Here is a 140,922-nt window from a genome sequence, read left to right on the forward strand (position 1 = left end):
GTTTAACAATGCAAAAACAAATGTTTTATATTCTAGTATTTATATTTTATAGTTACCTTCTATTTATGGCCAATGAGACTGGCTTTCCATTTATGGTAATGATATGAATTTGTCTTTTAAAGGCATACTTATTAGGCCGGGTGCGGTGGCTCACGCCTGTAATCCCAAAACTTAGGGAGGCTAAGGCAGGCGGATCACTTGAGCTCAGGAGTTCAAGACCAGCCTGGCCAACATGGCAAGACCCTGTCTCTACAAAAATAGAAAAATTAGCCGGGCATGGTGGTGTGCACCTGTATCCCAGCTACTCAGGAGGCCAAGGCAGAAGAATCGCTTGAACCCAGATCGCGCCACTGCACTCCAGTCTGGGCGACAGAGTGAGACGCCATCTCAAAAAAGTAAAATAAAATAAAAAGTATACTTATTTTAAAAATAAAGGGAGTTCAAATAAAATTATTAAATAATATATTATATACAGTATTATTTTTTATTTTTTATTTATTTATTTTTTTTGAGAGAGTCTCGCTCTGTCTCCCAGGCTGGAGTGTAGTGGTGAGATCTCAGCTCACTGCAAGCTCAGCCTCTGGGGTTCACGCCATTCTCCTGCCTCAGCCTCCTGACTAGCTGAGACTACAGGCACCCACCACCATGCCCAGCTAATTTTTTATTTTTATTTTTAATTTTAGTAGAGACAGGGTTTCACCATGTTAGCCAGGATGGTCTCGATCTCCTGACCTCGTGATCCGCCTGCCTCGGCCTCCCAAAGTGCTGGGATTACAGGCGTGAGTCACCATGCCCGGCCATATAAGGTATTATTAATGAACAGTTACATTATTACATTATAATGATAGTATTATCATAGTAAAAATTAAATAAATAATAATAGAGTTAGTGTAGATATGGAAAAAAGTCATGAGGATGATTTAGGAAATTTCCCTGGGGTTTCTACTTAGTGGAGTCACCATGGCTTTACTTTAGTGTCATCTGCATTACCAGGGTCCTCACTTGTTGTCAACCTATTTCTTCCTCAAGAGAGGTACTATATAGGGATATTATAACTCCTCAAACCCTGAATCTCATCATTAGAAACATGGAACTGGAAAAAACTGTTGATTTAATTGATATGCATATGTTGAACCTGAAGAGGTTCTAATTATTCCCATTTTTTTCCTTTTTTTTTTTTTGAGACGGAGTTGCCCAGGCTGGAGTGCAATGGTGTGATCTCGGCTCACTACAGACTCTGCCTCCCGGGTTCAAGTGATTCTCCTGCCTCAGCCTCCCGAGTAGGTGGGATTACAGGCATGTGCCACCACGCCCAGCTAATTTTGTATTTTTAGTAGAGATGGGGTTTCTCCATGTTGGTCAGGCTGGTCTTGAAATCCTTACCTCAGGTCATCCACCCTCCTTGGCCTCCCAAAGTGCTGGGATTATAGGCGTGAGCCACCGCATCCGGCCTATTCCCATCTTTTTCTTTCTGGAGTTGTGTGCCTCTGCTCAAATTGTTTTATTTTTATTTTCTGAGATGGGGTTTGGCCATATTGCCCAGGCTGGTCTCCAACTACTGAGCTCAAGCGATCCCCTCGACTTGGCTTCTCAAAGTGCTGGGATTACAGGTGTGAGCCACCATGCCCAGCCACAAATTGTTTTAAGGAGTAATGAGAGTAGATGGTCAGAGGAAAATGTAGAAACGTTAACAGGAGGCTTCCAGATACATGATTAACCTGATAACTTATTTATGGACGTTCAAAAAATACATTACAGGCATTTCAGAGCTGGTTGTTCAAAACCTTGCTGTGGCCTTTGGGATAGTTCTATAAACTGACAATTATTGATAAGATTCATTGATCATTTACTATGTGCCTCACATGTGCTGACAGAATTTCAAATGTTTAATACTGCTAACAAGCATATGAACTGGTTTCGTTTTACACTTAGTCCTCCTTTACTTAAAGAAGACATTCAAATAGCTAGTAAATGACAGTGCTGGGATTTAAATCCAGATCTGACTTGCCCCTCAACTCCCCAAGATCTTGCTTTTTTAACCACTTCGTGCCTCCTCCCTAAGCCAGAGGGGACGTCATCTCTCTAACGGCCGCCTTTTCGTCCATTAGGATACTTCCTCCTCAGAGATAAATCCCAACCAAGAATCTCTCCCACACAGGAAAGACCCTCACCTGAGCAAGAAGCCTCACCCTGGACAAAAACCCCGGGGCTCAACACTCCCAAATCCACCCGGATCCCCATCCCCACCCCCTTAAAGGATGTCGGCATTGCTTGGCAGAGACCCCACTCTTGGGGATAATCCCTTAATTCGGAAGGAAACACCCTCCCTCCTTGAAGCCCTCCCTCAATCCTGAGGATGCCCTCTCCTAAATATTTCAGAGCAGAACCGACTACAAATGGGGCCCAGTGCAAAATGAAAACCTAATGGTCCCTCCTGTGAGACTGCACTGATGAGACCCACGAAGCCGGCCCTGCTTCAGAGACACCCTTTCAGGAAAGGGAGAGGCCACTTCTGTCGTAATCCTGCTAACCTGGGTTGCGAGATCATGCGACCTGTCGTGGTGGGGGGGTGGGGGCAGGGATGGCCACCAACTTCTAGAGACTGTTGTTCGAGAACACATCCTGGGACAACCTCCGTGAATTTGGAATCACTTCCCTTGGCCCCGGCAGAAGCTCCCTTCCTACCTCTCCAGACAGCTGGGTGGTCCTCGTAACCGGGCCGGGGCTCCACCTTCTGGGTGTGTGGGCCTCGCCGCGTGGGGCCCATTGCCGGGGCAACCGACGCCGTGAGCGGTGCATTGTGGTCTGCAACAAAATGCAGGAGAAAGATCCTGAGGGAACCATGGAGTCCATGGGCCAATGGAAGAATGCTGTGGGCTGCGTCAAGCCAATAGGGTCGCGCGGCGAGGGGCGGGGCCGGCGGGAGTAGGGCGGGGCCTGAGCACTAGGCGGCGGCGACTGGCGTGGGGCTGCTTAGATGCGCCACGGCTTCGGTAGCGACGGCAGCTCTAGCCGGGCTGAGCTGTGCTAGCACCTCCCCCAGGAGACCGTTGCAGTCGGCCAGCCCCCTTCTCCACGGTGAGAAACTCGGGGGGCCGGGGGTGTCCTCGCTGCCTTATTTCGCCCCACTCCGGACTTAGCCCGCCGCGTAGCCCGCGCTTCCTGAGAAGTGGGATGGGGGGGGCGTCGTCCCGTGGTGGCGCCGTCCGGGGTGGGGGCAGTTAGTGCCTGGGGGGGCGCGGCCCAACTCCTCAACCCCTTACCCCAGGCCTTGCCCACTAGGTAACCATGTGCGACCGAAAGGCCGTGATCAAAAATGCGGACATGTCGGAAGAGATGCAACAGGACTCGGTGGAGTGCGCTACTCAGGCGCTGGAGAAATACAACATAGAGAAGGACATTGCGGCTCATATCAAGAAGGTGAGGATGGGCGCGGGGGCCGAGGCGCAGCCGGGACCAGGGGTTCCTTCCCCCGATCCTGCTTTCCCAAGGGCGCCTGACAGGTCCCGGGAACACCGCTGGCGGCTTGGGGCGTAGAAGCTTCCAGAAAGGACGCAGATGCATTTTGCGCTCCTCTGGAGAAGACCAGACCCCCGGCGTCCGAAGTTTTTTTTTTTTTTTTAATTACCCAGCTCCGCGGGGGGAAAGCGCCACCTAGCAACGGTATCTAAGATCAGGGAGCAGCGGTTCCCCCTTCTGTGTGGCTCCTGCGCCGAGGATCCATCTGGGTGTTCCGGAGGGGGGAGCTGCGTGGGTGTTTCCAGCCGGGCCGGGAGGAGATCTTGCCAGCCTTCCAGTGGGGAGCTGAGGGAAGGTGGGTGGTGGCGGGGCTGGGGGCTGGGGTGGGGGCTTGGTAAATGGCAGTCTAGAAAGCCGGCAGGACTGCCAACTTCTCGATCAGTGTTTGCTGGAAGGGAAGAAAGCTGGCAGCCTAAGCCGTGGGAGGGTTCCAGTCGAGAATGGGAAGATGAAAGACTTCAGATGGAACAGAAATAAATGCCTTTTTTGACAAACGCGGCAGTGCGTGCGTCTAGCTTGCAAGAGCGTTACTCCCCTTCATAGCTTTAAAAGAGGTTTTCGCACTGCGTGCAGTTAGAGTAGCTAAATCTTGTGTGACGCTCCACAAACACTTGTAAAAATTTTGTAGAGAAAGATTACCGTTGCCACCCAATGCCCCCCACAGGCATTCTACTCCCCAGTACCTCTTAGGGTGGGAGAAATGGTGAAGAGTTGTTCCTACAACTTGCTAACCTAGTGGACAGGGTAGTAGATTAGCATCATCCGGATAGATGTGAAGAGGATGGCTGTTTGGATAATAATTAAGGATAAAATTTGGCCAGTTGACAGATTCTGTTTCTGGCATTTCTTACAGCAACAGTGGAGTGCTTCAGTATTGTGTCCCTGTAAATTTAATTTTGATCCGCAATCATTTGGTATACAATGCTGTTTGAAATTTTATCCTTTTGGAAAAGTCTTGTGTTGCAGGGGTGCAGTTAAGATCTTTGTGATGAGGAATGGGATGGGCTAATTTTTTGCCGTTTTCTTGGAATCGGGGGCATGGCAAATACAGTAGGGTAGTTTAGTCTCTACACAGAACATGATAAACTACACCTGTTGATGTCACCGTCTGTCAATGAATATTATAGAAGGTATGAAGGCGTAATTACCATAATAACAAAGCACCCTGTCTTTAAGGCTGACCTTTCGTCCTTTGACCTCCTCAGCCTCCATTCCCATCTTCGCTCAGAGTGCAAGTATGTTTGTATTAATGTACTATGTAGGCGGCTTGGAGCTGGGGAACATTCTTTCATTCTAAGAATTCGCAGATGCTGACGTTCCTCCTTTCTGCCCCTACAGGCTCTGGCTTATCCAAGAGGCAAACACTGACCTCTGGTAATTAAAATTCTAGTTCTTTTGTCTTTCCCAGGAATTTGACAAGAAGTACAATCCTACCTGGCATTGCATCGTGGGGAGGAACTTCGGTAGTTACGTGACACATGAAACCAAACACTTCATCTACTTCTACCTGGGCCAAGTGGCCATTCTTCTGTTCAAGTCTGGTTAAAAGCATGGACTGTGCCACACACCCAGTGATCCATCCAAAAACAAGGACTGCAGCCTAAATTCCAAATACCAGAGACTGAAATTTTCAGCCTTGCTAAGGGAACACCTCGATGTTTGAACCTTTGTTGTGTTTTGTACAGGGCATTCTCTGTACTAGTTTGTTGTGGTTATAAAACAATTAGCAGAATAGCCTACATTTGTATTTATTTTCTATTCCATACTTCTGCCCACGTTGTTTTCTCTCAAAATCCATTCCTTTAAAAAATAAATCTGTTGCAGATGTGTATGTGTGTGAATTACAATTTGTTCAAATAACAGCGTTGAAGATGGTCACTTGATCAGAGGTCCAGGTTGGTGGGGATGAGTCCATCCTTACAGAAGTTAAGTTTCTGTGGGGCATTTCAGTACTCTTTAGTCACATTCTCACCCATCCTGCAACTGTTGTGCACGTTGAGAAATGCAGTGCATGGCAAAGAAACATTTAAATTAAATCTTAGTCCTAATCTGAAATCAGTGTTTATTTGTTAAGACAGTGCTGTAGAATGTTCTGGGTCTTTGGCTTCAGGTGGTGGTGATAGATGCGTAGTAGTACTTGAAGCTTTCTATGGCTATAAAATGGAAATAAGCTCAAAACAAAGTTGGGATAATGAAATGGATTCCAGGACCCCTGTCTAGCCCCCTCCCCTACCTAGAAAGAAGGTGGCCTTAGGGGAAAGTAAATGTTTCTGAGCATCAGTCTTCATGCTCTTCTAATAATGTAAATTCCTGCAAAGACTCAGCCTGCTGTGCTGTGCTTTGCTGTGGTCAGGAACAATTGTGAATTGATGCCTTTTCCTGAAAAGACCCAATTAAATCTGGGGACAAGTAGCTATCAAAGGTTTCCTGCTATCAATTTTAAGAGGACTGCAGTCGTAGAAAAGCAAATATGGCAAACTTGTAGGTGGAAAGGAAATAAGACAGGCTGGAACAACCCACACCCATCTTGGGAAACTGCAAGAAGGGTCCTGACTTCTAGTTTGCCTATGTTTTCCCATGGATCTCTTAACATGCCATTGGGATTTCTAAGCAGCTAGGCGACTGCTACACGGAAGAGGGCAATAGATTGGAATTGGTGGGTGATAACTCCCATTGTAAGAGTAGAATTAGGTCAGTAACATATTTGGAAGTTTATTTTTCTTCAGAATGTGTGGTTTTAAGAATCCTAGCAAAGTTGTGCTACTTTAGGATTGGAAGGGTTTCAGGGTAGAGGTGCAAGATTTTGACTTTTTTTTTTTTTGAGACAGTTTCGCTCTTGTTGCCCAAGCTGGAGTGCAATGGCACGATCTCAGCTTACTGCAGCCTCTGCCTCCCGGATTCAAGCAATTCTCCTGCCTTAGCTTCCCAAGTAGCTGGGATTACAGGCATGTGCCACCATGCCCGGCTGATTTTGTATTCTTAGTAGAGATGGGGTTTCACCATATTGGTCAGGCTAGTCTCGAACTCCCGACCTCAGGTAATCTGCCCACCTCTGCCTCCCAAAGTGCTAGGATTACAGGCGTGAGCCACCAAGCCCGGCAATTTTGACTATTGTGCCAGTTTTTTCCCTGCTGTCTGCAAAAAAGGATGAGGTACTTGGAATAAACAGGAGACTGCAAGTGGGGTAATTTTATGTTTGTATTTATATAAACAGACTGAAAATGTTCCTTTTTTCTAACTTTCATTTTTTTTGAGACAAGGTCTCCTGTTGCCCAGGCTGGAGTGCGGTGGTGTGATCACAGCCCACTGCAGCTTTGACCTCCTGGGCCCACGTGATCCTGCCACCTCAGCCTCCAAAGTAACTGGGACCACAAGTACATGCCACCATGCCCAGCTAACTTTTGAATTTTTTGTAGAGCTGGAGTCTCCCTGTATTGCCCAGGCTGGTCTTGAATTCCTGGGCTCAAGCAGTCCTCCCAAGGTGTTGGGATTACAGGTATGAGCCACCACACCCGGTTTAATTCATATTTTTTCTTTTTTTTTGAGACAGAGTCTCGCTGTCACCCAGGCTGGAGTGCAGTGGCGCGATCTCGGCTCATTGAAAGCTCCACCTCCCAGGTTCACGCCATTCTTCTGCCTCAGCCTCCTGAGTAGCTGGGACTACAGGTGCCCACCACCATGCAAGGCTAATTTTTTTTGTATTTTTAGTAGAGACAGGGTTTCACCGTGTTAGCCAGGATGGTCTCGATCTCCTGACCTCGTGATCTGCCCACCTCAGCCTCCCAAAGTGCTGGGATTACAGGCGTGAGCCACGGCACCTGGCCTAATTCATATTTTTTCTATCCCTTTTCCCTTTAATGACCTAGCTATATTTCTGTTTGAAGCCCACAAGGAATTTGGCCTCCAAAGCTTTAGCTTGTGCAGGTAAGCCCTACTCCGAACGGATGATCTGTCTCTAGCTACAGACCCAAAAGCTGATTCAAGACTGATAGCTAGACATAGGGAGTTTTAGTTGAATTTGATCTGTCCCATATTTACTGTCAAGTTGGCAGCTTTTTTGTTTTTTTATTCAGATGTGAGAAAACCACGTCGCTATGGAGATAAGACTGGGTTGATGGTTTATGAAGCTCCTTCCAGTGCCTGTTCCTTCCTGTTAATTTCAAAAGCCAATAGGCTCCAGCTGGCTGAAAAGAAAATGTAAGCTAAGTTTTTCTAAGCATTTATCAAATGCTCTTAGCTGCTGTTCTTTGAGAGAGTTGTATATAGCTAGCTCTATCTGGAAGCTTTTCAGTGACAGGGCAAGATCTTGTAAGTGAAGGCACGTAAATGATCCTTACTGTGCTGGGTCAGGAAGCAGCGTATCTGACGCCCTTTCACATACCTTTGAACTATGTTATCCACAAACTTAGCCAAGTCACAGACTGGTTTCTGCAATTCATTTTTGAGACAGGGTCTCACTCTGTCACCAAAGCTAGAGTGCAGTGGTGTGATCTTGACTCACTGCAACCTCCGCCTCCCGGGCTCAGATGATCCTCCCACCTCAGCCTTCCAAATAGCTGGGACCACAGGTATGTACCACCACACCTGGCTATTTTTTTAAATTTTTTGTAGAGATGGGATTTTGCCATGTTGCCCAGGCTGGTCTTGAACTCCTGGATTCAAGCAATCTGCCCTCCTTGGCCTCCCAAAGTGCTGAGATTACAGGCATAGGCCACTGTGCCAGGCCGATTTCTGCAATTTCTTAGCAAGGCCTCTTTAAAACCTTAAGATTCATCCACACTCAAAATACTTATGGCTGGGTGCAGTGCCTCATGCCTGTAGTCCCAGCACTTTGGGAGGCCAAAGTGGGATCCCAGGAGTATGAGAGCAGCCTGGGCAACACAGGGAGACCCTGTCTCTATTAAGAAAAAAAAAAAATATGGCAGCCAGGTATAGTGGCTTACACCTGTAATCCCAACACTTTGGGAAGCTTGACATGGGCGGATCACCTGATGTCAGGATATCGAGACCAGCCTGGCCAACATGGTGAAACCTCATTTCTACTAAAAATACAAAAATTAGCCGGGCATGATGGTAGGTACCTGTAATCCCAGCTACTTGGAAGGCTGAGGCAGGAGAATTGCTTGAACCTGGGAGGTGGAGGTTGCAGTGAGCCGAGATCACATCACTGCACTCCAGCCTAGGTGACAGAGGGAGACTCAGTCTCCAGAAAAAAAAAAAAAAAAAAAATTACAAATTAAAAAATTAACCAGGCACTATGGCGTATGCCTGTAGACCCAGCTATTTAAGAGGCTGAGGTTGGGAGGACTGCTTGAGCCCAGGAGTTTAGGCTGCAGTGGGCTATGATCAGGTCATTGTACTCCAGCTTGAGTGACAGAGCAAGACCCTGTCTCTTAAAAAAATTTATGGCCTCATTTTAACATCAAACAGTGGACTGTATTCAGGGAGAAGTTTAGAAAATGACAAAAAATGAAAAAGAAAGACAACAGTAGACTATAACAAGGAGACAAGAAGTCTGCTCAGCTCCATCTCTGAGTATTGAAGGTTAGCTTACATCGTTTTCAAACTTTTTTTTTTTGCTATAAAACAAGTGTACTCTTACAAAAAGGCTCCCTAAATAAGACATGAAAGCAGGATTTTGCTGGTACATTTATTTTCCAACAAGGACTTAGTGAAAAGTTTTTTTTTTTTTTTTTTTGAGACAGAGTCTCCCTCTATCACCCAGGATGGAGTGCAGTGGCACGATCTTGGCTCACTGCAATCTCCGCCTCCTGGGTTCAAGTGATTCGCCTGCCTCAGCCTCCCGAGTAGCTGGGATTACAGGCGCGCACCATCATGCCCAGCTAATTTTTTGTATTTTTAGTAGAGACAGGATTTCACCATGCTGGCTAGGCTGGTCTCAAACTCCTGACCTCGTGATCCACCTGCCTCGGCCTATGAAAGTGCTGGGATTACAGGCGTGAGCCACTGCACCCAACCCACATAGTAGCTTTTTATGGAAAAGGACTGAAAGAATGATGAAAAATATATTTTCTGGCCAGGCGCGGCCAACATGGTGAAACCCCATATCTACTAAAAATACAAAAAAATTAGCCGGGCGTGGTGGCGCGCACCTGTAATCCCAGCTACTTGGGAGGCTGAGGCAGGAGAACTGCTTGAACCCACAAGGCGGAGGTTGCAGTGAGCAGAGATTGCGCCACTGCACTCCAGCCTGGGCGACAGAGGAAAACTCCGTCTTGAAAAAAAAAAGAAAAATATATTTTCCTTACTCCCTTCAAGAAGAAATGAGAAGTACCATCGAAAGGGAAACTCGTTTACTGGTTCGGCACACAATTCTCCTGATCATTAGTACTCTGACTTGGGCCTAGACTTAGTCCTAGGCTGAAAGGTCGATTCAGGTACAATTAAATTTTCTGGTTAAAAATCGTCATTGGGTTCAAATGATCTATTATCCCTGTAGAAGGCAGCACCAGCAGAGAAGCTATAAATACACTCACTTCAAAACTGAGCTTTAGTGGTGGTCGTACCTTAACCACACACCCTACAGCCAAGAGAAATTAGCAGTTAAGCAAAGATACAGACCAAATGCCTCTGGGAGATGGACTGAAGCAGCTCCAAAGAAAGCTGTAAAAAAGTGACAAGAATTTGTTCTTCCACTTTGAGACTGTTGGATGCAAACATGAGTCCAAGGCACGTATCCTTAAGAGGAGATGCTCTGCTGCTGTCTCATTTGCCACATTATCCTTCAGTTCCAGGCTTTCAACAGGATGTGACTGGTTTATGGTCCATGATAGGAAAGGAATTAAAGTTTGAAGCCCGAATGAATGGCCACAATGCCTGATGTTAGGCTTTCATAAGTCACCTTGTGAAAGCCTGCATCTTCTATCATCTCCTTGAACTCTTCCTAAAACACAAGGAAAGATGATACAGCCAGGATAGCCTGGATATCACTGTAGGGACTTTGTTTAAAGTTATAGAAGTTTCATACCTGAGACGGAAACCTTCGGATACTCTCTACAAGGTACTGATAGGACTTCCAGTCTCCAGCGATGACCTCTCCCAGGACAGGGATGACCTGGAAGCTATATAGATCATAAAGCCTAAGCAAACAAAAAGGTAAAAGATGAAGATTAGAACATGCCCCTCACTTCTTCCCTAGATAAGAAGAAAGAAGGACTAAACCTGGGGTCACAAACTCAAATGCCTATAGGGATCAAGCAAGAACCTGAATTAAGTGGGTCAGGTACAAGACCAGTAGAAGTGCTGACAGGTACAGTTAGGAAGTATTATGAAGTGGAGAAGGGACAGTTACTACTCAGCCTTCCCTGTGGCATGTGGGGAGATGGGCCTACCCAGGGCTGCCATGTATCTGATTTCTCAAGTGAAGCTGGAAATTCAGATTTTTATGTAAAATTTCCTGATTTAAATTTTTTTTTTTTTAGAGATAGGGTCTCACTGTGTTGCCCAGGCTGATCTTGAACTCCTGGCCTCAAGTGATCCTCCCGCCTCAGCCTCCCAAAGTGCTGGGATTACAAGCATGAGCCACTGCACTTGGCCCAAATTTCCTGATTTTTTTTTTTCAAGCCAGTCAAATTTATCAGTGCGGGGTTGAGTAGCAACGGTAGTGCCACTAATAAGTTCTGATAACCCACTACCAATGGACCAGGCATTTCCTGATTTTTAAATAGGGGCTTCTAAGTCAATTTCTTTTTTTTTTTTTTTTTGAAGCGGAGTCTCGCTCTGTCACCCAGGCTGGAGTGCAGTGGCGTGATCTCGGCTCACTGCAAGATCCGCCTCCTGGGTTCACGTCATTCTCCTGCCTCAGCCTCTCCGAGTAGCTGGGACTACAGGCGCCCGCCACCACGCCCGGCTAATTTTTTGTATTTTTTTTTTTTTTAGTAGAGACGGGGTTTCACCGTGCTCTCGATCTCCTGACCTCGTGATCCGCCCGCCTCGGCCTCCCAAAGTGCTAGGATTACAAGCGTGAGCCACTGCGCCCGGCCCCTCAATTTCTTAATATACATATGTAAGCCAACTTGGGTCTGGTATTGTCATTCAGAACTGGCTGACCTCTGGTACTCTGAACTACAGAGTTCATGCTTATAGCTTACTGGCTATTTTCAATCCATTTCGGAGTGGGAAACCTTGGCTATACGATGAAGATAAAGCCCTATTAACAATGCCAACCTGGATATGAGGGGATTGTTCACTTGGCTAAATTCCAGACAGAGAAACCGTCCTCCTGGTTTCAGCACACGATGAGCTTCCCGGAGTGCCTGAGCAAGACAAGGAACAACAGGACACACTCCTCAGTAGACCCCACTCAATTCCATGAGGCCAAGACAGCGTTAACTTCTGTAGGCATTACAAAAGTTATCATGGGCCACAAACCTCTTGTTTGTTTTCACTTGGGAAGCTGTAACAGCAGCAATAACCCTACGTATCCCAAATGCTATAGGCATTCTGCTGCTGGTGACTAGACAAAGTTAGTTGGGGTAATCTAAACTGACTACAGATTGGTACAACTGCACGAAGGGTAAGTTTAGAGTTACCTATCAAAATCACAATGGATATCCTCTCTGATAAAGCAATTTTACTTCAAGGAATCTATCTTACAGAAATGCTTCTACTGTGGGAATGACAGGTACGTGGGTTATCCACTTTTATTTATTTTATATTTTTATTTTTATTTTTTGCGATGGAGTCTTGCTCTGTCGCCCAGACTGGAGTGCAGTGGTGTGATCTCAGCTCACTGCAACCTCTGCCTCCCAGGTTCAAGCGATTCTCCTGCCTCAGCTTCCTGAGTAGCTGAACTACAGGTGCCTGCCACCACGCCCTGCTAATTTTTTGTTTGTTTTTGAGATGGAATTTCGTTCTTGTTGCCCAGGCTGGAGTGCAATAGCGCAATCTCGGTTCACCACAACCTCCACCTCCTGGGTTGAAGCGATTTTCCTGCCTCAGCCTCCTAAGTAGCTAGGATTACAGCCATGTACCACCAAGCCCGGCTAATTTTGTATTTTTAGTAGAGACGGGGTTTTTCCATGTTGGTCAGGCTGGTCTCGAACTCCCAACCTCAGGTGGTCTGCCTGCCTCAGCCTCCCAAAGTGCTGGGATTACAGGCGTGAGCCACCGCACCCAGCCTATTTGTTTGTTTTCTTGAGACAGAGTTTCGCTCTTGTTGCCCAGGCTAGAGTGCAATGGCACGATCTCGGCTCACTGCAACCTCCGCCTCCCGGGTTCAAGCGATTCTCTTGCTTCAGACTCCCAAGTAGCTGGGATTACAGGCATGCACCACCACACCCAACTAATTCTGTATTTTTAGTAGAGACAGGGTTTCACCATGTTGGCCAGGCCAGTCTCAAACTCCTGGCCTGAAGTGATCCACTCACCTCGGCCTCACAAGGTGCTAGGATTACAGGTGTGAGCCACCGTGCCTGGCCAGTTATTCACTTTTAAATAAAAAGTATAGGAAGCCATTGTTTTGGATTGTTTCTGCACTAGGTTCCAACAGACTAGACTAAGCATCAAGATGGAGTCACCCAACTTGTGACTCCATAGTTCCACATTCCACGTCACCAAATCGAAACTAAGTTGTCAGCTGACCTGAGAGATCAGGAGAAAGAGATAGTCAATTTCTCCAACACTCCTGTTTAAATTTTTTTTTTTTTTTGAGATGGAGTCTTGCTCTGTCACCCAGTCTGGAGTGCAGTGGCACGATCTCAGCTCACTGCAACCTCTGCCTCCTGGGTTCAGGTGATTCTCCTGCCTCGGCCTACCATGTTGCTGGGACTACAGGCACATGCCACCACACCCGGCTAATTTTTGCATTTTTAGTAGAGACGGAGTTTCGCCATGTTGGCCAGGCTGGTCTTGAACTAGAGACCTTAGGTGATCCTTCCACCTTGGCCTCCCAAAGTGCTAGGATTACAGACTTGGGCCACCACGCCCAGCCTATTTTTTTTATTATTCTGCCTCCCTATCACAGCCTTTCAAGAAAAGTAGTTTTGAAAGGATGAATAATACACTTTGTTCTTTGCTTCTCTGCTTTCTTCAGTCTTTCTGTGTCTATAAAGCCAATGTCTTCTGTTCATTGGGATGCATTCTATTTTTATTTATTTATTTATTTTTTTGACATGGAGTCTTGCTCTGTCGCGCAGGCTGGAGTGCAGTGGCACAATCTCGGCTCACTGCAACCTCTACCTCCCGGGTTCAAGCAATTCTCCTGTCTCAGCCTCCCAAGTAGCTGGGATTACAGATGCCCGCCACCATGCCTGGCTAATTTTTGTATTTTTAGTATAGACAGGGTTTTGCCATGTTGGCCAGGCTGGTCTCAAACTCCTGACCTCAAGTGATCCGCCCGCCTCGGCCTCCCAAAGTGCTGGGATTACAGGCGTGAGCTACAATGCCCAGCACATTCTATTTTATGAAATGAAGTCATTTTAAAATTTGCTGTTCAAACAGTTGTCAAAAGACAAGTGCTTGAATAGCACAAGATTAGAAGCATCTTTAACGATTAATAAGAGACTAAATTATGAAATATAAATATAAATGGAATCTATTCAACTTCTTTTTTTTTTTGAGAGAGAGTCTCGTTCTGTCACCCAGGCTGAAGTGCAGTGGTACAATCTTGACTCAGCGCAACCTCTGCCTCCCAGGTTCAAGCGATTCTCCTCCCTCAGCCTCCCAAGTATCTGGGACTATAGGCACGCGCCACCATGCCCAGCTAATTTTTGTATTTTTAGTAGAGACGGGGTTTTCACCATGTTGGTCAGGCTGGCCTCGAACTCCTGACCTCATGATCCACCCGCCTTGGCCTCCCAAAGTGCTGGGATTACAGGTGTGAGCCACCACGCCTGGCCTCTATTCAACTATTTTAAAAAGTGCTGGGTGCGGTGGCTCACGCCTGTAATCCCAGCACTTTGGGAGGCTGAGGCGGGTGGATCATCTGAGGTTGGGAGTTCGAGACCAGCCTGATCAACATGGAGAAACTCCGTCTCTACTAAAAATACAAAATTAGCTGGGCGTGGTGGCGCATGCCTGTAACCCCAGCTACTTGGGAGGCTGAGGCAGGAGAATCACTTGAACCCGGGAGATGGAGGTTTCAGTGAGCCCAGATCTCTCCACTGCACTCCAGCCTGGGTGACAGAGTGAGACTCTGTCTCAAAAAAAAATAATAATAAAATAAAGAAATAAAAAGAGCCAGTGCTCTTTATGTACTTACAAGGAAAAATCTCCAAGAAATACTTGTTTACTTTTATTCTATCCATCTATCTATTTATTTATTTATTTTTGAGGTGGAGTCTCGCTCTGTCGCCCAGGCTGGAGCGCAGTGGTGCGATCTCAGCTCACTGCAGCCTCCGCCTCCTGGGTTCAAGGGATTATCCCAACTCAGCCTCCCGAGTAGCTGGGACTACAGGTTCGTGCCACCAGGCCCAGCTAATTTTTGTATTTATAGTAGAGACGGGGTTTCACCATGTTGGCCGGGATGGTCTCGATCTCCTGACCTCGTGATCTGCCCACCTCAGCCTCCCAAAGAGTTGGGAGGCCAGCCCGGAGGCCTCCAAAGAGTTCAAGACCAGCTGAGGTTGAACTCTCAACTGGTTGCAGTGAGCCGAGATCATGTTACTGTACTCCAGCCTGGGTGACAGAGTGAGAGTCCATCTCAAAAAAAAAAAAAAAAAAGAAAAAAGAAAAAATACAGTATATACACCTTGGCACAAAACATCACAAACACTTGTCTAAGGTTAGTCAGTAAACAAATGATAGACTCCATGCAAAAATTACAAATAAGGATATCACAAAGTTGTGCTACATGCAAAACATAGGAAAAAAAGGAAATATCAATTGGTTATTGGTTATGTGAATCATAACCAATTCACAAAACATCTTGGAAAAGATACACAAGAAGCTGGTGACTGTCTGAAGGGAGAAGCACTGAATGGGAGAGGAGGCAAGGATGGGAGGGAGATTGTCACATATAACCTTTTGTACCTTTTGAACTTTGAACCTATTAAAAAATTTTTTTTCCCCAGGCGTGGTGGCTCACGCCTATAATCCCAGCACTTTGGGAGGCTGAGGCGGGAGGATCATGAGGTCAAGAGATGAAGACCATCCTGGCCAACGTGGTGAAACGCCGTCTCTACTGAAAAATACAAAAATTAGCTGGGTGTGGTGGCACACGCCTGTAGTCCCAGCTACTCGGGAGGCTGAGGCAGGAGAACTGCTTGAACCCAGGAGACGGAGGTTGTAGTGAGCCAAGATCGCGCCACTGCAATCCAGCCTGGCAACAGAGCGAGACTCTGTCTCAAAAAAAAAAAAAAAAAAGTTTTCATTCAACAAAATAATAAACTGGCTACTGACATAGGAAAGGTGATGCAAACCAAGCTGATGAACACCATAAAGAACTTACCACTTAACCAGAGGACCCAGGCAACCAGAGACCATGTTACTGAAATGGAACTCTTTGCCTTGCACATGGTCTTCAAGTGTTTTGAACAGAATATTAAAGTAGGAATAAAGGCCAGGCATGGTGGCCCAAGCCTGTAATCCCAGCATTTTGGGAGGCTGAGGTGGGAGGATCACTTGAGCTCAGGAGTTCGAGATCAATCTGGGCAACATGGCGAAACCCCATCTCTACAAAAAATAAAGTAGGAACAAAGAAGAGCTCCATCAGATTAAGAACTGAACATTCCCCTTTTCCTGTAGAAAAGCCATGAATCCAGCTATCTTTTGTCAAAACAGTGTTTGAGGGCCCTTGTCTTTGTCAGCCTCTGACATATCTCTGATCTTCTGCAAATTCACAGGGTCAGGCAGCTTCACAAGTACGAGGAAATACACAAAAGGCCAGAGCAAGACTAAATCCCAAAGATGTGAATACCAATCCAAGTAAGACAGACTTCTATGGAGATCAGCTCTGTGGTTTTAGTCTTTTTCAATTTTGTGACTAGAAAATTTGTCAACTTAAAGGATGGAAGACCCTAAACTTCAAACAGGCATTCCACTCAAGCGCCAAGCCCTTAAACATTTTCTTTTTAAGATTAAAAAAAAAAAAAAAAAAAAATCTCTCTCTCTCTCTCTCTCTCTCCCTGGGTGTGGTGGTGGGTTCCTGTAATTCCAGCTACTTAGGAGGCAGATGTGGAAGGACTGCTTGAGCCCAGGAGTTTGAGACTAGCCTGGGCAACATAGCAAGACCCCATCTCAAAAAATAAAACTCTCCTTCTTTCCTCACTCATTGTAGCTCTACAACAGGTAATTTCCTGAGAGTCATACAAGCTGAGGATGCAGCCATTCATACCTGATCAACGTGTGTGACATTCCGGATCCCAAAGGCAATGGTGTAAATATCAAACTTGTCATCATCAAAGGGCAGTTCTTCAGCATCTCCTAATACCCATGCAAGTCCTGAAAGAGAAAGTGAGTTCCAGGTCTCAGTCTGGGTAGCTGTTTTTCCTGCCCCCAGTGAATTCATTTCATGTAGAGCATGAGCTGGAGAGCCCAAGTCCTGGGTGGTTAGGCTGCCTGGATTCTAATGCCAGCTTCACCATATTCCTTATATATACATATTTTTCCTTTTATATTTTTAATCAATCATTATTATTGTTTTTAGACATGGGGAGGTCTTGCTTTCTCACCCAGGCTGGAGTACAGTGGCACACAGCTCACTGCATCCTCAAACTCCTGGACTCAAAGGATCCTCCTGCCTTAGCATCCCCAGTAGTTGGGACTATAGGCACACACCACCCTGCCCAGCTAATTTTTAAAAATTTCTTCTGTAGAGACGAGGTCTCATCATCTTGCCCAGGCTGGTCTCAAACTCCTGGGCTCAAGCAATCCTCCCGCCTCGGCCTCCCAAAGTGCTGGAATTACAGATGTGAGCCACTGTGCCTGGCCTGTGTATTCTTGAATAAACTACTTTGTCTGTTTCCTCATCTGTAAAATGGAGTTAAAAACTAGTGCCTACTTTATAGGGTTACTAAAAGTATTAACTGAGTTACTCTAAGTACAGAATTTAGCAGAGTTTTACTGGTTTTATTGGAATCACAGAGCATCAGTGTGTCCAGGTCTGAGGCTAGGTCATGAATTCAGAGATCACCAGAGGCCCTTATCAGGGTGGCTGTGTCCTCCAAGGATCTTGATTGGACTTTAACATTACACAACCTATAGCAAATTAGATGTAAAAATACAAAAAGAAGACTGTATAGAGGAAGGTAAATGAAAATAACCTTTCTGGAAAGCAAATTAGCAGTATCTAACAAGGGCCTTAAAAATAAGTATACCTGGCCAGGTGCGGTGACTCACGCCTGTAATCCCAGCAGTTTGGGAAGCTGAGGCAGGCGGATCACAAGGTCAGGAGATCGAAACATGGTGAAACCCCATCCCTACTAAAAATACAAAAAATTAGCTGGGCGTGGTGGCATGCACCTGTAGTCCCAGCTACTTGGGAGGCTGAGGCAGGAGAATTGCTTGAATCCGGGAGGTGGAGGTTGCAGTGAGCTGAGATCGCACCACTGCACTCCAGCCTGGGTGACAGAGCAAGACTCCGTCTCAAAAAAAAAAAAAAAAAAAAAGTATACCTTTTGACCAGTGATTTGATTTTTAGGGAAAGGACATTGACATCATCATCACAGCTACTGCTTAGAGGGCCCTAATCAATTGGCAGAGTCTGTGTTATTTTACGTACATCTTTAGATAGATTATCTTAGTATATCCTCATACCAACTCTGTGAGAGAGTTATTACCATTATCCTCATGTTTCAGGTCAGCAAAGTGAACATCAGAAAGGTTTAAAGTCTGAGCTGAGCACGGTGGCATGCACCTGTAATCTCAGAGACTCAGGAGGCTGAGGCGGGAGGAGAGCTTGAGCCCAGGAGTTCAAGACCAGCCTGGGTAACACAGCAAGACCATATATTGAAAAAATAAAAAGCAGGCCGGGCGCAGTGGCTCACGCTTGTAATCCCAGCACTTTGGGAGGCCGAGGCGGGCGGATCACGAGGTCAGGAGATCGAGACCACGGTGAAACCCCGTCTCTACTAAAAATACAAAAAATTAGCCGGGCGTGGTGGCGGGTGCCTGTAGTCCCAGCTACTCGGAGAGGCTGAGGCAGGACAATGGCGTGAACCCGGGAGGCGGAGCTTGCAGTGAGCCGAGATTGCGCCACTGCACTCCAGCCTGGGCGACAGAGCGAGACTCCATCTCAAAAAAAAAGAAAAAAGAAAAAGCAAAAAGAGAAAGGTTGCTTGCCCAAGGTCACACAGATGAATGGACTGGAACCCAGAGCCTATGTTTTCAATAGCTATGGCATATCACCTCCTAGTATGAAGTAGTTATTAGAGTTTAAACACTTGACTAAGGTTATACAGTCAGTAAACGAATGAATCCATGCAAAAATTACAAATAAGAATGTCACAAAGTTGTGCTATATGCAAAACATTGGGGAAAAAAAAGAATTATCAATTGGTTATTGGTTATGTGAATCATGAAACAACCATATGGAAGAATGGCATAAAAAATAATGATTTCAGCCGGGTGTGGTGGCTCACGCCTGTAATCCCAGCACTTTGGGAGGCCGAGGTGGGCAGATCACAGGGTGAGGAGATCAAGACTATCAGGGCTAACACGGTGAAACCCCGTCTCTACTAAAAATACAAAAAATTAGCCAGGCGTGGTGGTGGGCAACTGTAGTCCCAGCTAATCGGGAGGCTGAGGCAGGAGAATGGTGTGAACCTGGGAGGTGGAGCTTGCAGTGAGCCGAGATTGCGCCACTGCACTCCAGCCTGAGCGACAGAGCGAGGCTCCGTCTCAAAAAAATAAAATAAAATAAAATAAAAATAATGATTTCAAGGAATTTCTAATGACATGGAAAAACCTTTTGATACAATAGTAAATTAAAGCAGGATTACTAAATTGTAGGCCAGGCGCGGTGGCTCATGCTTGTAATCCCAGCACTTTGCGAGCCCAAGGCAGGTGGATCACGAGGTCAGGAGTTTGAGACCAGCCTGGCCAAGATGGTGAAACCCCCTCTCTACTAAAAATACAAAAATTAGCTGGGCTTGCTGCAGGGTGCCTGTAATCCCAGCTACTTGGGAGGCTGAGGCAGTGGAATCGCTTGAACCGGGAGGCGGAGGTTGCAGTGAGCCAAGATTGCACCACTGCACTCTAGCCTGGGCGACAAAGCAGGACTCTGTCTCAAAAATAAATAAATAAATAAACAAATAAATAAATAAATAAATTGTATATATAGGATGTTCTCAACTTTATAAAAAGGGAATAATTAGGAAAAAGGAAGGAAACATTACCATATTGAGGGGCAACTCTGAATGTTGGAATTATGGTTAACATTTACTTTCTTCTTAATACTTTTCCAGGCCAGGCGTGATAGCCCACACCTGCAATCCCAGCACTTTAGGAGGCCGAAGAGGGCAGACCACTTGAGGCCAAGAGTTTGAGAGTAGCCTGGCCAACATGGCAAAACCCTATCTCTATTAAAAATACAAAAATTACCCACGCATGGTAGCATACACCTATAATCCTAGCTACTCACCTGGCTAATTTTTTTTTGTATTTTTAGTAGAGACAGGGTTTCACCATGTTGGCCAGGCTGTTCTCGAACTCCTGACCTCAGGTGATCCACCCGCCTTGGCCTCCCAAAGTGCTGGGATTACAGGTGTGAGCCACGGCACCCAGCCAAATATACATACATTTTAAAGCTCCGGCCCCTAAGATCTTCCATTTGGGAAGGAAAGTGCTACTTAAAAAATATAAATAAAACACATAACCATGCTATACATTAAAAAAAAGTAGTTAAGGGCTGGGCGCGGTGGCTCACACCTGTAATCCCAGCACTTTGGGAGGCTGAGGTGGGCGGATCACAAGGTCAGGAGATCGAGACCATCCTGGCTAATACAGAGAAACCCCATCTCTACTAAAAATACAAAAATTAGCCAGGTGTGGCGGCGTGTGCCTGTAGTCCCAGCTGCTGGGGAGGCTGAGGCAGAATGGCGTGAACCCGGGAGGTGGAGCTTCCAGTGAGCCGAGATTGCGCCACTGCACTCCAGCCTGGGCGACAGAGCGAGACTCCGTCTCAGAAAAAAAAAAAAGTAGTTAAGTTACACATTAACTTTTTTTTTTTTTTTGAGATGGAGCCTCGCTCTGTCATCCAGTCTGGAGTGTAGTGGTGTGACATCCACCTCCTGGGTTCCAGAGATTCTCCTCCCTCAGCCTCCTGAGTAGCTGGGATTACAGGCGTGCACCACCACGCCTGGCTAATTTTTGTATTTTTAGTAGAGACAGGGTTTCACCATGTTGACCAGCTGGTCTCAAACTTTTGACCTCAGGTGATCTGCCTGCCTCAGCCTCCCAAAGTGTTGGGATTACAGGCGTAAGCCACCGCACCTGACCACACATTAACTTTTATATTTATTAAATAATTTCTAGGGTCCTCCTACTTAGTTTCTACTTTTCATGATGTTTTTGCAAAGGTATGATTATTGGAGATTGATAAAACAAGGAGGAAAGATAAAACTGTACTATGGGGCACTTAATAATTCCTACGCAGATGCATTTGTCTTGGCGCTTAGGAGAGCTCAAAGGGCAGGCTATGCAATGGAAGAGATGATTCTAGAAATGGAACACTGCCTATCATTTCAGTATCTTTGTTTTCCATTTTTTATGGCTGAGTACCAGAGAGAAGGGAAACATGTTTGTCAGCAGGAGTAAGGAAACATAGTGCCTTTGTCTAAAAACACTAGCGACTGTCTGCCTTCTGACCAGTATTGATGGTTAACAAAGAAGCCCTTCAGCTTGGGGGCCAAGTGGGCTGCAGTTCGTCTACGCAGCTCCTTCTGGGGGTGGGAGGAGGAAGAGGAGGAAGATTTGAGGTAAAATAACCATAGACACTCATGGTGGGGGAGGAGAAGGAGAGAAATGCTGATGTTGACCTGAGGGACGTTCTTTGTTATATACTACTGCCCCTCACAGTGGCCATCTGTAGTCCCTGGCCAGCATGGAAGAGGGCAGAATAGCGGCTCTGAAAAGCTGGGCCGGGCGCAGTGGCTCACACCTGTAATCCCAACACTTTGGGAGGCATGGGTGGGCAGATCATATGAGGCCAGGAGTTCAAGACCAGCCTGGCCAACATAGTGAAACCCCGTCTCTACTAAAAATACAAAAAAATTAGCCGGGTATGGTGCTGCGCAGCTGTAATCCCAGCTACTCGGGAGGCTGAGGCACAAGAATTGCTTGAACCCGGGAGGCAGAGGTTGTAGTGACCCGAGATCGCGCCACTGTACTCCATCCTGGGCAACAGGGCGAGACTCTGTCTCAGAAAAAACAACAACAACAACAACAACAAAAACTGGGCCAACAGGGTGCAGCTGCCAGGATGGAGTTTCTCTCTTGTTGCCTAGGCTAGAGTGTAATGGCACCATCTTGGTTCACCACAACCTCCGCCTTCCAGGTTCAAGCGATTCTCCTGCCTCAGCCTTCAAATAGCTGGAATTACAGGCATGCGCCACCACACCCAGCTAATTTTGTATTTTTAGTAGAGACAGGGTTTCTCCATGTTGGTCAGGCTGGTCTCGAACTCCGGACCTCAGGTGATCCACCCCCCTCGGCCTCCCAAAGTGCTGGGATTACAGGGGTCAGCCACCACGCCCGGCCAAATTTGCTTTTGTTTTTTGAGACAGAGTCTTACTCTGTTGCCCAGGCTGGAGTGCAGTGGCATGATCATGGCTCACTGCAGTCTCGACCTCCTGGACTCAAGTGATCCTCCTGCTTCAGCCTCCCAAGTAGCTGTTACTACAAGTGTGTACCACCACACTTGGCTAACTTAAATTTTTTGTAGAGACAGAGTCTCACTATGTTGCCTAGGCTGGTCTTGAACTCCTGGCTTCAAGCGATCCTTCACCCTCGGCCTTCTAAAGTGCTGGGATTACAGGCAAGAGCCACCTCACTGCCAAAATTTACATTTTTAAGCTAGCACACAAATCATCCATTTTGAGCTTGCAGTAATCTCACAGAGATACGCATGCAGTCATTTGCCTATCTGCTGTTCGTATTTACTATGGTGGGGAAGTGTGAGGAGTACTGTTCACGAGTGTTTCTTTGAGTGTATCAGTTGGGTCCTCTGAGAAACATGCTGAGATGGACCAAGGAGTATAATAATTTTTTGTGTGTGTGGCAGGGGAAACACAGAGAAGACAAAGGGAGAGGAAGAAAGACTGAGCAAGAAAAGCCTTTAGACCTTAATGCAGATCTGACAAAGGCTCAGCCTACCCAATAGCGACGTCCAGAACAAAGGCTGGCTGTTCAAGAGTCTTGCTTGGAAAATATCCAGGCCCTAGTAGTCCCACAGTGTTCAGCCATTGGCTACGGGCTGCCACAAAAGAGCCTGGCCTCCCTTGGAAGCTGAGGCAGAGGCTGATGTGCTAATAGGTGGAGGCTGCTAGCTAACCGCACTCCTTGTGGCTGAAGGGCAAGTTATTTCTTTTTTTATTTTTTAAATTTCTTTAGAGACAGGGTCTCGCTCTGTCACTCAGGCTGGAGTGCAGAGGTGCAATCACAGCTCACTGCAGCCTGGAACTCTTGGGCTCAAGTAATCCTCCTACTGTGGCCTCCCAAAGTTCTGAGATAATAGGTGTGAGCCATGGGCCCAGCCAGAAGTTCTTTCTTTACAGGAGATGAGAGGTCCAGTTGCACAGCAATCAAACTATCCTAGTATGGATACCAGAATGGAATGGTTCAAGAATGGAAATGATACACCGAAGTCACCCTGAAGCTGCTGGGAAATGACAGCAAAACTTCTTTTTTTTGTTTTGTTTTTGAGACGGACTCTCGCTCTGTCATCCAGGCTGGAGTGCAGTGGCGCGATCTCGGCTCACTGCAAGCTCTGCCTCCCACGTTCACGCCATTCTCCTGCCTCAGCCTCCCGAGTAGCTGGGACTACAGGCGCCCGCTACCATGCCCAGCTAATTTTTGCATTTTTAGTAGAGACAGGGTTTCGCCATGTTGGCCAGGATGGTCTCAATCTCTTGACCTCGTGATCCACCCGCCTCGGCCTCCCAAAGTGCTGGGATTACAGGCGTGAACCACCACGCCCGGCCTGACAGCAAAACTTCTGTCTCAGGGTCTGAGAGCTGAGATCTGAAGATTCAACTCCAATTTGGGATCTGCCACTGAGAAGTTGTGTGACTTGGGTAAGATTCTTGCCTTATTTGGGATCTAGTGATCCCAGTCACATAGGGCTGGGTAAGCTCACTCAATGGGCTGCTATGCATAAATAATGCATATAACAGCACACAAACTAGATTCAGCCATGCAAATCATCTTCAACCTGCCCATCTATAAGTTTCTGAAAGCCAAAAGATAAAGCATTTCAATATTTTACATACTCCACCTTATTCTATAAAGATACAAACACTTCCCCTGTGTCTGCCTTCTGCAGGACTCACCAGCTCTGTATCCTTGAGCCAAGGCTTTCTGCTTTCCAACCTTTAGCATCTCCTTGTTGATGTCACAAACCACGACCCGAGACCCGCCCAAGGAATCTTCTTCATTCTGATACTCTTTGGCAATTTCTTCCCAGGATAAATTTTGTTGGGCCCTTAACTGCCTCTTCTGTTTTCTCTGGTGCTGGGACTGAACATAATTAAGGAACCGGAATGCAATGTCACCTGTGGGAAGCCAACATGAGGAAAGATGCAGACTAAAACAAAAATAAAAAAGGAAGAAACAGCATTTCCTAAAACTCAAAGGGCTAACAGAGGCACAGGAGTACCTGTGTTAGCTAACTGGACGCAGTGTGGCTGAAAGCCAAGTCCTTTCTTCTTTTTGTTAGACACAGGGTCTCACTCCATCACCCTGGCTGGAGTGCAGAGGCACAATCATAGCTGAGTGTGTGAACGTGGAAGTTTATTCTCATTTCAACACTAACTTTTTTTTTAATTAAAGAAATTGGGCTGGGCTCATGCCTGCAATCTCAGCACTTTGGGAGGCTGAGACTGGTGGATCACCTGAGGTCAGGAGTCTGAGACCAGCCTGGCCAACATGGTAAAACCCCATCTCTACTAAAAATACAAAAATTAGCCAGGTGTGGTGGCAGGCGTCTGTAATCCCAGCTACTCGGGAGGCTGGGGCAGGAGAATAGCTTGAACCTGGGAAACGGATGTTGCAGTGGGCTGAGATAGCGCCACTGCACTCCAGCCTGGGTAACAAAAGTGAAACTCCATCTCAAAAAATAAATAAATAAATAAATAAATAAATAAATAAATAAATAAATAAATAAAAAAAATAAAAACGGAGGCTGGGCGCGGTGGCTCACGCCTGTAATCCCAGCACTTTGGGAGGCTGAGACAGGCGGATCATGAGGTCAGATCGAGACCATCCTGGCTAACATGATGAAACCCCGTCTCTACTAAAAAATAGGAAAAAAAAAAAAAATTAGCCGGGCATGGTGATGGGTGCCTGTAGTCCCAGCTAGTCGGGAGGCTGAGGCAGAAGAATGGCATGAACCCAGGAGGCAGAGCTTGCAGTGAGCCGAGATCGCACCACTGCACTCCAGCCTGGGCGACAGAGTGAGACTCCATCTCAAAAAAAAAAAAAAAAAAAAAAACTGAAAATCAAGTGTTTACAATACTGTGACCTGGTAAATATTGTTCAGGACAAATCCAGTGCTTTCTAGAATCCTATTTCCTTTCTTTTTTCCTCTCTTTTTATATTTCCTTTTCTTTCTTTTCTTTTTTTTTTTTTTTTTGAGACAGAGTTTCTGCTCTTGTTGCCCAGGCTGGAGTGCAATGGCATGATCTCAGCTCACCGCAACCTCTGCCTCCCAGGTTCAAGTGATTCTCCTGCTTCAGCCTCCCAAGTAGCTGGGATCACAGGCATGTGCCACCAAACCTGGCTAATTTTGTATTTTTAGTACAGATGGGGTTTCATCATGTTGGTCAGGCTGGTCTCGAACTCTTGACCTCAGGTGATCCACTCGCCTCGGCCTCCCAAAGTGCTGAGATTACAGGCATGAGCCATTGCGCCTGGCCCTATATTTCCTTTCTTATAATGCTGTTTCCAGCTGGGCTTGGTGGCTCACGCCTGTGGTTCCAGCACTTCAGGCTTCAGGAGGCTGAGGTAGGCAGATTGCTTGAGCCCAGAGGTTTGAGACCAGCCTGGGTAACATGGTGAAACTCAGTCTCTACGAAAAAAATTACAAAAATTAGCCAGGTGTGGGGCACATGCCTATATTCCTAGCTATTTGGGAGGCTGAGATGGGAAGATTACTTGAGCCCTGGGGGGTGGAGGTTGCAGTAAGCCGAGATGACATCACTACACTCCAGCCTGGGCGAAAGTGCAAGACCATTTCCAAAAAAAAAAAAAAAAAAAAAAGCTGTTTCCTTGTCTTTGTTTTTCCTACACTATTTCCAAGAAATATATCCTTGTTTCTCCCATATGTCTAACCAATTAGATATTCTCCAGTCATTCTCTAGTCATTTTTTATATCTTTTTTTTTTTTTTTTTTTCCTGAGACGGAGGCTCGCTCTGTTCCCAGGCTAGAATGCAGCAGCACAATCTCAGCTCACTGCAACCTCCACCTCCCAGGTTAAAGCAATTCTCCTGCCCCAGCCTCCTGAGTAGCTGGGATTACAGGCGTGTGCCACCAGGCCCAGCTAATTTTTGTATTTTTAGTAGAGATGGGGTTTCACCACATTGGTCAGGCTGGTCTCAAACTCCTGACCTCGTGATCCATACGCCTCGGCCTCCCAAATGCTGGGATTACAGGCGTGAGCCAACATGCTCAGCCATATATTTCAATATATTAATTATTTTGGGCATCTTCTCTGTATCATTCCAAATTTAGTATATGCGCTACTGAAGCGAGCATGATATTTCAATACATTTATAGGTATGCATATAACAAAATTTAAAAACATAAACAGGGATATTGTATACATTGTTATACCATGTGTTTTCTTATTCTTCCCACTTAATATGTCCTTGCAACCTTTCCATCAATACTTGTAAGTTTTCCTTATTGTTTTAAATAGATACACAATATTTCATAGACTGGATATACCTTAATTTAAAGCCATGTCCTTATTGGGAAGAAATAGCTTATTTCCAATTTTTAATTACTATTAAATGTGATGCAATGAGCATATTTGTGGCTAAATCTTTGTGGAAGTTTTTCTTTAGGCTACATAGAATTGAAAATGTGAGGTCAGGCAGAGTGGGTCAGGCCTTTAATCCCAACACTTTGGGAGGCCAAGGTGGGTGGATCACCTTAGGTCAGGAATTTGAGGCCAGCCTGGCCAATATAGTAAAACCTTGTCTCTACTAAAAATACAAAAAATCAGCCAGGCATGATGGTGGGTGCCTAGTAATCCCAGCTACTTGGAAGGCCGAGGCAGGAGAATCACTTTAACCCAGGAGGTGGAGGTTGCAGTGTGCCGAGATCATGCCATTGCACTCCAGCCTGGGCAACAGAGAAAGACTCCATCTCAAAAAAAAAAAAAAAAAAAAAGAATTGAAAATGTGTGGGCAACAGAGAAAGACTCCATCTCAAAAAAAAAAAAAAAAAAAAAAAGAATTGAAAATGTGGGATCCCCCAGGCACAATGGCTCATGCCTATAATCCCAGCACTTTGGGAGGCTGAGGTGGGTGTATCACCTGAGGTTGGGAGTTCAAGACCAGCCTGACCAACATGGAGAAACCCCGTCTCTACTAAAAATACAAAATTAGTTGGGCGTGGTGGCACATGCCTGTAGTCCCAGCTACTTAGGAGGCTGAGGCAGAAAAATCACTTGAACCCAGGAGGCTGAGGTTGTGGTGAGCCGAAATCACGCCATTGCACTCCAGCCTGGGCAACAAGAACGAGACTCGGACTCAAAAAAAAAAAAAAAAAAAAAGTGGGATCCTAAGCTTGTATGCATTTTACATTTTGGTAGATTCTGCTAAATTACCCTCTACAGAGCAAGGTGTCTTCTTGCCCTCTGAGCTTCCATTTGGGGAGAGGATCACACCAACATAGCTACAGATAAATATGTTTCAAGTATAGAGATTATTCTATTGTAATTTATTATTATACATTACTCTATCATTACTAATTATCAAATTATTACATTATATTTTATATTATTCTAATGTAATTTTATGTTATTTATTTATTATTATTATTTTTTTTGAGACAGAGTCTTCCTCTGTAGCCCAGGCTGGAGAGCAATGGCACAATCTCAGCTCACTGCAACCTCTGCCTCCTGGGTTCAAGTGATTCTCCTGCCTCAGCCTCCTGAGTAGCTGGGATTTCAGGCACCCGCCACCTTGCCAGCTAATTATTTATTTTATTTTATTTTATTTTATTTTATTTTTAATTTTTTTTTTTTGAGACGGAGTCTCGCTCTGTCACCCAGGCTGGAGTGTGGTGGCTTGATCTCGGCTCACTGCAACCTCAGCCTCCTGGGTTCAAGCAATTCTCCTGCCTCAGCCTCCTGAGTAGCTGGGATTACAGGTGCGTGCCACCACAACGGGCCAATTTTTGTATTTTTAGTAGAGACGAGGTTTCACCATGATGGCCAGGATGGTCTCGATCTCTTGACCTCATGATCCGACCACCTCGGGCTCCCAAAGTGCTGGGATTACAGGCATGAGCCACCACGCCCCACCATCACCCAGCTAATTTTTCTATTTTTAGTAGAGACGGAGTTTCACCATGTTGGCCAGACTGGTCTTGAACTCCTAACCTCAGGGGATCCTCCCAAAGTGCTACGATTATAGGTGTGAGCCACCACGTCCAGCCTCTAATGTAATTTAACATGTACAACGACATCACCAAAATGCATTGTGTAAAATCATGACATTTTTCTCTCCAAATGCTCAGTGTACAAGAAGTAACAAAGGACTGTGCCCAAACAAACTTTTGATATTTGATGTGATCGCAAATCAAGGAGAAAAGGCGGCCTCGAAAACTTTATAAAGTGATAAAAGGCTTCTCCCATCCCCTAAAAAACAGGAAAAGGAGGTTAAAGGTTAAGCAGAAGACAAAACAGTCATTTAGATGGTGAAATGTCACTGGTCAAAAATTCGACTTTTTCCTTTGTAATCCTGTGGGTTTGTTTCGTTTTTTTTTTTGTTTTTCGAGACGGAATCTTGCTCTGTTGCCCAGGCTGGAGTGTAATGGTACGACCTCAGCTCACTGCAACCCTCCACCTCCCCAGTTCAAGCAATTCTCCTGCCTCAGCTTCCCAAGTAGCTGGGATTACAGGCACCAGCCACCAAATTGGCTTTTTTTTTTTTTTTGTATTTTTAGTAGAGATGGGTTTTCACCATGTTGGCCAGGCTGGTCTTGAACTCCTGACCTTAGACAATCCACCCACCTTGGCCTCCCAAAGTGCTGGGAGGACAGGTGTGAGCCACTGCGCCCAGCCAATCTGTGTATTTTAGAAATGTGACAGGCAGCTGGGCACAGTGGCTCACACCTGTAATCCCAGCACCTTGGGAGGCCGAGGAGGGTGTATCATGAGGTCAGTAGTTCAAGACCAGCCTGGCCAAGACGGTGGAACCCTGTCTCTACTAACAATACAAAAACTAGCCAGGCATGGTGGTGCATGCCTGTAATCCCAGCTACTCAGGAGGCTGAGGCAGAGAATTGCTTTAACCCGGGAGGTGGAGGTTGCAGTGGAGCCGAGATTGCACCACTGCACTGCAGTCTGGGCGACAGAGTAAGACTCTATCTCAAAAAAAAAAAAAAAAAAAAAGGAAATGTGACAGGCAGACAGCCACTGGCCAGGCGCAGTGGCTCACGCCTGTAATCCTAGCACTTTGGGAGGCCGAGGCAGGCGGACTGCCTGAGCTCAGGAGTTCAAGACCAGCCTGGCAAACACCGTGAAACCCCGTCTCTACTAAAATACAAAATATTAGCTGGGCGTGGTGGAGTGGGCCTGTAGTCCCAGCTACTCAGGAGGCTGAGGCAGGAGAATTGCTTGAACCTGGGAGGCAGAGGTTGCAATGAGCTGAGATTGAGACACTGCACGCCAGCCTGGGCGACAGAGTGAGACTCCATCTCAAGAAAAAAAGTGACAGGCGGCCAGGCGCAGTGGCTCACGCCTGTAATCCCAGCACTTTGGGAGGCTGAGGCGGGCAGATCACGAGGTCAGGAGATCAAGACCATCCTGGCTAACACGGTGAAACCCCGTCTCTACTAAAAATACAAAAAAAAAAAATTAGCCAGGTGCCATGGCGGGTGCCTATAGTCCCAGCTACTTGGGAGGCTGAGGCAGGAGAATGGTGTGAACCCGGGAGGCGGAGATTGCAGTAAGCTGAGATCGCGCCATTGCACTCCAGCCTGGGCGACAGAGTGAGACTCCGTCTCAAAAAAAAAAACAACAAAAAAAAAACCAAACAAACAAAAAAGTGACAGGCACAAAACTGTTATTCTATGCTTTTGATTGATGTTCAGTCAAAAAGATTAGTACATGCCTTTCTCAGAAGTTATAAGTATGCTGATTTTCAATCACCATCTTCTGCCTAGTGTTAGGTGAGCTAGCTCATTACAAGAGAGACTAATTTCTGTAAAACATGCTCAATGGTAGTGAAGGATACCAAACTCGACATTACCTGTGCCTCCAGCAACATCAAGCAGCTGGGTCCCAGGAAGCGGGCGCATCTTCCAGAGCAGCAAATCCTTCCAAACACGATGGATACCAAGACTCATCATATCATTCATCACATCATACTTCTTAGCCACACTTTCAAACACCTGATAGACTGACATGGGAGAAACACACACAATAGTGCTATTAGCAGTACTCCCTTAGAAAAATCCTAAACAAAAAAGGAGGAAGCTTTTTTTCTCCTGAAATGACCTGTCTTTGCAAGGTGAAACTAAGTCGTAATGCTTGATGCCCAAATCTACACCTTAACATTACCTCTTTATTGATTTATTTTTTTTTCCTGCTTCAGATTTATTTGTACAAATAGCACAGGAGGACCCCAGCCCCATGCTGACGGCAGCCCAGGGGGGTCGAACCAGTCCTTCTGTCCTCACGTTGGCAGACAGAGATATCTACTCTGAAGCCTTCGTAGGGGTCTGGGCACCTTTGGGAGCCTAAGCTGGAAATGAAGCTGGAGCTGCAGCCTGGGCCTTGGTTTGATCTTTGGCCTTGGCCTTTGACCAACATAGCTTGAGCCCCTTGGCAATGCAGGCATGAACACACTTCCCAAGCCTGGGGTGGGCAATGTAGGCAAGTGGATCGAGCTTGTGGCTGACACCCTTTGGGATCTTGGGCTTAACCTCCCTGGGCTTTACAAAGGCCTTGATAGCCTTGGCACGTGCACTCATGGCTTTGGCACTGTTGGCCTGCATCTTTTTTAGGCCCTTCTTGTTGTGCTTCTTGGCAAAGCACGTGTTCCTCAGGAACTTGGGGTCCACTCCCTTAAGAGATTCTTATCGGCCGGGCGCAGTGGCTCATGCCTGTAATCCCAGCACTTTGGGAGGCCGAGGCAGGCGGATCACGAGGTCAGGAGATCGAAACCATCCTGGCTAACATGGTGAAACCCTCTCTCTACTAAAAATACAAAAAATTAGACAGCCTGGTGGCGGGCGCCTGTGGTCCCAGCTACTCGGGAGGCTGAGGCAGGAGAATGGCACGAACCCGGGAGGTGGAGCTTGCAGTGAGCCGAGATCATGCCACTGCACTCCAGCCGGGGCCAGAGAGCGAGACTCCGTCTCAAAGAAAAAAAAAATAGGATTCCTATCTTTGTGATCGGGGTTTCTTGATACCATTTCTGTGCCATTTCGGGACTGGCTGTGTGTGGTGTGGTTCTTAGACTTGGCCATGTCTGCACCGGTCCTCTCCACAGCCTGCTCCCCGCTGCTGCTCCTAAGTCGTGGATGGCATCACATTACCTCTTTAATAAGAGGCTTAAATGTACTTCATGGAAGAAATCAACCTCTTTTCTGCTGTCTTAATTATTATTACTTAGGACTAGTACTTTGCAATAATGCCATCCATATACCTAGTACTAAATATGATGTTTCTGTTTCTTAAAGGATAGGGTGGGGGAAATTGGAATTTTTCTCATGGTTATTATAATAAAAGACAAGCTCCATTAGAAGTATGCATACAGGGCACGGTGGCTCTTGCCTGTAATCCCAGCACTTTGGGAGTCCGAGGGGGGCGGTTCACTTGAGGCCAGGAGTTCAAGGCTAGCCTGGCCAACATGGCAAAACCCTGTCTCTATTAAAAACACAAAAATTAGCTGGGCATGGTTGCGCACACCTGTAATCCCAGCTACTCGGGTGGTTGGGGCAGGAGAATCACTTGAACCTGGAAGGTAGAGGTTGCAGTGAGCTGAAACTGGACCACTGCATTCCAGCCTGGGCGATGGAGAGACACTCTGTTTCAAAATAAAGATGAAAGATGCATGATTAATGGATGGGAAGACCTCGGCTCATGTCTGCCTGTATCACTGAGAAGAACCTCAGGTACAATTTGGTGGGCACCTAGATGCCAAGCTGTGAATCAGGGCTAAGTCACAATTTACAGGGCTCTCATGAGTCTTCTCCATAGGATCAACACAGACTGTGGAATCTGGGATAGCTAAAGAGAGAAAGAGTCTACTATCCAAGACTGTCAGAAGTATTTCCCTTTAAAGTTACATTTTTTTTTTTTTTTTTTTTTTTTTTGAGACAGAGTCTCGCTTTGTCACCCAGGCTGGAGCGCAGTGGCGCGATCTCAGCTCACTGCAAGCTCCGCCTCCCGGGTTCACGCCATTCTCCTGCCTCAGCCTCCCGAGTAGCTGGGACTACAGGTGCCTGCCACCATGCCCAGCTAATTTTTTGTATTTTTAGTAGAGACGGGGTTTCACCATGTTAGCCAGGATGGTCTTGATCTCCTGACCTCATGATCCGCCCACCTCGGCCTCCCAAAGTGCTGGGATTACAGGCGTGAGCCACCATGCCTGGCCTTAAAGTTACATTTAACTGTTTTTCACCTCACTTTCTCTGCCCGTAAAACGGCTATATCAGTGCCAGCTCCTACCTCCCTGCCAGAAGGCTGAATTGGACAATGAAGAGGAGATGCTTTGAGTTCCTCAGATGAAATGTGCTGCACAGATTGAAAACATGACTCTCTTCTGCTGAATCAGACTACAGAGCCCGCCTTTAACTCAAACTTCAATGCCTATTCTCAACCTTCGGATTTCCAAGTGCACTCTTTCCTTTTTTTTTTTGGGACGGAGTCTTGCTCTGTCGCCCAGGCTAGAGTGCAGTGGCATGATCTTGGCTCACTGTAACCTCCACCTCCCGGTTCAAGCAATTCTCCTGCCTCAGCCTCCCAAGTAGCTGGGACTACAGGCGCATGCCACCACGCCCAGCTAATTTGTTGTATTTTTAGTAGAGATGAGGTTTCACTGTGTTAGCCCGGATGGTCTCGATCTCCTAACCTCAGATCTGCCCACCTTGGCTTCCCAAAGTGTTGGGATCACAGGCGTGAGCCACCATGCCCGGCCTTTTTTTTTTGAGTTGGAGTCTAGCTCTGTCGCCCAGGCTGGGGTACAGTGGCGCAATCTCGGCTCACTGCAACCTCCTCCTCCTAGGTTCAAGTGATTCTCCTGCCTCAGCCTCCCGAATAGCTGCGATTACAGGCACTTGCCACCATGCCTGGCTAATTTTTGTATTTTTAGTAGAGATGGGGTTTCACCATGTTGGCCAGCTGGTCTCAAACTCCTGACCTCATGATCTGCACACCTCAGCCTCCCAAAGTACTGGGATTACAGGAGTGAGCCACCACGCCCAGCCTGCTCTTTTGAGCATCTTTTGGGGTGTCTGGGGGACACTAAGGCTAGCCCCACTCAGTATAAATAGTCCTTACCGGCATGGTGGCACACACCTGGAGTGCCAGCTACTCGGGGGGCTAATGGGAGACGACTGCTTGAACCCAGGAGTTCAAGGCTGTAGTGTGCTATGATTGTGCCTGTGAATAGCCACTGTACCCCAGCCTGGGCGGCATAGTGAGACCTTGTCTCAAAAATAAATAAACAAGGCTGGGCACAGTGGCTCACACCTATAATCCCAGCACTTTGGGAGGCTGAGGCGGGGGGATCACGAGGTCAGGAGATCGAGACCATCCTGGCTAACATGGTGAAACCCCATCTCTACTAAAAATACAAAAAAACTAGCCACGCATGGTGGCGGGCGCCTGTAGTCCCGGCTACTCGGGAGGCTGAGGAAGGAGAATGGCGTGAACCTGGGAGGCGGAGCTTACAGTGAGCCGAGATCGTGCCACCGCACTCCAGCCTGGGCGACAGAGCGCGACTCTGTCTCAAAATAAATAAATAAATAAAAATAAATAAGTAAATAAGCAAATAGTCCTGGCTTTGCATGTTCCAATATGCATGAATTTCAGTTACTGTGGTTTAGCTAAACAACACCAGTCCCCCAACACCACAATTCAAGTACAATGGTATATTAAATGTGAGTAATTACATAAAATACATTCTTTAGTCTACAAGTCACTATGTAAATAACAGACACACAGCATGATCAGCAACCAATCACGCACTTCTTTCCCAGACTTTAGGTGACTGGTCACTGCATTAGCTACTCAGTTCACAGACAGTAAAGCATGTACTTGTATTGCCTCCTTATCTTTCAGTGATAAAACACATGTGGCATAACTGGATAAATGAAAGAGGGAATTAAGCAACAAAAATGAAAATGCAGATAATGCTGGAAGTGAAATTCAAATTGAGTGTCAGTGGAGTTCCAGGAGAAATAGATGACTGTGGGAATATTGACACTGCTGCCACTGGAGAGACTCTAGACATACAGCCAGAGGCACTGCAGGAAGATGAACTTACCAACATGAACAAGAAATGGAGCTGTGACAAAAAGGTTGAAGATGTCCCAGAAGTGATGCCAGCAAAAACTTTGACATTAAAGGAGTTCTTGGAGGTATTTCATAACATTGAAAGCACAAAGGATAAAATATTAGAAGTAGATAAAAACTTAGAAAGAAATATGGCAATTTGCCAAGGCATAGAAGATATTTCATATGACAAGAAGGTGGCAAATAGTGCTCAAACTACTCTTGGCAATTTTTTTTACAAGGAAATAAAAGAATTTAATTCTCAAGGCTTTCTAATTTTTTATTAGAATTTTTTTTTCTTTTTTTTTGAGACAGTCTCACTCTGTCATCCAGGCTAGAGTGCAGTGGCACAATCTCTGCTCACTGCAACCTCCACCTCCCAGGTTCAAGCAATTTGCCTGCCTCAGCCTCCTAATTAGCTGTGATTCCAGGAGGCGTGTGCCACCATGCTTGGCTAATTTTTTTTTGTATTTTTAGTAGAGATGAGGTTTCACCATGTTGGCCAGGCTGGTCTTGAACTCCTGACTTCAAGTGCCTACCTCGTCCTCCCAAAGTGCTGGGATTACAGGTGTGAACCATCGTGCCTGGCTGTAAATAAATATCAACTTTAGTATATATTTTTTCATTTCACTATACATTTATAACTGACAGGGTTTTTGATGGTTGATAATTTTTAAAGGTCATAAAACAATTATAATTTTTCGCATTGATTAAGGTCATTGTGTATGACTTCCGCTTGCGCATTTTCACAGTCTTGCATTACTGTGCACAGCGAGGACTCTCTGTACTGCAATCTCAGTGCCCAATCTGGAATTCAAATTTAGTTCAGTAGTTAACTTCTTCCCTGCTTGCCACTGTGTGAAATGTTGATTATACATTGTAAAGCACAAAACAGAAGTTAGGCATTATTATTATTACACTATTATTATAATTATACTAATTACTGGGTAAGAGCACACACTTTGGAAGTAACCCACCTGAATTCAAATCTCAGTTCTGCCACTTATTAGCAGAATCTTGGGCAAGTGATTTAATGTATTTGTTTCACATTTTCTTTTTTTCCTTTTTTTTTTTTTTGAGAGGAGTTTCGCTCTTGTTGCCCAGGCTGGAGTGCAATGGCGCAACCTGGGCTTACCAAAACCTCCACCTCCCAGGTTCAAGGGATTCTCCTGCTTCAGCCTCCCAAGTAGCTGGGAATACAGGCATGCACCACCATGCCGGGCTAATTTTGTATTTTCAGTGGAGCTGGGGTTTCTCCATGTTGGTCAGGCTAGTCTGGAACTCCCGACCTCAGAAGTGATCCACCCGCCTCAGCCTTCCAAAGTGCTGGGATTACAAGCGTGAGCCACCGTGCCCAGCCTTACATTTTCTTCACTTATAAAACTGGGCTATGGCAGGCACGGTGGCTCACGCCTGTAATCCCAGCACTTTGGGAGGCTGAGGAGGGTGGATCACGAGGTCAGGAGATCCAGACCATCCTGGCTAACATGGTGAAACACTGTCTGTACAAAAAAAAAAAAATACAAAAAATTAGCTGGGCGTGGTGGCGGGCACCTGTAGTCCCAGCTACTCGGGAGGCTAAGGCAGGAGAATGGCGTGAACCTGGGAGGCGGAGCTTGCAGTGAGCCAAGATCACGCCACTTTCTTCCAGCCTGGGCAACAGAGTGAGACTCCGTCTCAAAAAAAAAAAAAAGAAACCCCGTCTCTACTAAAAGTACAAAAATTAGCAGGGCACAGTGGCAGATGCCTGTAATCCCAGCTACTGGGGAGGCTGAGACAGGAGAATCTCTTGAACCTGGGAGGCGGAGGTTGCAGTGAGCTGAGATCAAGCCACTGGACTCCAGCCTGGGCGACAGAGCGAGACTCCATCTCGAAGAAAACTGGGCTAATAGTTCTTATTCTTACAGTTTTATTTATAAGAATTAATGTTAAGTATTTTAGAAAGTTTCAGAACCTTAATAATTGCTTGCTACTGCACTTGACTAATCTTAAAAATAAAAAATAAAATAAAATGAAATACTTGGTATTATCGTACTTGGCTCCACTTATTTCATTCCATACGCAATTATCAAGCTCCTAATGTGTATCAAGCACTGAGGAAATAGGAATGAATGAGCCACTGTCCTCGCTTTCTGGGCATTCAATCCCGTGAAACAAATAATAATTTGAATTCGATATTCAAAGTGTTAAAATAGAGCTATGTATTAGCAAGGTTGAGGTGGGTAGACTTTAAGGGGATGGGAAATTCCACTGTGGGCACTTTCTCTTATTTCCTGGGTGACTCAGTAAAGAAATCTCTCAGAGCCTCACCTTACACATCTGTAAAATGGACCAATTCCTTCATCATTATAAATAGTGCTAGTAGAGTTTAAAAACACTCCTTTTCCTTTCCTATGCCTGTGGCACAGTGCTGACAAAAAGAAACTGCTCAACAATATCTAACATTATTGAACAATTACTAAATGCCAGGGACTGTTTAAAGTGCTTTCATGTATCAAGTATTTTGATACTCACAAGAACTCCAAGAGAAGAAGGGTAACTATTAGCTCTACTTGGCAAATTTGGAAGCTGAGGCACAGAGAAGATAGTTTCTCTCCTTCCTTCCCTCTTTTCTTTTCTTTTTCTTTTTTTTTTTGAGACGGAGTCTCGCTCTGTTGCCCAGGCTGGAGTGCAGTGGCACAATCTCGGCTCACTGCAAGCTCCGCCTCCCGGGTTCACGCCATTCTCCTGCCTCAGCCTCTCCAAGTAGCTGGGACTGCAGGCGCCTGCCACCATGCCCGGCTAATTTTTTGTATCTTTAGTAGAGACGGGGTTTCACCGTGGTCTCGATCTCCCGACCTTGTGATCCCCCCGCCTCGGCCTCCCAAAGTGCTGGGATTACAAGCGTGAGCCACGACGCCCGGCCTCTTTTTCTTTCTTTCTCTCTCTCTCTTTCTTTCTTTCTTTCTCAGGCTGGGGGCAGTGGCTCACGCCTGTAATCCCAGCACTTTGGGAGGCCAAGGCGGGTGGATCACCTGAGGTCGGGAGTTCGAGACCAGCCTGACCAACATGGAGAAACCCTGTCTCTACTAAAAATACGAAATTAGTCAGACATGGTGGCGCATGCCTGTAATCCCAGCTACTCCAGAGGCTGAGGCAGGAGGATCGCTTGAACCCAGGAGGCTGAGGCTGCAGTGAGCCCAGATTGCGCCATTGCACTCCAGCCTGGACAACAAGAGCGAAACTCCATCTCAAAATAAATAAATAAATAAATAAAAACAACAAAAAAAACCCTATTTTTCTCTAGAGGTAAAGAACGGGGGCTTCTGACTCAGATTAAACTGGGTTTGAATACTGGTTCCACCACTTACTAGATATGTTCAACTGGGCAACTTCTTGCTTAACCTTTAAGTCTCAATTTCCTCACGTGTAATATGGTAATAACAATACCCACTACTGGAATGTTGAAAATGAGAATTGAAAATAATGTCTGTACGTTGCCTGGCACATCACAAACGCTCAGTTGATGGGATTTAGTCATCAGTATTCTGCTTTTAAAAAGGGGGCGTCTAAGGCCGGGCGCCGTGGCTCACGCTTGTAATCCCAGCACTTTGGGAGGCCGAGGCGGGCGGATCACGAGGTCAGGAGATCCAGACCACGGTGAAACCCCGTCTCTACTAAAAATACAAACAAAAATTAGCCGGGCGTGGTGGCGGGCGCCTGCAGTCCCAGCTACTCGGAGAGGCTGAGGCAGGAGAATGGTGTAAACCCGGGAGGCGGAGCTTGCAGTGAGCCGAGATCGCGCCACTGCACTCCCGCCTGGGTGCCAGAGCGAGACTCTGTCTCAAAAAAAAAAAAAAAAAAAGGGGGCGTCTGGCTGGGCGCGGTGGCTCACGCCTGTAATCCCAGCACTTTGGGAAGCCGAGGCAGGCGAATCACCTGAGGTCAGGAGTTCGAGACCAGCCTGGTGAAAACCGATCTCTAGTAAGAATACAAAAGTTAGCCGGGTGTGGTGGCGGGCGCCTGTAATCCCAGCTACTCGGGAAGCTGAGACAGGAGAATCGCTTGAACCCGGGAGGCGGAGGTTGCAGTGAGCCAAGATCGGACCATTGCACTCCAGCGTGGGCAACAAGAGCGAAATTCTGTCTCAAAAAAAAAAAATAATAACTGCACAGACAACTACACTGGAACTAATTGGATGTTAAATCAACCCTAACTGGCCAGAAGAAACCAGACCATGGACGGTCAGATCCCTCCCATCCGCCCTCTCGCCCCTTTCACCTTTGCCCCCCTTCTCCTCTTCCGACACAGTCTCAAACCCGAAGTGCGTTTCCGTTGCCCGCTTCTCTTGGGACAAGAGCCGAGCACTTAGTGGGGCGCCGGGCCAAGAGCTTCGAAGCCCGAGGAGCTGGCAGCCCCGCATCGCCCGCGACCACCCACGGCCGCAATAGCTCCGTAGAGCGCAGCTCCTGGGGGCCGCCATCTTGGTAGTCGAGTGACAAGGGCCAGAGAGTACTCCTTGTTGCGTCACTCGACGAACGACGGCGGCTGGCCGGCAACAGTATTAGCCGAACGCGCCCTGAAATTTGATACACAGTTGTGCGGGCATCATCTCTAGGATCCAAAGGGTGGTCTTTAAGTATCGGAAATCCCTTTCTCTCTCTCTTCTCAAATTGAATTTACAATTCACCAGGAATGAGGGGACCTCAGGGGAGCCCCGGGTCACCTCTTAGCGGCCATGTCTCTGAATCCGGCTAGGCAAAGAGTACTAACTCGCAAGATATCCAGGAACTCTTGTTGTCTTGTGCAGAAGGGGGAAATTGAGGCATGGTGTGGTTAAAAAGCCAAGATCACGGGGCCAATTCCTGCACTTTGTTGAGCGTAAGAATCACTTGGTTTAAGTTTTAAAATGAAGATTCCTGGGTCCCCAACTACCAGAGATTTTGATCTGACCTATATCCCTTTAATCTCTATTTAAACAAATTTCTCTGGCGATTCTGATGCAGAAGATTTGCAGACCATTCTTGAGAAACATATGCTAGACTACTCTGAAAAATAAACATAGGACAGACTTCTTTGTTCTGTCCGTTTTATGAACCTAGGAAGCTCATAAATGGGAACGAAAGCTCTGGTATCCACTTAGCAAGCCAGAACCACCACTCACACTTGGTCTCCTGCTGACACAAAGCTACATTCCTAGCTCCAGGTGGCATGTCATGGATGTTTTACTTCAGCCCCAGATTTTCAGTCTTTTTTTAATGGCAAGGGTAATGTAGACTGTGCTTGTGCAAAATAAAGAATGGACGTTGTTGAGTTTTGCTTGGATTACTGTATGTTTCTGCTTTCATTCCATTTTAAATGTATGTTTCCTGTAAATATTTCACGAGGAGAAAGCGCCAATAGAAGAAACTATTTTGAAATGAAAATTCTCTTCCTGGTTTAATATAGCCTGACAGATGGACACCTAACTGCTTTCGTTTGGGAAGTACTGCGCTGGGATTTCTGTTTCTCTTTTATTTTAAGAATGATAGAAGGTCCTCGTTGGTATAGTGATGAGAAAAAAAAAAAGGAATGATACAAGGGCGAAATGATTCATCCATGTATTCAAAATTCTCATGTCTTTGTTTAAAGAAATTAAGTGGCTGGGTGCGGTGGCTCACGCCTGTAATCCCAACACTTTGGGAGCCCAAGGCCGGCGGATTGCATGAGGTCAGGAGTTCGAGACCAGCATGGCTAACATGGTGAAACCCCATGTCTACTAAAATACAAAAATCAGCCAGGCATGGTGGTGCACACCTGTAGTCCCAGCTATTCAGGAGGTTGAAGCAGGAGAATCACTTCAACCCGGGAGTCACAGGTTGCAGTGAGCTGAGATTGCACCACTGCACTCAAGCCTGGGTGACAGAGTGAGACTCCATCTCAAAAATAAGTAAATAAAGTCTCATCAAAGAATCTTATATCTTCCATATCTAGTTATATAAAAGAATGGATCTCAGGATTTAAGGCTATTCCTTCTGCACATCAGATTAAGTATCCAGACCAACAGTATTTCACTGTTCTCTTATTTCATATGATTTGTGGAGGAAAACCTCTAAAAAGTGAAGTAGGACAAGGACTGTTGGAAGGCATTTTTTTTTTTAGGTGGCATCTTGCTCTGTTGCCCAGACTGGAGTGCAATGGCACGACCTTGGCTCACTGCAACCTCTGCCTCCTAGGTTCAAGCGATCCTCCTGCCTCAGCCTCCCTAGTAGCTGGGATTAACAGGCACGCGCCACCATGCCAGGCTAATTTTTGTATTTTTAGTAGAGATGGTGTGTCACCATTTTGGCCAGGCTGGTCTTATTTACTTATTTATTCATTCATTCTTTATTTTGAAACAGGATCTCACTTTGTTACCCAGGATGGAGTGCAGTGGCACAATCATAGCTCACTTCTCACCCTCCCAGGCTCAAGCCATCCTCCCAACTCAACCTCCTGAGTAGCTGGGACTACAGGTGTGCACCACCACACTGGGCTGATTTTTGTATTTTTTGTTGAGACAGGGTTTTGCCATGTTGCCCTGAATGGTCTTGAACTCCTGGGCTTGGGCAATCTGCCTACCTCAATCTCCCAAAGTGCTGGGATTATAGGCGTGAGCCACTGCACCTGGCCCTGGTCATTTCCTTAATAGCATGTCTATGCGATCTTTTGAATCTCAAACTACTATGGTTGGAAGGGAATCATTTGTAATTTTCCAAAGTACAAATAGGTGTGGTGTGATTCCCAAAGTCTTAGTGTCTATATCTGTAAACGATATGTTTTTGTTTTTTGCTTTTTAATTTTTAGTAGAGAATGGGTTTCACTATGTTGTTCAAGCTGGCCTCAAACTCCTAACATCAAGTGATCCTCCTGCCTCAGCCTCCCAGGATGTTGGGATTGAGCCACCTTGCCTGGCCACATACATGATTTTCCTTTTTTTTTCTTTTTCTGAGACAGAGTCTTGCTCTGTCACCCAGGCTGCAGTGCAGTGGCCCAATCTCAGCTCACTGCAACCTTTGCCTCCCAGGTTCAAGCGATTCTCCTCCCTCAACCTCCCAAGTAGCTGGGACTACAGGTGTGCGCCACCATGCCCGGCTAATTGTTGTATTTTTAGGAGAGACAGGGTTTCACTATATTGGTCAGGCTGGTCTTGAAATCCTGACCTCATGATCTGCCTGCCTTGGCCTCCCAAAAAGTGCTAGGATTTTTTTTTTTTTTTTTTTTTTTTTTTTTTTTTTTTTTTTTGAGACAGAGTCTTGCTCTTGTCACCCAGGCTGGAGTGCTGGAGTGCAGTGGCACGATCTCAGCTCACTGCAAGCTCTGCCTCCCGGGTTCACACCATTCTCCTGCCTCAGCCTCTCAGAGTAGCTGGGATTACAGGCGCCCACCACCACGCCCGGCTAATTTTTTATATATTTTTTTAGTAGAGATGGGGTTTCACCATGGTCTCTATCTCCTGACCTCGTGATCCACCTGCCTCGGCCTCCCAAAATGCTGGGATTACAAGTGTGAGCCACCGCACCCAGCCAGAGTGCTAGGATTACAGGTGTGAACCACTGCACCTGACCCACATACATGATTGTCTTTTTTCTTTTTTTTTGAGATGGAGTCTCCCTCTGTTGCCCAGGCTGGAATACAGTGGCGCAGTCTTGGCTCACTGCAACCTGTGCCTGCTGGGTTCAAGTGATTCTCCTGCCTCAGCCTCCTCAGTAGCTGGGATTACAGGCATGCACCACCACACCTGGCTAATGTTTTTGTATTTTTAGTAGAGACAGGGTTTCACTGTGTAGGTCAGGCTGGGCTCAAACTCCTGATCTGTTGATCCATCCAGCTCAGCCTCCCAAAGTGCTGGGGTTACAGGTGTGAGCCACCGCGCCCGGCCCCACATGCATGATTTTCTAAATCTCACTGTCTGTATCTGTAAAATGAGGAACTGCTTGTCTCATAGGTAAGAACATCACTTGTTAGCAATGTGATAATAGGCAAATTATCTGAACTTTTGGAGTCCATTTTCTCATCTTTAAATTTTATTTATTTAGGGACAGAGTCTTGTTGTGTTACCCAGGCTGGATTCATACTCTTGGGCTCAAGTGATCATCCCTCCTCAGCCTCCTGAGTAGCTGGGACTACAGGCCCACTTAGTCTAAAATTTAGTTATTGAGAAGATTAAATGTGACAATGTTAACTGCTGTTAAATACAATTTATAGGAGCCCATTGGTTTGCACTGAGCTTCAGCACAGTAGACCAAACCAAAACAGAGTTACTCAAGGTGAAGTTCTACCCAACCACCCCTAAACTAAGTTGTTTATCTGAACTTCTGAGAAATCATCAAATCCCCAAACTGGTCAGTTTTACCCCACATAAGGAAGTCCATTCTGCTTAAACCTTTACAAGAAAAGTAATTTTGAAATGACTAATCTGCTTTTTGTTCTCTGTTTCTGCTTTTTAAAAAAAATTTTAGACAGGGTCTCCCTCTCTGTCACTCATACTGGAGTGCACTGGCACGATCGTATCTCACTGCAACCTCTAACTGCTGGGCTCAGGTGATCCTCCCACCTCAGTTTCCTGAGTAGCTACAACGGCAGTTGTGCAGCCACAGCCACTGTGCTTGGCTAATTTTTCTTTCTTTCTTTCTTTTAAATTAAAGTTAGTTAGCCGGGCGCGGTGGCTCACGCCTGTAATCCTAGCACTTTGGGAGGCCGAGGCGGGCGGATCATGAGGTCAGGAGATTGAGACCATCCTGGCTAACACAGTGAAACCCCGTCTCTAATAAAAATACAAAAAAAATTAGCCGGGCATGGTGGCGGGCGCCTGTAGTCCCAGCTACTCAGGAGGCTGAGGCAGGAGAATGGCGTGAACCCGGGAGGCAGAGCTTGCAGTGAGCCGAGATCATGCTACTGCACTCCAGCCTGGGTGACAGGGCAAGACAATGCCTCAAAAAAAAAAAAAAAAAAAGTTAGTTTTATTCAAACTATTTTATTCAGAGCCCAGCTAATTTTTGTATTTTTAATAGGGTCGGGATTTTGCTATGTTGGCCAGGCTGGTCTTGAACTCCTGGCCTCAATTGATCTGCCCCCCTCAGACTCCCAAAGGGCTGGAATTACAGGTGTGAGCCACCATGCCCGGCTGCCCAACTAATTTTTTAAAAAATATTTTTATTCTTTAGAGACAGGGGTCTCGCTATATTCCCCAGGCTGGTCTGGAACTCCTGGCCTCCAAGGATCCTTCCACCTCTGCCTCCGAAAGTGTTGGGATTACACTTATGAACCACTGCCTGCGGCCTGTTTCCGCCTCAATCTCCTGAGTAATGGGGACCACAGGTGCGCACCACCACGCCAGGCTAAAGAAATAAAGTGATGTACTGTATGAAGAAGTGCTGTAAAGTGATATTAAATGTAAGGCATTGTCATTATTAACGCTATTATTATTATTATTCCTAATATGAGATAGAATAAGGGCCATAAATCAATTGGTATTAACGCTAGAATAAGAACCATAAATTGGCCGGGCGCGGTGGTTCACGCCTGTAATCCCAGCACTTTGGGAGGCCGAGGTGGGCGGACCACGAGGTCAGGAGATCGAGACCATCCTGGCTAACACGGTGAAACCTTGTCTCTACTAAAAATACAAAAAATTAGCCGGGCGTGCTGGCGGGCGCCTGTAGTCCCAGCTACTCGGGTGGCTGAGGCAGGAGAATGGCGTGAACCCGGGAGGCGGAGCTTGCAGTCAGCGGAGATCGCGCCACTGCACTCCAGCCTGGGCGACAGAGCGAGACTCTGTCTCAGAAAAGAAACATAAATCAAACGAGTCTATAAAGGAGTTCCACAGGTATTCCAATGTTTGGCTACATTATTATTAGTGTATGTTATCATCGTTACTGTATTTTTAGTGTACTAGGTGAAAAACCTGGACTTGGAGCAACTGCAAGTCCCATTATTTTGAATGTCCTCACAGTGGGGTTGGGGCGGAGGTGGGAGAGGAAATAAAAAATAAATAAATAAAACCCACGAGACCCGGATGTAGGCAAAAACTACATTTCCCAGAATACCTCACCCCCCCCCCCCTCCACTATATATATAGTCCATCCGGGTTCTTTGAGATGCTGTTTGGCGACTCGTCGCCATTCTCGGAGCAGCTCGGCCTCGGCCCAGGGGCGAGTATCCGTCGCTGTGTCGGAGACCCTGGTCCCCGACACCAAGACAGCTAGCCCTCTCCCTTGCCTCGCGGCGGGAGAGCGTGTCCGGCCGGCCGGCCGGCGGGGCTCGCGCACCCTCCCTCGCCTCCCCTTCCCCCGCAGCCTCCGCCCCGCCAGGCCCGGCCCGGACTCCCGAGCCCCGGCCTCTTCGTCCTAGGTCGCCGCTGCTGCCGGGCTTAACAGCCCCGTCCGCCGCTTCTCTTCCTAGTTTGAGAAGCCAAGGAAGGAAACAGGGAAAAATGTCGCCATGAAGGCCGAGAACCGCTGCCGCCGCCGACCCCCGCCGGCCCTGAACGCCATGAGCCTGGGTCCCCGCCGCGCCCGCTCCGCTCCGACCGCCGTCGCCGCCGAGGCCCCCGTTGATGCCGCTGAGCTCCCCCAACGCCGCCGCCACCGCCTCCGACATGGACAAGAACAGCGGCTCCAACAGCTCCTCCGCCTCTTCGGGCAGCAGCAAAGGGCAACAGCCGCCCCGCTCCGCGTCGGCGGGGCCGGCCGGCGAGTCTAAACCCAAGAGCGGTAAGGGCGGGCCTGCGGCAGTGGGCGGGGGCGACTGCCCCTGCTTCTTGGGAGAGTCGTTGCTCTCTTGTCGGCTGGGTTACTCGGGGACAGGCTCCACTTTCTTTTATAGCTTCTACCTGCCCTTTTCCATGGCTCTCATTATTTACAGTTATATTAATGAGCGCTGTGCTGCGTGGTTTACGTGGATCATTTACATTAATACTCAAAACTGCTCGATTAAGCAGGTGCTGTTCTTATCCGCATTTTACATGTGATGAGAAAGGGTAAGGTCACCCAGCTAGTATTTGGCTCATAGCAGGCCTTAAGACCTGGTTTGTGTGACTCATCAGTCCAGGCTCCTAAAACCAGTAAGTTGTTCTACCCTTTAATGTTGAATTAACATTGATTGGACAGTGTTCAAGTTTAGACGAGTGAGTGGGGCCCAAGGACGTTTCAAACTCATATCTCTTTATTTAGTAACCTGGTCCCAGATCCATTCCTCTGTTGAAGAGGAACTCATCCTTCAGTGGCTATTCATTGTGGGGTTAAGAGCGCAGAGTGTGAATTCAGTCTTTTTGGGTCTCAGTTTGCCAGACCTTGAGTGAATGCCCCGAGTTTACTTATTTGTAAAGGTAGGTGGAGGTAATATAATTAAGTAAACTTAAAAGACAAATTAAAAACAAAACAAATGAACTAAGGTCTTAGGGTATCTGACGTCTGTTTTTCACCAAATACACATAATGTCTATTGTTGTGTGTTGGACTGTAGGATTGTCCTTTAACAGGGAAGGTTTTATTTCTGTAATCGAGTCTCGCAATATTATGACCATGATGATGATAATAGCTACCTTTAATTGAGGGCTTACCATGTGCCAAGTACTAGGTGAAGTTTTTACCTCTGTTTTCACTGTGCCAGTCACTGACTTGTCTACCAGAGTGAAATTGTTCATATTTAAAGAAGGAATAAAATGAGCAGGTAGGATGTTAGGAGTTGGCAGAGGCTAGAGTCCAGTGTTCTTCATTTTATTTCAAAGTTTGTACTAATCTCTGCTCTCTTTTGTATTTCAGTTACATTAGCAGTAATAGGAAGGTGTTTTCAGTGACAGTGGGGATGTTGTGGCAGAGAGGGAAATATTTGAAGTCCCTAAATGTGGAGGTCCAGTTTAAAACTTTTCAAGATTAAAACTGTAAGAGTGAGACCGGGCGCGGTGGCTCATGCCTGTAATCCGAACACTTTGGGAGGCTGAGGTGGGAGGATAGCTTGAGCCCAGGAGTTTCACATCAGCTTGGGCAAGATAGTAAGACCCTTGTCTCCATAAGAAAAAAAAAATTAGCCGAGCGTGGTGGCACACACCTGTAACCCTACCTACTCGGAAGGGTAAGGGGGGAGGATCACTTAAGCTCAAGGAAGTTGAGGCTGCGGTGAGCTGTATCACGACACTGCATATCATCCAGCCTGGGTAACAGAGACCCCATCTCTAAAAAGTAAGAAAACTAAGGCTGACTTAAACCAAACGAAAAAAAAAATTGTAAGGTCTACTAACTCACTCAGAGTTCACCTGCTGGATATGGCAAACTTGTTTACCTGGTGTGAGACCATTAGGAATATGGGTTCTCGGGCCATGTCAGGAAATGGTATGTATGCAGACTGATTTTGCAGTTCTGCACATGCGTAGCTTTGCGATCGATCTCTCAGAAGGTAGAAGGTAACCAGTCCTTTTGGTCAGTGTTGGAACTGGTTTAGAGTGGTCTGTTCAAAGCAATTGATAAATAAGTTTATTTTTGCACTCTATTCCCAGATGTGTGTTAAGGATTTGGTTCTCCAACTGTCTGAATTCTCAACTAATTTTTCTGGTGCTCCCCTTTAAGCCACTAACATACATTCATTAGTCAGTTGCAATAAATGCCTTATTTCTTAGCAGTAGGTGAAAGCTTGTGACAACTCAAAATAAAACAAACAGGTATTTAAGCAATTTTACTGCTATGTCCTTCACTTTGAATATATTGGTTAGTGGAATTAACTCTGATTACCCAACAAGATGATACAGAATTCTACAGTAGTTTGATCAAAGCAAATATTTGTCATTGTTAACATTTCAAATGGGCTGGGTGGCTATAATCCCAGCACTTCGGGAGGCTGAGGCAGGCCGATTGCTTGAGCCCAGGAGTTCGAGACCCTGTCCTACAAAAAAATAAATGAGCCGGGCGTAGTGGCACACACCTGTAGTCCCAGCTGTGAAGAGGCTGGGGCGGGGGAAGAGGAAGGGCACTTAAACCCAGAAGTTCAAGGTTGCAGTGAGCCATGATCACTCCACTGCACTCTAGCCTGGGTGGCAGAGCGAGACTCCGTCTCAAAACAAGAAAACTTCTGTAAAAACTCATGTAGGCTGGGTGCGGTGGCTCACGCCTGTAATCCCAGCACTTTGGGAGGCCGAGGCAGGTGGATCATCTGAGTTCAGGAGTTTGAGACCAGCCTGGCCAACATGGTGAAGCCCCGTCTCTACTAAAAATACAGAAAATTAGTCCAGCGTGGTGGTGCGCACCTGTAATCCCAGCTACTCGGGGGACTGGGGCAGGAGAATCCCTTGAAACCGGGAGGCGGAGGTTGCAATGAGCCAAGATCACACCATTGCACTCCAGCCCGTCTAAAAAAACAAAAACTCATGTAAAGGACCTTTGTTAGATTTTATGAATACACATGTGTGCCTTGAGGCAGCGTTCGTTTTTTTTAGTGTGTGTGTTAGAAAGCTTGACCATGTTTGCTACTGCTGGTGTCTGCTTTTCTGGCCTCTGTTGTGCGTGTTCTCTTAGCAAGGAAGGATGGGCTTTGTAGCCAAATCCATGCTTCTTCACTAGCCACAATCCACTGATTGTATTTAGGAACGAATTAAAAGGCAGAATATGTGGAGATTAAAAGATAGGAAACTCTGGATATTGGCTGATTTTTAAAGTTGAAACTAAGCTGTCTTAGGAACATAACAGCTAAGACCAGTGCTACTACAACAGATACTCAGGAACTCTGATGCAGTAACTTCATGATGAGATGGTTGCTCTAACAAAAGGGTACACTCAAGCTCTGTATAATCCCATAAAAAGATTTCTGCAGTATCTCATAACCTGAACACATCATATACTTGATTCTGCTGGGAATCATTGAAAGGACCTCTTGAATTACAGAGTACTGAGTTGAAGGGAAAGCAAGAAGCGTAAGGTGAAAAGATAGTTTGTCTATCTTTTGTCAAGGTGAAAAGACCAAGAGTTTTCAGTATTCAAATATTTAAGTCACTTTTTTTCTCCCACTTTTCTACCTCATGTGGAAGAAAGCCCTTTGGTTTCTACTCTGTAAACTGTCATTAATGGCCATTCGCTTCCTAGCTACATGATTAATTTTGAGATTTTGTTCCAGTGGCTGGCTTAAATTTGCCCTTCATTTGTACACAGGAAATATGTAAATTTGGCTACCAGGATTTTCTTGATCTTCCCAGCTAGAGTCACATACCACAGTTTCTTTGCCTGGGCTAATTGCCCGAACATTTATGTAACATTCCTTTTCTTGATTATATTCCTACAGCTTCATTCCAGTAGTGTTAATAGGTATTTCTGAGAACATGCAGCAGTAAATATCCCTTGAATATAGCTCAGAGGAGAGAAGGTGGGTTAGGAAGTGGGGAAAGTCATTTAGAGGGAGCAAAGAAAGAGAAGCAAGAGAGAAGGTAGGCCGTTTATGGGCAGATAGTGGACCCTGGCCAGGAACCAGGCTCTTGTCCCATCCCGCTGGGCGGACAGAACTGCCAGGGAGGTTAAGGGAAGGTCAGGTATTATGAGACAGTTATTTTGAGGTTGGTGGTATGAAGCACTGCCCTGGCATTCTTCCTGTTATTCTGGTACCAGAAACCAGGTTACTAGTGGTAATCTGCCTTGAAGAATGCCTCTGACCTGTAAATGGACCTGGAGATTTTAATGGCTTTGAAAATAGAGGTGATTTGAAGCCTTCAGTAAAACCACTTAGAGAAATTAAAAGAATTTCAGGGCCCGTTGGCTGGATTCCTTGGTTTATATGGCGTCATTGGAAGTCTAATGGGTGCTCTTGACAGGAATGATTTGGATTTATTAATGATAGGCTTTCAAATCATAGTAAAACTATGTGTCAGCCACTATGGTAGGCATTTTACAGAAGTTTTCTTTCTTAATCCTCATGATGCTATGAGAAAGTATGGTAGAGTATTAGCCCTATTTCACAGATAAGAAAATAGAGGCTTAGCAGTGTTAAGAGTGATTCGTCCAAGTAAATTTTTATGAAGTCCTAGGCGGTATTTTTCAGTAAGCTTTGTATAATCACACTTAGCAAGCAGATAACTTACTGGCATGTGCATCATTCCTGATACCACCTCTCTCTTCCTTTCATTCAGAATTACTAATTTCAGCTGGATTCAGTTTGTTGTCAGTTGATTCTGTAGTAAGGCCATATGTTGCCCCTCTGGAGGTGCTTGTCAACTACTCTGGATGATGGGTAAGCAACTTGCTTGTGATTACAGCATGAATCAGCAGCAGAAACTTGCTGACTGGTATTCTGACCTCTAGGCTGAGCCACCTGTTAGAACTAGAGCTAGAAATGAGGATGCCAAGTAATTTAACTGTGAAAAACTTGTGGCCCTTAATTTGGTAATGGGGGGAGGCTGAGATATAACTACTGCTACTTGGTGGAGACCTTTCCATTAGGGAAATGTGGAACAACTGAGAAGCTGGGTTAAGTTTTTAAGTCATTTATTTGTTGACTCCAGATCCTGAGTTTAGTGGTCTTGTCCATTTTGGAATGTGTCTTGACAGTAGTTCTTGGCAGTTGTTCTCAGTGGTGGCTGTGCATCAGAATCTCCTCAGGAACTTTTTTTTTTTTTTTCTCTCTCAAGACAGAGTCTTGCTCTGTCACCCAGGCTGGAGTTCAGTGGAGTGATCTCAGCTCACTTTAACCTCTGCCTTCTGGGTTTAAGCAATTCTTCTGCCTCAGCCTCCTGAGTAGCGGGATTACAGGTGTCTACCACCACACCGGCCTAATTTTTGTATTTTTAGTAGAGATGGGGTTTCACCATGTTGGCCAGGCTGGTCTCAAACTCCTGACCTCGTGAGAAACTTAAAAAAAAAAAAAGAAAAAAACACATTAGGGGTGTGTGGGGCCCCTTCCTAGGAATTTTTTTTTTTTTTTTTTTTTTTGGTAGAGATGGGGGTCTTACCATGTTGCCCAGGCTGGTCTCAAATTCCTGGCTTCAAGTGATCCTCCCACCTTAGCCTCCCAAAGTGCTGGGGTTACAGGCATGAGCCACTGTGCATGGCCTTTTTCTGATTCTTTAAGCCTAGATTGGACCTGTGGGTCCTGGGCATTCATAATTTAAAAAGTCTGTGCAAGTGATTCTGGTGTGCAGCCAGGATTGAGAACCACCACTCTGAGATTTAAAACTTCACCCATAGTTCCTTCTCCCAGGAACTTGACATTTTTTCTGTTTTCCAAAATCTAAAGTGGATCCTCTTATCACTCCTGTTCTACCCTCGAGTTTTTCCCATGTATATCCTGGCAAATTGTCCACAAAACATTTCAGAAATAATACTCTGAATTTTATCGCTGGGTCCCAGGCCTGATGGTACCTTCAACCTTTAGCTGCCTGTTGCCTGGGTCTAGAGATAAGAGCCAGTCTCTCACTTGACATGTCTGTCTTCATACCCTTAGGCAAGTGTCTTCATACCCTTAGGTAAGTGGAAGACAAGAGAAACGAGTTGATTTTGGCAACTAAAATCACTAATCATGATGTGGTCAGTTGTTATGTGTTTTGGAAATGAGCAGTTTACTGTCTATCAGAGAGCATTTCTGTAAGCATTATGAAACTGTTTCCTTGCCAGTGTGGTAATAAGTGAAGAAATCAAGACAGTCTTCTTGCTGAGTGCCAGTTTACTTTCTTTTTTTCTTTTTTTTTTTTTTTTGAGACAGTTTTGCTCTTGTTGCCTGGACTGGAGTGCAGTGGTGCAATCTCGGCCTCACCGCAACCTCCACCTCCCGGGTTTAAGGTATTCTCCTGCCTCAGTCCCCCAAGTAGCTGGGATTACAGGCATGCACCACCACACCCAGCTAATTTTTTGTATTTTTAGTAGAGACGGGGTTTCTCCATGTTGGTCAGGCTGGTCTTGAACTCCCGACCTCAGGTGATCCACCTGCCTCGGCCTCCCAAAGCGTTGGGATTATAGGCATGAGCCACTGCGTCTGGCCAGTTTACTTTCTTAATAAGCCTTTGCCATGTAGAATCTGGCTTTACCGAAATCTATGCAAACCGTGAGGTGCATCTTGAAAGCAGCAGTTAGGGTCAAACAGGTAGGATCCAGGATCATCTGAAACAGTCTTTGATAATGAGGTTGGGGTATATGTGTTTTCTTTATATACCTATCCTCGTAGAATCTCCTTTGCTTGAGGTGATGTGAAATGGAGTTAAGGAAAGCAAAGCAAGAGAATGTGGCTAAGTTAGCTGGGGTTCTGCATGCCCTGAGTTTTCTTTTTTTTTTTTTTTTTTTTTTGTTTTTTTTGAGACAGAGTCTCACTCTGTTGCCCAGGCTGGAATGCAGTGGCGCGATCTCCGCTTACTGCAAGCCCCGCCTCCCGGGTTCACGCCATTCTCCTGCCTCAGCCTCCCGAGCAGCTGGGACTATAGGTGCCGCCACCATGCCCGGTGAATTTTTTGTATTTTTAGTAGAGACAGGGGTTTCACCATGTTAGCCAGGATGGTCTCGATCTCCTGACGTCATGATCCACCCGCCTCAGCCTCCCAAAGTGCTGGGATTACAGGCGTGAGCCACCGTGCCTGGACTTTTTCTTTTTTTGAGACAGAGGCTCACTCTGTAGCCCAGGGTGGAGAGCAGTGGTGCCATCATAGCACACTACAGTCTCAACCTTGGCTTAAGCATTCCTCCCAACTCAGCCTCTCAGCTAGGACTGCAGGTGTGTGCCACCACATTGAGCTAATTTTTAAATTTTTTGTAGAGATGGGGTCTTACTATGTTGCCCAGGCTGGTCTCAAACTTGTGGACTCAGGTGATCCTCTTGCTTTGGCTTCCCAAAGTGTTGAGATAACCGGCATGAGCCACCAAGTCCAGCGCGAAACTTTGCTAATTGTTACTGTTAGTGCCATGTTTGACACTAACTGTTGCTAACTGAAGTAATAGATAAAAGTTTAGTTTTTAAGTTCTAACTTTATTTGTTTTTTGAGACAGAGTCTCACTCTGCTGCCCAGGCTGGAGTGCAGTGGCATGATTTCAGCTCACTGCAACCTCTGCCTCCCAGGTTCAAATGATTCTCATGCCTTAGCCTCCCAAGTAGGTGGGATTACAGGTGTGTGGCACCACACCTGTCTAATTTTTGTATTTTTAGTAAAAATGGGGCTTCGCCATGTTGGCCAGGCTGGTCTCGAACTTCCGGCCTCATGTGATCTGCCTGCCTTGGCCTCCCAAAGTGCTGGGATTACAGGCACGAGCCACCATGCCTGGCCTTAAATTGTAACTAAGGTAAGGGTCACTGTCCGTAAGCAGGATTTAAGGGTGACTGGTAGGAGTGAACCTAGCCTGTTTCTGTGACTGTTCTGTTTACATTGCTGCCATTTCACATGGTTTAGATTGACTCCCAGGTTTTAGGGGTCAGGTTTGGAGAGAATGACATCTCATTTATTCAGTGAGGTTGACAGACTATGGGCGTGAAGTGGTTGCTTTCAAAATTTGGTCTCTGATTTATTAACTTACGTTTTCTTCTTTCTGAGGCATTGTTTAACCTTGAATTTATTTAGCCTGCTATAAAAAGCTGGTGATTATACTTATCAAGAAATATTTTTTTCTAAGTTTAAAAATTAGTCAGATAATATTACAGGTCTGCAGACAGGTACTTTTGTATACTTCTATCAGAATCTTAGAGGGTGAGGCCTGAGCATAGGAATTCCGTAGAAGCTCATCTGTGTGATTCCTATGAACTGGCAAGATTGAGAATCATTGCAATAAGATAAAAGTGGGGCCAGACCCCATGGCTCATGCTTATAATCCCAGCACTTTGGGAGGCTGAAGTGGGAAGATCACCTGAGCCTGGAGGATCGCCTGAGCCCAGGAGTTTGAGACCAGCCTGGGCAACATAGTGAGACCCCGTCTGCACAAAAAAATTAACAAATTAGGCCAGGCTTGGTGGCTCACGCCTGTAATCCCAGCACCTTGGGAGGCTGAAGCTGGTGGATCGCTTGAGCTCAGGAGTTTGAGACCAGTCTGGGCAACATGGCAAAACCCCGTCTCTATAAAAAATATAAAAATAAGCCAAGAATGGTGTATATGCCTGCAGTCCCAGCTACTTGGGGGGCTGAGGCAGGAGGATTGCTTGAACCCAGGAGATTGAGACTGCAGTAAGCCAAGATCATGCCACTGCACTCCAGCCTGGGTGACAAAAGTAAGACCCTGTCTCAAAATAAATTTAAAAATTAGCTGGGTGTGGTGGTGCACACCTGCAGTCCTAGCTGGGAGGCTGAGTTGGAAAGATGCTAAGCTGAGGTTGAGGCTGCAGTGTGCTATGATGGCACCACTGCTTTCTGCCCTGGGGGAAAAAACATGCTGGGTGTGGTGGCTCACGCTTCTAATCCCAGTACTTTGGGAGGCCGAGGTGGGTGGATCACCTGAGGTCAGGAGGTCGAGACCAGCCTGGCCAATGTGGCGAAACCGTCTATTAAAAATACAGAATTAGCCAGGCGTGGTGGCTCATGCCTGTAATCCTAGCTTCTTGGGAGGCCAAGGCAGGAGAATTGCTGGAACCCGGGAGGTAGAGGTTGCAGTGAGCCGAGATTTCGCCACTGCACTCCAGCCTGAGCAATAGAGTGAGACTGTTTAAAACAAAAAAAAGATAAACCAGGCATGGTGGTTCATGCCCATAATCCTAACAGTTTGGAAGGCCGAGGCAGAATTGCTTGAGTCCAGGAGTTGGAAACCAATCAGGGTAACAAAGTGAGACCCCATCTCTACAAAAAAAAAAAAATAGGCTGGGAGTGGTGGCTCATGCCTGTAATACCAGCACTTGGGAGGCCGAGGCAGGTGGATCACTTGAGTTCTGGAGTTTGAGACCAGCCTGGGCAACAAAGGCAAACCCCGTCTCTACAAAAAAACACAAAAATCAGCCAGACGTGGTGGTGAGTGCCTGTAGTCTCAGCTGCTCAGGAGGCAGAAGTGGGAGGGTGGCTTGAGCCTGGGAGGTGGAGGTTGTAGTGAGCCAAGATTGTGCCACTGCACTGTAGCCTGGGTAACAGAGCAAAACCTTGTCTCTAAATAAATAAATAAAGTGCATAAATAATTATTATGTTGTTAGAGTATAAATAAATTGGTGTAATGGTTCTAGAAAGCAACCTAGGAATGTATAAATGGCTTTAATGACCATATTTTATCTGTTAATTCCACTTTTTGAGAATTTGACATAATCACATAAGCCTTTGTGTAAAGAGACTCCCAATGGTATTATATTAAACTAACAAAAAATTAGAAGCCACCTAAATATACAACATGGGGGATTGGTTACATTATTCTGTAAGTATGTGATCAAGAAGGGTACAGCAATTAATCATGCTTTTGAAGACTAGGGATGCATAAAATGCTCACAGAGTAGTAAGCAGAAAACAATATATCTTCTGTGCTTGTCATTTTATGTAAGATTTGTGGCACGTATGTCAAATGGAGATTAAACGGAAAACAATGTTAATGGATTAGTGCTCTGTGGGTACTGGCAACTTTAAATTATTCTACACTATTTTCAGAATTGAACATGTATTATAATTGAAGAGAAAAACAAGAAACATTTTTATTTTTTATTTTTTGAGATGGAGTCTTGCTCTGTCGCCCAGGCTGGAGTGCAGTGGCGCGATCTCAGCTCACTGCAAGCTCCACCTCCCGGGGTTCACGCCATTCTTCTTCCTCAGCCTCCCGAGTAGCTGGGACTACAGGCGCCCGCCACCACGCCCAGCTAATTTTTTTTTTTTTTTTTTTGTATTTTTAGTAGAGACGGGGTTTCACTGTGTTAGCCAGGATGGTCTCAATCTCCTGACCTCATGATCCGCCCACCTCAGCCTCCCAAAGTGCTGGGATTACAGGCATGAGCCACCGTGGCTGGCCATTTTTAAAAAGGATATAACTCAAGCTGATCCAATATGCTTTTATTTATTTAATAAATTTTTTTTTTTTTTTTTTTGAGATAATCTTGCTCTTTGCCCAGGCTGGAGTACAGTGGCACGATCTCGGCTCACTGCAACCTCTGCCTCTCGGGTTCAAGCAATTCTCCTGCCTCAGCCTCCCAAGTATCTGGGATTATAGGTGCCCGCCACCATGCCCCGCTAATTTTTTGTAGTTTTAATAGAGACAGGGTTTCACCATGTTGGCCGGGCTGGTCTCAAACTCCTGACCTTAGGTGATCCACCCGACTCGGCCTCCCAAAGTGCTGGGATTACAGGCGTGAGCCATTGCGCCCAGCCCCCAGTATGCTTTTAGAGCTCAACTTCTTTTGTTCTGTTAATTTAACAGCTTCTGAATTTGACCTCTAGAGTTTATGTAAACACGGTTTTGCTTTTATGCCTTTTGAATACATTTGCTAAGGCCTAGGACAACCCCTTGTAGTATAGAATCTGGTTATGTTATGGTAATTTAAAAAGGAATCTCTTCTGTCCTGCTACCAGGTAAAATACTTTTCCTTAATACAGAATGGCTGTTTCATTTCCTGTAACTTTATCTGACTGAACTTTTACAAGGGCAGTGGTTAAGCTGTGAAAAGTAGAGACATTATGGATTGAGAATCCATGTGGTTTGATCTACACTGTGTTTGTTTTGAGGGAGGGGACCTGTTAGGCTTCATTATTGCAAGAAAAAAACACTCTACTATGTGTTGTCTTACTCAAAGCACTCATGCTTTGGCCCAAACCCAGATTCCTGGAGGTGGTCAAAGGGCCTATTTACCTGTATTTAAACACAGTTTTGCTGGGAGGTGGAGGGCAGTTGGCTAAGTGAATGTATCATTTCTTAGGTCGTTCTTTTGTGTTTCTTGCTTTCAGACGGAAAGAACTCCAGTGGATCCAAGCGTTATAATCGCAAACGTGAACTTTCCTACCCCAAAAATGAAAGTTTTAACAACCAGTCCCGTCGCTCCAGTTCACAGAAAAGCAAGACTTTTAACAAGATGCCTCCTCAAAGGGGCGGCGGCAGCAGCAAACTCTTTAGCTCTTCTTTTAATGGTGGAAGACGAGATGAGGTATGGAATTTGAGAATGTCCTTTCTAGAGCATAAGCATGAGATTTGATCCCATCGCCCGCCCCCCACTTCATCAGTAGTTGAGGAGGGGAACAAGAGGTTGAGGAATAGATAATCAAAGGAGTCTTGAGTAGTTGAGAGAGTTAACCAGGTTTGAAACCTTGCCTCCTTTTTTCCCCTGAAGGTTATGAAAATTTCTTTGGAGGAAGGAAAATTTCCTTTATGACAAATTTGGGGTTCCTTAATTTGTATGGTCTTTTTATTATCACTCTTGAATTAGAGGTACTTTTTGGAATATTTAGGTAATAAAATGACATTAATGACGTTTGCCTTTGTAATCCAGCAAAATGTAAAATGCATATATCTGTAGTCTCAAATTCTTTTAGGAGTTTCTTAGCTATGCTTCTGTAAGTGCATAAAGACATTTATGTACAAGGGTATTCACTGCTTTGTTTGTAGTTGTGAAATTTGGGAAATAACCTAAATTACGTTTCATACTATGTAATTATGATATAATAAGACAGATAAAAAAAATGTAGACTGAGGGAAGTAAAGGGATAGAGAGTAACAAGGAAAACAGTTTTAGAATGTGCTTTAAGGACACCTTCTCTGAGGAGGTGGATTTTGAGAGAGACCTAAAAGAAGCAAGGGAGCACACTATATGGTTGTTTTGTTTTAAGATGGTCTTGCTCTGTTTTAAGATGGTCTTGCTCTAGAGTACATTGGCATGATCATGGCTCACTGCAGCCTTGACCTCCTGGGCTCAAGCGATCCTCCCACCTCAGCTTTGAGTAGCTGGAAATACAGGTGCATGCCACCATGCCTGGTTAATTTTTTTCTTTTTCTTTTGTAGAGACTGGATCTCACTGTGTTGTCTAGGCTGTTCTTGAACTCCTGGCCTCAAGCGATCCTCTCATCTTGGCCTCCCAAAGTGCTGGGATTACAGGTGTGAGCCACCACACCTGGCCACGTTATATGGTTTTGAGGAAGAGTGTCTTAGCCTGAAGGAATAGCACATGCAAGGGACAGGAGGTGGTAGTGCTTTTATTGGTTTGAGGTAAAGCAAGTAGGCTACCATGAGTGGAGGAGGAGAGGTAGGAAATGTACCCAAAGACTAGGAAAGGGATCAGATCATGTGGGGCTTTGAAAGACTTTGGCTTTTGTTCAAGAGATGAGAAGCCATTGCAAGGTTTAAGGAGAAAAGTAAGGTAACCTGATTCGGAGTTTTAAAGGGGAAGAGTGGAAGCAGGAAGACTAAGAGACTACAAAGGTATTCTTGGTGAGAGTGATGGAAGCTTTGAAAGACGGTGAGTGATGGAGGTGGTGAGAGACGTTAAGATTTGAGGCATTATTTCCATATAGAGCCAAGACTTTTTGTTAGATGTGGGGTCTGAGCAGAGAAAAGGATGAGTAATGTTTTTGGCATAAGCCCAATTCAGGTACCTTTTGCTGGAATGGAGAACATTCAAGAAGAGCACAATGTTTTTTTGGGAGAGGGGAATAGGGTTGAGATAAAGAACTTCAGTTTGGAAATGTTATATGTACATTGAAATTCCTATTTGATAAATATAAGCAGAATATAAGTAGAGGTAGGTAGTTAACTGTGAATCAGCAGTCAAGGAAGAGACCCAGGTTAGAGAGCTGTCGGCATACAGTTGGTGCTTAAAGCTATGGAACTAAGTGAGATAGATTAAGGAGCGAGTGTTCCAAAAACGGATTAGGTTCAAGAACTGAACCTCTGAGTCTGGATAAGAAACCAGCAAAAGAGAGCACGGTCAGGGCGGGAGGAAGAGAGCTGAAAGGTGTTGCAGAAGGTGATCAGTTTTGTCAAGTGTTGCTGATAGGCTAAGAATAGGACTGAAAGTTGACCATTCGATTTGAAAATGGCATGTAGATTGGAGAGAATGGGAGGATGGGAAGAAGAAACAGCAGATTTACACAGTACTTTTCAGTGGCTTTGCTCTAAAGGGGATCAGAGATGTGAGGCGGTGCTTGAAGGGAATATGAGCTGGAGGGATTTTTTTTTCTTTTTTTTTTTTTTGAGATGGAGTCTCGCTCTGTTCCCCAGGCTGGAGTGCAGTGGTGCAATCTCGGCTCACTACAACCTCCGCTGTTGGGTTCACGCCATTCTTCTGCCTCAGTCTCCCGAGTAGCTGGGACTACAGGCGCCCACCACCACGCCTGGCTAATTTTTTTTGTATTTTTAGTAGAAACAGGGTTTCACTGTGTTAGCCACGGCGGTCACTGACCTTGTGATCTGCCTGCCTCGGCCTCCCAAAGTGCTGGGATTACAGATGTGAGCCACCGCGCCTGGCCGAGGGATTTTAAGATTAGGGAAATGATAGCATGTCTGTGTTCATGGGATGGTTCTGGTGAGAGGCAAAGTGATGCAGGGAAAAGGAAGAGAATTGCTGAGCAATGTCCTTGAGTCCTTGAGATCTAGTGAGAAGTGGAGCAGTTGTCTTAGATATGAACTCTGCCAGTTCATCCCCAGTAAAACAAGGCCTGGTGATGGAGGTGGGGTCGGAGGTAGTTGGAATTCTTTTCTGATTGTTCCAATTTTCTCAGTGGAATACATAAGGTGAGCCAAGAGGAGGTTTGGAAGCCTGAGGAGTGAAGGAGTTGTCTGGGAAAGTGAGGGAATGAATGGACTGCAGAAGCGTACTAGGATTGCAGTACTTCCAGGCACATGAGGGTCTACTTCGGTGAGGCTAGTTGCTGTGGTTGTGTTTGTTAGCCCTGTCTGTCTGCTCCAGGGCTAATGTGGAATAGGAAAAGAGTTGAATTAATCAGGGGAAGGTTTTGCCAGGTGAATACAGCAGATATGTGAAGAAGTGGGTGATGGGGCCGGACGCAGTGGCTCACAGCTGTAATCCCAGCACTTTGGGAGGCCAAGGAGGGTGGATCTCCTGAGGCCAGGAGTTTGAGACCAGCCTGGCTAACATGGCAAAACTCCGTCTCTACTAAAAACACAAAAATTAGCCGGGCGTGATGGCAGGCGCCTGTAATCCCAGTTACTTGGGAGGCTGAGGCAGGAGAATCGCTTTAACGCAGAAGGTGGAGGGTGCAGTGACCTGAGATCACACCACTGCACTCCAGCTTGGGCGACAGAGTGAGACTCCATCTCTAAATAAATAAATGAATAAATAAAAATTTAAAAAAGGAAGTGGCCAGTGGACCACAGGATCTAAGCCAAATCTGAGGGGTTGGATCATTGATTTGGGGGTCCTAGTGGGGTTAAAGAATTGTTGGAGTCAGGACTAAACCTAGGGAAGGAGTGTATTCCTGTCTGGACAACAGAATGCTCAAAGTTAAGATAGTGGAAGAGGTTGTGGTTGTTGGTCTAGACTATAGAACACTCCTGTCTAATAGGAGATCAAGCCATGTGTGTAATCATACATTTTCTAGCTGCCTGCACTAGAGAAGTAAAAAGTCAATTTTAATACATTTAATATATTAAATTCAATATATCTAAAATCTAAAAGTTTGCCACGTGGTACAGCCACATTTCAAGTGCTTAGTAGCTACATCTAGCTACTGGCTGCTGTATTGGATATTACAGCTGTAGAAGGGAAACCTGTAGGTGTGGTTGGCTGAGATGGGAGGGGCAAGCTAATTGGAAGAGAGGAGGTCAAGGACCTGGAGTTCAGGGTATTGCGAGGATAATCAGGAAATATGAGTGGTGTCAGAGAAAGTGACAGTGGGCCAGCTGGGACAAGCTGAAGATGATAAAAGGTTGAGAATGTGGAGGATTTTGTTGACTGAGCACAAGCTCTTAGATCTAAGTTTGGGCATTAAGGGTGGAAGACTGTTTGATTAAAGAGATCAGAGCTGTGTGGAGATGAAAAATAAGGGATGACCTGGAAGTCTTGGGCTTCCTGTGTTGCACAAACAAACAGAATGTGGCGTTTTTTGTTTGTTTTTTGTTTGCTTTTTTTTTTTTTTTTTTGGACGAAGTCTCGCTCTGTCCAGGCTAGAGTGCAGTGGCGCGATCTTGCTTATTGGCAGCTCCGTCTCCCGGGTTCACGCCATTCTCCTGCCTCAGCCTCCCGAGTAGCTGGGACTACAGGTGCCCGCCACCATGCCTGGCTAATTTTTTGTATTTTTAGTAGATGGGGTTTCACCGTGTTAGCCAGGTTGGTCTCGATCTCCTGACCTTGTGATCTGCCCACCTCGGCCTCCCAAAGTGCTGGGATTACAGGCACCCGGCCCAGAATGTGGTGTTATCTTTAAGCTTGGCTGTTAATATAAAAAAGGAAGTTATCTGACTGGATGGTATACCACCAGTTGTATTTAATTATTTTTAATTTAATTATTTTTGAGACAGGGTCTTGCTGTGTCGCCCGGGCTGGAGTGCAGTGGCATGATCGTGGCCCACTGCAGTCTTGACCTACTGGGCTCAAATCATCCTCCCACCTCAGCCTTCCAAGTAGGAGTCAGGACCACAGGCATGCATCACTAAGCCTGGCTAATTTTTAAATTTTTGTAGAGACATGGGATCCCTGTGTTGTCTAGGCTGGTCTCAAACTCCTGGCCTCAGATGATCCTCCCTCCTTGGCCTCCTAAAGCACTGGGATTATAGTTGTGAGCCACTGCGCCCATCCTAGTTTTTTTTTTGAAATGGAGTTTTGCTGTTGATGCCCAGGCTGGAGTGCAATGGTGTAATCTTGGCTCACTGCAACCTCTGCCTCCTGGGTTCAAGTGATTCTCCTGCCTCAGCCTCCCGAGTAGCTGGTATTTCAGGCACCTGCCACTGCACCCGGCTAATTTTTTTTTATTTTCAGTAGAGGTGGGGGTTTCACCATATTGCCCAGGCTGGTCTCGAACTCCTGACCTCAGGTGATCCGCCTACCTCAGCCTCCCAAAGAGCTGGGATTACAGGCATGAGCCACTACTCCTGGTCACCCATCCTGATTTTATTTTTAAATTTTAGATTTTTTTTTTTTTTTTTTTGAGATGGAGTATCGCTCTGTCGCCCAGGCTGGAGTGCAGTGGCTCGATCTCGGCTCACTGCAAGCTCCGCCTCCCGGGTTCACGCCATTCTCCTGCCTCAGCCTCTCCGAGTAGCTGGGACTACAGGCGCCCGCCACCACGCCCGGCTAATTTTTTGTATTTTTTAGTAGAGACGGGGTTTCACCGTGGTCTCGATCTCCTGACCTCGTGATCCGCCCATCTTGGCCTCCCAAAGTGCTGGGATTACAGGCGTGAGCCACCGCGCCCGGCTAGATTTTATTTTTTAGACAAAGAGTCTCACCCTGTTGCCCAGGCTGGAGTGCAGTGGCTATTCACAGGTGTATCATAGTGCACTGCAACCTTGAATTCCTAGGCTAAAGTGCCCCTCTTCAGCCTCCTGAGAGGCTGAGAGTGCAGGTGTGCATTACCGTTGCCTAGCTTTGTGTTTATTTTTAAAGATTGTATTAGTCCATTGCTATTAAGAACTACCTGAGACTGGGTAATTTATGAAAAAGAGAGGCTTAATTGACTCACAGTTCTGCAGGCTGTACAGGAAACACGGCTGGGGAGGCCTCAGGAAACTTACGGCGGGAGAACAGGAAGTAGTCTTAGGAGGAAGACTGCATAAGAGGAAGTGCTACATACTTTTTTTTTTTTTTTTTTTTGAGCCAAGATCGCGCCACTGCAATCCAGCCTGGGCAACAGAGTGAGACTCTGTCTCAAAAAAAAAAAAAAAAAAAAAAAAAAATTCATTCCTCTTCCTGGCTGGGCGAGATGGCTCATGCCTGTAATCCCAGCACTTCAGGCGGCTGAGGTGAGTGGATCACCTGAGGTCAAGAGTTGGAGACCAGCCTGGTCAACATGGTGAAACCCCGTCTCTACTAAAAATACAAAAATTAGCTGGGTGTGGTTTAATCCCACACGCCTGTAATCCCAGCTACTCAGGAGGCTGAGGCAGGAGAGTCACTTGAACCTGGGAGGCAGAGGTTGCAGTGAGCCAAGATCGTGCCATTGCACTCCAGCCTGGATGACAGAGTAAGACTCCATCTCAAAGAAAAAAAAAAAAGCTGTGTAGAAGGAGGGTTTTTTTTGGGTTTCTGCAATAAATCAGTGTCATCCTAATCTGAAATACTGATTCATTCTCATTCTCTCTAGGTAGCAGAGGCTCAACGGGCAGAGTTTAGCCCTGCCCAGTTCTCTGGTCCTAAGAAGATCAACCTGAACCACTTGTTGAATTTCACTTTTGAACCCCGTGGCCAGACGGGTCACTTTGAAGGCAGTGGACATGGTAGCTGGGGAAAGAGGAACAAGTGGGGACATAAGCCTTTTAACAAGGAACTCTTTTTACAGGCCAAGTGAGTATTGCTACCCCTCAGAGGAAAGGGAAAGTAGGACTCTCCGGATAGCTGTCGTGCCGCTGTGAAGAGGCTTTTTTTAAGCTATTGTGGGAAAGAAGCAGAAAGGGAATTGGTCTCGTTCTTTTTCTGTTCACCACTGCCCCGCCCTTCCTTTCTTTTACCCACTTTCCAGGTAGATGTTTTCGGTACTTAATATAATCCTTAAATAACTGTGTTAGTATCATGATAAGGTAGAAAACATGTTTGGAATTAGACCTAGATTTGAATCTTGTTTCGGCCTTTGACCTTAAGTAACTTAACAGCTTTGAGATTCAGCCTCTCCTTTATAAGGAAGAGGAATTTTTTTTTTTTTTTTTTTTTTTTTTTTGAGATGTAGTCTTGCTCTGTCACCCAGGCTAGAGTGCAGTGGTGTGATCTTGGCTCACTGCAACCTCTGCCTCCCGGGTTTAAGCAGTTTTTTTGCCTCAGCCTCCCGAATAGCTGGGACTACAGGTGCATACTACCACCCCCGTCTAATTTTTGTATTTTTTTTTTGATAGAGGCGGGGTTTCACCATATTGGCCAGGCTGGTCTTGAACTCCTGACCTCGTGATCCACCTGCCTCAGCCTCCCAAAGTGCTGGGATTACAAGCATGAGCCACCATGCCCGGCCAGGAAGAGGAATTTTTTTTTTTTTTTTTTTTAAAGACAGAGTCTTGCTCTGTCTGTCTTGCTCTGTCGCCCAGGCTGGAGTGCAGTGGTGCAATCTCAGCTCACTGCAAGCTCCGCCTCCCAGAGCTTCACGCCATTCTCCTGCCTCAGCCTCCCAAGTAGCTGGGACTACAGGCGCCTGCCACCTGGCTAATTTTGTTTTTGTATTTTTAGTAGAGACGGTGTTGTACCATATTAGCCAGGATGGCGTTGATCTCCTGACCTCATGATCCACCCACCTTGGCCTCCCAAAGTGCTGGGATTACAGGCGTGAGCCACTCCACCCAACCAGGAAGAGAAAATTTCTTAAGGGACAATTGAATGACAAGTTGAAGTGCTTGGCATACATTTGCTCAAATGTTATCCCCTTTTGTTTGTTTTTGTGTGGCCTTAGTCATAATTTTAAGATTTGACCTTGGATCTAGACTGAAGTAACCATTTTGTACTTTATATGAACTGAGGAACTGGTTTCAAATAGTGATGACAGTCTTCTGTTTTTTTGTTTTTTTTGTTTTTTTTGGTGACAGAGTCTCCCTCTGTCACCCAGGCTGGAGTGTAGTGGTGTGATCTCGGCTCACTGCAGCCTCCGTCTCTCAGGTTCAAGTGATTCTCCTGCCTTAGCCTCCTAAGTAGCTGGGACTACAGGCGTGTGTCACCACGCCCAGCTAATTTTTTTTGTATTTTTAGTAGAGACGGGGTTTCACCGTGTTAGCCAGGATGGTCTTGATCTCCTGACCTCGTGATTCGCCTGCCTCGGCCTCCCAGAGTGCTGGGATTACAGGCGTGAGCCACCATGCGTGGCCTAATTTTTCCATTTATAGTAGAGGTGGGGTTTCACCCTGTTGGCCAGGCTGGTCTCTAACTCCTGACCTCAAGTGATCCACCCGCCTTGGCCTCCCCAAGTGCTGGGTTTACAAGTGTGAGCCACCGTGCCTGGCCGAGAACAGTCTTTTCAACTGTCTTGAAGACTAGCCATTTTCTGGGGTTCTAAGGGGTGAGAGAGGAAATCTGGCTTACTGCTGTTTGATGGAGTCACAGTCTAGGTTAATTTTAGTTCAAGGGATGCCTTCAGGGAATTTGGCCGGACTTGGAAGCAGAAGAAAACAGTTCATGGATTTAGACTTCTGCCTGCTGAGTCTTTGGGTTCTTTCCAGAGCCGGAGCTCAGAACTGAGGCTGAGGTCCTAGTGCAGTGCCTCATGAACCAGGGCTGCTAATGGCCTGCATTTGATTTCTAAGTGAATAGATGACAGTTTCTGCTGAGGGTTTATTGGTAGATCCTGACAGTCTAGCTTTTTCCTGTCTTCTTTCCTATTTCTAGCTGCCAATTTGTGGTGTCTGAAGACCAAGACTACACAGCTCATTTTGCTGATCCTGATACATTAGTTAACTGGGACTTTGTGGAACAAGTGGTGAGTAGCTTAGCCAAGCCCATAAGCTATGAATGGGAGCACTAAATAAAGGCACTGTGGTGATGCAGCAGCTGTTGGCTGTGTTCACTGCTTGATACCCTTTTCTGCCTGGGCTTTCTATAGATGTTTCCCAGAGGTCAGTTCCTGGTTCTTCCTGGAGTCCATTTTGTGACTAATTGGCTCTGGCCTGTAGGGATGGTGTATGAAAGGCTGTGATCTGAAGATGTGTAAGCTAGGAAGTAGTAACCCCTTACCCTCCTGACCTGGGTTGGGCTCATTACAGGGCCACTGCTTCATTGGCAGCCATTCGTAGCAGTCACTATCAAAGTAGGCCTCAGCCTTGTGGCAGGTAGGCACATGAATGAGCCACACAGTTGTACTTTTCTTTTTTGAGACAGAGTCTCACTCTTTTGCCCAGGCCGGAGTACAGTGGCGTGATCTTGGCTCACTGCAACCTCTGCCTGCAGGGTTCGAGCAATTCTCGTGCCTCAGCCTCCTAAGGAGCTGGGATTACAGGCGCCCGCCAGTATGCCCGGCTAATTTTTGTAGTTTTAGTAGAGACGGGGTTTCACCTTGTTGGCCAGGCTGGTTTTGAACTCCTGACTGCAAGTGATCCACCCGTCTTGGCCTCCCAAAGTGTTGGGGTTACAGGCATGAGCCACTCCATCTGGCCCAGTTGTACTTTTTTTTTTTTTTTTGAGATGGAGTTTCGCTCTTGTTGCCCAGGCTGGAGTACAGTGGTGCGATCTTGGCTCACTGCAACCTCTGCCTGCCAGGTTCAAGCGATTCTCCTGCCTCAGCCTCCCGAGTAACTGGGACTACAGGCATGTACCACCACTCCCGGCTAATCTTTTTTTTTTTTTTTTTTTTTAAGTAGAGATGGGGTTTCTTCATGTTGGTCAAGCTGGTCTTGAATTCCTTACCTCAGGTGAACCTCCCGACTCGGCCTCCCAAAGTGGTGGGATTACAGGCATGAGCCATCGTGCCTGGCCTCTTTCTTTTTCTTTTTTTTTTTTTTTTTGAGACAGTCTTGCTCTAGCGCCCCAGCTGGAGTGCAGTGGCGCGATGTTGGCTCACTGTAACCTCCACCTCTTGGGTTCAAGCAATTCTCATGCCTCAGCCTCCTGAGTAGCTGGGATTACAGGCGTGCAACACTATGCCTGGCTAATTTTTGTATTTTCATTAGAGACGGGGTTCCACCGTGTTTTCCAGGCTTGTCTCAAACTCCCAGCTTCAAGTGATTGACCTGTCTCGGCCTCCCAAAGTGTTGGGATTACAGGCGTGAGCCACCACGCCCAGCTTCAGTTGCACTTTCAAAGCCACTGATGTGTTTTTCTACTGAAGTTATAAACTCTAGGTATCCCCTTGTTGGTCCTAGTAGGGTATCTGTTGAAGAAGAATAATTTCAAAATGTTGGGCACTTTTTCTTTATGAGCAGGGGCTTTTGACCTTAAAGCTTGAACTCCTGCCAGGGGTGGTGGCTCACGCCTGTAATCCCAGCACTTTGGGAGGCCGAGGTGGGCGGATCACGGGGTCAGGAGATCGAGACCATCCTGGCTAACATGGTGAAACCCCATCTCTACTAAAAATAAAAAAATTAACAGGGCGCGGTGGCGGGCGCCTGTAGTCCCAGCTACTCGGGAGGCTGAGGCAGGAGAATGGCGTGAAACTGGGAGATGGAGCTTGCAGTAAGCTGACATCGCACCACTGCACTCCAGCCTAGGCGACAGAGTGAGACTCCGTCTCAAAAAAAAAAAAAAAAAAAAAAGCTTGAACTCTCACTGCTGTGAAAATGTATAAAATCATCTGAGAATGACATTAGAAAGGATAAAAACTTAAGTTTTATTAAAAAAAAAAATTAGTCACATAAAGTGAAGTCTTTAATGCGTTCTCTGTTGGAAATTACTGGTAGATTACTTATAGACCCTTTTTATGCCTTTGTGCATACATACCATACATACTAAGTTTTTTTTATAAATGGGAATGTACTGATTTGTCATTTTTTTCTATTTAATGTAGAACCCTCAAAATACCTGTTGTGTATTAGTTTTATTTAACAGTTATTATGGTTTCCTTAATGCTTTGCTTAAAGAGCTATCATACAAAGCTGGGCGCGGTGGCTCATGCCTGTAATCCCAGCACTTTGGGAGGCCGAGGCGGGCAGATCACAAGGTCAGGAGATCGAGACCATCTTGGCTAACACGGTGAAACCCCGTCTCTACAAAAAATTAGAAAAAAATTAGCTGGGCATGGTGGCAGGCGCCTATAGTCCCAGCTACTGCAGAGGCTGAGGCAGGAGAATGGTGTGAACCAGGGAGATGGAGCGTCTCAAAAAAAAAAGAAAAAACTATCATACATGTACCTACATTGTTAAACAATTTTAGGAAGATACGTCGAGTGTAAGGATGTACAGGGATAGAGATGAGAGAGATGGGGATGAGAGAGTAGAGAGGCCTATAACTTTAACAGTCCCTAATCAATTCTTCAAGCAGTGAACCTTCTGGTGGCATTTTGTTTCAGCGCATTTGTAGCCATGAAGTGCCATCTTGCCCAATATGCCTCTATCCACCTACTGCAGCCAAGATAACCCGTTGTGGACACATCTTCTGCTGGGCATGCATCCTGCACTATCTTTCACTGAGTGAGAAGACGTGGAGTAAATGTCCCATCTGTTACAGTTCTGTGCATAAGAAGGATCTCAAGAGGTGAGATTGAGACATTTACTCAGTTAGATCCCAGTCTGTTCACTCCTTGCCCTGCTACATATAAGTGTCCATGTTTCAGTGTTGTTGCCACAGAGTCACATCAGTATGTTGTTGGTGATACCATTACGATGCAGCTGATGAAGAGGGAGAAAGGGGTGTTGGTGGCTTTGCCCAAATCCAAATGGATGAATGTAGACCATCCCATTCATCTAGGAGGTGAGTTCTTTCAATTTTGGGGACAAATAATCCTGGGTGCATCCTTTAAGGTGATTGAATATATCTAAGTATCAGAAAGTTAAGTCTTTGGGCAAGGCACATCTAGCATGTTCAAATTAGTCATAGCATTCCAGTAGGTTAGGGTGGAGTTTGTAGAGAGTAGATTAATTATTGGTTTCAAGTTTGTTTAATATATACATCCTAATTTTTCATTTTACAAAGTTTTATTGCATAGTGTCTTTCACTGTGCCCAGTTTTAGGGGTTCTGTAGTCAGCCAGTCTTGGTGCCTGTCATCAAGACACTCAGTAGTCCGATAGAAGAGACAGACTGGTAGACTGGCCATTAGGATAAAGAGTGTGATAAGTGCTCACAATGAATGCCAGAGATGTGTTCCTTGTGTTTCATGCAGAAATGAACATTTGATTAAAATAGCAATCCAGTCTCTGGGGAAAAGATAGATTTCTCAATAAATGGTATTGAAACAATTGATTCTCCCTAAGGAAAAAATAAAATTAGATTCCTATTTCATACCATCATGAAATTAATTCCAGATAGATTGAAGAAGTAAATGTAAAAAATCCAAAAGTTTTAACCCTTTTATTTAAAAGAAAATATAGGATAATTTCTTTATAAATCCTCAGATGTGCATCTGTCTAAAGGATTGTGTGTTCTCATTTGGGTGGTAAATATGTGTGTGTAATATTTTTTCCTAGTGATTTTGACTGTTTAAATGTTTAACAACTTAAAACATTAAAAATGTGTATTAATTTAAAAAAATCCTCAGATATGGGTGGATTTTTGAACCAGGCTGAAATGATAGATGCTATAAAAGATAAATTTTATTTTTATTTTTATATATATATATATATATATATATATATTTTTTTTTTTTTTTTTTTTTTTTTTTTTTTTGAGGCAGAGTCTGGCTCTGTCACCCAGGCTGGAGTGCAGTGGCATGATCTTGGCTCACTGCAACCTCCGCCTCCCGGGTTCAAGTGATTCTCGTGCCTCAGCCTCTTGAGTAGCTGGGACTACAGGTGCCTGCCACCACGCCCGGCTGAGTTTTTTTGTATTTTTAATAAAGACGGGGTTTCACCATGTTGGCAGGCTAGTCTCGAACTCCCGAGCTCAGGTGATCCGCCTGCCTTACCTCCCAAAGTGCTGGGATTACAGGCGTGAGCCTCTGTGCCCGACCAAGAAAACCACTTTTAGTGTTCACAGAATTTTCGTTAATGAACATACCATCATGTCATTAACCCTTTTTTTGAGATGGAGTCTCACTTTGTCGCCGGGGCTGGAGTGCAGTGGCAATAATTACTTTTAATTAATTTAATTCATTAAAATAATTAAAATTAATTACTGTAAATTAATTTAAATTTTAATTTAAAATTATATTTTTTAATTTTAAAAAATTAACTGGGCATGGTGGTATAGTTAATTTTTTATTTTTATTTTTAGCAGAGATGAGGTCTTGCTATGTTGATAGGCTGGTCTTGAACTACTCTTTTTTTTTTTTTTTTTTGAGACAGAGTCTCGCTCTGTTGCCCAGGCTGGAGTACAGTGGTGTGATCTCGGCTCACTGCAACCTCCACCTCCTGGGTTCAAACGATTTTCCTGCCTCAGCTTCCTGAGTAGCTGGGATTACAGGCACCTGCCACCATGCCCAGCTAATTTTTGTTTTTGTTTTTTTTGTGTGTGTTTGCTTTTTTTGTTTTTATTTTTGTTTTGAGATGGAGTCTCACTCTGTTGCCAGGCTGGAGTGCAGTGGTGCAATCCCAGCTCACTGCAATCTCTGCCTCCCAGGTTCAAGAGATTTCCTGCCTCAGCCTCCTGAGTAGCTGAGATTACAGGCATGCGCCACTACGCCTGGCTAATTTTTGTATTTTTAGTAGAGACGGGGTTTCACAATGTTGGCCAGCATGGTCTCGATCTCTTGATCTTGTGATCCACCCACCTCAGCCTCCCAAAGTGCTGGGATTACAGGCGTGAGCCACCACACCCAGCTGGCTTGGTCTTAAACTTCTAAACTCAAGCAGTCTTCCTGTCTTGGCCTCCCAAAGTACTGGGATTACAGGTGTGAGCCACTGCGCTGGTCCACCATTTCTTTATTCTTTATTGTTGGTTTTACTGGTTGGTTTTGAGCTTTTCTTTTTCTTTTTCTTTCTTTTTCTTTTTTTTTTTGAGACAGTTTCACTTTTGTCACCCAAGCTGGAATGCAGTGGCATGATCTTGGCTCACTGCGACCTCTGCCTCCTGGGTTCAAGCGATTCTCCTACCTCAGCCTCCCGAGCAGCTGGGATTACAGGCATGCACCACCATGCCCAACTAATTTTTTTGTGTCTTTAGTAGAGATGGGGTTTCACCATGTTGGTCAGGCTGGTCTTGAACTCCTGATCTCAAGTGATCCACCCACTTCGACTTCCCAAAGTGCTGGGATTACAGGTGTGAGCCACGGTGCCTGGGTGGTTTGAGCTTTTGTGATATTACATACAATGCTGTAATAATAAACGTGTGACTAAAGTTCTGACTACATCTCTAGGTTTCTTAGATTTCTTATATCAAGAGCAGAGCTACAGATCTTATTTTAAGACCATTGTTAAATTATTTTCTAGGAAATCATGCTAAATTACCCCATTTTCACCCCAGAGAAAATGGTGTATTTGAAAATTCCTATTTAGCTACACCGTCATGAGCTTTGAGTGTTGCATTTCTTTGATCTTGCTGGCATTCTTATAGATGAACAGCACAGCCAGTACTCCAAGTTGCTGCTGGCCTCTAAGGAGCAGGTGCTGCACCGGGTAGTTCTGGAGGAGAAAGTAGCACTAGAGCAGCAGCTGGCAGAGGAGAAGCACACTCCCGAGTCCTGCTTTATTGAGGCAGCTATCCAGGAGCTCAAGGTGAGAGGATGCACTGGAGATGCTAAACCTTTTCACTCTCTTGGCGGTCTCTGGTGAAAACCAGAAATGCTAAACCTTTTCACTCTGTCAGGGGTGAGTTGATGGACGCTGGGGGTTAAGTTAGTTCTATTCCACATTTAAGACAATAAGCAGAGAATGGCTAAAAAAGCCAATTTGTTTTGGGCTTTGTTTGATGACAGTAGAGAAGGTTTAACCTAGGGCTTTTAAAGCTCTTTCTAGAGCTGAAAGGAGCAAGTCAAAATGATTTTATAACTAATTGTGACAGTGGAGTTTTTTAGATTAGCTATGTTCTTAAAGCAAGTTAGAGCTTTTTGTTTTCTGGGAAAATACTTAAGATTCTATTCTAGAGGTGTTTTGGGAGACATTGTAGAGAAAGTATTATGGTCTGCCCAGTATGCCTTAGGAATACCTGAAATGGCAAGAATTACACAAGAATAGAATTCCCTGGGTCTTGTATCTTCCACAACAGGGATTCTGAAGCATCACAACCACCGGTGGTTAGGCCCCACCTTGAGATACTGATTGCAGAGGTTAAGCTCAGTAGGCTCAGTAATTTGCATGTAACTAGTTCTAGGGTGATTCTGATGGCTGTTCATCCCCAGACCACACTCCTGGAACCACTGATCTAGCTTAGAGCAATAAAAGCCCATATTTATTGAGTGATCAGCATTTGATAGGACCTGTGCTATACACATTTATCTCACTTAAGCTTCTAGTGTGGTAGATAGAACTATCCCCTTTCATGGATGAGGAAACGGAATCCTGGGTTGGGTAATTTGCTAGTAAGGGATGCAGCTGGTATTTGAATTCCCTTCTCCCTGACTGACTCCCAAGGGCTTCTTGGGTAGAGTCCTGTATATTTAACTTTTGCTTTCTTTTTGTAATACATTGCAGCCATATTTGTTCAAATGCCATTACAGACATAAGAAAGGCTACATAGAATTAGAGCTGTCCAGGCTGAGGTAGAGTTAGCTAAACCCTTCCTACTACTCTGGACCTCTGTCTGAGCATAGTTTTTAAAAACTAGGTTAGTTTCATGTTCTTAGATTTCTGTTCTGGAAGTTTTTTGTATAGTGTTGTTAGTGTCAGATTCTCTTTTATTTATTTTTTTTAACTTTTAAGTTCCGGGGTACAAATGCAGGTTGTTACATAGGTAAACCTGTGTCATGGGGGTTTGTTATACAGATTTTCACCCAGGTATTAAGCTTAGTACCCATTAGTTATTTTTCCTGATCCCCTCCCTCCTCCCACTCTCCACCCTCTGATAGGCCTCAGTGTGTGTTCCCCTCTATGTGTCCATGTTTTCTCATCATTTAGCTCCCACTTAGAAGTGAGAACATGCGTGCGATATTTGGTTTTTCTTTTCTTTTCTTTTTTTTTTTTTTTTTGAGACAGAGTTTCGCTCTCGTTGCCCAGGCTGGAGTGCAGTGGCGTGATCTCGGCTCATCACAACCTTTGCCTCCCAGGTTCAAGTGATTCTCCTGCCTCAGCCTCCTGAGTAGCAGGAATTACAGGCATGCCCCACCGTGCCTGGGTTATTTTGTATTTTTAGTAGAGATGGGGTTTCTCCATGTTGGTCAGGGTGGTCTTGAACTCCCAACCTCAGGTTATCCGCCCACCTCAGCCTCCCAAAGTGCTGGGATTACAGGCACGAGCCATCACACCCGGCCGTATGTGTCTTTACAGTAGAATGATTTATATTCCTTTGGCTATATACCCAGTAATGGGATTGCTGGGTGAAATTGTATTTCTGTCTTTACGTCTTTGAGGAATCACCACACTGTCTTCCACAATGGCTGAACTAATTTACACTCCCCAGTGTCAGATTCTAAGCAGATTGCAATCCTTAGTGGGTATTGCATGCGTTTTGCTTCCTGTTTCCCTCAAAGTTGAGATATTTAAGCACCTAACTCCTTCCCATTGGGTCTTATTGCCTTTTAACTTTTCGTCCTGTTGAGAGGCCATTCTAAGCCTTTGCCCTTCAAGCTAAGTGTGTTTCTGGAAACTTAACCTTCTCTGGTGTTCTCTCTGGTCGCGTTAGACTCGGGAAGAGGCTCTGTCGGGATTGGCTGGAAGCAGAGGGGAGGTCACTGGTGTTGTGGCTGCTCTGGAACAACTGGTGCTGATGGCTCCCTTGGCGAAGGACTCTGTTTTTCAACCCAGGAAGGTTAGTGTGTTCCTGTTACTAAGTGGCTGCCATTCCTCAAATGCTGCCATTGAGCTGGTAGGCATTACTGTGAGATCTTAACCTTCTCAAGAGAAGAGGGGACAAATGAGTATTTTCGGTATGCTTGTTATTAGTTCTTTCCCCAGGGGTGTTAAATCAGTGAACACGACAGCCAAGATAAACATCTAGGGAGCTTGGCTTTTAGGCCTACATTTGCCACATTGCTTTCGGAAAGCAGGAGATATACTTTCTGTTGACCTAGAGTTTGCTGCAACAGGGTGTGCTGGAGTATCTGTCTGCCTTCGATGAAGAAACCACGGAAGTTTGTTCTCTGGACACTCCTTCTAGACCTCTTGCTCTCCCTCTGGTAGAAGAGGAGGAAGCAGTGTCTGAACCAGAGGCTGAGGGGTTGCCAGAGGCCTGTGATGACTTGGAGTTAGCAGATGACAATCTTAAAGAGGGGACCATTTGCACTGAGTCCAGCCAGCGGGAACCCATCACCAAGTCAGGCTTCACACGCCTCAGCAGCTCTCCTTGTTACTACTTTTACCAAGGTGAGGGTGCCTGAAGAGAGGGCTGGGTTGCCACAGAGGTGTTTCAGAGGTGACCCAGTGCTCTAAGCAGAGGAGCGCCACTAGATCCTGTGGCTTGGGTGGCTTGAGCCCTTGGGCATGGGGAGGGGTGGGGAGCCTTCTGGGGACTGGCCAAGACTGGTGTGTGATAGAGCCCCTTGTCCTCAGCGGAAGATGGGCAGCACATGTTCCTGCACCCTGTGAATGTGCGCTGCCTCGTGCGGGAGTACGGCAGCCTGGAGAGGAGCCCCGAGAAGATCTCGGCAACTGTGGTGGAGATTGCTGGCTACTCCATGTCTGAGGTGAGGCCTTCCTGTAGAAATGGAGGGTCAGGCAGCAGTATTAACCTAATCTCTTTGAGGTAGGCCTAGCCATCCTAAGTTCACAAACCTTCAAGGCCTTTAGTTTTTGTATTTTTAGTCTGTCAGTGATATTGCTGTGAATTCTTTGTAAGTGAAGTGTCCCCTCAGCATGCCAGGGTTCTGTTAAATCAGTTAGTGCTGTTCCCTGCTTCTCTGGTTCATTGATTGTAGTTTGGGGATGTAGATATTTCTTCCTTTTATTCAAGATGGAGTTTATTTGTGTTTCTTTTCCTCCTTATTGCTTGGAAGAAATACCACAAATTTGTTGTAAGATTTAAAATTAGACTCTGAGTACTATAAATTTTTCATCAAACAATATGCAGAAAAAGAATAGAAATGAAAATAAATGGGCTGGATATGGTAGCTCACACCTGTAATCCCAGCACTTTTGGGAGGCCTACTCAGGCAGATTGCTTGAGGCTAGGAGTTTCAGACCAGCCAGGGCATTTCTACAAAAAATGCAAAAAAAATTAGCTGGGTGCGATGATGTGCACCTGTAGTCCCAGCTCCTCAGGAGGCTGAGGCAGAAGGATCACCTGAGCCGGGGAGATCAAGTCTGCAGTGAGCCGGCCTGGGCGACAGAGCAAGACCATGTCTCAGAAAAAAAAAAATGAAAAAATTGGGCTTCATTTTTTACTATTTCAGGCCAAGTGTCTTTCAATAGGGAGATCTGCTTTATCTTCCTTCCCAGTTATTCTGTCAGTGGTTCCCAGGTTTTTTCTGTTCTGTTTTTCTGCCAACAAATAACTTTTTTATCGTCTCTGTTCGTCCCCCTCAGCTGTGGGCCCTTGAAAAATCAGAAACAGTTGATGGGCTTTAGATTATTTGTTGCCGGACTCAGTTCACTCCTTTGCAGTACAAACCAAAAATGGATTTGGTTGCTTATTCCACCTTGCTGTAGGTTGACAGTTTCTCTTTGGCTTTTCAAAATGAGGATAATTGAGCACTACTGTTTCCAGCCCCAGTGCTGGCTGTGTTATGTATATATTGTTGGATATCGGGGTTAGGACCCCCTGCTTTCAGTTAGGCTTTCTTTTGTTGAGTATTGGTCCTTTTTCCAATGTAGGATGTTCGACAGCGTCACAGATATCTCTCTCACTTGCCACTCACCTGTGAGTTCAGCATCTGTGAACTGGCTTTGCAACCTCCTGTGGTCTCTAAGGAAACCCTAGAGATGTTCTCAGGTGAGAATGCCCCTGCTCTGCTTCTCTTTATAGTAGGGTTCAGGGATTCTTGTGGCTAGAAACCCAGTGTGGGAGGAAACTTATGGAACCGTATCATGAGTCTTAGTACCTCCTAAACACTTCATCTGTTCATCTAGTCCAGCTGGGCCTACTGGTGTGGGCTTAGCTGCAAATACTGGGAGGAGGTAATGACCAGGTTGTCCTGGGTCTACCTCTTTACAACTTGACCAATCCGCAGATGACATTGAGAAGAGGAAACGTCAGCGCCAAAAGAAGGCTCGGGAGGAACGCCGCCGAGAGCGCAGGATTGAGATAGAGGAGAACAAGAAACAGGGCAAGTGTAAGTTCAGGAACTTTAATCTTTGACTAGTACTGCTGTACATCATTGTATGGAACTCTGTGTCTGGGACCCAGGACCAGACCTTAGCCACTTGTTTTCTTCAGCTTTTAATTGTGAATCCTGAGAGCACCTCCTTAATAGGCTTGCTTGCAAATATAATGAGTTAATATGGGTCAAAGTGCCTAGCACATAGTAAGGATTAAGGTGAAATTCAGCCTTGGTAATAGTGGGTGATATAAACCTGTTCCAGAGATGGGAATTGGGGCTTCGCTAAGAATGCTGGGGGCCATCGTTCCCCATGCTTTCTGGATCACTGACCTGACCTCTGACTCTTTATGAAAGGGGACAGCTATACACAGCAAGTCTGCCAGGTGGGTCTGTTAAGATGGAAACTTTGATAGACTAGGAAGTGCAGGAAGTTGGATTTAAGAGATCTTTCATAGCAGTAAGCACAGCCTTTTGATCTGGTTCTCCAAAATAAGTTTCATTGAATCCAGGGTATTAGTGTAACATGAGGTCCCATTATCCACTAGAAACAAGGAATTGAGTCCTTGGTCCAGAAAAGGACTTCGGTGTTTTGACTCCATATGGCATGGAAACATATGTTTTATATCTCAAGTGGGGTAAGTGTATACTTGGGGTCCCAACACTGTGTAGGTGTTTGGCACATGTCCTGAACTTTGAGAAGACTGATATTTCAGGAATAGGATTTTTCGTTTTAACCTTTTTATTATGGAAATATCAAGACAAGTAGAACAGTGTAATTAACCCTCGTGTTTGTTACCCAGCCTCAATTATGAATAGTTAGAACAAGGTTAACTATATTAAACAAAGACATTATAGAAGGACAGTTATTGTAAATTTGGGTTTTAGCTTCTGTCTGCATCCTCTAGACCTTTGGGGGTACGCATGTATGATGTCCTCAACTGTTGGAAACTATTTGAAAAATACAGGCCAGGTGTGGTGGCTCACGTCTGTAATCCTAACACTTTGGGAGGCCAAGGTGGGCAGATCACTTGAGCTCAGGAGTTCAAGACCAGGCTGGGCAACATGGTGAAACCCCATCTCTTTAAAAATTCAAAAAATTAGCTGGGTGTGGTGGCACGTGCCTGTGGTCCCGGCTACTCAGGAGGCTGAGGTGGGAGGATTGCTTGAGCCTGGGAGGCAGAGGATGCAGTGAGCAGAGATCGTACCACTACACTCCAGCCTGGGTGACAGAGTGAGACCCCATCTCAAAAAAAAAAAATTTGAAGAGTTCTGTGAATGGGTTTACAAGGGTTATCTTCTTTCCTTTGCAGACCCAGAAGTCCACATTCCCCTCGAGAATCTACAGCAGTTTCCTGCCTTCAATTCTTATACCTGCTCCTCTGATTCTGCTTTGGGTCCCACCAGCACCGAGGGCCATGGGGCCCTCTCCCTTTCTCCTCTCAGCAGAAGTCCAGGTTCCCATGCAGGTAAACAGGTGAAATTTAATGAATTCACTCATCAGCTAGACCTTATGCAAAGCTTTGGTGTCTGAGTTTACAACCCCGGCCCACTCAGCATGGTGTGGACTTCAGGGGCATAACCTTACTTTGGTAGTCCTGAGGTACATCAAATTCTTAACATTTATTCATCCTTCTCACTTGCTATACTGACTGCTTTACCCTGTCAGCTTCTAAGCACCTCAAGGAGCTCTTTAGGCAGGATAGTTGAACCTGGATTCTGCCCTTTGACCCACCTGTTTTTGTTTCTAGTTTTTATGTTTGAGATACTCCCCTGTATGCCTAAACATCTTTGTACATGTCTCTTTATTGTAGCATCGTTTTAATAGCTCAAAAAAACAAAACAAAACAGTTTAGGAAGCCTACCAATAAGAAAATGACTAAATTATAGTATTTATACTGTAAAATATTTCACACCAGAAGACTGGGCACGGTGGCTCATGCCTGTAATCCCAGCACTTTGGGAGGCCAAGGCGGGTGGATCACGAGGTCAGGAATTCAAGACCAGCCTGACCAACACGGTGAAACCCTGTCTCTACTGAAAATACAAAAATTAGCTGGGCATGGTGGCAGGCGCCTGTAGTCCCAGCTACTTGGGAGGCTGAGGCAACAGAATTGCTTGAACCTGGGAGGCGGAGGTCGCAGTGAGACGAGGTTGCGCCACTGGACTCCAGCCTGGGCAACAGAGTGAGACTTTGTCTCTCAAAAAAAAAAAAAAAAAAAAAAAAAAAATTCACACCTGTTAAAGCAGGGAATATAGTTCTTCTATTCACATACTAATGGGAAGATAAAACTAATTTGTAGAACAAAAATAAATGTTTGTGGGTTTAAAAAAACACCACCACCACCACAAAACTAAAGCATTTCATTATGGGTGTGTGTGTGTGTGTGTGTGTGTATATATATATATATATATATATATATATATATATATATGTAAATGTATAGAAAAACTTCTGTTAGAAGGCAGGGGAGGAAATAAAAAAACATATTTTTTTTTTTTCTTGAGACAGAGTCTCGCTCTGTCGCCCAGGCTGGAGTGCAGTGGCGCGATCTCAGCTCACTGCAAGCTCCATCTCCCAGGTTCACGCCATTCTCCTGCCTCAGCCTCTCTGAGTAGCTGGGACTACAGGCGCCCGCCACCACGCCCAGCTAATTTTTTTTGTATTTATAGTAGGGACGGGGTTTCACCATGGTCTCGATCTCCTGACCTCGTGATCCGCCTGCCTTGGCCTCCCAAAGTGCTGGGATTACAAGCGTGAGCCACTGCGCCCGGCCTAAAAAATATTATATGTATAGAAAAGAATTGAAGGCCAGGCACAGTGGCTCACACCTGTAATCTCAGCACTTTGGGAGGCCAAGGTGGGCAAGATCCCCTTGAGCTCAGGAGTTCAAGACCAACCAAATTTTGTCTCTACAAAACATAGGAAATTTAGCCGGGTGTGGTAGTGTGCACCTGTACTCCCAGCTACTTGGGAGGCTGAGGTTGGGGGATGGCTTGAGCCTAGGAGGCAAAGGTTGCAGTGAGCCCAGATTGGGCCACTGCACTCTAGCCTGGGCAACACAGCCAGACCCTCTCAAAAAAAAAAAAAAATACTGAGACAGATGTGTTCCAAATTGGTAGTAGTGTTACATTCTAAGGAATGAGACTGGATTGAAATGTTCAAATGGGCCTTTAGCCTTAAAAAAGTTTGTCTTATATATAAAGAATGTTTAAAGTGTTATGAAATTAAACACTTATTAAAGAGTTACTATAATTTCAGAGAACTATCTTTTGTGATCTTCATTCTGCCTGGCACATGGTTTATTAATTTCTTTTTTTTTTTTTTGAGATGGAGTCTAGCTCTGTCACCCAGGCTGGAATGCACTGGTGCAATCTCAGCTAACTGCAACCTCTGCCTCCCGGGTTCAAGCGATTCTCCTGCCTCAGCCTCATGAGTAGCTGGGATTACAGGTGTGCGTCACCATGCCTGGCTAATTTTTGTATTTTTAGTAGAGATAGCATCTCTCCATGTTGGCCAGGCTGATCTCGAACTCTTGGCCTCAAGTGTTCTGCCTGCCTCAACCTCCCAAAGTGCTGGGATTGCAGGTGGGAGCTGCTATGCCCAGCCTGTTTGTTTTTAAGAGATAGGGTCTTGCTCAGTGCTGTGGTGCAATCGTAGCTCACTGTAGTCTTGAACTCCTGGGCTCAAGTGATCTCCTGCCTGAGCCTCCCAGAGTGCTGGGATTACAGGTGTGAACCACTGCACCTGGCCAAGAGAGATACTTTTTGATGCTTACGACTGATTTCTCAGACATTCTTGTTTTGTTTTGTTTCATTTTAGACGGAGTTTCGCTCTTGTTGCCCAGGCTGGAGTGCAGTGGTGCAATCTTGGCTTACTGCAACCTCCGCCTCCTGGGTTCAAGCGATTCTCCTGCCTCAGCCTCCAAGTAGCTGGGATTACAGGCATGTGCCACCACGCCTGGCTAATTTTGTATTTTTAGTAGAGACAGGGTTTCTCCATGTTGGTCAGGCTAGTCTCTAACTCCCGACCTCAGGTTATCCGCCAGCAGACCTCAGGTGATCTGCCGACCTCAGGTAATCCACCTGCCTTGGCCTCCCAAAGTCCTGGGATTACAGGCGTTAACCACCGTGCCTGGCCTCTGTCGGGCATTCTTAAAGTGTCCATCATTGGAATATTTAAAACTTTTGGTGACCATTGTGTTCATATGCATATCATTTTGCAGATTAGGAACCTGTGGCTGAGGCAGGTACTTAGTGGCAAGAACTGGGATTAGAACCTGGTTCTTGAGGACTGCACTACTGTGACGCTCTTCTGTTTAACTGAAAAAGGAGCACACGAAGGACTATGGCAGATCATTAAATACATTATTTGTGATACGCTTTTTTTTTTTTTTGAGACAGGGTCTCACTCTGTCGCCCAAGCTGGAGTACAGTGGCACAATCTCGGCTCACTGCAACCTCTGCGTCCCAGGTTGAAGCAATTCTTGTGCCTCAGCCTCCCGAGTAGCTGGGATTACAGGCATGCACCACCATACCCTGCTAATTTTTGTATTTTTAGTAGAGATGGGGTTTCGCCATGTTGGCCAGGTTGGTTTCAAACTCATGGCCTCAAGTGATCCGCCTGCCTCGGCCTCCCAATGTGCTGGGATTACAGGCCTGAGCCACTGTGCCCAGCCTATCTGTGATACCAAGATTGTGTTTTCACATAGTGTCTTTTCTGAAAGCTGCTTTTTGTTTTGTTTTGTTTTGGACGGAGTCTCACTCTGTCACCCAGGCTGGAGTGCGGTGGTGCAATTTTGGCTCACTGCAACCTCCCCCTCGAGGGTTCAAGCGATTCTCCTGCCCCAGCCTCCCGAGTAGCTGGGACTACAGTGCGTGCCACCATGCCTGGCTAATTTTTTGTATTTTTAGTAGAGATGGGGTTTCACCGTGTTAGCCAGGATGGTCTCGATCTCCTGACCTCGTGATCTGCCTGCCTCGGCCTCCCAAAGTGCTGGGATTACAGGCGTGAGCCACACCCAGCCTTTTTTTTTTTTTTAAGATGGAGTTTTGCTCTATCACCCAGGCTGGAGCACAGTGGCATGGTCTCGGTTCACTGCAGCCTCCACTCCCCAGGTTCAAGTGATTCTCCTGCCTCAGCCTCCCAAGTAGCTGAGATTACAGGTGCCCGCCACCATGCCCAGCAAATTTTGTATTTTTAGTAGGGATGGGGTTTTGCCATGTTGGTCAGCCTGGTCTCGAACTCCTGACCTCAGGTGATCCACCCACCTCAGCCTCCCAAAGTGCTGGGATTACAGCGTGAGCCACTGCACCCGGCTTTTCTGAAAGTTTAAGCTTTTAATGTATTTAAGCAAGAGCAATTGGTTGGTCCTAGTAATAAGAGTGCTGACCGTGTGAGGGCCTGCTGCTGGGGGAGAGAATAGGGTCCCTCTCGTCCAGCACTGTTCAGGGCAGTGGATAGACTGATCTGTGGGAAGTGTTCAGCTCTAGTCAGAAAGGATAGAGAAGTGTATTACCTAGGGAGTATCGGGGAAAAGTTGGCATCCTCCTGCTGGATCTTGTTGTGTCTTGGATTCTAATTGGATACTCCCAGGTCATAGTGTCTACTATCGGGAATGTAAAGGCTGAGCTGATTAAATTTTATCTTTTTCTTGGAGCTATTTCATCCTTGTAAAACCAGTCCCTGACAGTACCTATCCTTGAGAGCCAGCCTTTGTGGAAAGTGTAGCATTTCAAAAGCAAATACTTTTTCTTACAGTAGGAGTAGATTGTACCATGACTTCTAGAGTTACTGTAACCATGAAGCTTTTCCCTCTTCCTATACCGGTCACTGATTTCACTGGTGATATTGTTGGCTTTTTAAGAACATGGGAGAGTTGAAAGTTGGATCAATGTTTGCTTTTTTTTTTGAGGGGATGATTTGTAATTTTCCAGACCTGACTCAGGGCTCACTCATCTCTCTTGTTAAGGACATTCCTTGGAACGTGACGAGTATAATCAGGTCTCTGGTTCCCTTTCAGACTTTCTGCTGACCCCTCTGTCACCCACTGCCAGTCAGGGCAGTCCCTCATTCTGCGTTGGGAGTCTGGAAGAAGACTCTCCCTTCCCTTCCTTTGCGCAGGTAAATCCTTTGCTTGTGAAGCAGCCCAGGGATATTTAACATGAACTCTGCTGCTCATTATTACGGGAACCTCCTCCAGGGATTGTTACCTCTCATTCTAATACGGCTGGACAAATTGAGTCATCTGATGGGTAGGAGGGAAGTTAACTGCCTGTCGGAGCTTTATGCAGCATGGAGTTGGCAGAGGGCAGATGATGTCATAGACGTCCCCTCTGTTGGAAAAGGAGAGACTTAACAGGCTAATGTTGCACTGACTCTAATAATCATGGGAGGCATTCTTAAGAGGAGAAAGCTCGTGGATTTAGTTCTCAGATGTTACTGTAGACGTACCCAGGAAAGAGGCCAAGAATAGCTGAGGGAGAATCAGAGTTTAGAATATTTTAAAAATCATTTGATACTTGTGTACTGGGTACTATTGTAGGGGCTGGGGATACAGCATCAATTTTAACTGGTCTCTGGTTCTAGGACCTCTGATTCAGGTGGTATTTGTCTGTTACGTAAAATAAGCCATTTCTCTTCACTTTGAGAGGGGAAGATTGCCTTGGTTATACTGCACCTAGCCAAAGCAGCTTCCTTGGAGCTGGGTGTGGGAACGATAGGCTAGTGAGGCTTGCTGTGAAACCACTTTGTTAATCTCTAAGATAACAAGCTAATACTCAGCATTCCTGCATTCAGATAAGTGAGGAAGATGGATGGACAGCTTGACATGTGCCCTTGTAATAAGTCCGTATAAACTTCTTTGAGGCTAGTGTAGAATCATTATCTTGACAGTTCTTTTTTTTATTTTTATTTTTATTTTTTTTTGAGATGGAGTCTTGCTCTGTCCCCTAGGCTGGAGTTCTGTGGCACGATCTCGGCTTACTGCGAGCTCCGCCTCCCAGGTTCACGCCATTCTCCTGCCTCAGCCTCCTGAGTAGCTGGGATTACAGGCGTCTGCCACCACACCCGGCTAATTTTTTGTATTTTTAGTAGAGACAGGGTTTCACCATGTTAGCTAGTATGGTCTCAATCTCCTGACCTTGTGATCTGCCCGCCTCGGCCTCCCAAAGAGCTGGGATTACAGGTGTGAGTCACCACGCCCGGCCATTGACAGTTCTTTAGAGCAGTTGATACGGATCTTTCTTATGTAATTATAGTAGTTTGCACTGAGAAATAAGCAAGAATTGAGCTTTGGTAAGGAGGGTTCCGAAGTCGAGGAACATGAAATAATTGTTGGGTTGAGGTGAGAAGAGAGGGGGATCCTGAAAATTAACTGCTGGACTTCAGAGGTGATTAACAAGTGGCTCCCAGGAGTTATGCCAAATACTTAAGTTTTTTTTTTTTCTGAGATGAAGTCTTGCTCCTGTCCCTGAGGCTGGAGTGCAATGGCGTGATCTTTGCTCACTGCAATCTCCGCCTCCCAGCTTCAAGCGATTCTTCTGCCTCAGCCTCCCGAGTAGCTGGGGTTGGGTTACAGGCGCCTGTCACCATGCCTGGCTAATTTTTTTTTTTTTTGAGAAGGAGTCTTGCTCTTCCGCCCAGGCCGGAGTACAGTGGCGCTATCTTGGCTCACTGCAAGCTCCGCCTCCCGGGTTCACGCCATTCTCCTGCCTCAGCCTCTCTGAGTAGCTGGGACTACAGGCGCCCGCCACCATGCCCGGCTAATTTTTTGTATTTTTAGTAGAGATGGGGTTTCACCGTGGTCTCGATCTCCTGACCTTGTGATCCACCCGCCTCGGCCTCCCAAAGTGCTGGGATTACAAGTGTGAGCCACTGCGCCTGGCCTTCCGGCTAATTTTTGTATTTTTAGTAGAGACAGGGTTTTACCATGTTGGCCAGGCTGGTCTAGAACTCCTGACCTCAGGTGATTCACCTGCCTCGGCCTCCCAAAGTACTGGGATTACAGGCATGAACCACCACGCCCCGCCTTTTTTTTTTTTTTTTTTTTAACTAGGCTTTATTGCTATTGCTTTTTTCCTTTCAACTTTATTTTGAAAAACAGAGTTGAAAGAATAGTATTATGAACACTTGCACTTTTGACCTAGATTCACTAATTGTTATTATTTTGCTGTTATATATATTTGCTTTCTCTTTTTTCTGTGTTGAAAAGAAGTTGCAGATATCATGAATGATACTTTACCACTAAGTACTTAGGAGATACATGCCAAAGAAAGTGGGATATTCGCCTATAGAACCACAATGATCACATTAGAGAAATTCCACTGCCACAATAATACCTAATATGGTGCATATTTATATCTCCCCATTTGTCTCAGTGTCCTTTATTTTCAACTCAGGGCAGAATCCCGTACTCCCTGCATTTAGTTGTCAAGTCTCTTTAGTGTCCTTTGATCTATAACCGTTCCTTTGCCCGTATCCCCTCTTTTTCTTTTCCCTTCCCTGGCCAGTTGTTTTATAGAATATCCTACAGTTTGGACTTGTATGATTTCTAATGAATGGATTCAGGTTAAACATTTAAACATTTTGGTAAGAATAAAACATAGGTGACATTTTGATTACCTTTTAAGAGTAAAACAATTCACATGTCAAACTATTTGGATACTGTCTCAGTCCATTTGTGTGACTATAAAAGATTACCCGAGGCCGAGTCATTTGGTATCAAAAAAAAAAAAAAAAGTTTATTTGGCTCATGACTGTGCTGGCTGGAGGACTGGGCATCTGGTGAGTGCCTCAGGCTGCTTCCACTCATGGTACACGAAGTGAAGGGGTCCCTGCTTGTGAAGAGATCACATGGCAAGAGAGGAAGCAAGGAGGGGAGGAGGTGCCAGGCCGTCTTAAACAACTGTGTGCCCAGTTTCAAAATAGCCTTCAGCCAAGCTATTGAAGCAGCCTTTGTGAAACTGGACACACCAGCTACTTCAGATCCCTTCTGTGGTAAGGGCAGAGGTTGGAGTGCCCAGGGCTGTCAAACACACATGTACTGCCATTCCCACTTGGATCCAGTGGCAGACATCACTCATCAGCTCTTTCAGGAATGAATGCGAGAATAGGTCTTCCATCCCCCAGGGAGGGCATTAATCTGTTCATGAGGGGTCCACCCCCATGACCCAAACACCTCCCATTAGGTCCCCACTTCCAACATTGGGGATCAGATTTTAACATGAGGCTTGGGAGGGTCAAACGTCTAAACCATAAGAGACCCAAACTCCTAGAGACAAAGGGAGAAGTTCACCAAAGTGGAACATAATGAAGAAAGGTTATTTAATGAAATCGGCATCTGCCAACACAAACTCATCTTGAGTAATAGGCATTCCTCACTTTGGAATATATGATTTAAGGACAAGGCATCCCTGCTTGAACCCCATGGGGTTTGTCTCTTGATATTTTTCCAGGAATAAAATGTTCCCTGCCTTTTAAGTGGCATATTTGCAGTTGGGGCTCATAGTGGCCTTCAGCAGTTACAAAGCTGGCCTTGGCCAAGTAGAATGAAAATTCCTCAGGGGCATGAGGATTGTTCTGATTTTATTGTCCTTGCAGGAATTTTACTGGCCTGTGGTTGGATCTGAAAGTTAATGATTAAGGAGCTATTGGAAAAGCAGACTAAAAGGTAGTCAGGGGCTGTTGAAGCAGTGTCAGGAGAGAGTTTAATTAGTTTTCATGGCTTTAGGTAACTGAAGTTTAGTAGCCATGTGGTTTAAAACTGGAGGGTACTTGGCTGGGCACGGTATCTCATGCCTGTAATCCCAGCACTTTGGGAAGCCAAGACCTGAGGTCAGGAGTTCGAGACCAGCCTGACCAACATGGAGAGACCCCGTCTTTACTAAAAATACAAAAATTAGCCAGGCATGGTGGTGCATGCCTATAATCCCAGCTACTGAGGAGGATGAGGCAGGAGAATCAATTGAAGCTGGGAGGCAGAGGTTGCGGTAAGCCAAGATTTGTGCCATTGCACTCCGCCTGGGCAACAAGAGCGAAACTCCATCTCAAACAAAACAAAAAAAACTGGAGGGTACTAGGCCGGGCACAGTGGCTCACGCCTATAATCCCAGCACTTTGGGAGGCCAAGGTGAGTGGATTAACTGAGGTCAGGAGTTCAGGATCAGCCTGGCCAACATGGTGAAACCCCGTCTCTACTAAAAAAAAATCCAAAAATTAGCCAGGCGGGTGCCTGTAATCCCAGCTACTTGGGAGGCTGAGACAGAATTGCTTGAACCCGGGAGGCACAGGTCGCAGTGAGCCAATATTGTGTCATTGCACGCCAGCCTGGGCAACAAGAGCGAAACTGTCTAAAAAAAACTGGAGGGTACCACCCACTGCTTTCTCAGACAGATTGATGTTTTTAGAGGTCCCAAGAAGGGCAGAAAAACTTACCAGAAAGTCAGAATTCCCAATTTGAGGGTCTCAGTAAGAATCTCTTATGCCTTCTGTGCAGTGTTCTTTATACCATTTCCTAAGGAACAAACAGCTTATGGTTTACTACCTTGTGGGTTTCATTGCCATTTCCATTAGCCAGGATATAGAGGACATGACTAGAACAGTGTGTTAAGGAGAGAAGTACCTGGAAAATATTTTCAAAGGTGATAGTTGGTTCTGTGCCTCTCCAGTCAGTCAAGGTAGGTCTGAAAAAGAAGTCGGACCAGCTACTTAAATTCTCTCCCCCACTTCTTTCCCACTTTGGCAGATGCTGAGGGTTGGAAAAGCAAAAGCAGATGTGTGGCCCAAAACTGCTCCAAAGAAAGGTGAGGATGGTCCACTGGTGAAGGGGGAGTTTGGCTCCTTTCCATAAAAGGCTGTTTCTAGAAAAAGAGTTGTTTCTGTAGTTTTAACACTAGTATTTTTTAGATGAGAACAGCTTAGTTCCTCCTGCCCCTGTGGACAGCGATGGGGAGAGTGATAATTCAGACCGTGTTCCTGTGCCCAGTTTTCAAAATTCCTTCAGCCAAGCTATTGAAGCAGCCTTCATGAAACTGGACACACCAGCTACTTCAGATCCCCTCTCTGGTAAGGGCAGAGGCTGGAGTGCCCAGGGTTGTCAAACATACTACACGTGTACTGCCATTCCTGCCTGGATTCAGTGGCAGACATCACTAATTAGGCTCTTTCCCTTCTGAACCCTTCAGCACACTCTAGTGTCATTTAAATAATACTCCATTTGGTATGTCAGATAGGACCTATTTGCCACCCCAGAGTAATTGATGATGCCTGAAAGTGAAATTCTGAGGAACTCTTCCAAGATACAGTGGGGTGTACAACCTGTATCCTTTAGAATCTTGAGTTGGTACACGGTGGCTAATTAGATGGAGAAGTCAGTCTCAAAGCCCGTTGCACTCTGTTCGTGACTAGACAAGAATCACATATGTATGGTGTGCTATGTGCCTAGCACTGTGCTAATTTTATTCTCCCAACAACCACATTAAATGGGTGTACCTCACGTTACAGATGGGGAAACTGAGATCCAGGGGGGTAAAAGTGACTTGCCCAAAGACACCCACTTGGTGTATACCAAGACTGGTATTGGCATCTAGGGCAGTCTAATTCCAGAGCCTCCAATCTTAGTTCCTACTCTGTGACTCTCAGTAATGAAAACTGGCCAGGGGACAAGGGATGGCATTTTAAGTTAAGCTCTCTTTCTGTGTCTCCCTTTAGAAGAGAAAGGAGGAAAGAAAAGAAAAAAACAGAAACAGAAGCTCCTGTTCAGCACCTCAGTCGTCCACACCAAGTGACACTACTGGCCCAGGCTACCTTTTCCATCTGTTTGTTTTTGTTTTTTTCCCCCATGCTTTTGTTTGGCTGCTGTAATTTTTAAGTATTTGAGTTTGAACAGATTAGCTCTGGGGGGAGGGGGTTTCCACAATGAGGGGGAACCAAGAAAATTTTAAATACAGTGTATTTTCCAGCTTCCTTTCTTTACACCAAAATAAAGTATTGACACTCACAAGAGATCTCTTCCTACCAAGGTTTTTAGTTCATTGCCAGTTTAGTCTTTTTGACCCATGTGTAATCAATTTTTCTCAACCCAAAATAAGATTGAGTCCCTTTCAGATGCATTAGAGCAGTCCAGCCCAGAATGGCACACACTGCTCTGCTGTAGCATCATGTCAGGGCTTCCTGGGCTCAGCACACCTCTCAGTTTATCTTTTAAAAAAAACAGCTGAATCTTTACTACCTATTTAGTTCTCCTTGTTAAAGAAATGAGTGGGAATAAAATGGATTTAGGACACCCAGTTTGAATTGCAGTTTATTTTTTTTCTGACACATGGCCAGGCTGTGGTGCCAGCTTAATGGAGTAGGCTGTCCTTGGCACTTGCATGTGTGAAAGGAGGGTTTTGCCTCTTCTTGAGCATGGCTTGAGTTGGTAAGGAAAGCTGTAACTCACGAAGCCCTGAGACCTGCTACCCCTAAGATAGAGCTTGTTTTCAGTGACTGGCTTGAGTCATAGGAAGAGGAGTCTTGATACAGCTGCAGGAGAGCAGGGCCATCTGAAGCGGTAGCATTGCCACCGTCTCCCTCTCATCTAGAGCAGTTTCCTTATGCCTTGGTTTGAGCTGAATTTGATGTGAATTCTTTTGCTGCTTAATAAAGTGACCTCTAGGTGCATTAGAATGCGAAGGCAAATAGTTGCAATAAATCACCTGCACAAGCAATGTAAGCTTTTTGTTTTGTTAAGTTCATTACAGGTAAGCTAGACAAGTTATTTCTTGAATAGGTTAACGTGACAGCTACTATGATATTGTGGGCTGTCTTTTTTGGTGTCAGGTTTAAATGGTTCTAGAGCTGGGCTTAGCTTTAACCTGCCATTTTAAAAGAAATCCTATCAGAAAATTTCTTGGATGGATGAGGGTGTTCTGGCCTCCAGATGAAGGGGGCATGTTGAAGCCAGAATCACCAGTATTTCTGTTAAATGTATATGGTACTTTCAGTCTCATCCATTGTATTATGGAGAAAACAGATCCCAGAAATGTCAGTAGGTAGCAGATCAAACCTGGATCACAAGTCTCCTGCCGTTCCTACTTCCTGTAAGTATGGCAGTCTGACTTGTCTTCAGGGTAAGGCGCAATAAGGAAGAGCGGAACTACAAAAACTACCTTAAGTTCCTTAAGTGGGCAGCTGCTACATGACCATGCAGTAATGATGTCAGATGAGGCCAGCACCCCCACCCCCCACCCAACTGCAAAAGTTGCATTTTTTGTTTGAGACAGAGTCTCGCTCTAGCCCAGGCTGGAGTGCAGTGGTGCGATCTTGGCTCACTGCAAACTCCGCCTCCCGGGTTCACGCCATTCTCCTGCCTCAGCCTCCTGAGCAGCTGAGATTACAGGCACCCGCCACCATGCCTGGCTAATTTTTTGTATTTTTAGTGGAGACAGGGTTTCACTGTGTTAGGCAGGATGGTCTTGATCTCCTGACCTCGTGATCCGCCTGCCTCAGCCTCCCAAAGTGCTGGGATTACAGGTGTGAGCCACTGCGCCCAGCCCAAAGTTGCATTTTTTAAGTTACTTGATTATTGGCAAAGAATCTGGTATCTGTAAGACTCTGTGGTTCAGTACTGAGATGGGCTAGAGATCTCTGCCAGTTCAGTTGCTGTGTCTCAGCTAATATTTCTATTCCAAATGACTTGGCTTGCTTAGGGCCCATCTTGGGGCCGGGGGTACAAAGCTTCAGGTAGAAGGCTAAGTATTGAAAATTTACGCCAGGCACAGTGGCTCACCCTTTAATCCCAGCACTTTGGGAGGCCGAGGCAGGCCAATCACTTGAGGCCAGGAGTTCAACAGCAGCCTAGCCAACATGGCAAAACCCCGTCTCTACTAAAAATACAAAAATTAGCCAGACGTGGTGGTGCATGTCTGTAATCCCAGCTACTTGGAAGGCTGAGGTGGGAGAACTGCTTGAACCCAGGAGGCGGAGGTTGCAGTGAGCCGATACTGGGCCACTACACTCCAGCCTGGGTGATAAGAGTGAGACTGTCTCAAAAAAAAAAAAAAAAAAAGTTTAGTACCACATAGGGAGTCAGTCTTCCCACCAAGGCTAGGGATAGAGAACAGAGACTTGGCCAAGCATGGACTCCATAAGACCTTTTTGTAATGTAAGTATGCTAAATGCCACGGAAACCAGATACATTTATTAAATCTACTCTTAGCCAAGCAATAAAGATGTCTACAGAATTCACAACCTGCAGCACTTCACCAGGGAATGCTAGGTAAAGGCAACTTCAGTTTAACTGAGTACTCCATTTCAAGTGGGTAATGTCCACTGGTTGGCAGCTATCCAGTTTGGAAAACGAAGATGCTGTTGCTACCCACATTGTTCTGTTCAACAACTGGGCCTGAAGCCTGAGCAGTGTAGTCAGCTGTGTGAGGAGCAGAGGTTCACTCCATTGCTTCTGCAGCCTCCTCACCTGACTCCTCCTCCTCCTCCTCTAGTAAGCAGCTTCTTGTCACAGACTTCTGGATAGCTTCCCGCTCTCCTGGAGAAGGCAGATAACAGGGATGAAAGATGTCTTTGGGAGTGATTTCTTCAGCTTAAGGTCAGTCACTGCTCAGTGGGCACTGGGCTAGTGTTGCTTACCTTCATCAGTGCAGTTCTGCAACAAGATCAACAGCTGTCTTCTGTTGTACTGAATTAGGAACTTCTGACATGTTCTTATTGTACCTGGCATATGAGTTACTATGGTCAACAGCTTGTGAAAGGTCTCGACCTTACAGACTTTCAGAGGTAGGGGGAAGTGTCTTGTTAGCAGGACAGCAGGAAGACCCACCCACCAGTCTAGACTGAACTGTGAACGTGTCACCAGTTGAAAATCAGCCATACCACGTCACTCCTACCTCCCACATGTAACGTGTTGAAAAAGCATGGGTAACGGTGTCCTTTGTTCTCCAAGTACGTGATGAAGGGAAGAGCTGACCACACAAGCTGATAGAATTCTTTTCTGCATCGAAGTAGCACTATTCCAGTATAGGCATTGAGGTATCGAACTACAACAGGAAAAAAAAAACATTTTGGAAAACTTCTGCTGTGTGTGGTGGCTCACGCCTGTAATCCCAGCACTTTGGGAGGCTGAGGCAGGCAGATCACTTTAAGTCAGGAGTTCGAGTCCAGCCTGGCCAACATGATGAAACCCCACCTCTACTAAAAATACAAAAATTAGCCAGGTGTGGTGGTGCACGCCTGTAATTCCAGCCACTCAGGAGGCTGAGGCATGAGAATCGCCTGAACCCAGGAGGCAGAGGCAGCAATGACCCCTGATCTTGCTGCTGCACTCCAGCAGCCTGGGCAACAGTGAGACTTCCTCGAAAAAAGGAAAACTTTGAAAACTGGAGTAACAGCCTACTATGTGCCAAAAGTATGTTGTAGGCAAGTGGCACGTAGGATCTATCAGCGAGTAAAAGAGAAAAGCCAAAACACCCACTGTGTTGCATACCACTCAGAACTGGTGAATGAATTTAGAATTTAAAATGCTTTCTAATTCACTAGTTAATTCAATAAATAGGAGCAGGTAGGAGGCGATCCATTTTAATTTAGGAAAAACCCCCACAAAACCCTTGCCTGAAAAACAGGCTGTTTTACTGCATTTGGGCTCTGTAATTCTTGTAGCAGTCAGCTCTGAGTCTCACCTGACTTAGGAGAGTTAAGCCTATCGGCATTCAACTCTCCAGAAGTCAATCTCAAGCAAGGTAACAGACGGAATTAATTTTAAGTGGTGTGAAGGGCCCCTCTGTCCCAGCTCATCCTGTATTTACATATATTGACAATCATGTGTTCTGTACTTTACCAACTACTTAAGGGCTTTCCCGGGGGTACTTCTGACAATTTTTTTTCCATGTGATGTTAATGTAATCGGTCATATAATAGCTCTTACTAGGCACTATACACAGCTTCCCTCATTTAATTCTTTATCCTATCAAATTCAGTCACAACCAATTACAGAAATTACCTGTCAAGCAGGTAAAAAGAGGCCTCTAGCTCAAAGCCCCACTGCCTTCGGGCCCCTCCTCTTAGCGCTCTGCTAATTTCGGACTCTCGCTTGGGGTCCCAGGCGCTTAAAGAGATACCTTACAAAAAACGGTGCACGGGCTTGGCCACTCGTGCCCCTTCTTTCTTCCTCCGGCGCCTGCCCCCTCCACATCCCGCCATCCTCCCGGGTTCCCCTCTTCCCCCAGCGCCCTTGCACCCGCGAAGCCGATGGAGCAGGCGGCAGCGCCGAAAGTTCCGTGCATCCTGGCGATCGTGTCCCGTACGAGGCTGCTAAGAACTCGGTCATCGAGGCTTAGGCGGCAGCGGGGGTCGTCAGACACCAGTTCGCAGAGCAGGTACCTGCGGCAGGCGAGAGGAAGGTAGACACTAGCGGGGCCGCGAGGACCCAGCACGGCAATGGTTGGGTCTGGAAAGGAATGCTTACCTGTGCTTGAACCGCACCATGGCTGCCTCCGCGCTCTCCTGGCCGGCGTGCAAACCGGATGTGAGTTCCGTCCGCGGCCAATGGGAAGCTTGCTTCCGCAGCCTTTCAGCCATTCAGAGAAGGAGACAGGATATTAGGGCGGAGCTAGAAAGTTGAGAGGCTGAAGTCTGTCAGCTCCCTCAAGCCCCGCCCAACTGCGTTTGTAAGCGCGCATGCGTCCTGCGGAGGGTCACTGACTAGTTTGAGGGATGAACCCCGAGATGGAGCGTCTTGCAGCTGTAATGGGTGGTTCTGCTGCACACCGAAGTTTACAATACTGTGTAGGATGCAGCCGCTGCCCCTGGGGCCCTGGGAACCTTGCAGCACAGTTATGTATGCGAGTATATTCTCTCCCCAAGGTGAACGGTGGAGATTTTGAGGGCAAGACCCTGCACCTCACAGCCCAGGGATTGACAAACGGGAAATCGGACCTTTATTTTCAGATTTGAGCTCAGTTTAATTCTTCCATACAGCTAAATATGCTATTGCTGTTTGGGCCTTTCAACAATCTTAGGGAGGCGAGTGTGCCGTCTCGTTTTTTGCTCGCAGAAACAATACGTGGTCATTGTGTTTTCCATTTCCGTTTACCTTTTTTTTTTTTTTTTTAACAGAAAAGCACAAAGAAGCAAATAAATTATAATCCCAGCACTGAGAGAGAATAACTGTTGTCGTGTAGTGTGTTTTCTTCTGTCATTTTCCCCCTGGGCCAGCGGTTCTCAAAGTGTCTTCTGGGGACCCCTGAGATTTTCTAAACTCACTCGATTTAGGAGTCCCCGAAGTCAAAATTACTTTCATAATAATACTAAGATGTTACTTGTCTTTTTCATTCGCTCAGAGTGACCAGTGAAGTTTTCCAGAGGCTGCTTGACGTGATGACATCACTGCTCTAGGAATTGTGTATTGTTTTTTAAACATTTCTCAACTTTAATATCCATAGTAAATATAACCCACAAAACTAAAAGCTCTTGGGCATCCTCAGTAACGTATGTAAAGGGGTCCTGAGACAGAGAAAACAGTTTGAGAACTATGCCCTCTGTTAAATTATGTTTTTTCTTTTATTTTCTTTTTAAGTATTTTTTTTAAATGTCTTATGGGGTATTACATAAGGTATATATTCTTAAGTGTACATCTCAATGAACTTTTACATATGGATAGACTTCTATAACCACCTCCAAAATTAAAATAAAGAGCATTTCCAGTATCCCAGAAGGTTCCCTGAGCCCTCTTCCAGTCAAATTCCTTACTGCTATCACTATTACCACTTCTACCCTGCTAGATTAATTTTGCCTGCTCTTAAACTTGATATAAATGTTCTCCAGCATGTTTTCTTTTGTGTCTGGCTTCTTTTGCTCAACATGATTGTAAGATTGATTCCTGTTGTTTGGCTATATTTTCTTTTTTCTTGTTTTATTTTTAAGACAGAGTGTTGCTCTTGTTGCCCAGGCCGGAGTGAAATGGCACAATTTTGGCTGGCTGCAACCTCTGCCTCCTGAGTTCAAGCGATTCTCCTGCCTCAGCCTCCCGAGTAGCTGGGATTACAGGCACCTGCCACCACGACCAGCTCATTTTTGTATTTATTTATTTATTTTTTGAGATGGAGTCTCACTCTGTTGCCCAAGCTGGAGCACGGTCTCAGCTCACTGCAACCTCTGCCTCCTGGATTGAGGCGATTCTCCTGCCTCAGCCTCCGGAGTAGCTGGGACTACAGGTGTGTGCCACCACAACTGGCTAATTTTTGTATTTTTAGTAGGGACAGGGTTTCACCATGTTGGCCAGGCTGGTCTCGAACTCCTGACCTCAGGTGATCCACCCACCTTGGCCTCCCAAAGTGCTGGGATTACAGGCGTGAGCTACCACGCCTGGCCGTTTGGCTATATTTTCATGTCAACTGTTCAGCTACAATACTGTTTTTTCAGCTGTGCAGTATTGCATTGTTTGGACGTACCACTGTGAAGTTGGTCAGTATCCCCTTGGTAGATGTTTACATTATTTCTAGGTTTTCTTGTTATACCCAATACTTTGATGTATGGCTTTGTAGCTTAGTCTTTATGCCCATCCCTGATTATTTGTAGAAGTGTCTTGGCCTTGGCTGGTCCTGTGAGGTCCGTAATGGAGGCAGCTTTCACAACTGATTTTTGCAAGATCTGGAATGAGTTCTGAATTTTCCCATCTCCTACTCTTCTTGGCCACCTTAAAGGAGGGATGTGGGGGAAGGTAGGCAAGAGAAGAATAGGAAGAGGGAACGCCGTGGCCCTAACGAGGGACCAGTGACAGTGACGGCACTCCCCACCCAAGAACAACGTTTCTCCAGAAAGTGTCTGCGACATCCTCCTTTGGCCAACAGGGGGCGCCAGAGGCCCGCAGTGCGCGGAGAGAGCAAGACACCCCCAACCCCTGAGCGCTCCACCCCTCATACAAATTTCACTCCTAACACTTCCCAGCCTTCATTTCAACGGCAATGCTACGCCCATTTTATAGATGCAGTTGGGGCTCAGACCAAAGCCTCGTATCCTGTTAGGAGCAGGATCAGAATTTGAACCCAAAGCCAGCTGACTCCTTGTTCTGGTCAACACGGCTGGTGCTCTCCTGTGCAGGGTTTCACTCGTCCATTTAGTATAATAAGACGGAGAGACGACAGATGGAAGTTCGATTCCCCACTCCGTCATTTACCGGCCCCGCCAGGTGCTGTCGGGAGGATTAATTCATGTCTCAGATCTTAGTTTCCTCATCTGTGCAATGGGATAACAATGGTTCCTCCCTCGTGGGTGGATATGAAGTTTAAGCGGGGTCGCGTGGACAAAATGCCTGGCACAGCGTGCATAGTAAGCCCTTTTTTTGTTTTTGTTTTGTTTGTTTTTTGAGACCGAGTCTTACTCTGTCGCCCAGGCTGGAGTGCAGTGACGCGATCTCAGCTCACTGCAGTCTCTGCCTCCCGGGTTCAAGCAACTCTCCTGCCTCAGCCTCCTGAGTAGCTGGGATTACAGGCGCCTGCCACGACGCCCGGCTAATTTTGTATTTTTAGTAGAGATTTCACCATGTTGGCCAGGCTGATCTCAAACTCCTGACTTCAAGTGATCCGCCCGCCTCGGCCTCCCAAAGTGTTGGGATTACAGGCGTGTGCCACGGCCCCCGGCAAGTAAACGCTGTTCTGAACAAATGATTTACTTCTCCCCCACAGGCACAGCCCCGGGAGGAAGCACATTGGCAAGGCCCGCGGCCTCCCAGTCTTGAACCAGGCCCGGCCCCTTCTGGCCCCGGAGGGTGCAGACGCCGGCGGTGGCCGGGCGGGCGGGCTGGCGCGTTGGCGGCGCGGCGGGCTCCCCGCGGTAATTAGCCCGCGCCGGCTCGGGCTGCGCCAGCCGCTAATTACAAGTCTCCTAATGAGGCCGGCGGCTGTTTGCAATCACCCGGGTCCCCGCTGCGCGGCGCGGGAGGCCGCGGGGGAATCCGCCCGCGGAGGCCTGGAGGAGGAGCGGCCGCCTCCCCCGGGGCCCGGAGATCCGCTGGACGGCGACAGGGGTGTGCCCCGGCCGTGCCCACCCCCGGAATGCCGGCCGCGAAAGGGCAGCGGCGGGGGCTCACACCCCAACCCCTCCTCGGTTCTCTCTCCAGCCGGGCCGCAGAGCCATTATCCTCCCCGTCTCACAGGTGAGGAAGCCGATGAGGCTCTGAGAGGTGAGCTCACCCAGGTGCGTCATCACAACTCACCCAGGTGCACAATAGAGCCCAATCCAGGTCTGTCTGACCCCAGCCTGTGCCCTTAGCCGAGTCAGGTATGCCCTGAATCAATGGGGTGGTCGCTGTTGTCATTACTGTTAGCATCATTACAGTCGTCCTGGGACTTCTCAGATTCTTCTTTTTTTTTTTTTTTTTTTGAGATGGAGTCTCGCTCTGTTGCCCAGGCTGGAGTGCAGTGGCGCGATCTCGGCTCACTGCAACCTCTGCCTCCCGGGTTCAAGCGATTCTCCTAGCTCAAACTCCCCAGCAGCTGGGCACGTGCCACCTCGCCTGGCTAATTTTTTGTATTTTTAGTAGAGACAGGGTTTCACCGTGTTGGCCAGGATGCTGTCCATCTCCTGACCTCGTGATCCACCCACCTCGGCCTCCCAAAGTGCTGGGATTACAGGTGTGAGCCACGGCGACCGGTCTTTTTTTTTTTTTTTTTTTTTTTGGAGACAGGATCTCACTGTGTCCCACAGGCTTGAGGGCAGTAGCTCCATCTTGGCTCACCGCAACCTCTGCCTCCTGGGTTCAAGCGATTCTCCTGCCTCAGCCTCCTGAGTAGCTGGGACTACAGGTGCCCACCACTACACCTGGCTACTTTTTGTATTTTTAGTAGAGACGGGGTTTTGCCATGTTGGCCGGGCTGGTCTCGAACTCCTGGCCTCATGTGATCTGCCTGTCTCGGCCTCCCAAAGTGCTGGGATTACAAGTGTGAGCCACCGCGTCCAGCCAGGGTCACTGTCTTTATTCTTCATTCGTGTCTGCTGGGTGATCATTAATTGGGCTCTCCCAGTGTGCTGGCCACTGTCCTTTCTGGGTTTGATTGGTTGAGTCCTCGCATCAGCCTCGTGAAGGCAGGGCCCATTATCCTCTGAGACACAGGGAGGAAAATGGCTTGCCCAAGTTGATACAGTAAATTTGGGTGGACATCTGTCTTACCCTAAAACCTGTGCTCTTAACCCCTTGCTCTCTACTCTGTATTCTGGGACCTAGAAGGATGCTGAGGAAAGAGAGCCCAACGGGGGTACCATTCTGAGGTGACTGGCATCCGAGGGGTTTCTGTCAGAGCCCAGACGCTGCCGTTGTGGGTGGTGGCAAAGGGAAACTGTATCTGCTCCGGCATTTTATTAAGCAGCCACTGCTCATAAGAGGCTCCTACTCCTCGAATCTTAACCTTGATTTTCTGTAAAACCCTTATGAGGACAATCTAGATGAAATTAAACCCTCCATCTGCTTAGTCAGGGGCTTGGGGAGCCGCCGCATCCTCCAGGTTGCCGGGACAGATGCAGCCCTCCCTGGACTTCAGACAAAACATTGCAGCTTGCTCCTCCTTTGTCCTCGCTGCCCCGTGAACCTCTTTCCCTGTCCCTGCCTGTTGTGAGAATTTGCTCATCCAAAAATTAATTGAAATTACAAGGGCTCTACTGTTTGACCCAGCAATTTCTCCACCAGCAATTTCTCCCACAGAGATTCTTGCACTTGTGCCAAATGACAGGTGAACGAGGATGTGTCTTGCTTGCAGCATCGTTGATTATAGCAAAAGGCCACCTCAGTGTTTACCAGAAGGGGTCCACTGTATGTGTGTATTTATCGGACAACTATGGGCCAGGGAATGTTCATTCTAAACGCTGCCTAGGCTGGGTGCGGTGGCTTATGTCTGCAATCTCAGCACTTTGGGAGGCCGAGGCGGGCAGATCGGGAGTTCGAGACCAGCCTGGCCAATATGGTGAAACCCCATCTCTACTAAAAATACAAAAAACTAGCTGGGCACGGTGGCAGTTGCCTGTAAATCCCAGCTACTCGGGAGGCTGAGGCAGGAGGATCGCTTGAACCCAGGAGGCAGAGGTTGCAGTGAGCTGAGACTGTGCCACTGCACTCCAGCCTGGGCAACAGAGCAAAAAACTGTCTCAAAATAAATAAATAAATAAATACTGCCTAGACCGACTCATTTAATCCTCACAACTACCCTATAAAGTAGGTACTTGGTTTTATTAACCCCATTTTACAGATGAGGAAACCGAGGCTCAGGAAGAACAAACTGTTGGCCTAAGCTTCACGTAGCTTGTCCACAGCAGGGCCAGAATTTGGATCAGGCAGTCCATGTTCTTAACCACTGTTCTGTATGGCTTCTCTGCCTTTATTTGCATGGAAAATTTCCAAAGGGTGACCCAAGAAGCTGTTGATGGTGGTTACTTCTGGGGAGAGGAATTCAGGTGTGAAGTAGGAGGGCCTTAGTTTCTACCATGTCCTCTTTTATTCCGTTTTATTTTGCCATATGTTTGTGTGCTGAATGTTTATGTTCCCTCAAATTCATATGCTGAAATCCTAACCTTTAAGATGATGGTATTAGGAGATGGGGCCTTTGGGAGGTGATTAGGTCATAAGAGTTGAACCCTCATGAATGGTATTAGTGCCCTTATAAAAGGGACCCCAGGCTGGGGACTGTGGCCCATGCCTGTAATCCCAGCACTTTCGGAGGCCGAGGTGGGTGGATCACTTGATTCTAGGAGTTTAAGACCAGCCTGGGCAACATGGTGAAACCCCGTCTCTCCTAAAAATACAAAAATTAGCTGGGAGTGGTGGTGCATGCCTGTAATCCCAGCTACTCAGGAGGCTGAGGCAGGAGAATCACTTGAGCTTGAGCCTGGGAGGCAGAGGTTGCAGTGAGCTGAGATGACACCACTGCACTCCAGCCTGGGTGACAGAGCAAGGTCCTGTCTCCAAAAAAAAAAAAAAAAAGAGGGACCCCAGAGAGTGCTCTCTCCCTCTCCTGCCACATGAGGACACAGAATCTCCTGGCACCTTAATCTTGGACTTCCCAGCCTCCAGAACTGTGAGCAATAAAAGCAATAAATATTTGTTGTTTAAGCCAACCAGTCTGTGGTATTTTTGTTGTAGCATCCTGAAAAGACAAATGGAGATGTGCATATGTTAGTTTCATAATTTAAAGAAGTTACTGGCCACGCGCAGTAGCTCATGCCTATAATCCCAGCACTTTGAGAGGCTGAGGCAGGAGGATTGCTTGAGCCAGGAGTTCAAGACCAGCCTGGGCAACAAAGTGAGACCCCATCTCTATAAAAAAGTAAAAATTAGCCAGGCATGGTGGCACGTGGCTGTAGTCCCAGCTACTTGGGAGTGTGAGGTGGGAGGATTGCTTGAGCCTAGGAGGTTGAGGCTGCAGTGAGCCATGAGTGCACCACTGCACTCCAGCCTGGGCGACAGAGCGAGGCTTTGTCTCAGAAAAAAAAAAAAAAAGTAAAAGTTACTGAGCCCCAGTCCCCAAGGTATGTTAACACCTGTACTTACCTTAGCTCTGGAAGTGGGTACTATCATTATTCCCATCTCAGAGATGAGAGAGCTGAGCTCACAGGGGTAGTCTGCCTGGCCCAATAACAAAGAGGGACGGACTCTTCAAGCTAGTGGTCTTTCTCCTAATTCATATTAGTCCCTGGGCTTGGAGGGTTCAGAGGGGAAAAAAGCGATTAAAAGCATGAACTGGAGCCAGCTGACCTGGGTTCAAGTCTTGATTCAGCCATTACTGGCTGTGTGACCTTGGGCAAGTCACTCTCCCTCTCTGAACCTGTTTCCCTTCTGTGAGGATTAAAGAGTTTACCTTCATGTCACATGCTTAGAACAAGGCCTGTTTAATCGTGAGCACTCAAGAAATGTCAGGTATTTTTTAAAAATCTACATTAAAATGTAATAGAGACAGGGTCTCGCTATGTTGCCCAGGCTGGTCTCGAAGGCCTGGGCTCAAGCAATCCTCCCACCTTGGCTTCCCAAAGTGCTGGGATTACAGGCATGAGCCACTGCGCCTGGCCAGGTATTTTTATAGTACTGTTCTCAATGTTGTCCCCAATTTCAAGCTCAGAGTGGTTCCTTCTCCCAGCTAGTGGGTCCAGTCCTCCCCCCAGGGGCAAAGCCCAGTCACCCTGTGCTCCCATCTCCAGCAGAAGCCCCTTGCAATCAGTTCTCCTGGGTTATCCCAGGGCGGTGGCTGTGATCAGAGCTGATCACATTGCCAGAGCTGATCTTAGGAGAAGAGGCAGAGCCACAGGACTGGTGTGGCCCGGATCCAAGGCAAGGCTGTGGCGGGCGGGCGGCCTCCCAGTTCGGGATGTTCCCAGCGCGTTCCCACCGCTCACACTTGGAGGGAGAAGGACCTCAAAATAGCTGCTGCTTCCCCAGCACGGCGCTAGGCCAGGGACAGGAATAGACATCTGGGGGTGGCCGCTGCAGCCTCCCTCAAGGACCCTGGGGGGCTGGAAATAGGCAGAGGCCAGAACCCCACCAATGTGGAGGGGATAGTACAGCTGTCAATGTGCGGTGACCTGCCTGTGACAGCCCAGCCCATGGAGTGTGTTGCCCCAGCTGGGGCTAGCTGGTCAGTGGGTCACCAGCTCCAGCCAGACGCTGGCCATGGCCTGAATTGTTAAACCAAAAGGGAGTGTCCTTCAGCACTGGCTCCTGTGATCCTCTCTGGGAAGGTGGGAAAACTAAGGCCCAGAGAGAGGTTCACATGCCTGAGATCATGCAGCTGATCTGTTTGGTGAGCAGCAGCCAGACTTACAGGAAACGTAGGCCTTGGGGCTTTGAGAGCAGTGTAGGGCGGTGTTTAAAGGGTTGGAGGACTCAGACTGGGAGGACTCAGACTGCCTGGTTTAAATCCAGCCTCGGCTACCTATGTCCTGCATGCCCTCAGGCCTCAATTTCATCATCTATAAAATGGGCACAAGGAGAGTACCCACCTCTTTTAATGGTTGTAAAGACTGAGTGAATTATTCTTTATGTACTATTATGATTGTTTTTGTGTTTTCCCCAGATTCCTTTTTTTGTTGAGACAGGGTCTTGCTCTGTCTTGCAGGCTTTGGTGCAGTGGCATGATCATAGCTCACTGCAACCTTGAACTCCTGGGGCTCAAGCAATCCTCCCATCTTGGCCTCCCATGTAGCTGGGACTATAGGTGCATGCCACCATGCCTGGCTAATTTTTATTTCTACTTTTAGTAGAGATGAGGTCTCACTGTGTTGCCCAGGCTGGTCTTGAACTCCTGGCCTCAAGTGATCTTCCTGCCTGGGCCTCCCAAAGTGCTGGGATTACAGGCGTGAGCCACTGTGCCCGGCCGTATTGTGTTCAGTTTTACAGATGAGCAGAGCGAACATCAGAGAGGTGAAGTCGCTCCTCCAGGGTCACATAACTGGGAGGTAACAGAGCTAGGATTTGAAACCCAGTCTGCCTGCCTGCATAGCCCATGGAAGTAACCACTGCATGACATTCTTTATCAGGACACTTTTTTAGACGGAGTCTCGCGCTGTCGCCCAGGCCGGAGTGGAGTGAGGCGATCCCTGCTCACTGCAACCTCCGCCTCCCGTGTTCAAGAGATTCTCCTGCCTCTGCCTCTTGAGTAGCTGGGATTACAGGCACCTGCCACCACACCTGGCTAATTTTTTTTTGTATTTTTAGTAGAGATGGCATTTCACCATGTTGGTCAGGCTGGTCTCGAACTCCTGACCTCATGATCTGACCACCTCGGCTCCCAAAGTGTTGGGATTACAGGTGTCAGCCACCGCGCCTGGCTGGGATATCTTTTTTTTTTTTTTTGAGTCAGAATCTCACTCTGTCACCCAGGCTGGAGTGCAATGGTGCGATCATGGCTCACTGCAGCCTTCACTTCCCTGGGCTCAGGTGATCCTCCCACCTCAGCCTCCCAAGTAGCTGGGACTACAGGCATGCACCACCATGCCTGGCTAATTTTTTTTTTATTATTATTTTGTGTAGAGATGGGGTTTTTACATGTTTCCCGGGCTGATTTCAAACTTCTGAGCTTGGGTGATCTACCTCCTCAGCCTCCCAAAGTGCTGGAATTACAGGCATGAGCCACTGTGCCTGGCCTGGGACATTCTTCACTGGGGAGACAGACATGCCGTTCACTTGTTACTGCCCAGGTGTTTGGCACTTGGAGGAGGACTCCACTCCCTCAGCCTGGACATTTATGACCTCAGCCCCCAGTGGTCCCTCCCTGACCTCTGCTCCAGGCATCTTCAAGTGGCCAGGGCCTTCTTGGGAGAAGGGAGGCTCGGGGAAGCCCACAGCCCAACCTCACTCATGTACCAGTCTCATGTGAGATGTGAGGTCCCCAGCCTGCATTACAGAATCCCTACCTCCCTTCCACTGGGTTTCCCTGAGTACCTACTGTGCCAGGCCTGCACTAGGCTCTGAGAACACAAGAGGACTTTGTCCCTGCCCTGATATTGCTCACTAGATGGTGAGACAGATTGTTAAAAAGGTAGGCTGGGCGCAGTGGCTCATGCCTGTAATCCCAACACTTTGGGAGGCAAAAGTGGGTGGATCACCTGAGGTCAGGAGTTCAAGACCAGACCGACCAACATGGTGAAACCCTGTCTCTACTAAATGCAAAAAATCAGTCAGGCATGGTGGCGTGCACCTGTAATCCCAGCTACTCAGGAGGCTGAGGCAGGAGAATCGCTGGAACCCAGGAGGCAGAGGTTGCAGTGAGCTGAGATCGCGCCACTGCACTCCAGCCTGGGCAACAAGAGTGAAACTCAGTCTCAAAAAAAAAAAAAAAAAAAGGCCAGAGCAGCTACCGCTCTTGTCAGAACGGGGGTGAACAGGTGCCTGGAGGAGGCACTTAACTCAGCCCAGGTGGTCAGGGAAGGCTTCCTGGAGCCGGTGGTGTCTGAGCTGAGGCCTGAAGGAGAAAAAGAGCCAGGGGAAGAGAGAGGAGGTAGGAAAGATTGTTGTAGGAAGAGGGAACTGCTTGTGCTAAGGAAGCGACGTGCTGAGTTCCAGGAACTGTGAGTTGTGGGGGATAGAGGGATGGGTGAGGGGGGACTGGGACTGCAGAGATGGGCAGGGACAGGTCCCTCAGGGCCTTGTTGGGCACACTGAATGCTTGGATACTGAGTGGAGGGCTGAGAGAATGAGATCGGGAGCTGGAAGTTTCCCTTTGGCTGCAGGGAAGGATAGACCTCAGGCGGCTGGACTGGAGGTAGGGACCCTGGGGAGGAAGCTGCTGCCTGGAGAGAGAAGAGGGACTTGGATGAGGGTGGTGAGGATAGAGAGAAACGGGTGGCTTTGTAAAGTGTTTACAGGTAGAACTGGTTACCTCTTGCTGCAAGATAAATCACCCCAAAACTGTGTGCCTTAAAACAACACTATTATTTCTCACGATTCTGTAGGGCGAGAGGGCAGTTCTGCATCACGTGGGGTTGCTGGGATGGCAGGAAGGTCCTAAGTGGCCTCACCCACGTGGCTGGCAGTCGTTGTTGGCTGCCGGCTGGGTGCTCAGTTAGGGCTGTTGGTTGGGGGGAGCCTCAGCTTAGTGCATTCACAATGTTGAGCAACCACCACCTCTTCCTAGTTTCACACTTTCCTGTCACTCCCTACCCATATGGCAATCTCTCCCCATCCTCCCTCCCCGCAGCCGCTGACAACCATGAATCTGCTTTCTGTCTCTATGGGTTTACCTATTCCAGACATTTCAGAAAAATGGAATCATACAATATGTGACCTCTGGGGTCTGGCTTCTTTCAGTTAGCATGATGTTTTCAGGGTTCACCCATGTTGTAGCACGCGCCAGCACTTCATTCCTTTTTATGGCTGAATAATATTCCATTGTATGGCTAGACCACAATTTGTTTATCCATTAATCTGTTGATGGACATTTGGCTTGTTTCCACCTTTTGGTTCTTGGGAATAATGCTGCTATGAGCACTGGTGAACAAGGATCTGTTTGAGTCTCTGCTTTCAGTTCTTTAGGAATGGAATTTCTGTGTCATATGGTAACTCTATGTTTAACTTTTTGAGGAACTGCCAAACTGTTTCCCACAGCAGCTGCACCATTTTCCACTCCCAGCCGCAGTGGATGAGTGCAATGGACTGAATGTTCATGTCCTCCCCAAAATCATATGTTGAGATCCTCACCCATGAAGTGATGGCATTAGGAGGTGGGGCCTTCGGGAAGTAAACAGGCCATGCGAGTGGAGCCCTCATCAGTGGGATGAATGTGCTTAGAAAAGGGACCCCGGAGAACACTCTTGCCTTCTCTCTACCATGTGAGGGGATGATGAGAAGTTCACAGTCTTCAACCCAGAGGAAGGCCCTCACCAGAACCTGGCCACGCTGGCCACCATGACCTCACACTTCCAGGGTCCAAAACTACGAGAAATACATTTCTGGTTTTTGTTGTTGTTGTTTCTTTTTGAAGCAGGGTCTCACTCTATCGCCCAGGCTGGAGTGCAGTGGCAGAGTCTCTGCTTACTGCAACCTCTGTCTCCTGGGTTCAAGCGATTCTCCTTCCTCAGTCTTCTGAGGCTAATTTTTGTATTTTTAGTAGAGATGGGGTTTTCCCATGTTGGCCAGGCTGGTATCAAACTCCTGTCCTCAAAAGATCCACCCTCCTCAGCCTCCCAAAGTGCTGGGATTACAGGCATTAGCCCCCGCGCCTGGCTGAATTTCTGTTGTTTATGAGCCATCCAGTCTATAGTACTTTGTTATAGCATCCTGGATGGACTAACACAACAAAAATGTCTATTTTTCCACATCCTTACCAACACTCGTTATTTCTTTTTGTTTGTTTGTTTGAGATGGAGTCTTGCTCTGTTGCCCAGGCTGGAGTGCAATGGCACGATCTTGGTTCACTGCAACCTTCACCTCCCAGGTTCAAGCGATTCTCCAGCCTCAGCCTCCCCAGTAGCTGGGACTACAGGCGTGCGCCACTATGCCTGGCTAATTTTTATGTTTTTAGTAGAGACAGGGTTTCACCATGTTGGCCAGGCTGGTCTCAAACTCCTGACCTTAGGCGATCAGCCTGCCTTGGCCTCCCAAGGTGCTGGATTACAGGCACGAGCCACTGCACCCAGCCAGCACTTGTTATTTCTCTCCCCACTTCTTATTTTATTTTATTTTACATTTCCCTGAAAACTTTTTATTGGCTTTTTGGATAGAAACGGGTATCTGCGAGGAAGCATCATCCCATCACGCTTCTGCTGGAACCAGCACATGGCCTCCTCTTTGCTGATTCTGTGTTTGGCCCCAGTGCAGCCTGTCCTGCGCTGCTTGTCTGTGATGCTGAAACCCGGCCTACTCAGCACCACATAGAAGTCCAGGCCGTAGAGACCCACACTTGGGTCATATTTGATACCCAGATTGATGTGTTCCTGGATCCCAAAATCAAAGTTTCCAGTATCTGAGAAGTTATTTTTTCTCAGCTTATACTCCTGTACCTCTAGACCCTTCTGCAGGATTTCTTCTGCTTTGGCCTCTTGAACTATGCAGCGGACAGCATTTTCGGCTTTTCATTTTTCCGGATGTCAAACAATATGACAGTGTATCTGGCTTTGGAAAACACAGGGTCTGGGCTGCAAGCCACTCCAACGCTTTGGCTGCAGGGATCAGTCTCTACTCTCCCCAACACAGATGTTGAGGCACAGCTTGTGAATGCAAAGTTCCCACGTGGGGTTCTCCTTTTCACCTTCATCCTGTGCCATGATAGATAACAGGAAGAGCTCTGCCCCCTTTTTAAAAATTAAGGCCATCCTAGTGGGCGATATCTTATTGTGGTTTTGATTTACATTTACTTAATGGCCAATGATGTTGAACATCTTTTTCATACGCTTTCTGACCATTTGTTTATCTTCTTTGGAGAAATGTCTCTTCGCTTACTTGGCTCATTTTTTTTTTTTTTTTTTTTTTTTTTGAGACAGAGTCTTGTCCTTGTTGTCCAGGCTGGAGTGCAGTGGCATGATCTTAGCTCACTGCAGCCTCTGCCTCCCGGGTTCAAGCGATTCTCCTGCCTCAGTCTCCTGAGTAGCTGGGATTACAGGCACCCCCCACCACCCCTGGCTAATTTTTGTATTTTCGTAGAGACAGGATTTCGCCATGTTGGCCAGGCTGGTCTCAGACACCTGACCTCGTGATCTGCCCACCTCGGCCTCCCAAAGTGCTGGGGTTACAGGCGTAAGCCACCGCGCCTGGCCCACTTGGACCATTTTTTAGAAGGTTGTTTGTCTTTTTGTTGTTGAGTTCTTTATATATTCTGGATGCTACATTCTTATCAGATACACGATGTGCAAATATTGCCTCCCATTCTGCAGGTTGCCTGTTTACTTTCTTGATAATGTTCTTTGATGCAGAAAAGTTTTTACTTTTCATGAAATCCAATTTGTCTTTTTTCTTTTGTTTCTTGTGATTTCAGTGTCAAATTGAAGAATCTCTTGCTAAATCCTAGATCATGAAGATTTATCCCTGTGGTTTATTTTATTTTATTTATTTTATTTTTTCTGAGATGGAGTTTCACTCTTATTGCCCAAGCTGAAGTGCAATAGCACGATCTCGGCTCACGGCAACCTCCACCTCCCAGGTTCAAGTGATTCTCCTGCCTCAGCCTCCCGAGTAGCTGGGATTACAGGCATGAGCCACCACACCTGGCCTTATGGTTTCTTTCAATTGTTCTATGATATTAGCTCCTACCTTTATGCCATTGATCTATTTTTTGTTGTTGTGTGTTTGTTTTTGAGACAGGGTCTCACTCTATCGCCCAGGCTGGAACACAGTGGCGCCATCTCGGCTCACTGCCACCTCCGCCTCCCAGGCTCAAGCCATCTTCTCTCAGCCTCCAAAGTAGCTGGGATTAGAGGCACAAGCCGCTTCACCCAGCTTAAGCTCTACCTCTTTTTTTTTTTTTTTTTTGTAGATGTGGGTTCTCGCTATGTCTCCCAGGCTGGAACTCTTGGCCTCAAGCACTTCTCCCGCTTCAGCCTCCCAAAGTGCTGGGATTACAGGTGTGAACTGCTGCACCTGGCCAAGCTCTACTTCTTTTTTTTTTTTTTGAGACGGAGTCTTGCTCTGTCCTAACCTCAGGTGATCTGCCTGTCTCGGCCTCCCAAAGTGCTGGGATTACAGGTGTGAGCCACCGTGCCCAACCTCAATCTCTACCTCTTGATGGGAGGTCAGCATGCCCTTATAGGGTGGTGGGGGAATGGTTGGGGGCCGTCTTTGGAGAGAATCTACTACATGAAGCCTTGGTAATACGTTGGCTGTAAGGGGCTGGAGAGAAGAGCAGAAAAAGGCAGGCAGGGTGTCATCCACATTTCTGTGTTGAGCCACTGGGCAGTTAGAGAAGCCTCGGGAGGAGCAAGAATGAGGTGAAGGAAATCATTCAGTCATGGACATGCTGAGTTTGAGCTGCCTTAGGCATCCAGGCCCCAAGAGCCCTGGGAATCAAATAAATGATAAACAAAACATGGAAGGGTACTCACAAGGGCTTATTTAACAAATATATTCAATAAATATTTATGGAACACTTTATGCTAATACTACCTAACATTTATGTGGTGCTAGCCATGGGTCAGGCACTTTGCATTTAAAAAAAATTGAGTTATAACATACATACAGTAAAATGCAGAAATCTATGGTGGTGGTGGTGTTATTTTTGAAATGGAATCTCAAGAATGAGATTCCAACAGAGTTGCCCAGGCTGGAGTGCAGTGGCATGATCGCGGCTCACTGCAACCTCTGCCTCCCAGGCTCAAGTGATTCTCCTGCCTCAGCCTCCCGAGTAGCTGGGATTACAGGCACCTGCCACCACGCCTGGCTAATTTTTGTATTTTTAGTAGAGGTGGGGTTTTGCCATGTTGGCCAGGCTGGTCTCAAACTCCTGAGCTCAAGTCATCCACCCACCTCGGCCTCCCAAAGTGCTGGGATTATAGGCATGAGCCCGCCCTACAATGTACATTTCATTGAATTTTATATATCACCTCACAGGTAAAGATATAGAACATTTCCAGCCCCAGAAAGCCCCCTCTCAGCCATGTTATACTTAATTTTCACAGTGACCCTATGAGGTAGGTAATGTGATTATTCCCATTTTTCAGATGATGAAACTGAGACTTAGGTGAAGCCACTTTCCCAAAACCACATGGGGGTAGAGTCTGGACTCTAATTTAGGTCTATATGACGAGGGATGTGGATCCCACTCCAGCCCCCCAAGATTTCTCCCTAAGGCCAGACTCTTGACTCTCAGACTCTCTGAGACCAAGCTGGGGAACACCCCATTCCCTCACTGAGCTGGGACTGGACTCAGGCCTCTGGGGGGCACCCTGAGGGCAGGAGCTAGGTGGTCCAGCCTCCACTGGAGAATGGGAGCCCCTCATTTGTGGCTCTGTGGGAGGTACAGGGCCAGGGAGGATGTGGATTTAGGGTGAAGAGGGAAGAATGAGACGGGCCCTTCCATGTCCCCATCAGTCAGGGAGGTGGCCACCTGTGGGTGGTGCTGGCCGAGGATACACAGCAGGTTCCAGCTGCACTCATTTCCCAGCAATGGGCCCCGGGGAAGATCAGCTTTGCCAGCGCCTCGTCGGCCTGATAGGGGAGAGGAGGGGAGACACACCTGCCAGAACGACTTTAGGCCCCGCTTCCCAAAGATCCCTCAGACCTGCCGGGAGGCTCCTGGGAACGTCCCCTGGGCCTCCTAGAGGAGGACAGAGGAGGCTCCTCCCCAACCCCACGTGTCTGCCCTGTGCACTGCTCTGACCTCTTCTATCCTCTCCTCAAGCTAGAACTGACCTCCTTGCTCTTCTCCCAACCTGTAAAGCCCCTACTTGCCTCAGGGCCTTTGCACTCAATGTTCCCTCCATCTGGAACCTTCTGCCTCCTGGATTTTGCATGGTGGATGTCTTCTCATGTGTCCTGGCTCAAATGTCACCTCTTTAGAGGGCTCTTCTCTGGACAAGTTGCCCTATTTAGTGCTCTGCTCACCAGCCAGCACAGTGGTGCCAGATGGCCTGGATTTGAATCACAGCTCCACCTGCTCCAATGCTGTGTGGCATTGGGCAGGTTGCTTAACTTCTCTGTTAAGCCACAATTTCCTCAGCTGTAAAGTGGGGGTGGTGATTACAGCCTCATCGTGTGGTAGCAAGGATCAAATTATTTAACATCTGTTGGCAATGCCTGACCCATAGCAGATGCTTTATACATATTAGCTTTTATTCACATAAATGCTTATCCCATGCTGAAATGATCCTGGGTATTGATTTGTTTACTTGGTTTTTCCATCTGCCCCAATTAAAATGAGCCCCATGAGGCTGAGTGGGGTGGCTCATACCTGTAATCCAAGTACTTTGGGAGGCCAAGGTGGGTGGATCACTTGAGGTCAGAAGTTTGAGACCAGCCTGGTCAACACGGTGAAACCCTGTCTCTACTAAAAATAGAAAAAATTATCTGGGCATAGTGGCAGGCACCTGAATCCCAGCTACTCAGGAAGCTGAGGCAGGAGAATCACTTGAACCCAGGAGGTGGAAGCTGCAGTGAGCTGAGATCGCACCATTGCACTCCAGCCTGGGCGACAGAGCAAGATCCCATCTCAGAAAAAAAAAAAAAAGAAAAAAGAATGAGCCCCGTGAAGATGGTGGTTTTGTCTGTTTTGTTCACCGCTGTATCCCCAGTACTCCAACACTGCCTGGCACACAGTGATAAATGCTGGTTGAATAATCAAATGAGTAAACCCGGTTACTAAACGTTGATTAAATAATTGAATAAATGAATAAACTGGGTGACTGTATTCTTCTACCTGCAGCTCCCCAAACGTGCCATGTTTGCTCTCATTTCCCGACCTTTGCTTCTGCTGTTTTCTCTGCCTGGAATTATTCACCAGGGGAAGGGAGGGAAGCGACAAGGGGGAGACGGCCTGGCAGCGGCCCAGGTCCCTCTTTTGTCCTCTTTTCACTGCTGCCCACACCGGGCACTCACCAGAGAACCAGGGAACAAGAATCTAGACTCTCCAGGACTCAAGTCACCTGTTACCACCCCTTGTTCTGCAACTGGGGAAACTGAGGCCCAGAGAGAGGAAAGAACTCAGCCAAGTTTCCACACTCAAGGGCAGTGCTCTTCCCTCTCCACTGCACGTGTCTCACCCAGGCTGTTTCCCACGTGCATGCTGTATCTGCTCCCTGCATGGGGCCCAGAGAGAGGCGGCGGGTGAGGGGCTGTGCCCTGCCTGTGGGCCACTGCCCGCCTCCCTGCCCACTGAGGAGCGACCAGGGTGGCCCGGGCTAGTGAATACACATGCTTCTGACTTAGACTCACATGGGTCACCATCCTGACACTTTCACTTACTAGCCATGTGACCTTGGGCTCTCTGAGCCTTGGTTCACTACCCTGTAGAATGAGGAGACAAAACCTAACCCTCTTCCCCCAGCATTGCTGGAAAGATTTGTTTTGTTTTGTTTTGTTTCTTGAGACAGAGTCTCTCTCTGTTACCCAGGCTGGAGTCACAGTGAATCTCAGCTCGCTGCAACCTCTGTCTCCTGGGTTCAAGCAATTTTCCTGTCTCAGCCTCCCAAGTAGCTGGGACTACCGGCACCTGCCACCACGCCTGGCTAATTTTTTTTTTTTTTTTTTGAGACAGAGTTTCACTCTTGTTGCCCAGGCTGGAGTGCAATGGCGCTATCTCGGCTCACCGCAACCTCCGCCTCCCGGGTTCAAGTGATTCTCCTGCCTCAGCCTCCCTAGTAGCTAGGATTACAGGCATGTGCCACCACGCCCGGCTAATTTTGTATTTTTAGTAGAGACGGGGTTTCTCCATGTTGGTCAGGTTGGTCTCGAACTCCCGATCTCAGGTGATCCACCTGCCTTGGCCTCCCAAAGTGCTAGGATTACAGACGAGCCACCACACCCGGCCTAATTTTTGTATTTTTAGTAGAGATGGGGTTTTGTCATGTTGGCCAGGCTGGTCTCCAACTCCTGACCTCAGGTGATCCACTCACCTCGGCCTCCCAAAGTGCTGGGATTACAGGTGTGAGCCACTGCACCCGGCCCCTGGAAAGATTTCTATTATAATAAGAGTTGACATGCATCGAACATTTATTCTCAACTACCCTATGGGGCAGGTATGAATTTTATCCCCATTTTCCAGATAAGGAAACTGAGGCTCAGAATGGAGAAATAACTCTTCAGAGGTCACACAGCTAGCAGGAAGTAGAGCAGGAATTCCAACCCAGGCAGGCTGACTTCAGAGCTCATGTGCTTAGCTATATGCGACAGCATCAGGCATGCAATAATAGGCGCTCAATAGATAATAGCTACTGGTGACTCTCTGACCAAGGCCCTAGGAAGACCTTGCTTTCAATGTTGGCACCGTTTTCCAGGACAAACCCCATCTTTTGTTTATTTTCTTCCCCTCTAATCCCTGCTTGGAGACACAAGGCCTCTTAGCAGCCCCTTTCTGAGGGATTTTTGGATTATTCCCACCTTGATTAGTTCCAGTTTCTCCTGCAGAAGCAGGAGTTATTTTGAGGCCTTGATGGCTCCCTCTGGCTGCCTGCGACCTCCACCCCGTTGTAGATACCTCTCCCTTCACCTGCACGGCTAGCTCATTAGCCGCATTCTGCTGCTCGGCTTCTGCTTTCCATGCCCTGCAGTTCCCAGCCCTACCTCGAGGGCCAGCACCTGCTCCCCTGCTCCCCTCCTCCCGGACCCCACAGCCACTCCTGCCACCGCGCTATTTTGCAGGGATAGAGGCTGTTACCTGTTTCTTTTTTTAATTACCATTTTAATTTTTTTATTTTTTGAGACAGAGTCTCGCTCTGTTGCTCAGGCTGGAGTGCAGTGCTGCAATCTCTGCTCACTGCAACTGCCACCCCCCAGGTTCAAGCAATTATCCTGCCTCAGCCTCCCGAGTAGCTGGGACTATAGGCATGCACCACCATGCACCGTTAATGTTAGTTTTGTCACCTGTGTCCTAATCCTCAGACCCCGACTTTGCCTCAGAGCAATGACCCTCCCTCCAATTCCAGGATTTTCCCAGACTTGAGCAAAAGCTCACACACCATTTGGATGCAAATGTGTTTGGCTGGTGTTCCCACTCCCTGTTCCTGTGGGAACCCAGTCCTCAATGTCATTCAGCCTGGGGCAGGAGCAGTAAAAACTCCCAAGGATGCATTTTATGTGATGTATATTTTACCACAATTAAAATAAAATTCCCAAGGGGTCACAGGACGCCTCCCCGCCTCTGCCACCATGTTATGTCGCCGTGCGTGGGGCCCACGTCACAGGCGTGGGGCGTGGGTTCTGTGGTAGCTGTCTGTTCTCTCTCTGCTCCTGGCTCTTCTTTCCAGCTCTGCGTTCTGCCTCTGCCAGGGCCGCCTGCAGGCCTTGCTTGCTTTTCAAAAATAACTCTTGAGTCTCTCACTGAGCTTGGGGGCTGCTTCCTGGGTGTCCCGGGCTGTGTGTTAATCCTTCCAATGCAAAACTTTCTGAAGCTTAAGACTCTGGGCTGGGCGAGGGAACTGGTCACCAGTGTCGGGCTGAAGTAGTTCAGATACTGACCTGCTGTTCCAGCACCTATGGTAAGGGCAGGTGGGTCCTTCCCAGTGACACCAAGTCATTCATTAACTCATTAATTCAGATATTTATCAAGCATCCACTAATGCCTATTGGCTGCTGAGCACACCCCCAGGTGGCCCCTGTTGGATTCCCATTTGCTCCTCTTTGAATTTCCATTTCCTTCTCTAAAGTAGGGGTTCTCCTTTTTTTTGTTGTTGTTAGCTCACTGCAGCCTCTACCTCCTGGGCTCCATGGATCCTCCTACTTCAGCCTCCAGAGTAGATGAGATTACAGGCAGTTGCCACCACGCCCAGCTAATTTCGTTTATGTTTTGTAGAGATGAAGTCTCGAGGCCGGGCATGGTGGCTCATGCCTGTAATCCCAGCACTTTGGGAGGCTGAGGCGGGCGGATCACCTGAGGTCGGGCGTTTGAGACCAGCCTGACCAACATGGAGAAACCCCATCTCTACTAAAAAATACAAAATTAGCCGGGCGTGGTGGCGCATGCCTGTAATCCCAGCTACTCGAGAGGCTGAAGCAGGAGAATCGCTTGAACCCGGGAGCCGGAGGTTGCTGCGAGCCGAGATCACGCCGTTGCATTCCAGCCTGGGCAACAAGAACGAAACTGTCTCAAAAAAAAAAAAAAAAAAGAGATGAGGTCTCGCTCTATTGCCCAGGCTGGTCTCAAATCCCTGGGCTCAAGGGATCCTCCTGCTTCAGCCTCTCAAAGTGCCGGGATTACAGGCATGAGCCACCACGCCTGGCCAAATAGGGGTTCCTAAATTGGGGTGGCCATCAGTCCCAGTGGGAAACAGATGGCATGCTCAAATTGGGTGACTTAAGGAAGGCTGACTAACGGGATCATTTAGATGTGGACAGGGTGTACAGAAATCGCAGGAGACAGTGCAGTGCCGAGACTGGTTACAATGGGAGGGCTGTCACCTCCTTAGGCATGGCGGAAGCAGTTCCCACTAGCCAGAAAGTTATGTGGAGAGGGTCACTTTAAGAGAAGCTGTTGGCCAGACGAGGTGGCTCATGCCTGTAATCCCAGCACTCTGGCAGGCCGAGGTAGGTGGATCACTCGACATCAGGAGTTCGAGACCAGCCTGGCCAACATGGTGATACCCTGTCTCTACTGAAAATACAAAATTAGCCAGGCGTGGTGGCACGCTCCTGTAGTCCCAGCTATTCAGGAGGCTGAGACAGGAGAATCGCTTGAACCTAGGAGGTGGAGGTTGCAATGAGCCAAGGTTGCACCACTGCACTCCAGCCTGGGTGACAGAGGAAGACTCTGTCTAAAAAAAAAAAAAAAAAAAAAAGAAAAAGAAAAAAAAAGATAAGCTGTGACTTTCTGTTAAGAGACACAGCCAGCCTGAGGTGCCCTTCAGGAGGAAGCAGATGCATAAATATCCTGAGTCACTCCCCCTTCTCCCTTCAGTCTCCTCCCGGGGGCTCCTCCTTGGCCAAACCAGATTAGAAGCCAGGGGATATGGAAGGCTGTTGAGTCTGAACAGCTGAGTCTCCTTGGGCACATGGCAGGCTGGGGAAGTGCCCCAGATGGGCAAATGGAGGATATCGGACCTCCTCCCTGCTAGTAGTAATGGGGGTAGGAATAGTAAGTGATAGAATATATACTTAATAAATATTAGCTATTATACTGGTAGTGTTCATATTAGTTTATTGACTCCTGTGTAACAAATTACCCCAAAACTTAATGGCTTTAAATAATAATATTTATTACCCTACATGGTTTCTGTGGGCCAGGAATTGGGAGCAGCTTAACTGAGCGGTTCTGGCTCATGAAGTTGTGGTCGTGGGTACAAAAAAAAAAAAAAGCTAGAAAGAAAGAATAACAGCCTGGGCAACATGGCAAAATCTCGTCTCTACCCCCCACCACACACAAAAATTAGCCAGGATTAGCCAGGTATGGTGGCGCATGTCTGTAGTCCCAGCTACTTGGGAGGGTGAGGTGGGAGGATGGCTTGAGCCTGGAGATCAAGGCTGCAGTGAGCTGAGATCGTGTCACTGCACTCCAGCCCAGGTGACAGAGTGAGACCCTGTCTCAAAAAAAAAAAGTGAATGAATGAATGAATGAATAAGACCTAGTATTTGATGGCACAACAGGGTGTGACTATGGTCAATTTTATATATTATATATATATATATATATATAAAATTGTTGTTGCATTTCAGCTTTTTTATTTTTTTAATTTAATTTAATTTAATTTAATGTAATTTAATTTAATTTAATTTTTTTTTTTTTGAGTTGGAGTCTTGCTATGTCACCCAGGCTGGAGAGCAGTGGTGCGATCTCACCTGCAACCTCCACCTCCCGGGTTCAAGCGATGTTCCTGCCTCAGCCTCCTGAGTAGCTGGGACTACAGGCACCCACCACCACGCCTAGCTAATTTGTTTGTATTTTTAGTACAGACGGGGTTTCACCATTTTGGCTAGGCTGGTCTCAAACTCCTGACCTCAGATGATCGGCCCGGCTCAGCCTCCCAAAGTGCTGGGATTACAGGCGTGAGCCAGCGCACCTGGCCTAATAATTTAATTGTACATTTTAAAATAACTCAGGGAGTGTAATTGGATTGTTTGCAACACAAAGGATAAATGCTTGAAGGGATGGGTACTCCATTTTCCACGATGGGATTATTTCACATTGCATGCCTGCATCCAGACATCTCACGTACCCCATATATGTACATACTATGTATCCACAAAAATAAAAAAATTAAATAAAATACTTAGGTTAAAAAAAAATGTCAGCCAATCACCCAAAGGCTTGCCTGGGATTGAAGGACGTACCTGGCTCACCCACATGGCTGGCAGGCTGGTGCTGGCTTCTGGCAGGAGGATTTAGTTCCTTGCCATCCAGACCTTTCCATAGGGCTGTCTGAGTGTCCTCATGACATGGTGGTCGGCTTCCCCATGAAAGAGTGATCAGGCCAGGCGCAGTGGCTCACGCCTGTCATCCCAACACTTTGGGAGGCTGAGGCCAGAGGATCACTTGAGGTCAGGAGTTTCAGACCAGCCTGGCCAAAATGATGAGACCCCGTCTCTACTAAAAATACAAAAATTAGCCGGGTGCAGTGGCGGGCGCCTGTAATCCCAGCTACTCAGGAAGTTGAGGCTGGAGCATCTCTTGAACCTGGGAGGAAGAGGTTGCATCGAGTCAACATCATGCCACTGCACTCCAGGCTGGGTGACAGAGCAAGACTCTGTCTAAAAAAAAAAAAAAAAAAAAAAAAAGGCCAGGCGTGGTGGCTCACACTTGTAATCCCAGCACTTTGGGAGGTCGAGGCAGGCAGATCACGAGGTGAAGAGATTGAGACCATCCTGGCCAACATGGTGAAACCCCATCTCTACTGAAAATACAAAATTTAGCTGGGCGTGGTGGCACGTGCCTGTAATCCCAGCTACTCGGGAGGCTGAGGAAGAATTACTTGAACCTGGAAGGCGGAGTGGCCCAATCTCAGTTCACTGCACTCCAGCCTGGTGACAGAGTGAGACTCTGTCTCAAAAAAAAAAAAAAAAAAAAGAGTGGTCAATGTGTTTTATGGCCTCCCTCATCTCAAAAACCACAGGCTGTCATTTCCGCAATCTCCTATTGGTGACAGTGGTCAGCCCTATTTAACGTGGAGGTGCTTGAATCCCGGGAAGCAGAAACCACTGGAGGCCTTCGTGGAGGTTGGCTGCCATGGTTCTCAATAAATTAGCTAATTTAAATTCCATTTAAGCTGGGCACGGTGGCTCCCGCCTATAATCCCAGCACTTTGGGAGGCTGAGGTGGGAGGATCACTTGAGGTCAGGAGTTCAAGACCAGTCTGGCCAACATGATGAAACCCCATCTCTACTAAAAATACAAAAATTAGCTGGGTGTGGTGGCAGGCACCTGTAATCCCAGCTACTCGGGAGGCCGAGGCAGGAGAATTACTTGAACCCGGGAGGCAGAGGTTGCAGTGAACCGAGATTACACCACTGCACTCCAGCCTGGGCGACAGAGTGAGACTCTATCTCAAAACAAAACAAAACAAAAAAATTCCATTTAAGTCTCAAAAACCCTATGGGGCTATCTAAGAAAACAAAAACAAAGATCCTATAAGAGAATGATTATTATTATTACTTTACCATGAAAGAAAGTATTATTCTCACTTTTCAGATGAGAAAATAGAGTCACAGAAAAGCGAAATAGCTTGCCCAAGATTGTAAACTAGGAAGTGGCAGAGCCAAGAATTGAAATCAGGTGAAGTTTTTTCTTTCTTTCTTTCTTTCTTTCTTTTTTAGAATGGAAATCAGGTGAAGTTTTTTTTCTCTCTCTTTCTTTCTTTCTTTTTTTTTTTTTTTTTTTTTGAGACAGAGTCTCACTCTGTCACCAGGCTGGAGTGCAGTGGCGTGATCTCAGCTCACTGCAACCTCTTTCTCCCAGGTTCAAGTGATTCTCCTGCCTCAGCCTCCCAAGTAGCTGGGATTACAGGCATGCACCACCACGCCCAGCAATTTTTGTATTTTCAGTAGAGACGGGGTTTCACCATGTTGGTCAGGATGGTCTTGATCTCGATCTCGATCTCGTGATCTGCCCGCCTCGGCCTCCCAAACTGCTGAGATTACAGGCGTGAGCTACTGTGCCTGGCTGTGAAGTTTTTTTTTTTGAGATGGAGTCTTATTCTGTTGCCCAGGCTGGAGCGCAGTGGCACGATCTCAGCTCTCTGTAACCTCCAACTCCCAGGTTCAGGCAATTCTCTGGCCTCATCCTCCCAAGTAGGTGGGATTACAGGCATGCGCCACCACCCCCAACTAATTTTTGTATTTTTAGTAGAGACAGGGTTTTCGCCATGTTGGCCAGGCTGGTCTCGAACTCCTGACCTCAGGTGATCCACCCACCTCGGCCTCCCAAAGTGCTGGGATTACAGGTGTCTTTGCAGTCCATCCTCCTGGCCCTGTTCTAGGTAATCACCCATCTGCTATCTGTCACTACATTCAACTGATAAGAACAGATACTGCCAGCACGGTGGCTCACACCTGTAATCTCATCACTTTGGGAGGCTGAGGCGGGCAGATAACCTGAGGTCAGGAGTTTGAGACCAGCCTTGTTCAAACGATCCTCTTGCCTTAGCCTTCTGAGTAGCTGGGACTACAGGTGCATACCACCATGCCCAGCTAATTTCCTTTTCCTTTTTTTTTTTTTGTAGAGATGGGGGTCTCACTATGTTCCCCAGGCTGGCCTCAAACTCCTGGCCTCAAGCGATCCTCCCGTCTTGGCCTCCCAAAATGCTGGGATTACAGGTGTGAGCCACCATGCCTGGCCTGATAATTACTTATTTTTTATTGCTCAATACTATTCCACCATATCAATATAACACAAGTCATTTATTCAGTTCTCTTGTTGAGCGACATTTGGGTTGTCCTGAGTTTGGGGCTCTTCTGAATAAAGCTGCTGTGAAGTTCATGTATGCCTTTTGTGTGGACAGATATTTTCATTTATCTCAGGCAAATAGCTAGAAGAATTACTAGATCATATGGGAAGTGTATATTTAACTTTATAAGAAACTGCCAAACTTTTCCAGTGTAATTGTGCCATTTTACACTCCCACCAGCAGCTTATGAGAGCTCCAGTTGCTCCATGTCCTCACCAACACTTTGTATCATCAGTCTTGTTAATTTTAGCCATTCTAATCTGTGTGTAGTGGTGACTTATTATGGCTTTAATTTGTACTCCCCTGCCAACTAAAGATATTGAGCATCTTTTCATCATGCTTATTTGCCATTTGTATGTCTTCTTCTGTAAAGTATTTGTTCAATTATTTAGCCTATTTTTTTTTTTACTGGGCGTGATGGTTAGTATTGAGTGTGGACTTCATTGGATTGAAGGATGTAAATTATTGTTCCTGGGTGTGTCTGTGAGGGTGTTGCTGAAGGAGATTAACATTTGAGTCAGTGGACTGCGAGAGGCAAACCCATCCTCAATCCGGGTGGGCATTATCTAATCAGATGCCAGTGCAGCTAGGATTAAGCAGGCAGAAGAAAGTAGAATGAGCAGACTCCCCGAGTCTTCTGACTTTCATCTTTCTCCCATGCTGGATGCTTCCTGCCCTCGAACATCAGACTCCAAGTTCTTCAGCTTTTGGACTCTTGGACTTTACACCAGTGATTTGCCAGGGGCTCTGGGGCCTTTGGCCACAGACTGAAGGCTGCCACTGGGAGCTTCCCTACTTTTGTGGTTTTGGGACTCAGACTGGCTTCCTTGCTCCTCAACTTGCAGACGGCCTATTGTGGGACTTCACTTTGTGATCGTGTGAGTCAAAACTCCTTAATAAACTCCCCTTCATATATGCATCTATCCTATTAGTTCTGTCCCTCTAGAGAACCCTGACTAATACAGATTTTGGTACCGAAAATGGGGTGGTTCTAGAGGAACAGAATTTCTTTTCTTTTTTTTTTTGAGACAGAGTTTTGCTCTTGTTGCCCAGGCTGAAGTACAATGGCACAATCTTAGCTCACTGCAACCTCCATCTCCTGGGTTCAAGTGATTCTCCTGCCTCAGCCTCCCGAGTAGCTGGGAATATAGGCTTCTGTCACCATGCCCGGCTATTTTTTTTTTTTTTTTGGTATTTTTAGTAGAGATGGGGTTTCACCATGTTGGCCAGGCTGATCTCGAACTCCTGACCCCAGGTGATCCATGCGCCTCAGCCTCCCAAAGTGCTGGGATTACATGCATGAGCCACTGCGCCCAGACAAGGAACAGAATTTTAAGGACGGATTTCTTTAATTGGTTTTGGGGTTTCTGGAGTCGGCTGCTTAATCTGATTAGACCCAAAAATGCTAAGGACTTTACTTCTAATAGTATGAAGAAGACTGATAGTCCTTGGCATGAGCTATTTAGAAAGTTATGCAAAATAGGGCCGGGCATGGTGGCTCACGCCTGTAATCCCAGTACTTTGGGAGGCCGAGGTGGGCAGATCATGAGGTCAAGACATCGAGACTATCCTGGCCAACATGGTGAAACCCCATCTCTACTAAAAATACAGAAATTAGCTGGGCATGGTGGCACTTGCCTGTAGTCCCAGCTACTCGGGAGGCTGAGGCATGAGAATCACTTGAACCCGGGAAGCAGAGGTGCAGTGAGCAGAGATTCTGCCATTGCACTCCAGCCTGGTGACAGAGCAAGACTCTGTCTCAAAAAAAAAGAAAAAAAAAAGGCTGGGTGCGGTGGCTCACGCTTGTAATCCCAGCACTTTGGGAGGCCGAGGCGGGCGGATCACGAGGTCAGGAGATCGAGACCACGGTGAAACCCTGTCTCTACTAATAAAAATACAAAAAATTAGCCGGGCGTGGTGGCGGGTGCCTGTAGTCCCAGCTACTCAGAGAGGCTGAGGCAGGAGAATGGCGTGAACCCGGGAGGCGGAGCTTGCAGTGAGCTGAGATTGCGCCACTGCACTCCAGCCTGGGCGACAGAGCGAGACTCCGTCTCAAAAAAAAAAAAAAAAAAAAAAGAAACTTATGCAAAATAAATGCTTTTGATACTCCTGATCTACCACTCCTGAGAGGCGAGAAGCAAGGAGTTTAGTGACTCTATGCATAATACCTTTGGCCATTTGTGGAGAACCAAGGAACATAATGAAGTTGGTTGATTGCTCCTAAGTTTGCTGGACAAAGTGACTAAAGAAAAGGATGAGCTCAGGGGTTCTAACTCCCGGCTCCAGAAGCACATACTGAGCCTCAAGTCTTCTAAGACTGCCCTGAGTGAGAGTCTTACCTCCTGTAGACAAAGGGCTGAAATTGTGGAAAATCAGACACACGCCCTTATCATGAGAGTGGCTGACCTGCAAGGAAAGGTGCATGCTCAGTCTCGCCAGGTATCTACTGTTAAAGTTAGGGCATTTGATTGGAAAGAAATGGGGTCTGCAACTTGGAATGGGGACGTTTGGGAGGAATCTAATGAAGCCAGGGACACTGAGCATGTACACTCTGATGAGCCTTTTTTGCCAGAGGAAACAGCCTCCCCACCCTTAGTGGTGACAACATCCCTTCCCCACCCATGCTGCCATCAGCCTTTCCACATTTGTCTGAGGAGATTAACCTTGCACTGCCTGAGGCAAGAGTGATGGCCTCCCCTGAGGCAGTTGCCAGGCAAGACAATGCTGATTCTCCTCAGGACCCACCACCAACACCCCTGTTTGCTTCTAGACCTGTAACTAGACTCAAGTCCCGGCAGGCCCCTAGAAGTGAGGTTCAGAGTGTGACCCTCAAGGAGGTGTGCTACACTGCAAAAGAACTGCTTGAGTTTTCTAACTTATATAAGCAAAAATCTGGAGAACAGGCATGGGAATGGATATTAAGGGTGTGGGATAATGGTGGAAGGAACATAAAGTTGGATCAGGCTGAATTTATTGATATGGGCCCACTAAGCAGGGATCCTGCATTTAATGTTGCAGCTTGGGGAGTTAAAAAAATGTTCTGTTTATTTGCTTGGTTAGCTGAAATAGGGATCAAAAGATGGCCCACTGTGAGCGAGCTGGAAGTGCCTGATCTCTCTTGGTTTAATAAAGAGGAAGGGATCCAAAGGCTTACGGAGATTCAGATGCTGGATTGGATTAGTCACTTTAGACCTACTCATTCCAGCTTGGAGGGTCCAGAAGACATATCCTCCACCAATACTTTGTGAAATAGATTTGAGAGGGGAGCACCTGCATCCTTGAGGAGCTCTGTGATTGCTCTTCTCTGTATGCCAGAGCTTACAGTGGGAATTGCAGTCACTCAATTAGAAAATTTAAATGCAACAGGAATAATTGGACCCCGAGGTGTCAGGGGCCAAGTGGCGGCACTCAACTGTCAGAGGCAAGGTGGGCATAGTTACCATAATGGACAGCAGAGGCAAAGCAGCAATCAGAATAGTCTGACTTATGTAGAGCTCTGGCATTGGCTAATTAATCACGGTATTCCTAGAAATGAAATTGATAGGCTTCCTACTGCATTCTTACTTAATTTGTATAAGCAGAAAACTTCCAGGTCAAGTGGACAAAAGACTAATTTGAATTATAAAAACAGAGAACCACAGCCCCTCATCAATTTCCAGACTTGAACCAGTTTAGAGACCCAGAACCCCTTGAATAAAGGGGAGGCCAAGTCCCTTTGAGGAAGAACCCCACTACCTTTCTGACAATTTATACCGTTAATCTTTCTTCCATCCTTCCCCAGGCAGAACTCCCCACGGTAACTGTGCACTGGGGAAAGGGGAATGATCAGACTTTTTGGGGACTATGGGACACTGGCTCTGAGCTGACATTGATTCCAGGGAACTCAAAACATTGTGGTCTTCCAGTTAAAGTAGGGGCTTATGGAGGTCAGGTAATTCATGGAGTTTTAGCTCAGGTCTGATATACAGTGGGTCCAGTGGGTCTCCGGACTCACCCTGTGGTCATTTCCCCAACCAGAATGCATGATTGGCACAGACATACTTAGCAGCGGGCAGAACCCCCACATTGGCTCCCTGACTGGTAGGATGAGGACTATTATAGTGGGAAAGGCCAAATGGAAGTCATTAGAGCTGCCTCTACCTAGAAAAATGGTAAATCAAATACAACATTGCATCCCTGGAGGGATTGCAGAGATTAGTGCCACCAACAAGGACTTGAAAGATGCATGGGGTGGTGATTCCCACCACATCCCCATTCAACTCTCCTATTTGGCCTATGCAGAAGACAGATGGATCTTGGAGAATGACAGTGGATTACTGTAAGCTTAACTAAGTGATGACTCCAATTGCAGCTGCTGTACCTGTACCAGATGTGGTTCCATTGCTTGAACAAATTAACACATCTCCTGGTACCTGGTATGCAGCCATTGATTTGGCAAGTGCCTTTGTCTCCATTCCTGTCCATAAGGCCCGTGAGAAGCAATTTGCCTTCAGCTGGCAAGGCCAGCAATATACCTTCACTGTCCTACCTCAGGGGTATATCAACTGTCCGGCTTTGTGTCATTATTTTGTTGGCAGAGATCTTGATCGTTTTTCCCTTCCACAAGATATCATACTGGTCCATTACATTGATGACATTATGCTGACTGGATCCAGTGAGCAAGAAATAGCAAACACACTCAACTTATTGATGAGACATTTGCTTGCCAAGGGATGGGAAATAAATCCGACTAAAATTCAGGGAACTTCTACCTCAGTAAAATTTCTAGGGGTCCAGTGGTGTGGGGCCCATTGAGATATCCCTTCTAAGGTGAAGGATAAGTTTCTGCATTTGGCTCCTCCTACAACCAACAAAGAGGCACAACGCCTAGTGGCTATTTGGATTTTGGAGGCAACACATTCCTCATTCGGGTTTGTTATTCTGGCCCATTTATTGAGTGACCCGAAAGGCTGCCAGTTTTGAGTGGGGTTCAGAACAGGAGAAGGCTCTGCAACAGGTCCAGGCTTCTGTGCAAGCTGCTCTGCCACTTGGGCCATACGACCCAGCAGATCCCGTGGCGCTTGAGGTGTCAGTGGCAGACAGGGATGCTGTTTGGAGCATTTGGCAGGCTCCCATAGGTGAGTCACAGCGGAGGCCGCCAGGATTTTGGAGCAAAGTCCTGACATGTTCTGCAGTTAACTACTCTCCTTTTGAGAGATAGCTCTTGACCTGTTACTGGGCTTTGGTAGAAACTGAACGTTTGACAATGGGTCATCAAGTCACCAAGTGACCTGAACTGCCTGTCAAGAACTGGGTGCTTTCTGACCCATCTCGCCATAAAGTTGGGGATGCACAGCAGCATTCCATCATCAAATGGAAGTAGTATGTACATGATGGGGCTCGAGCAGGTCCTGAAGCCACAAGTAAGTGACATGAGGAAGTGGCTCAAATGCCCGTGATCTCCACTCCTGCCACGCTGCCTTCTCTTCCCCAGCCTACACCGATGGCCTCATGGTGAGCTCCCTATGATCAGTTGACAGAGGAAGAGAACACTAGGGCCTGGTTCACAGATGGTTCTGCGTGACATGCAGGCACCACCCCAAAGTGCACAGCTGCAGCTACAGCCCCTTTCTAGGACATCCGTTTCTAGGACAGTGGTGAAGGGAGATCTTCCCAGTGGGCAGAACTTCGAGCAATGCACCTGGTTGTACACTTTGCCTGGAAGGAGAAATGGCCAGATGTGTGATTATATACTGATTCATGGGCTGTGGCCAATGGTTTGGCTGGATGGTCAGGGACTTGGAAAAAGCATGATTCAAAAATTGGTGATAAAGAAATTTGGTGAAGAGGTATGTGGATGGACCTCTCTGAGTGGTCAAAAACTGTGAAGATATTTGTATCCCAGGTGAATGCTCACCAAAGGGTGACCTCAGCAGAGTAGGACTTTAATAATCAAGTAGATAGGATGACTCATTTTGTGGACACCACTCAGCCTCTTTGGCCAGCTATGCTGTCATCACCTAATGGGCCCATGGAAAAAGTGGCCATGGTGGCAGGAATGGAGGTTATGCATGGGCTCAGCAACATGGACTTCCACTCACCAAGGCTGACCTGGCTACAGCTACCACTGAGTGCCCAGTGTGCCAGCAGCAGAGGCCAACACTGAGCCCTCGATATGGCACCATTCCTCGGGGTGATCAGCCAGCTCCCTGGTGGCAGGTTGACTTATTGAACCTCTTCTATCATGGAAAGGGCAGTGGTTTGTCCTCACCGGAATAGACACTCTGGATTCGGTTTTGCCTATCCTGCATGCAATGCTTCTACCAAGACTACCATCCATGGACTCACAGTGTGCCTTATCCACCATCATGGTATTCCACACAGCATTGCCTCTGACCAAGGCACTCACTTGACAGCTAAAGAAGTGTGGTAGTGGGCTCATGCTAATGGAATTCACTGGTCTTACCATGTTCCTCATTATCCCGAAGCAGCTGGATTGATAGAACAGTGGAATGGCCTTTTGAAGTCACAATTACAGTGCTAACTAGGTGACAATACTTTGCAGGGCTGGGGCAAAGTTCTCCAGAAGACCATGTATGCTCTGAATCAGCGTCCAATATATGGTACTGTTTCCCCCATAGCCAGGATTAATGGGTCCAGGGGTGGAAGTGGAAGTGGCACCACTCACCGACACCCCTAGTGACCCACTAGCAAAATTTTTGCTTTCTGTTCCTGCAACATTATGTTCTGCTGGCCTAGAGGTCTTAGTTCCAGAGGGAGGAACACTGCCACCAGGAGACACAACAATGATTCCATTAAAGTGGAAGTTAAGATTGTCACCTGGACACTTTGGGCTCCTCCTGCCTCTAAGTCAACAGGCTAAGAAGAAAGTTACAGTATTGGCTGGGGCGACTGACCCAGACTATCAAGATGAAATCAGTCTACTACTCCACAATGGAGGCAAGGAAGAGTATGGGTGAAATACAGGAGATCCCATAGGGCATCTCTTAGTATTCCTGTGCCCGGTGATTAAGATCAATGGGAAGCTACAACAACCCAATCCAGGCAGGACTGCAAATGGCCCAGAGCCTACAGGAATGAAGGTTTGGGTCACTCCACCAGGTAAAAAAACCCACAACCCACTGAGGTGCTTGCTGAAGGCGAAGGGAATGCAGTTTGGGTAGTAGAAGAAGGTAGTCATAATACATCTACGACCATGTGACTGGTGGCAGAAACAAGGACTGTAATTGCATTGAATATTGAATATCCTCTTTATTTTGTTAAGAATATGTTTGTGCCTGTATACACTTGTACTAAGAAAATATCTTCATTTTATGTCCTTTCTTTTTCCTTTATCATGTGACATAAGATTTACTGACTTCATATCAGCATTTAAGTGTTGTTAACTTTATGTAATAGCATTTAGGTTAAGGATTAGCGTGCTTCCAGTTGTACAAAGGATAGCCATATTATGTTGGGTGTAATTATGACCTTATTGTTGTCTTTATTTGAAGATTATGTATGATTTCAGGAGATGTATATGGGTTCAAGTTGACAAGGAGTGGACTTGTGTTGGTTAATATTGAGTGTCAACTTGATTGGATTGAACAATGCAACGTTTTGTTCCTGGGTGTGTCTGAGAGTTTGTTGCCAAAGGAGATTAACATTTGAGTCAGTGGACTGCGAGAGGCAGACCCACCCTCAATCTGGGTGGTCGCCATCTAATCAGCTGCCAGTCTGGCTAGAATAAAGCAGGCAGAAAGTGGAAGGAGCCCACTTGCTGAGTCTTCCAGCCTTCATCTTTCTCCCATGCTGGATGCTTCCTGCCCTCGAACATCAGACTCCAAATTCTTCAGCTTTTGGACTCTTGGACTTACACCAGTGATTTGCCAGGGGCTCTGGGGCCTTTGGCCACAGACTGAAGGCTGCCACTGAGAGCTTCCCTACTTTTGAAGATTTGGGACTCGAACTGGCTTCCTTGCTCCTCGGCTTGCAGACGGCCTATGAATCAATACTCCTTAATAAACTCCCCTTCCTATATACATCTATCCTATTAGTCCTCTCCCTCTAGAGAACCCCGACTAAAACACTGGATTATCTGTCTTCTCCTTATTTAGTTATAAGAATTATTTATATATTCTGGATACCGAGTATTTATATATTCAGTCTTTTGTCATATTTATATAATGCATATTTTCTTTCGATCTGTGGCTTACGGTTTCATTTTTAAAACAATGTCTTTGGAAGAAGAAATTAAGATTTTAATGAAGTGCTGTCTGGCAATTGTTTTTATTATTTGTGCTTTTTTTGTGTCCTAAGAAATCTCTGCCTACCCCTAGGCCACCAAGGCTTTTTCTTGCTTTCTTCTAGAAGTTTGTTTGTTTTAGAGATAGAGTCTCACTTTGTCACCTAGGCTGGAGTACAGTGGTGTAACCATAACTCACTGCAGTCTTGAACTCCTGGGCTCAAGCAATCTTCCCACTTTAGTCTCCTAAGTAACTGGGACTATAGGTGCACACCACCACATCTGGCTAATTAAATTCTTTTTTTTTTGGTAGAGACAAGGTTTCACTATGTTGCTCAGGCTGGTCTTGAACTCTTGGGCTCAAGTGATCCTCCTGCCTCAGCCTCCCAAAGCATTGGAATTACAGGCATGAGCCACTGAGCCTGGCCTTCTAGAAGTTTTGTAGGTTTAGTTTTTCCATTTAGGTCTCTGATTCATTTTAAGTTAAATTTTTGCTTATGATGTGAGGTAGGGGTCATGATTCACTTGTTCCTTCCACACAGATATGTTTCAGTCCCAGCTTCCTTTCCTCATTGAATCACCCTGGCACCTTTGTCAAAAATTAATTGATGGTATGTATGTGGATCTATTTTTGAGCTCTCTATTCTGTTTCATGATATACAGCATCATTATGCTACTTCCCACACTGTCTTGATTAATGCAGATTTACAATTCTTCTTGAAATGAAGTCGCTCCAACTTTGTTCTGTTTTTCAAAATTGTTTTGGCTACTCTATAATACCTACAGCTAATATATTTAATGCTGAAAGTCTAAACACTTAAACACTTTTCTCCCTAAGGTTGGGAACAAGGCAAGAATATCTGCTCTCACTACTTCTATATATTAATAACGTTGTACTGGAGGTCCTAGCCAGGACAATAAGGCAAGAAAAATAGTGGGAAAAGGCAAAGTTAAATTGTCTTTATTTGCAAATGACATGATTATGCATGTAGAAAATCCTAAGGAATTTACAATACAGCAAAACTATTAGAACCAATAATTTTATTTAGCAAGGTCAAAGGATACAAGGTCAATATATAAAAATGTATTTCTCTACACTAACAATGAACAATTGGGAAATTAAATGTATAGAAACATTTATGATAGCATCAAAAAATGTGAAATACTTATGGATGCGACCAGGTACAGTGGCTCACACCTGTAATCCCAACACTTTGGGAGGCTGAGGTGGGAGAATCGCTTGAGCCCAGGGGTTCAAGACCAGCTTGGGCAGCATAGTGAGACCCCATCTCTAAAATAAAAAAAAAATACCAACAGGCTTTTTTTGTAGAAATTATCAAACAGATTCTAAATTGTATATGAAAATGCAAACAAACTATTAATATTTTGAAGCAGCCTTTAACAAGTTGAGGAAGTTTCCTTCTATTCTAAACTCTACATTGTCAGAGTTTGTTTTTGTTTTTAATCCACAAATAGGTGTTAATTTTAATTTTTTTTGTTGTTTTGAGATAGACTCTCGCTCTGCCACCCAGGCTGGAGCGCAATGGCGCGATCTCAGCTTACTGCAACCTCCGCCTCTCGGGTTCAAGCGATTCTCCTGCGTCAGCCTCCTGAGTAGCTGAGATTACAGATGCGCACCACCACATCCAGCTAATTTTGTATTTTTAGTAGAGATGGGGTTTCACCGTATCAGCCAGGCTGGTGTCGAACTCCTGACCTCGTGATCCACCCGCCTTGGCCTCCCAAAGTGCTAGGATTACAGGTGTGAGCCACTGCGCCCGGTGAGAAGGTGTTAAATTTATGAAGTGTTTTGTCTCATTAATTGACGTGACCATGGAGTGAGACCAGATATATAGTCTTTTTTTTTTTTCTGTGCCTATGTTTACTCAGTTAACCCAGATGTATTTTTTTTTTTAAAAAGAAACCTGAGATAAGATTCACATAACATACAAGTATTTAAAAGTGAACAGCCAGGCGTGGTGGCTCATGCCTGTAATCTAATCCCAGCACTTTGGGAGGCCGAGGCAGGCGGATCACTTGAGGTCAGGAGTTTGAGACCAGCCTGGCCAACATGGTGAAACCGCATCTCCACTAAAAATACAAAAATTAGCCAAGAGTGGTGGTGCGCACCTGTAGTCCCAGCTACTCGGGAAGCTGAGGCAGGAAGATTGCTGGAAACTGGGAGGTGGAGGTTGCAGTGAGCTGAGACTGCACCACTGTACTCCAGTCTGGGCAATAGAGAGAGACTCCATTTCTAAATAAATAAATATATAAATAAAATAAAAGTGAACTATTCAGCAACTACCACCTCCACCTAGTTCGAAAACATCTTTATCACCCCAAAGGAAACCCCACACACATCAAAAAGTCACTCCCCATTTCCCTCTCCTCCCAGCCTCTGGCAACCTCTAATCTGCCTTCTGTCTCTATGGATTTGCCTATTCTGGACTCCTCATATAAATGGAATAATTTCATATGTGGCCTTTCGTGTCTGGCTTCTTTCATTTAGCATCATGTTTTTGAGGTTCATCTGTGTTGTAGCATGTGTCAACACTTAGTTCATTTTCTTTCTTTTTTTTGGAGATAGAGTCTTACTCTGGCACCCATGCTGGAGTGCAGTGGTGCGATCTCAGCTCACTGCAACCTCTGCCTCCTGGGTTCAAGAGATTCTCCTGCCTCAGCCTCCTGAGTAGCTGGGATTACAGGTGTGTGTCACCATGCCTGGCTAATTTTTGTATTTTTAGTAGAAACAGGATTTCACCATGTTGGCTAGGCTGGTCTTGAACTCCTGACCTCAGGTGATCTGCCCACCTTGGCCTCCCAAAGTGCTGGGATTATAGGTGTGAGTCACTGTGCCTGGGCTACTTAGTTCATTTTCATGGCTGAATACTATTCCATCACTGTAGGGGTATACCAGGTGATATGGTTTGGCTGTGTCCCCACCCAAATCTCATCTCGAAGTGTAATCCCCACATGTAGAGGGAGGGTCCTGGCAGGAGGTGATTGGATCATGGGGATGGTTCCCCCCATGCTGTTCTCATGATAGTGGGTGAATTCTCATGTGATCTGTTTTATTTTATTTTATTTTAATTTTTGAGGCAGGGTCTCACTTTGTCATCCAGGCTGGAGGGCAGTGGTGTGATCTCAGCTCACTGCAGCCTCAACCTGCTGGGCTCAAGCAATCCTCCTGCGTCAGCCTCACAAGTAGCTGGGATTACAGGCACACACCACCATGCCCGGTAATTTTTTTGTATTTTTTGAAGAGACAGGGTCTTCCCATGTTGCCCAGGCTGGTCTTAAACTCCTGGGCTCAAGAAATCCTCTCACCCTGCCCTCAGCCTCCCAAAGTGCTGGGATTACAGGCAAGAGCCACCATGCCTGGCGGAGATCTGGTTGTTTGATAAGTGTCTGGCGCTTCCCTCTTCTTGCCCTCTCTAGCCTGCCACCGTGTAAGACATGCCTTGCTTCCACTTCATCTCCCGCCATGATTGTAAGTTTCCTGAGGTCTCCCCAGCCATAGTGGAACTGTGAGTCAACTAAACCTCTTTTCTTTATAAACTACCCAATCCCAGGTAGTATCTTTATAGCAGTGCAAGAACAGATTAATACACCAGGCTAGAGTGCAGTGGCATGGACACAGTTCACTGCAGCCTTGACCTCCTGGGCTCAAGTGATCCTCCTGCCTCAGCCTCCTGAGTAGCTGGGACTACAAGCAAATGCCACCATGCCCAGCTAATTTGTTTTAAATTTTTTGTACAGATGGTGTCTCACTATGTTGCCTAGGTTGGTCTTGAACTTCCGGGCTCAAATGATCCTCTTGCCTCAGCCTCTCAAAGTATTGGGATTACAGGCGTGAGCCCCCTTGCTCAGCCCTAGGTATTTTTTTTTTTTTTTTCTGAGACAGAGTTTCATTCTTGTTGCCCAGGCTGGAGTGCAATGGCACAATCTCGGCTCACTGCAGCCTCCGCCTCCCAGGTTCAAGCGATTCTCCTGCCTCAGCCTCCCGAGTAGCTGAGTTTACAGGCATGCACCACCACGCCCAGCTAATTTTTGTATTTTTAGTAGAGACGGGTTTTCTCCATGTTGGTCAGGCTGGTCTCGAACTCCAGACCTCAGGTGATCCGCCCGCCTCAGCCTCCCAAAGTGCTGGGATTACAGGCGTAAGCCACCACGCCCGGCCTAGCCCTAGGTATATTCTTAACCACTATTCTATGCTGTCTCCCTATATGCCAGGTGCTGTGTTTAGTTCTGCACATACAGTGGAGAAGAACAGAGAACTGGTTTTGCTCAAACTGAACCCAAGTCTCTTCTGGAACTTAGTACTCTCTGTGGTGATTATGTATGTCCATCTCAGATCACACAGGGTCTTGTGAGGTCCTGCTCATTCATCTCCATAGCTCCAGTGTCTAGCCCAGTGCTGTTAGCTGAATAGATGAGTTTAATCTGAGAAGGCTTCATGGAGGAAGCAGCTTTGAGTAGCACCTCAGAGCTAGAGGAGTTGAGCAGTTTCCTTCAGCCCACAGTGATTACTAACAACAGCCACCGTATATCAGGCACCTTCCTGTGCCACACGGTACGATGAGCATGTTAACCTCCCAGGGGCGTCCAGCCAGTGAGGGGCAGAGGACAACTTGAATTTGAACCCAGATCCACAGCCCTAATGACTACCTTATACTGCCCCTCCAGGCCTGGTTCCAAATTAGGGGTTGGGTCTCGCTACTCTGTATTCTTAATCCCCCGTTTCTCTTTTGCTAGATGGGACTAGAGAGTGACAAAATGATGGTCAATGTAGCAAAGCCTGGACTTGGGACACCTTGATGTCTTGGGAAAGACTTTCCACTGCCTCCCCTGCCAGGTCCCTCAGACTCTGGGGGACAGTGCCTTCCGCCCTGTCCTTCGAATCCTCCTTTCCTCCTTCAGCCCCCCTCCCCCTCCTCCTTCCTTAGCCCCTCTAGTTCATCGGGCTGTGCCGGAATCTGTGGGGAAAGGAGCAGGATTTCAGCTAAATATAAACCAGGCTGTTCCAGTTTCCAAATAGAACAAAGGAGCAGGGTGTTAAGTTGATTTTTATAAATAAAGAGAGAGGGAGTGAGAGAATATTTTTTCGAGATGTTTAATAAAATCGCCTTGGGAGAGGCAGGAAAATCACTGGGCTGCGGTGGGAGGGTTTGCAGGAGGAAGAGGAGGGGGAGGAGGGAGAGTGGGGGATGCTTCCTTCTTTCTGCAGGGATTCTTTTCCTTGGACCAAGGAGAGAAGGTGGTGCAGAGAGGGGTGGAGGAGAATGGGGAGGGGCATGAGTGTCCCTGGGAGGAAGAGGAGGAGGACAGGGAAGGCTTGTCATCATAATAGTTACTGCGCATTATAGAATAGTTCCTGCATATTGAGCACTTACTGTATGCCAAGTTTTATGCCAGATTACTGCATCATCTCACCAAATGCGGTCAGGATTCTCGTCACTTGGAGCTCTGTGATCTAGCACCTGCCTACCTCTCTGACCTCATCTCCTCCCTCTTTCTCCCTAGCTCACTCCACTCCCACCACTGAGGCTCCACACACCAAACTCATCCCTTCCTCAAGGTCTGTGTACCCCCTAGGTCTCACAGCCAGCTCTTTGTCATCATTCAGGTCTCAGAATAAATGTCACTTCCTTCCTGACCACCTTATGGAAAAGAGAGCCCACACCCAGGCCAGTCAGGATTACATTCCCTTGTTTCATTTTCTTCATTAAGATATCATTTCCAAAACTATTCGCTTGCTTTGTTATGTCTCCCCGCTTCCCCCGCCAAAATGAAAGCCCTATGAAAGCAGAGACTTTGGCTGGATATGGCGGCTCATGTCTGTAGTCCCAGCTGCTTAGGATCGCTTGAGCCCAGGAGGTTGAGGCTGCAGTGAGCTGTGATCACACCACTGTACTCCAGCCTGGGTGACAGAGCAAGACGCTGTCTCAAAAAACAAACAAACGAACCCAGATACTTTTTCTCTCTCCTTCACTGTGGTAAGGCCAGGACCTAGACCAGTATCTGGCACATGGTAGACACTGCTTAGTATGTATTTGCTAGATGAATGGATGAGTGAATGAAGCTCAGAGAGGTGAAGGGACTTGCCTAAGGTCACACAACTAGGAAATGACAGAATTCAGGAGGAAGCCCAAATTTGTCTGATCTCCAAATGCATGCCTTTTTTTTTTTTTTTTTTTTTTTCTATTTTGCAAGGCTTCCAGCATGATGGAGGAGAGGATTGAAGGGGATCACTATAAAACCTTGGAATTTTGGGGGATGATCAGGCACAACCCCCGTAGTGGGTCAGTGAAGCCAAATGTTACCATCACCCTCATCCTTAAGCAATGTGTGTATCATATAAAAATGGTTCCACAGACAGATCTCCTTTGTGGGGGCTATTCCATAGTGAGAGTTTTACCCAGTGCTACCCAAGGGAGAGCTAGTCTAGGTTTTGGGGAGGTGGCAGAGGGCTTCTCACCTTAGGAACTGGAAGGGATGGCTGGAGGAAGCACATATTGTACACCTCCACCTGCCCCGCCTTGCCACTCCTTGAATCTTTACTCTTTTACCTCTGCACACAGTGGTGAGTCAGGAGTGGATTGGGCTAAGTGGCTGCACAGGTCTCTGGGGCACCCAGTGATGTGATTATGTCTTCCTGCTGACACCAGGTCCTGCCTCACCAGGGATATCCAAGGTATAACCTTGGACAAGTCATGTGGCTCCCTTGGTGTCTCATTGTCTTCCTGTGTAAGACAGGGCTGTTGAAGCTTGCTTGGCTATGAAGAGTAGAAATCCTGTATTAGGCCGGGCACGGTGGCTCACACCTGTAATCCCAGCACTTTGGGAGGATTACTCAAGGCCAGAGGTTTGAGACCCAGTCTGGGTATCACAGTGAGACCCTGTCTCTACAAAAAAATTTTAAAAATTAGCCACCCATGGTGGTGCGTGCCTGTAGTCCCACCTACTTGGGAGGCTGGGGCAGGAGGATCACTTGAGCCCAGGGGTTTGAGGCTGCAGTGAGTTATGATTGCGCCATTGCATTCCAGCCTGGGTGATGGAGTGAGGCTTAGCCTCAAAAAAAAAAAAAAAATAAAATAATCGGGAGCTCAAAAAAACTTCCAAGCACATGACACGATAGATGCTCAGCAGAACAGATGAAAACTGTCCTTCTCTTACTTATTATCACCTCTCTTTGGATTATAATCTAATTGAGCACAGGGACCATCACTCCATTAATTGAGCAGCTACTGTACGCCAAGCTCTAGGCTATGTATTTTATGTGAGTTATCTCATTGAATCCTCATACTAATTCCATGAAGTAGGTACTATTATTATTGTTATCCCCATTTTATGAATGAGGAAAATTGAGCTCTCAGGGGTGAAGTGTTTGGCCCAAGGCCACACAGCCAAGAAGCAACAGAACTGGGCCTGAAATCCAGGCAAACCCAACTGCAGATCCTGGGCTTTCAAATATTATCCAATCCTGGCTGGGTGCAGTGGCTCATGCCTGTAATCCCAGCATTTTGGGAGGCCGAGGTGGACGGATCACTTGAGGTCAGGAGTTCCAGACCAGCCTGGCCAACACGGCAAAACCCCGTCTCTACCAAAAATACAAAAAAGTTAGCCAGGCATGGTGGCACATGCCTGTAGTCCCAGCTACTTGGGAGACTGAGGCAGGAGAATCGCTTGAACTCAGGAGACAGAGACTGCCGTAAGCTGAGATCACGCCACTGCACTCCAGCCTGGGTGACAGAGCGAGACTCCATCTTGAAATATATATATATAATCCAATCCTGTGTCTCAGAACTAAGGAAGTAGTGGGGCTGTCTGGTGCTCCAGGAGTTAGAGCCTGGCATAAGCGAGGAGTAAAGAGGTCAGAAAGGGTCATGGTGAGAAGAGAAGCAGAGGCCTGGCCTTGGTGAAGAGGACAAAGAGGGAGCCCAAGGTGGGGTGGGGGAAGGATGCTACAATTCGGGGGGCTGTGGCTCTGCGCCTCTGACTCATTCGGACAGAGCAGCTTGATTCCCTGCGGCAGGAGATGCTATTTATAACCTGCAGGTTCTAGCATCCTGTTGAGCACAGAGCCCTGCAGCTACCTGGGGCCCTTCTTCCTGGACTGTAGGGCGAGGGGAGTAAGGAGCAGGATGTCGGGGTGGAGGGTGTCTGGCAGCCAAGGAGAAGGCCGTGGCTGACCCTCCCTTCTCTTTGCTGTGGACTCTCCAGTGAGCACAAAATGCCCATCAAGGGCCCTGTGGGTCATTCTGGGGCTGTCTAGCTTGTCATCAGCAGAGTGTCTGGCACCTAAGAGGAATGAATGAATGAATGAATGAATGAATGCATAGAAGTAGCTTTATCTGGTCAGATCATGTCATGTCTCTGCCCCAAGCTCTTCAATGCCTCCCCATCTCCCCATCTCATTTGGAGTAAAAGTCAAAGCTCTTACAGTGACCTATGAGGCTCCTATATGACCTGGTTCCTGTTGCTCCTTTTTTTGTGTGTGTGAGACAGAGTTTCACTCTATCACCGAGGCTGGAGTGCAGTGGCACGATCTCGGCTCACTGCAATCCTCAATTCCCAGGTTCGAGTGATTCTCCTGCCTCAGAATCCCGAGAAGTTGGCATTATAGGCAGCGCCACCACACCGGCTAATTTTTGTACTTTTAGTAGAGACAGGGTTTCACCATGTTGGCCAGGCTGGTCTCGAACTCCCGACCTCAGGTGATCCGCCCACCTCGGCCTCCTAAAGTGCTTGGGATAACAGGCGTGAGCCACTGTGCCCGGTCCCTGCCCCTTTCTTCATCCTATCTTCCTGCTCACCCATTTCACTCCCGCAGTCTCCTTGCTGCCCCTGGGAATGCACTGGGTCCATTCCTGCCTTGTGGCTCTGCTCTGCTTTCTTCTCCTGGGACACTCTTCCCCCAGATACTGGCATGTTTTCGTCCCTCACCTCCTTCAGGTCTTTGCTCAAATGCTAACTTCTCAGGGAGGCCTTCCCTGACCACCCTACTTAAAATCACACCCATGCAATATACAATCCTTATTCCCTTTCCCAGATTCATTTTTCTCCATCGCATTTACTGTCATCCAGCATACTACGTATCTTACTAACTCATCTTTTTATTGTCTGGCTCCTTCTACCAGAATGTGAGCTCCAAGAAGATAGGAGTTTTTGTCTATTCTGACTCTGCTCTCTCCGTAAGGGCTAGAATAATGCCTGGTGCATAGCTGGCACTCAAAAAAATATGTGTTGGCTCCACGAATTCGCTAGGATTTTCACGGCCTTGCTGTGTGGCCCTGGTTAGTGAATCTCACCTCTCTGGGCCTCAGTCTGTTGAACTCACTGGCCTTCCAGTTTAGACATCCTGGGGCTCTGTCCCTTCATCCTGGCACTCAAGGGGTTTTTGTTTATTTGTTTTGTTTTGTTTTGTTTCTCCCCACAATATCTGCTAAAAGGAGGATTGGCTTGATATTTTTCTCCTAGGCTAGACTTTGAGCCAGGCACATGCCAGCACTCTTGTATCTGAGTAAGGGGCTTTGACGAGATGCATTTGTGTGAACGAACTTCTATATGTGTTTGAGAACCTGGGCGAGATGGGACATTCCAGCAAAATGTCAGCATAGGCCCAAATTCTGTCTTTCTGTTTCTTTTTGTTTGCAGTGGAGCAAAGAGTAGAAATCTCCAAGGGCACCGCAGACCCTTCTCTAATGAATCAATAGAAACGCCCACTGCTCTGGAGATGTAAGGGACGAGCCTGCTGGCTGTGATTCCCCACACCTGTAACAGGCTGTTTCCACTTCCTCAGGAGCCAGCTGTGAGAAACCCACAGCAGAACTGCCCACCTTCCAACAAGGGAAGCCTGCAGGAGAACTTCAGGCTTCAATGGGGATGCCAAGCCCATTTTTAGATCTCATCTGTTCTTAATGAGAAATGGGTCCAACCTTGCCCAGGTTTCTAGAACAATCCCTGACAGGGCTTTGGAGTTTATTAGCATGTTCACATGCTATCTGGCTTAATTGCCAGATGATCTCTTGTTTTCTCTTCTTTTTATGGTGCACTCCCTGGGACTAGCACACTATCTGGCATCGGGTAGGGATCACTAGATTTTTGTTGGAAGAGTTAGTTTGCATAAGTCATGAGAGACAGGCAATATTGCCATCATTATTTTTTTCTTTTGAGACAGAGTCTCGCTCTGTCGCCAGGCTACAGTGCAGTGGCGCGATCTTGGCTCACTGCAAGCTCCGCCTCCTGGGTTCAAGCGATTCTCCTGCCTCAGCCTCCCGAGTAGCTGGGACCACAGGCGCATGCAACCACGCCCAGCTAATTTTTGTATTTTTAGTAGAGACGGGGTTTCACCATGTTGGCCAGGATGGTTTCGATCTCCTGACCTTGTGATCCACCCGCCTTGGCCTCCCAAAGTGCTGGGATTACAGGCATGAGCCACCGTGCCCGGCCCATTTTTTTTTAAGAGGTGGGGCCTCACTCTGTCGCTCAGGCTGGAGTGCTGTGGTGTGATCATAGCTCACGGCAGCCTTGAATTCCTGGGGTCAAGAGATCTCCCACCTCAGCCTTCCAAGTAGCTGGGACTACAGGCATATGCCACAGTGCTTGACCATGTCATCAATTTTTTTTTTTTTGAGACGGCGTCTCGTTCTGTTGCCCAGGCTGGAGTGCAGTGGCGTGATCTTGGCTCACTGCAACCTCCGCCTCCCTGGTTCAAGCGATTCTCCTGCCTCAGCCTCCTGAGTAGCTGGGACTACAGGCCCGTGCCGCCATGCCTGGCTAAATTTTTGTATTTTTTAGTAGAGACGGAATTTCACCGTGTTAGCCAGGATGGTCTTGATCTCCTAACCTCGTGATCTGCCAGCCTCGGCCTCCCAGAGTGCTGGGATTACAGGCGTGAGCCACCGCGCCAGGCTTACATCATCATTTTATAGATGATGAAACTCAGGCTCAGTGATGATATGACTTGGCCCAAGGTCACACAGCCAGGACATAAATCCATGCAGGCAGCTGGCTTGGGGTTACCAGAAAGGAAGACAAGGAACTCCCTCCCAGTGATGACTACGATTTGGGAAAACAAACTTTACTTGTGAATATGGGAGGACTTAAGAGAGCCTGGGCCTTTGGAATCCCAGTACTGCACTTGTGCACTTGGACAAGTTCTAAAGACAACAGGGGCTGGGCGCAGTGGCTCATGCCTGTAAACCCAACACTTTGGGAGGCCAAGGCGGGTGGATCACCTGAGGTCAGGAGTTTAAGACCAGCCTGGCCAACATGGTGAAACATCATCTGTACTAAAAATACACAAAAATTAGCTGGGCGTGGTAGCGCATGCCTATAATTCCAGCTACTTGGGAGGCTGAGGCAGGAGAATAGCTTGAAACTGGGAGGCGGAAGTTGCAGTGACCCGAGATTGCGCCATTGCACTCCACCTGGGCGATAAGAGCGAAACTCTGTCTCAAACAAACAAACAAAAAAGACAATGGTGCCTCAGTTTTTCTATCTGTAAAATGGACACACCAATGTGTGTGTCCCTCTCACACAGAGCCTGTGGGAGTATACAGTGAGAGAATGCAGTTCAATGCCTGCCACCGGGTGGCGCTCAATACACTCCAACCCCACCCTGACCTTTCAGGTGATCTCTGGAACCCCCCCAGCCCCACTACTGCACCGTTGCCTGCCCTCCCAACTTCGGGGCGGGGCTGGAGAGAACCTGCTGAATAATCGCCCTGCGCATGCGCAGCCGCCATGAGTCACGTGGCCCGGTACCACCCAAGTTCTCAAGGGCGAGGCCTCAGGAACTTTCTGTCGTCAGTGGGGACCCTTGGGACAGCTTTGTTCTCACCTCGGCTGGAGCTCGGGGTACTGGAGCACCCGAGTGTGCACTTGAGGGGCTGAGAGAGAAGGCAAAGACCTTCTAGAACCTCAAATGAGGGTTCTTTGGACCTTCCTATGTTTTCTGTTTTGAAACAGGGTCTAGCTCTGTTGCCCAGGCTGGAGTGCAGTGGTGCGATCACAGTTCACTGCAACCTCTGCCTCCCAGGTCAAGCGATCCTCTTGCTTCAGCCTCCTGAGTAGCTGGGACCACAGGTTCGCACAATCACCCAAGCTATTTTTTTTTTCTTTCTGAGACCTAGTCTCATTTTGTCTCCCAGGCTGGAGTGCAGTGACGCGATCCTATCTCACTGCAACCTCCACCTTCCGGGTTTAAGCGATTCTCTTGCCTCAGCCTCCCTAGTAGCTGGGATTACAGGCGGCTGCCGCCACGCCTGGCTAATTTTTGTATTTTGGTAGACAGGGTTTCACCGTGTTGCCCAGGCTGGTCTAGGGAACTCCTGAGCTCGGGCAATCCGCCTGCCTCGGCCTCCCAAAGTGCTGGGATTACAGGCATGAGCCACCGCGCCCGGCCCACCCATGCTATTTTTAAAATTTTTTTGTAGAGAGGGGTTCTCACTTTGTTGCCCAAGCTGGTCTGGAACTCCTGGCTTCAAGCGACGTGCCCGCTTTGGCCGCCCAAAGTGTTGGGATTACAGGAGGTGCTCCCAGCCACCCTTTCCATGTTTGAGGGAGGCTCTCCCAGGCCCCTGGGACCAAAGGAAACCAACCAGGGAAATGACTGGCCTGAGGCAGGGCAGCCCTTCCTCATCCGTTCACTCAGGTAACAAATGAGCCCTTCCCTGGTGTTCAGCGCTAAAGATACAGTGACAAGGGCCCAGCTGGGGAGACAGACTTTCCCTGGGAAGTGGAAACTGAGTGGAAACTGAAGGGATGCATCCGAGTTAATCTGGGGGAGCTGAGAGAGGAAGAGGTTGCAGACGGACCAGGGACATTGAGGAGGGTAAAAGCTTTCAAGGGGGAATGAGCCTGGATGGTCTCGAGAACTGATGGGCGTGGGAACAGTGGCCCTGGGAAGAATTTTGGACTTGATCCTAAGAGCAGCAGGAAGCCACTGAAGTTGGGGGATCATGTAATCTTTAGAGTCCTGCACTGAATCATTTTGCTTTTCTTTCTCATTCAGAAAAATGGATTTTGAATTCCACCCCTGCCATACTAATTTTTAAAACTTTATTTTCAGAAATAGAAAATAAGAGAACGATGGACTATGTATTTCTTCTCAGGGTTAAATATGTTAAAAGGTACAAATTGCTTAGCATTCTATATGTGGTCTATAAATGGTAATTCCCTATCTCTCCTCTTAATTCCATTCCACAATTTCCTTCATTCCAGGAGCATCGAAGGAGATCAATCCTCCCTACAGACTAAAGATAAATTTCATTTGAAGTACGTGGATGGATGAAAAATTTGACTGGTTCAAAAGATTAAAGGGTAATTATTTTACAAATTATTATTCAAATAGTATGCTCCCCATGAGCGTACAACATATTATTTGATTTATGGAATTGCAATTTACATTCAACTTTTTAGGAGCACATTTATTTATTTACTTAAAAAATCGTTTTGCGACAGAGTCTTGCTCTTTCATCCAGGCTGGAGTGTAGTCACGTGATCATAGCTCACGCAGCTTCGATCTCCCAGGCTCAAGCAATCCTCCCACCTCAGCCTCCCTAGTAGCTGGGACCATAGGCATGCGCTACCATGCCTGGATGATTTTTTATTTTTAGTAGAGATGAGGTCTCATTATGTTGCCTGAGCTGATCTCAAACTCCTGGGTCTGAGCAATCCTCCCACCTCAGCACCCCCAAAGTGCTAGGATTATAGGTGTGAGCCACCGAGCCCCGCCTAGAAGCATATTTATTTTAGAAAACAAGACTAAGTTTCAAAAAGGCAGGAGCCACGTCCATGTTTTTCCCACACTGTAAGATCACCACCTTGCTGGACATGTAGTAGACTTTCAAATATCTGTTAGATAGATTTAAATACTGAAATATATTTTCTGCTACATTGAAAGTCAGGGGCCTCAATTCTAGGGTTTTCTCTGTATAGTTGTTAACATGAATTTTGATGGCATGAAAATGCTTGTTCTTTGAATTATATTTAGCTCATACAAACTCTACTGCACAATTATGTTGTAAAGGGGAATTAGGTTTTTAAGTTGTTATTATAGCCTTGGGAAAAGGTGAACATTGAGAATAACTACATGAAGTGGTAGCATATTGTATTGTTAATTTTGCTACTTTTCTTTTTCTTTTTCTTTTTTTTGAGATGGAGACTCGCCCTGTTGCCCAGGCTGGAGTACAATAGCGCAATCTTGGCTCACTGCAACCTCCGCCTCCTGGGTTCAAACAATTCTCTTGCCTCAGCCTCCTGAGTAGCTGGGATTACAGGCGCCTGCCACCACGCTCAGCTAATTTTTGTATTTTTAGTAGAGACGGGGCTTCACGATGTTGGCCAGGCTGGTCTTGAGCTCCTGACCTCATGATCTGCCTGCCTCGGCCTCCCAAAGTGCTGGGATTACGGGCGTGAGCCACTGTGCCCAGCCCTACTTTTTCTTTTTAATGTGGTGTAGGGCCTAGAATAGACTGCCACGTGTGAAAGGTATGTCAGGCAGGGTCTGTATAAGAAACAGATGGCACATTCAAATTAGATCATTAGAAGAATATTTAATAAATGGACTATTTACAAGGTTTAAGCAGGGAGTGGGGAAGCTATAAGGGATAGTGCAGTACCCACGGGGCCTTTACCACTCTTAGATCTGAAGGTTGAGGGGAGGGAGAAATGACAGAACCCAGAAAGAGAGAGTTGTGCGGAGCAGGCTGCCTTGAGAAAGAGGGGTGACCTTTTATCAAAAGGCACAACCAACCTAAGGCCATCTGGCAGGAGGGAAGTGGGGAAAGAAACACTTCACCCATGCTGTCCTCCTGCCCTCCCATCTCCTGCTGCCCTCCCATCTCCTGCTGCCCTCCCATTGGCTGTACCCGCCTGGAAGCTAGAGGGCAGGAGAGTGAGCTGCTGCAGTCCATGTAGGTCAGCCCGCCAGGGCCAAGGGCAGCACGGAGAAGGGTGGAAGAGCGGATCTGGAGGGCAAATGGAAACTATTTGGTACAGGAAGCTTCATTTGCATGCTGGATAAAGACTTGATATTTCAATCCTTGTATCTTAGGGAGGCTGTGAAACCTTAAGGGATGGAACTATGGCAGCAGGTTCAGGGTTCTCATTTGTTCATTCCTCAGATCTCCTGAGGATACTAGAAAAAGTATTGTGCTGGGTATTTGAGAGAAGCCCAACAATGGCAAAGCACTCTGAAAAATTCAGTGCATTTTCCATTCCTGATGCATATATATATATATATATATATATATATATATATATATATTTTCTGATGCATGTATTTTTAAGAACACATCCCTCCTCTATCAAGAGCACTTGTTTAGAGCTCTGAATAGTAAATACAATCCCACTGGTCTCAGAACGAGACACTGCTTCCCCAGAAGCAAGAAAGTTCAGGCAAAGCACACAGGTGCTGATTTTTCATTTTTATTTTGTTTGAGACAGCATCTCACTCTGTCGCCCAGGCTGGAGTGCAGTGGTGTAATCTTGGCTCACTGCAACCTC

General features: G+C 46.7%; 4 protein-coding genes, 1 long non-coding RNA gene and 2 pseudogenes across 10 annotated transcripts in view; 2 read left to right on the forward strand and 5 right to left on the reverse strand.

The window, feature by feature from the left end:
- Positions 1-2,772, reverse strand: part of LOC115837005 — a 4,903-nt gene extending 2,131 nt beyond the window's left edge. Inside the window, exon 1 of the long non-coding RNA XR_004032070.1 lies at positions 2,686-2,772. This is a non-coding gene — a long non-coding RNA (uncharacterized LOC115837005). The remainder of the gene's footprint in view (positions 1-2,685) is intronic.
- A 172-nt stretch (positions 2,773-2,944) lies between these two features.
- Positions 2,945-5,350, forward strand: DYNLL1 (dynein light chain LC8-type 1). Of its 2 annotated transcripts, none has more exons than XM_012509900.2 (3): positions 2,945-3,078; positions 3,269-3,420; positions 4,928-5,350. In XM_012509900.2, the coding sequence occupies exons 2-3, from the start codon at positions 3,289-3,291 to the stop codon at positions 5,063-5,065; spliced, it is 270 nt and encodes an 89-aa protein (XP_012365354.2). In that variant the 5' UTR covers positions 2,945-3,078; positions 3,269-3,288; the 3' UTR covers positions 5,066-5,350. The 2 variants fall into 2 exon arrangements, with proteins under 2 accessions (XP_012365354.2, XP_003280331.2); XM_003280283.4 differs by having other exon boundaries at positions 3,283-3,420.
- A 4,469-nt stretch (positions 5,351-9,819) lies between these two features.
- COQ5 (coenzyme Q5, methyltransferase) lies at positions 9,820-38,867 on the reverse strand. Its single transcript, XM_003280265.2, has 7 exons — positions 38,631-38,867; positions 30,118-30,267; positions 23,967-24,188; positions 16,814-16,920; positions 11,707-11,795; positions 10,508-10,619; positions 9,820-10,423 (listed from the first exon to the last, which is right to left on the reverse strand). Exons 1-7 carry the CDS (start codon positions 38,830-38,832, stop codon positions 10,322-10,324), a joined length of 984 nt encoding a protein of 327 aa, XP_003280313.1. The 5' UTR covers positions 38,833-38,867; the 3' UTR covers positions 9,820-10,321.
- On the reverse strand, positions 30,274-31,667 carry LOC100583912 (annotated as a pseudogene).
- A 5,550-nt stretch (positions 38,868-44,417) lies between the features above and the next one.
- RNF10 (ring finger protein 10) lies at positions 44,418-87,916 on the forward strand. 5 transcript variants are annotated; one of them, XM_030821505.1, is made up of 18 exons: positions 44,467-45,082; positions 49,473-49,573; positions 56,151-56,347; positions 62,455-62,654; positions 64,668-64,758; positions 67,279-67,463; positions 67,543-67,679; positions 70,417-70,577; positions 72,640-72,765; positions 73,028-73,319; positions 73,506-73,639; positions 74,766-74,883; positions 75,122-75,223; positions 76,522-76,677; positions 81,232-81,332; positions 85,954-86,011; positions 86,115-86,273; positions 86,919-87,916. In XM_030821505.1, the coding sequence occupies exons 2-18, from the start codon at positions 49,567-49,569 to the stop codon at positions 86,993-86,995; spliced, it is 2,301 nt and encodes a 766-aa protein (XP_030677365.1). In that variant the 5' UTR covers positions 44,467-45,082; positions 49,473-49,566; the 3' UTR covers positions 86,996-87,916. The 5 variants fall into 5 exon arrangements, 4 of the variants coding, with proteins under 4 accessions (XP_030677364.1, XP_003280311.1, XP_030677366.1 ...); XM_030821504.1 differs by lacking the exon at positions 49,473-49,573 and having other exon boundaries at positions 44,418-45,082; XM_003280263.3 differs by lacking the exon at positions 49,473-49,573 and having other exon boundaries at positions 44,418-45,082; positions 73,043-73,319.
- A 1,450-nt stretch (positions 87,917-89,366) lies between these two features.
- POP5 (POP5 homolog, ribonuclease P/MRP subunit) lies at positions 89,367-91,719 on the reverse strand. The gene is made up of 5 exons (XM_003280274.3): positions 91,666-91,719; positions 91,438-91,580; positions 90,092-90,241; positions 89,835-89,918; positions 89,367-89,733 (listed from the first exon to the last, which is right to left on the reverse strand). The coding sequence occupies exons 1-5, from the start codon at positions 91,683-91,685 to the stop codon at positions 89,636-89,638; spliced, it is 495 nt and encodes a 164-aa protein (XP_003280322.1). The 5' UTR covers positions 91,686-91,719; the 3' UTR covers positions 89,367-89,635.
- Positions 91,720-99,812: 8,093 nt separating this feature from the next.
- LOC100593191 lies at positions 99,813-104,936 on the reverse strand (annotated as a pseudogene).
- Positions 104,937-140,922: the final 35,986 nt, after the last annotated feature.

The sequence above is a fragment of the Nomascus leucogenys genome, chromosome 10 (genome assembly GCF_006542625.1).
Source record: "Nomascus leucogenys isolate Asia chromosome 10, Asia_NLE_v1, whole genome shotgun sequence".
Classification (NCBI taxonomy): Eukaryota; Metazoa; Chordata; class Mammalia; order Primates; family Hylobatidae; genus Nomascus; species Nomascus leucogenys.

What these genes read in the sequence shown, in the direction of transcription:
- DYNLL1 (XM_012509900.2), top strand. Translation starts at nt 3,289, where the DNA reads ATGTGCGACCGAAAGGCCGTGATCAAAAATGCGGACATGTCGGAAGAG. An exon ending in TTGCGGCTCATATCAAGAAG is followed by an intron (nt 3,421 to 4,927) that starts GTGAGGATGGGC and finishes TGTCTTTCCCAG; the next exon opens with GAATTTGACAAGAAGTACAA.
- COQ5 (XM_003280265.2), bottom strand. Translation starts at nt 38,832, where the DNA reads ATGGCGGCCCCCAGGAGCTGCGCTCTACGGAGCTATTGCGGCCGTGGG. An exon ending in ATGTCACACACGTTGATCAG is followed by an intron (nt 11,796 to 16,813) that starts GTATGAATGGCT and finishes TGTCTTGCTCAG; the next exon opens with GCACTCCGGGAAGCTCATCG. An exon ending in TCCGAAGGTTTCCGTCTCAG is followed by an intron (nt 10,424 to 10,507) that starts GTATGAAACTTC and finishes CTTGTGTTTTAG; the next exon opens with GAAGAGTTCAAGGAGATGAT.
- RNF10 (XM_030821504.1), top strand. Translation starts at nt 44,926, where the DNA reads ATGCCGCTGAGCTCCCCCAACGCCGCCGCCACCGCCTCCGACATGGAC. An exon ending in CGAGTCTAAACCCAAGAGCG is followed by an intron (nt 45,083 to 56,150) that starts GTAAGGGCGGGC and finishes TCTTGCTTTCAG; the next exon opens with ACGGAAAGAACTCCAGTGGA. An exon ending in AACCCTAGAGATGTTCTCAG is followed by an intron (nt 74,884 to 75,121) that starts GTGAGAATGCCC and finishes ACCAATCCGCAG; the next exon opens with ATGACATTGAGAAGAGGAAA.
- POP5 (XM_003280274.3), bottom strand. Translation starts at nt 91,685, where the DNA reads ATGGTGCGGTTCAAGCACAG. An exon ending in ATGGTGCGGTTCAAGCACAG is followed by an intron (nt 91,581 to 91,665) that starts GTAAGCATTCCT and finishes CGCCTGCCGCAG; the next exon opens with GTACCTGCTCTGCGAACTGG. An exon ending in CTGCTCCATCGGCTTCGCGG is followed by an intron (nt 90,242 to 91,437) that starts GTGCAAGGGCGC and finishes TTCCTGTTGTAG; the next exon opens with TTCGATACCTCAATGCCTAT.